Here is a 144,179-nt window from a genome sequence, read left to right on the forward strand (position 1 = left end):
AGTCCTGGAGGAAAGTGCAACACACTCTAAGATCATCCCTGATCTCCTGAGACAGGGGTATGTGACATTGAGGACAGGCGAAACCTGCAGTCGCTCTCTCTAACTTGCAGCAAAAGATTCTGTCCATCGGTATTACTCTGCAAGCGAAGTTGAACATGCCTAGCAGCGATTGCGGCTTCTTCAATCGAATCCTCAGTGATTCCATTGCCTCGTTAATCAGTGACAGTATCAGCGATCTTATTGGCCTGCAACCTACACAGGTCCAACTCAATTTCAATTTCGGTCCCCAAAGAAGATAACCGGGTCATGGGATCCTCCATCTTATCATAAACCCTTGGGACACCCATAGAGTACAAAAAAGGCTACCAGGGGAATAACACCTCTCCACAGGTTGTGGCCTGACCCGGGCCCATAACCAGGAAGTCGTCCAAATAGTGGGCAATCTCTTGGTGCCCAGTACCCGCGGTCACACACCAGTATAGGAAGGTACTAAAGCACTCAAAGAAGGAGCAAGAGACTACGCATCCCATGGAGGCATTTGTCCACATTGACCCCGTCTTCCATTTTAAATCCCATGAAGGGACAGGAGTTGAGGTGCAAGGGGAGCAGCGCGAATGCAGACTCAATATAAACCTTTGCCATTAGGGGCCCATTACCAAAACGACGCAGGTCTAGTGCAGCTTCGAAGGACTGATAGGCTACGCTGCAGTAACGCTCGGGGATAGCATCATTAACTGACACACCAAGTGGAAAGAATAAGTGCTGAATAAGGCAAAACTTTCCATGCGCCTTTTTAGGCATCATGCCTATCACCATGTCTTTTATCGGAGGGTCTGTGAAAGGGCCACACATACGGCCCAGGGCTATCTCCTTACTCACTTTTTCTGCTAAAATCTCGGGAAAAATGAAAGCTGAGTTTAAATTCTTAATCTGAGAGATCTCCACGAATCCCTCTATCAGGAAAAGGAACCCAGACATCTGAACCAAGAAACTCGGCATCCGCTCGCCGGGGATACCTGGCTAGCCAACGGGCCAGGCTAGATAAAATAGAGGGAGAGGGAGCCTTACATAGCGACAGTTGGTGTGGGGACATGATCCAGGAGCCACTCAGGATGCAGCCATATCCTGGACGGCACCGTCGGAAAAGCACCGCCGGAAGTGCTGTTAGTATCCCTCGGTCCGCCATGCGACTCACTGGTCTGGACACCCTGGCGCTGACTCTCCTAGTGTGGGAGAGAAGCTACCAGGGGGGTCAAGTGGGGGCATGGCAGCTTTCGCACCGGGTGGATGCGAGCAGGGTGGAGGCACTGCGCCGGGCAGGCTGAAAGGGGGAAGGGGGGAAGACATGCTGAACACAGGGGAGAGGGAGAGGGGAGAAACAGGGAAAAGGAGCAAGGGAGGGAAGACATAATGGGGAGGAAAAAGGAAAAAATGGGAACGGAGATAAACAGGAGTAAAATATAGAAATGAAAGAAGAATTAAGTATTGGAAAACTGAAAGAAGAAAAACAGTAAAAAGACAGTTCTAAAGCAGAAAGACAGAGCAGGCATATGGATACTTATCCAATGCTTGTCCTGGAGCCAAGAGAGCTATTCCAACTCCTCCCAGTTCTTTTAACTTATTCCTCTGTTTCTCCCCTTTGATACTATCCTTGGTTATCACCACACCTTCTTGTTATTGTTAACCCTCAGTAAACCACACCATTATGTACAAACCTCAGCTTTTATTTTTCCCTCGGGCCTAATTCATCCCTCAGTTCTATTGACATGTAATAACTTGATCATTGCTATGCTTATTTGCGTTCAGTCTTACTTGCACACACACAACATTTAAAGGAAAGTACATCCAAAGCAATAGCAGTTGGAAATCTAAGGAATTGCCTAACATAAGTTAGATAATTAGATAGGGAGGGGAGCTACAATAGGGGTTTAGTCCTTTTACATACTTGTCCATATATACTCTCTTAGCATTGGAGTAACTTAGTTTGTAAAAGAAGATATAACACCCAAAATAATTCTAGGGATTTGCAACAAGGGTCAACCACCACCTCTCACCCAATTTTGACCTTTGCTCTCTGTGACTCTTGGCAGGGCCGGATTTACCGCAAGGCAACTTAGGCACTGTCTAGGGCCTGGCAGCTCTCAGGGGGCCCACGGCAAAGCAGATGGGGGGGACACGAGAAAAAAAAATTGCGGCACCTCCCCCGACTTGCGGCACCCCACCACCCCCCGCGCACGCGACTTGTGTCCAGTCTCCTCTCTCCCTCCTCTGTGTGGCCTGCTCCGTGTCACATGGGACGTGCACCACATGACAGGTGCCATCCCATGTGTGAAGAGAAGGAAGACTGCACAGCTCGTGGATGGAGAAAGACAAGTTGTGGAGGGGTAGGGTAGTATATTAATATAATGTGTGTGTGTGTGTGTATGTGTATATTATGTGTGTGTGTAAGGGGCCACTGTGTGTATATTATGTATGTATATTATGTGTGTATTAGGGGCCACTGTGTATATATTATGTGTGTGTGTGTGTGTGTGTGAGGGGCCAGTGTGTGTATATTATGTGTGTGTGAGGGGCCAGTGTCTGTATATTATGTGTGTGTGAGGGGCCAGTGTGTGTATATTATGTGTGTGTGACGGTCCAGTGTGTGTAAATTATGTGTGTGTGTGACGGTCCAGTGTGTGTAAATTATGTGTGTGTGTGAGGGGCCAGTATGTGTATATTATGTGTGTGTGTGAGGGGTCAGTGTGTGTATATTATGTGTGTGTGTGTTTGTGTGAGGGGCCAGTGTGTGTATATTGTGTGTGTGTGTAAGGGGCAAGTGTGTGTATATTATGTGTGTGTGAGGGGCCAGTGTGTGTATATTATGTGTGTGTGAGGGGCCAGTGTGTGTATATTATGTGTGTGTGTGTGTGTGAGGGGCCAGTATGTGCATATTATGTGTGTCAGGGGCCAGTGTGTGTATATTATGTGTGTGTGTGTGTGTGTGTGTGTGTGTGTGAGGGGCCAGTGTGTGTATATTATGTGTGTGTGTGTGAGGGGCCAGTGTGTGTATATTATGTGTGTGTGAGGGGCCAGTGTGTGTATATTATGTGTATGTGTGTGAGGGGCCAGTGTGTGTATATTATGTGTGTGTGTGTGTGTGATGGGCCAGTGTGTGCATATTATGTGTGTGTAAGGGGCTAGTGTGTGTATATTATGTGTGTGCAAGGGGCCACTGTGTGTATATTATTTATGTATATTATGTGTGTGTGAGGAGCCAGTGTGTGTATATTATCTGTGTGTGTGAGGGGCCAGTGTATTTATATTATGTGTGTGTGAGGGGCTGTTTGTTGGAGGGAAATGGGTTTATTTTTTAAATGGTAACACTATTAATTTAATGTTTTGGTTGGAGGGAGGTCTACTTATAAAATGTGGGTGCTATATTGATTTAACACTGGGGCTGGTGGAGTTTTTTTTTTTCAAATAGAGCCTCCAACATTCCAGGATCCAGACAAGCAGCAACTGATCTAAAGACACAGCAGCCACAAGCGGTTAAAGTGACGAGAACAGGTAGGAGAGAGCAGCACAGTCTGCCAACTATCCTGAATCTGGTGGGATTTATACTATGAGGAGGTCTGACTTGTTTAAATGTTGCACTATGGGATTCATGCAGAAGACTGACATATTAACATGATTATTACATTCCAGCACTTTTTCATGTTTCTGTAGGTAGAGGGCTGCAGTCAGTAACTGTAGTGGCGGACGGTCTGTGACGTGGTGGTGATAGGAGACTGCTGTTTTTTCATTACTGGGCTTGCTAACTCTGAACTGTAGTTTCTTGACATGTTAATTATGATTACTACCTAAGTTTAGTTAAAGATAAAGTACAATTTGTGTGAATTGAAAGGTAAGCTGTGGTGGAAGTGGGGTGTATATGGTAGTATGCTATACCGCTACTTCTCATACTGCCTTCATTGTAAAATAATAAAATTCCATTCACTTGTTTGCAATCCCATTACCTTTTTTGTACCGCCACTTCTATCTTTACACTTCTACCACTGAGCTTAATATTCATCGTATGGAGTATATGATTAGTATAATTCAAAATTCTGCTAGATCCTTTGACAAAATATGGGGTCCATGGTCATTATTCTTTAACTGCTGGGACCACAGTGTGATGCACTGTAATGATAAAGGAGGGCACAGTGTGATGAGAGGGACAGTAATGAGGGGCCGCAGTGTGATGCAGTGTAATGATAAAGGAGGGCTCAGTGTGATGAGAGGGACCGTAATGAGGGGCCACATGGTGATGCAGTGTAATGATAAAGGAGGGCACAGTGTGATGAGAGGGACAGTAATGAGGGTCCGCAGTGTGATGCAGTGTAATGATAAAGGAGAGCACAGTGTGATAAGGGGGACAATAATGAGGGACCACATGGTGATGCAGGAGGAGCAGCGTGATGTGCGGCGGCACATAGCTTACCCTTCTACTTAATTATAGGAGTATATGCTACGCTAAAAAATATAGTGCTAAGGATTGTTTCACGGAGGGGGGGCCCAAACCAATATCTTGCCTAGGGCCCCATGAGGTCTAAATCCAGCTCTGACTCTTGGCCTCCTGGGACTCACAGGAGGCAGCACTCCTTCCAGGTTCATTAAACGCTTCTGGAATGACTGAGAGGACCTTTAGTGCTTCAGTTCTCTGTATTCTGGATCGGAGGGGCAGTAGCCTAATACTATTGGTTTCTTCATGAGTCACTGCAGTGGCCCCACTATATGGTTGGGCAAGTATTCACAGAGGGAAACGATTAAATCATATATATGAGCTGTCGTGCTCGGCTACAAACATAATAGAGTCCTACATTAGGTGGGTCTGTTAGGAGGGATATAGTCACACTAACTATATCAGTATTCTCTTGCAATTTTATTAATTTCTATTTTGTTTGCAAGACTACTAGCTATTATTTGCATACATTGATATTTTATTCACTTCTTATTTTTTACACCTACTTTTAATCTCTTCTAACCCCCCTCAAATATTTCCCTCAAATAAACCCTGTTCCCTGTCTAAACTATCTTGAAAACTGCTTCTATCTTCACACTCTCCCCTAGTTCTAAATTGAAAATCTCCATGATTCCAACTCTGCAGCCTGTATCTAAGTTCTCTAAAAACCCTCAGGTACTTATTAGCCTCCATAAGATCCTGGTATCTTTCAGGTATCGCATGTGGCACAGATTTTCAGAAAATAATTAACTGAAAGAGTTTTAGGACTTATCTCTAACTTTGTCACAATATGGACCATGTCTGATGGGCCCAACCCAACCATTACCATCAATCTATCAACCCCGTCCATAATATGCTGAACCCGAGCATCTAAAAACAACTATTGTTCTATATTTTAAGTCCTGGCAATTATCTGTTCCCCTATTAATTGAACCCCCTACAATTAGCATATGCCTGCCCTTCATTAAACTCATGTTATAATCTTTGCTGGAGCAGTAATTCCCCTGGTTGCTAGTGGAAGCACCAGCTGCAGCAATTAATCATATCAACAGAAATCCCTATATGAGCCAACTTGTCATATTTGTTGGGGGGTGTCAGATTAGGGTTAATCTACTTGATATTTTCCCTGAGACACTTTCTTGTAACTGTGACCCAGCTACCTACCTTGAGATCCTGCTCTCCCATGCTCTCCAATGAGCAGCAAAGTGTTCTCCAAGACATCAATGGACTTCAGTGTTGCAAGTTGCTCATTTACATCCAGAATATTGGGTCTCCAGTTGAGCAATTTGCTCACATCTTGCAGTGCAGTATTCACCACAGAATGTTTGATCTGGAAGTACATACATATTCTATGTTGTACCCCAGTGTCATTACCAATCATGGAACACATACTGACAACAATTTATTTACACTACTTACTCTAAAATGAAAGCACTGAATATTAATTAATTTGAACTAATTAATACAGAGTATAGTACCATAGAGCATTAATACAGGAGTGTCAAGTGACTGCAACTACAAAGCTATTTTTAAAAAGGTTTAAAACACGATAGTACAAGAGTACATAAAGGAATCACAACCTTTTACATAAACTTAGCACAATGCAAAAAAATAGTAAATATATACTTTCTTTCCCTACTTCCTTATACTTTTAAGACAATTACCAGGAAAATAAGTAGCTTTGTTCAGTTTAAAAAAAAACATCTCACTTGGTTTTGCACTCATGGTGTGATCCCAGAAGCATATTGAAGTAAAGATCTTTTAATATTGGCATTACACGAGGAAAAGAGGAAGAGGAACATTTTTTAAAATGTGCTTGTTTGTGATTCTGTTGAGATACTGCAACACACTCAGGGGTATATTTACTAAGTAGCTAAGTGGCAGTTTGACGTCATTTTTTAAAATGGCAATTTTTTAAAAGGCAAAGCCCATCAGATTTTGAATTTAATTTAATTGCCGTTCTAAGAAAATGACAGCTAACCACTGCTTACTATATATACCTCTCAAACTCACTGTTGCTTGAATGATTACACTGGAGGAACTGCAGAAGTTGCTGTTCCTCAATGTGTTACTCTGTGTTATAGCAATGTACTCTGTTATACAATGAATATTCTAGCATGTATGTATGCTGCGATAACTACACTGTTTAATACAAACGTTATTCCACAAGGAACTTCCCAGTCTGTGCCTATTGACTTATTGACTGAATAAAAGAAGCACGATCCACAACAGGTCATGGGCCCGTTATAAAGTTGCTGCAATGATCTATATGCGGTCGCTGAAAGCCGAAAATGGCAAGAAATTTTTACGAGCCACGAACAGAATTCCTGCACTGACCTCTCATTTTTTAAGACATATTGCACCACCAAGTTTATTGTGTGCAAAACATGTTACATGTTGAAATTCATCGAGTCATAATGCAGACACTCTGTTATCGGCAATGAAGAATCCTCAGGAGAGTCTTAGCGGGGTAAGTCATTTTGCTATGACATTCCTGAGTTTTTCCAACAGATTGACACTGCTATGTTTCTTTGTGAAACCAGTGATACAAAGAGTAGCTTGCCTGTGAATGAGCTGACATTGTGTGATAACACTACTATGCTGAAAGGAGGAGGATGAAGACATCTGTACTGCTGCTGCTGGCAATACACCTGCCCAGTGTGCTGTCACGGTTATATAGTCTTTTGTTTGACCAGTACTGCTTTCCAACATATCTATATTTAAGTGGACAGCCGGCACAAGGGCATTTTCTGGGAACTGAATAACTTTTCGTTTTACCTCCTGCTGAAGAACTGATTGGCTTAAACCTGATGCTTTGAGGGTGGAAATTAGACGCTCATCCAATGGTAACATAGCTTTCATGGCTTTAGTGATCCGCTGTGCAATAGAATGCTGACTGACATTCTTGGTTCCTCTTTCAAACGCTTGCTTCATATACAATTGTGTAAAGCTATGCTTACTCTTCTTGGTGACCTTCATCATCATCATCACCATTTATTTATATAGCGCCACGAATTCTGCAGCGCTGCACAGAGAACTCATTTGCACCAGTCCCTGCCCTATTGGAGCTTACAGTCTAAGTTCCCTAACATACACACACACAACCAGGCAGACAGAGAGAGAGAAAGAGAGACAAGGGTCAATTTATTAAGAGCCAATTAACCAACTAGTATGTTTTTGGAGTGTGGGAGGAAACCGGATCACTTGGAGGAAACCCACGCAAACACAGGGAGAACATGCAAACTCCACAAAGATAAGGCCATTATATATGTATCACCCACAGCAGCAGCAGTTGTAGCGTACAAGGATGTCTCTTGGGAATCATTGATTGCATTAGGGGAGTCAGTTGGAATTGGAAAATTGTATGCTGGACTACGTGCTAATAATGAGGAGGTGACGGTGAACATTACATTATTTCGGCTGCTAGCTGATGCTTGGTTGATTACTACTGTAGTCAAATTTCCACCTATTGAAAACTACCTGAATGAACTTTCTGCAAATGACGTAACAGGGACGAGGTGCCTAGATCATCAACGTCCCTACGTCTACTTATTGTGACATGACTAAGGCTATAGACACCTTGACAAATGTTGTTTGGTTTGGGATAAAAATATTTCCAAACTCGAGTGTCACGGGCACTAGGAGTTCTGCCCAGGATTCACCAGTTGATAATGCTTACCAGAGGGGCGGGGTTTACACAGCGGTCCTCTGGGCAGTAGGGTGAATAGTAGGAACATATATAACAGCAGATGGAGAGAGAATGCCAATGGAATAGATGAGAGTCAGTGATTTGCAGCTATACTGGTAGGAGAGTCAGCAACTTGCAGCTGTACTGGTAGGAGAGTAGAGTGGACGTGAACAGGTGAAGGAAGGTAACGGGAGAGTCAGTGGTCTGCGGATAGCAAGTTGTACCACTGCTGTGAAGGAAAGACTTGTTCAGGTGCAGGTAGGTAGCGGGAGAGTCAGTGGTCTGCGTATAGCAAGTTGTACCACTGCTGTGATGAGGTGAGGACTTGTCCAGGTGCGGATAAGTGGAGGAGTGATAAGAGTCTATAACTGTATAAATACAATTGGAGAGCAGAGGAGCTAGTCCCAAACAGATATGCAGCGTCACAGCTAATAGTCTATAGCGGGTATGTATACCGCTGCTGAGTAGAGAGGCTTGTCCAAACAGATATGCAGCGTAACGGCTAATAGTCAATAACAAGTATGCATACCGCTGCTGAGTAGAGAAGCTTGTCCAACGAGGATATGCAGGCACAGCAGGAGAGCTGAGAGACTGTAGCGGGTATGGGAACCGCAGGTGAGCAGAGCAGGTAATCCAGCAGACAGCTGAAGACACGAGCAGGACACAGGAGTCAGTAGCGGGTATGGGAATCGCCGATGAGCAGAGCAGGTAATCCAGCAGGAAACTGAAGATACGAGCAGGACACAGGAGACACCTTCAGAGACTCACAGGGAATGAGACTCAAGATCAGGCAATGATACAATGGCCACAGGTGCCTTAAATAGGGAGAGGTGATTGATCCACCAATTAGGTTAAAAGCAAGGTCATAAGAGTTCATGGATGCTGCGCATGCGCAGTCCATCAAGATGGCGGACGGCCGCGGCTCAGAACAGGCACCGGCAGGAAGGATAGAGAACCACGCACCAGCGCAGAGGCACTCACGGTCCGGTGAGTGACATCGAGGTCCTTTTTTGGTCTTATGCCCTGGAATGAAAACACACTTATCATGGACATGAGGTGGCACTACTGGTGGCTGCCTTGCTTCAAGACAATCGTCATCATCCTCCTCATTATCTTGTTCATGTACAACAAATTCATTTTCAGATCAACAATTATTCCCCTCATTTGCAAGTTCCAAAGTAGAATCTTCAGTTTCTATGTGTAAATCATCATCATTACTACTCATCCTCACAATTCCAAATGGTTAAGAAATTGGGGAAGAAGGATACTCTATAATTACAATGTCAGAATCTGAAATATCAGACTCACGCACTTATGGACACCATTAGACTCCTCAGGATACTGTGAGTGCCCAAGTTGTTCTACAGCCTCAGTGTTCTTTTTATGCACTGATGTGGCTATTTTGAAGGTGACAGACCTACACTCTGAGCGAGAAGGTGGTGCATGGGAAGTTAAGGAAGATGCATGACCGTGTTGGGCATTCTCTTTTGCAATGGGCATTTTAGTATATGTACCAGCAGTAGTAAGTCCCCTACTAGCAAAAAGTGGCATGGTCTGAGCCTTTTCTTGCCACTGCGGGTAGTGGGAAATCACCACATTGTCTTTTAATCCTTATCTCAAGAGCTGGTGTTTTCTTTGAGATTGACAAACAGTGTTTGGCTTTTGAGCACGTTTTCGTACACATTTTTCCCACATGACCTTTTTTACTAGCAGAGGTTGAAAAAGTACTACTACTGCCAATACTGGTACTGTACTGGGATGCTCCTGATCTGTAGACTGATCCATGGTTGACCAGAGTAGTAATGCTACTTGATGTTGGAGCTACTTGTAGGCGCCACCACAACAGGGTATGAGATATAACATAACATATATAAGGCAAACCTGCCTTTACAAGCCATCGCCGCTTTAAATTTTAGCTGCAAAGTCGCCGATCTCCCGCGATATGAAAAAAACGGACTTTGATACATTTACCCCCAGATGTCACTGATATACTGCCCCTCACAAAATTGCTTTCAGCTTGAAACACTTGAAATTTTAAAAGCAAGACATCTATTTGTGTTTATTGGGGTGTGCTGCTCACAGTCAAATAGCACCCTGTGTTTTCACCACTAAATAGTTCAGATGTCATACTATATATACTATAGCAACCAGTAGCCACTACTATTCACTCTCTGACACCCACTTGATCAGCACGTTCTAACAGTAAAATTACAGCTATAGCTATATGAATTGCCTCTTTCACCCTGTCCAACCCTCTGCGAGCAATTTTAGCACAGATCTGCAGCCACCCTCCTATCTACATGCTATCATTTCTAAACTGGCAGCTGAGAAGACGAAGGAGGGCCATATATAAAAGATATTGATCCAAAACTCACAAGATCTGACATTTTACCGGAAATGACGTTTGCTTTGTCTTCATATCTGAATTTGGCGCAAGAAATTGAGTCATGACTCGGTTCGACTTGCATCCCCAAACTTCGAAGCTGTTGGATTTCTCCGAATCGGAACCACTCATCTCTAATAAAGAGTATATTTGAACTGCCCCTACATCGGGCTCTCCTAGAGATGGGCACATATGTGCACCGAACATAGGTAGGAACAGACCCATGCAAAGAGTAATTACATCTATATATGTTGAGTCTAACACATCACACCAGAGCATCCAGCTCAAAAAAATTTAAATTTGGACTTGACACATGTCAGGCGTAGCAGTGTGTACAAGAAACCACTTTTAGTGCTACACTAAAGATCAATATGTCTTGTGAGGAAAATCACAAGAGTTATGTATCCTAAATGACACAGGTGAATTGTACACACCTATCATAACTGTTTATTGATATACCTTCACATCTGTTGTTTTCCCTTTTACAAAATAAAATGGGATATACCATCATAGACCATTACACTGTTCACCTTGATAACGATACCATTGTATTGATACGCATCGGTGGTGATTATTGACGGTCTTCAGCTGGAGCATCTCTCTCAGTTTTGTAACGCTTTGGATGTGTTTCCAACCCAGGTACAACATCTTCATATCCAGGAGTACTAAAAATTTACATGTGAATTCCTACCATCTGTCTAGTAGGAGTCCTTAAAGACTAGAGAGTTCAACCCTGATGTTATTTAAAATTTAAAATTTGTTACTAAAAATATTGATGTTTTGAACTTTACACACGGGAGATTCCCTCATGTCCCCTCCTTGCTGGGGATTATTATACGTGTTTGAGAACAAAGGCATTCTTTTAAACAACTTGAATATTGATTTGCTGAGTTTTCTCACTGTCCATGTGAGCGATAGATTAGCAGTCTGTTTATGATTTCCAATCAACAGTATTACACTATGTGTGTTTTTCTTTTTCTCTCTTTTTTGAGGTTAAAGTGACAGATTTGTGCACTTACCACTCTGTAAGTAATATTTTATATACAAGCCTCGTATTGCATTTTTTTTAACACTGTGGTGGATCACAGTTTGGTTTTGATTTATGTGGGTATATTGCACCCTTTGTGATACCAAATATTTATTCATTTCTTTTTCTTTTACTTTGATTTTTTGGAGAAAATTCTTCCTTCACATGTGCATCACATCAAAAAGGAAAGTAGGACAAGGACTTGATCATTATCAGAACTATTGGATATTGAGAGACTTCAGTTCATTTATTTTAAAAGGGCATGGTCATGTAACATAATTAGACTTTTAAAGGGCGGTTATTGTTAGGATACGTTTGGAAGGAGCTTTAGTGACCAAGATAGTTGAACTTTGTAATTGTCACAAACCTCTCTGCTCACACACCTGTGCTTCTGATTCTCTCTGTCTCTGTGTTAGATCAGCACTTCCTGGTTTGGGCGGTCACATGATTGTGGCTGGGAGGTGGCATATTCTGCAGTGTATATAAAGCTCACTCTCTCACTCTAACAGTGTCAGAGCAACTGGTTTCCATACCCAGTCTGACTCCCTGTTATGCTGTATTGCTGCTGTCCTTGGTTTGCCTTGTGAATCCTGTGAATCTTTCTTGGAAAGTGATTCTGCCTGTTAACCTCTCGTGTAATAGTCCTTGCTTGTTTTGACCTCTCTTCCTCGGATCCTGATTCTGTACTGCGCTACTGCTTATGTACCAGATTCCAGCCTGTTGTTAGACCTTCCTTCTGCATACTGAGTTTGTACCTCGCTACCGCCAGTGTACCAGACTTTAGCTAGCTGACCTGCTTTCGGATTATCATTTCTCTCCGGCGGTGTTACGCCTAGTGACTGTTCAGAGGGCTGCAACCTGCGTGTTCGTAGCCGCTAAAGTCCATCCTGCCTTACGGCGGTTCTTGGTGAAGACCAGGGAACCCATTAGACTATGCACCTCTGTTCGGCCAGTCCTAAACCAGGCTAACATGTGTGTCCATCTCCCCAGGGATCTCTGCGTTCAGACAACGAGACAATTATTACAGTTTGCACTGACCCCACCTCGATGGATCCTGCAGACAATCCCTCTCCCACCAGTGGATACAGTCCCACCTGTGTCTGCAGCCTCTCAATTACATATTCCTAACCCTCCTAAAGCTGACAGGGATCCCGAGTCCTGCAGAGGATTTCTTATTCAATGTGCCATACAATTTGAGCTCCTACCCGGGAACTTTCCCAGCAAATAGGCTAAGGTGGCCTATATTGTCTGTTGTCTGGCCAAGCCCTCGCATGGGCATCACCCCTTTGGGAGCGGAATGATCCTCTACTCTACAACCGTGCTAACTTTCTGACAGTTTTCAAGAGGATTTTTGATGAGCCCGGCAGAGTTGGTAATGCAGCAGCCTCGATTTTGCGTTTACACCAGAGTTCACACTTCATTGGTCAGTATTCCACTCAGTTTAGAACTTTGACTTCTGAACTGCATTGGAATGATGAGGCTTTGGTTGCGACATTCTGGCAAGGACTGTCCGACCGGATTAAAGATGGATTAGCCTCAAGGGAACTTCCCTCTTGTCTTGATGAAGTTATCTCTTTGTGTAACAAGGTTTACCTCCTTTTTTTTTTTTTTTTTTTATTGAAAGCCTGGGAACGTGCAATCAAAAACCCAAAGTGCCCAAAAAAGGTGTAAAACCATAAAAAAGTGCACAAGGGGTACGGTACTGGCCCCTTCTTTAAAAAGAAAGGGCCCTGGTCCCCGACCCCCGGAACCAAAAAGGTCCCTTAGGGGGCAAGGGTCTTCAGACCCCCTTCGCTGCGAGGCTAGGGGGGTCCCTTTAGCCCCTGGGATCCACCGAAGCTTCACCCAGGGCTTAACAACTAGTCCACCCCCTAAGGGGAGGACCAACGTGGGTGTTCAGGGAGGCCGGAGCCTAATGGCCACACAACCTCCCCTAGATCATCTTGGGGACAGGAGCCCAAAAGGGCCTACCCGTACCCAATAAAATCCAGAAACGTGAACACAAAAGAAAAAGTGACAAACGTGGAGAAAAATAAATAGTGCCGAGTGGATACGGCCCCAGCCCAATGGCTGGGCTTGGTATAAAAATTTTCTCGCCCAGCCATAAGGCCGGGGCAAAGAATAGAGCGAGTGCTTAAAAGAAAGTGGTCAAAAGTGCGTGGGTGCCAACATAATCACATTGTATCTATTTCAAGGTGCTACTGACCTGTGATTTTTTGGCACCCCTGGGGTCGCCACTCCCAGAGGCACATTTGTCCCAGGCTTTCAAAGCAGCAATCCCAGCCCCTGGCCAGAGGACCAAGTGCAGCTCTGCCACAACTGCACTTGATCTTAGCCAAAAGGCCGAGAAGCGATTAAGGTTTACAAGGTTTACCTCCGCTCTAAAGAACGAACACTTAAGAAGACTCAGCTTTGTCGGTACAACTTCCAGTCCCCCGACGCTCCGCTGGAGGAATCCATGCCATTTGGTTGGTTCTGTCTCTCTAGAAAGGAGAGAAAAGATTCAAGAATAAACTTTGTCTGTAATGCGATGACCCTGGTCACATTCTGGGTATCGGCCCTAAAAAGACTGGGAAATGACAAGGCTTAACTGGTTTAGGAGAGGTCATCTTAGGTTCTTAGTCCCTCTCCAGCATCTTCTTCTAGTGATACCTTTCGCTTCTCGGTTCTGCTCACTCATGGTCCCAAAACTATCACTCTTTTAGCATTCGTGGACTCGGGAGCAGCAGGTAATCTCATGTCAGATTTCACGGTTGCTTGTTTGGCCCTTCCCACTATACCACTGGAACAACCTCTCCACCACCACCTTGCCACTGATGGAAGTAGAATCTCAGGTGGTGTCATTCGGGTTAGTACACTTCCCTTAACTATGCAAATTGGATCCCTTCATAGGGAGGACATTTCCTTTCTTGTTATCTCCAGGGCCATCAACCCAGTGGTATTAGGGCTTCGATGGCTTCGCCTGCATTCTCCCGTATTAGATTGGCATGATGCTCAGATTATTTCCTGGGGTTCCTATTGCCTTTTTCATTGTATCCAGAAAGTGGTTCAGCCACTTCGTCTGTCTAAATCCAACCTTTCTACAGAATTATCTTTACCCCCCCCAGTATCAGCCTTGTTCCGATGTATTCTGTGAAAAATGGGCAACCTCTCTCCCTCCACACAGAGTCTGGGATTGCGGAATTGAACTCCTGATTGGTGAATCTCCTCCTCGGGGTTGAGTGTACCCGCTTTCCATCCCTGAGACCAACGCTATGGCAGAATATATTTGGCAAAATCTAGAATGTGGATTCATCTGAAGATCTTCCTCACTGGCTGGTGCCAGTTTCTTCTTTCTTAAACGGAAAGGGGGTTTCCTGCGCCGGTGCATTGACTACCAGGGCTAGAACGCTATTACAGTGAAGAAAAGATATCCACTTCATTTAATTACTGAACTGTTCGACCGGAACAAGGGTGCCACAATCTCTTCCAAATTTGACCTTCGGGGTGCGTTTAACCTCATCTGGATAAAGGAGGGGGACGAATGGAAAACGACCTTTAACACCAGAGACGGTCACTTTGAGTACCTAGTCATGCCATTTGGCTTACGTAACGCTCCTGCAGTATTCCAGAGTTTCATCAACTAAACTTTTTGAGACCTCCTTTATCAATATGTAGTGGTGTATTTGGATGACATCCTCATCTTTTTCAGAGATCTTCAATCTCATCGAAGACATGTAGTTGAAATTCTTACTCAACTCAGAACTAGCCACTTGTTCTGCAAACTTTTTTGAACAATTACCCTTCCTGGGTTACGTTATCTCTGTTACTGGACTCTGTATGGACCCCACCAAGCTAAAATCCATTACTGACTGGCCCCAATCTTTAGGTCTGAAGGCTACTCAGCGCTTTTTAAGTTTTAGGTTTTGTTTAGGTTATCGCCAGTTTATTAGGGGTTACTCCGATTTGGTTGCGCCCATCACCGCACATACTCGGAAAACATCTGATGCCAAAGCGTGGCCCAAGGAAGCCTTCAATTCCTTCAAGAAAGCCTTTTTACTCAGATCCTGTCTTGATGCAACCCAACTGCAAGCGTCCATTCTTTCTTGAAGTGGACGCTTCATCTTACGGGACTGGGGCTGTTCTCTCTGAGCGCGTTTCCTCTGGGAAACTTCACCCCTGTGGGTTTTTTCTCTCACAAGCTCCTACTGGCCGAGTGGAATTATGGCATATGGGCTAAGGAACTCCTAGTGATCAAATTGACTCTCTCTGAGTGGAGACATCTGCTAAAAGGTGCATGGGTGCGTGTGGCCGTGGTCGCCAGGGGATAGCTGTTACTAAGCGAGAAATTCCTCCCTATACCTCCAGCTCCAGGAAGAGGACTGTGCAAGAGAATGTGGATTTTTAAACTGCAAGAAGATACCATCTTAATATGATTGCACAATAGATAGGCTCCTTATGGAAACATTATCACACTAAAAAAAATTTCTAGCTGCAGTGGTGGTTTCCACATCTTGACCAGTAAGAATGCGGTTCACTGTGAAGAAGATGTCGTTGGTGATTGGCTTTGTTGTCTTGGTGGCATTAGCAGCGCACCTTGGCCAACAAAATGCTAGAATGTCAGCAAATTCTTGATGACGGTAATAGCAAGAAAAATCGGGGTGTCGAGTACAAGGTCAAACAAATTTTGGATTCTCGCATATCCAGAGGCACCTTGCAGTTTTTGATCGATTGGAAGGGCTATGTCCCAGAGGAATGCTCCTGGGTTAAAGCTACCAATATACATTGTCCTCGGCTACTTAAGACTTTCCACAAAAAGTTTTTTGACAAGCCTTTTAGGGTGTCTAGTGTCCACCCTTAAGGGAGGGGTACTGTTACATACCTCCCTGCCCACACACCTGTGCTTCTGATTCTCTCTTTCTCAGTGTTAGATCAGCACTTCATGGTTTAGGCGGTCACATTATTGTGGCTGAGAGGCGACATATTCTGCAGTGTATGTAAAGCTCACTCTCACACTCTAACAGTGTCAGAGCAACTGGTTATCATACCCAGACTGACTCCCTGTTATGCTGTATTGCTGCTGTTCTTGGTTTGCCTTGTGAATTGTTCTTGGAAAGTGCTTCTGTCTGTTAACCCCTCATGTACCAGTCCTTGCTTGTTTTGACACCTCTTCCTCGGATCTGTACTGTGCTACTGCCTTTGTACTAGATTCCAGCCTGTTGTTAGACCTTCCTTCTGCATACTGATTTTGTACCTCGCTACCGCCAGTGTACCAGTCCTCGGCTAGCTGACCTGCTTTCAGATAATCATTTCTCTCCGACGGTGTTACGGCTAATGAATGTTCAAGGGGCCGCGACCTGCGTGTTCCCAGCCCATAAAGTCCATCCTGCCTTACGGCGGTTCTTGTTGAAGATCGGGAAACCCGTTAGACTCCGCGCCTCTGTTCGCCCAGTACTAAACCAGGCTAACACGTGTATCTATCTCCCCAGGGTTCTCTGCGTTCCGATAACAAGACAATCGTTACAATAATATTTAATAGGCAAATGTCTAAGGTAATGTCAGTGTGGAACTCAAAAACATATAGCATAAGGCAACAATAGGCAGAAGTGCATACTCCAGGATCATGAGATCCGTGAATTAATTTGCGCAAGGCAAACAGGTAAGCCAGTGAATTGATGCCAAATTTCAACATGTGACGTAAGCAGTAAGTTTAATCAAAATCAGCTCAACTAGAACTCTGAAAGGTAGGCTATCATAGCTAAGTTGCAGTGCTAAAACCACTCATCACACATAGTAATGTAGGTTTCTGATATTAGTGGTGCAATGAGCACAGCAGTGGACTATTGAGCAGTGAAGGAAAGTTATATGGTCAGGTGACTCATCCTTCACCATCTTCTCGAATAGATGAGAGCATGTGTGGTACTAACCTGAAGAACTCTACAGCCCTGACTGCGCATTTAGTACAGTGTAGTACAATGTCGAAATTGACAGTATATTTATTCAATTTGTAAGTACACTAGCACTAATGCATCACTTTAAGGAAGTAGTTACAAATGTCTGCCCTCTTACCATAGTTGTATTGCAAGTGTATGTGGCTGTCACACTAAAAGAGCATTTTTGGGTCATAATCAATGAAAACTTTCTTATCTTCCTTCATGATCTGCATTCACAACATCTTTCTTTACTGTCTGTATCCATCCCATGTCTTTAATTACATCTCCATTTCTAGACACCTTTCCTGCAGATTTTCTTTTCTATCAATTTATTCTTTGCCTTTCTGGTGTCTGTCCCATTAGTTAACATACCACTAGAATGACATGTGGTGGAACTTAAAGAATAATTTTACATTAGAAATCCGTGTGTACATTTTTCTTGTTTGCTTGTCTTGTATTATTTAAATGTCCCTCAATGTATTTGCTGCCATTTAATTTGTATTATGTTTTTGTTTCCGTAGATCTTTTCTATAGTACAACATGGAAGACAAAAGCCCCAACACAACTTGCTTAATAGAAAGCAGTGTAGCAAATGCCATTTTGAGTACAATATATATTGTCATTTTTATTGGAGGAACAATTGGAACATTCATTACGATCTTCTTGATAATTGGTGTGAACAGACTATCTGTGACAACCACATCAGTGGTCAACCTGTTAGTGGCCCATGGATTATTTCTTATTACTGTGCCATTCCGTATTGAATATTATATCCAAAACAAATGGAAGTTTGGACTTCCCTTTTGCAGACTGGTTAGTGCCATGATACACATTCATATATACATTACTTTTATATTTTATGTAGTTATGCTGAGCATGAGATACATCAGTTTCTTTAAACAAATGGACAAAATTGAGTTCTATAGGACATTCCATTCTTTGGTGGCAAGTGGAGCTGTGTGGGCTTTAATATGCATTCTAATTCTACCCTTGGTGTTCACAAAATATGGTGCCACTGCAAGCATCAATGAAACACAGTGTTTTCAATTTCAAGATGAATTTCAGAATCAATCAGTGATGACAATGAACTACATCATCATTGCAGTCATGTTCACAGTGGTTTGTTTTCTTCTGGCTGTACAGATCTTTATCATTGCAAAAGTCATGAAAAAAGTTGGAAGACCCTTTTTTGCCCATCAGGAAACCTGGGTTCATCTCAAAAGTCTTTTTTTCATTCTGGTGATGGTAACCTGTTTCTTTCCTTTCCATATGTTCAAAATCTACTATATGAAACATACAAAGGAATGCTTTTATTACAACGAAATTTGCTTGAGCATAACTGCACTCAGTTGCTTAGATTTTTTATTGTTTGGACTTAAAACATATTACCAAAAAGTGACTTCAAACTTGTCTGTTTGAAAGTGTCTGTAAATAGGACCTGTCATCTAAACATATTTTTATTACATAATACCAACTCATAAGATTCACACCTTTCTCAGATCTATGGTGCCTGGAAACACTTGTATTAAGTGAAAAGCATCTTATTAGCTGACTTTTACCTTATCTGATTGGTCAATAATGGTTGAGCAGTGGCACCCATCCAATTACATGGCAATGTCATCCTTGACATATATCAATAAAAATTCTTCAAACACTGTGGCCTGAAGATTTCAGAATTACCATTCTTAGGGGAGGAGAGCTGTGAAAATATTAAGATTAGGAACAAGTTCCCCTTTAAAGAACTTTGTAAAATGGCCTGTATTGTATGTCTTTAATTTGTATTTTATGCTAAGAAAAGCATTGTATAAATTATAAACCCTGATTGTATGTCAAGTCTTGGCAGTAATACAATTGTATACATAGAAATTGTAGAATGTTGATAGTAGATAAAGCCTAGTTTGCCTATCTAGCCTACCCATTTAACTTATTAAGGGTTTAAGCTCAGAAGAAAACTGTGTATATACTGGGAGTGTAAAAATCCTTTACTGTTTTTTTCAGTTAAATCTGCAGGAAGTTTGTCTAAACTATTAAATATTTATTCAGTGAAATAATAATAATTGTTGACCATAATCGATAACCTCCAGTAAATAAATAGAGCCATTCAGGCCAGTTTTATAAAACTGTTTCCCAGGGCCGGTGCAAGGTTGCCCGGCACCCTAGGCAAAGCTTAAGCTTGCCGCCCCCCCCAACCCCCTCCCCGCCCAATAAAAAAAAATCTAATTTCCCAGCCACTAACACACTTAAAAATAATAACTCTTACCTCCTCTTGACTGGCTACAATGCAGTCCAGATGTCTGATGCAGCACTGATGACTGATGCAGAATGCTGTCCAGGCTTCACTGCTGCCCAGGAGCAAACACAGGATATCTAGAGGGGAGGCTCCAAATACTAGACTTCAGAACAAAACAAACGAAAGAAAAGAAAACATGACATCACTCACCTGTAACACACTGACATGTACCCCGCTGCCCACCAACTTCACTCACACATGCCCGTCTGCCCACTAGCTGTTCTCACATATGTCACCCCTTGCCCATCAGCTTGTGTCACATATGCCAGCCGCATAGGCGACACCAGCTTTACTCACATGCCCCCCTGCCCACTACTTGGCTCTCCTCTATTGCTGTCTATTAATGTATTCTGTAGATGATATATTAAATATACTAACACATGCAAATAAATAGAGAAAGGTAATCTAAATGACAGATAATCTAGACCGTTCTATTTTATTTGCATTTGTTAATGTATTCTGCAGATATAAAATTAATTATACTAATAGAGGGCAACACAGGAGAGCCAAATAGAGGGCAAATACTAAAACACATAAATGGTTCCTTAACTATCCTACAGTAGCCCCAGCAAGGTGAATTAAAGCTGTACTTCATTATGTATAGCTGCATTTTGTCACGGCACTATTTTAGTACAAAGACACCATAGTCTCTAACTTAAGGACATTTCTAAGTGTAATCCCCCGTTTCCCTATTTTCTCCAGCCTCCTCCTCCCCCCCAATTTTCTGTAGCATCCATTCTCCCCCCCTTTCTGTAGCCTCCATTTCCCCACCTTTGTATAGCCTCCATTCTCACCCCCTTGTATAGCCTCCATTCTCACCCCCTTTGTATAGCCTCCATTCTCCCTCCTTACTGTAGCTTCCATTCCCCCCTCTTTCTGTAGCCTCCATTCTCCCCCCTTTGTATAGCCTCCATTCTCCCCCCTTTGTATAGCCTCCATTCTCCCTCCTTACTGTAGCTTCCATTCCCCCTTCTTTCTGTAGCCTCCATTCTTCCCCTTTGTATAGCCTCCATTCTCCCCCCTTTGTATAGCCTCTATTCTCCCTCCTTACTGTAGCTTCCATTCCCCCCTCTTTCTGTAGCCTCCGCTCTCCCCCCTATGTATAGCATCCGTCCCCCGTCCCCTCCTGTTATCTGTAGCCTCCTCTTTCCTGTACTCATCTTAACTTCTTCATTTTCCTTCCTTTCTCTTCTTCCTCGCTTCTGTCTTCTTTCTCTGTCTCCTCTAGACTGGCAGCGTCGTGCGTCGTGATGTCACGACGCTGCCAGGCGCCGGGTAAATTTTAAAATGGGTGCTGCTACAGTGCAGCACCGCATTATAGCGAGTGGGTGAGCGAGTGAGCGGGCGGGCAAGCGAGCAGGGCGGGCGAGCGAGCGGGAGCATTTATTTATAAATTATTACTGGGTCCCCCGCTTCAGTGCCGCCCTCCAGAGCCCGGCGCCCTAGGCAACTGCCTAACGTTGCCTAATGGGAGCGCCGGGCCTGCTGTTTCCACTGTTTACTAATAAACTTCTGTTTATGAGTGGTTGTGATCTACAGTTAGATCACAGATTTTCTTATATACACAGTATGGAGGCCCCTAAAACAGTAATATCACAAAAGCTCACCTACAACCATCTGTCCAGGATACCATCATATATGAAAAATTGCTCCTGCTCTGATTTCCCTAATGCCCAGGGATTACACAACTGCTGTCATATTGCTTTCAACCTTATAAATATGTTAATATGTTACTATGCCACTACAGTTCAGTTATGTAGAGGTGGTGTTTACCCTGAAAAATATTTGCCAAGCTCAATTTACCATATATATATATATATATATATATATATATATATATATATATATATATATACACATACACATACACATACATACATCCAGAAGGACAAAAAGTGCCTCATAGTACTCTGCATATAGACCTTAGCTCTGTGTATTCAAACATATTGATGGGTTAAAGGAATGGAAAGGAAAAGGAAAAAACAATAGTGCAATATTGTTGTTCTAAAATCACCCGCGAACAAATCACACCTAAAAAGTGTCTTTATAGCAGAAAACTTTCTTTCACAGAAATATATCAATATAACCGTGAAGCTTCACCTCGGAAAACAGCTTCAAGGGAAAATAAGATCCAGCTGATCACTCCAGTGTTGTAACAAATCCCTCATGACACACAGAAAAATTGCCTATGTACTGGCAATCAAATAATCAAGTACATATCTCTCCTTTCTATAGATTTCTTTGAATCCAATTATTTCTGCTGTATTCCACGCCACTCAATATAAACCAAAAATAAATAATAACAACATAGTGTAGTACATTTTTAAATGTTTAGTAAACAAAGCAAAAGCAATAATGCACGTTTAAAAGCATATGAAAACAGGAACTTAGCTGAGGAAGCTCCTCTGAGGAAGTCTAAAACATTTAAGGGACGACATGCTTTGAGTTACAAACTCTGGTGCAGTACGTAAAAATCGAACAAACAATTTATTAAAACATAATTAAAATTCCAATGTCATTAAAATAGAGATCCCAGGTACTCCTATTAGACAAATGTAAACATCATAGCAGAACAAAGATCTTAATGGTCTGGACCAGCTGGATTAGATTACAGAGTCAGATGTTTGCAGTTATGAAGAAACCAGGCAGCAAATGTATCAAGCTGCGATTTTGAAAATCCTGCGATGTATTAACCTAAGTTTTGTTTTAAAATCGCCAGAGATGAGTTATTGTAAAAATCGTTGGTTTCAAACTCACAGCAAATCGCTGACCTGATTTTTCCCCATTCTAGCTATACAAATCTCCAAATGTATGAAGCTTCGATTTTGCAAACCCGACTGAGTTTCAAATAAAAATCGACAGATACAACACCCTGCTTTCTAGATCGAGATTAGCAAACACATCACTGTTACATTACCTGCCCATAGAGCCGCAGGTCCCGGCGGCTGTCAAAAGTTTAAAAATAGATGATTGTTTAAAAAAAATAAAAAATAAGTTGGGGTCCCCCGTCCAAACACTTTTAACCCTAGTGCTGGCAGCCTACTGCTGGTTGCGCGTAAATCATTTTCACGCAACCAGCACTAAGCAAATCAGCCGGGGTGGTTGGCACTATAGCAGGGGACACGCGGCATGGGTCTCCCTGCCATAATGACAAACCAACCCCAGGCTGTTCAGCGCTGGGCTGCAAAAAAAAACGTGCAGGCCCCTCCTCTAGGGACAACCAGCCCAGTGCTGAAAGCACTAGTGCTCTTCCTACACCCCTTGGCGGTGGGTGTAGGGTAATAACGGCAATAGATTGTAAAAAAAAACAATCAGAGGCCATTTTTGTTTGTGGAACTACAAGTCCCAGCCAGGCCTGGGCTACACTAAACAGTCTGGGCATGCTGGTGCTTGTAGAACTACAGGATGCAGCAAGGCATGAGTGTCAGGCCATGTTGGCACTTGTGATTCTCCAAACACCAGCATGCCCAGACTGTTTAGTGCAGCCCAGGCCTGGCTGGGACTTGTAGTTCCACAAACAAAAATGGCCTCTGATTGTTTTTTTTTTACAATCTATCGCCGTTATTACCCTACACCCACCGCCCAGGGATGTAGGAAGAGCTCTAGTGCACTCAGCACTGGGTTGGTTGTTCCTAGAAGGGGGACCCCAGACATTTTATTTTAGTAATATAATGTTAGTGAGCCTAAAATTGACAGAGTTTTGCATGTAAAACTTGCAACCAATCAGAAAGGAGTCTTGTCTTTCAAATTGCAATTTTCAGCTAAACACGGGGGAGTTTGCTAAATACGGGCGAGTTTCAAATTGCTGCAAATTGCGAGAGATGAACAGCGATTTTAAAGTTCAGACTAAATATTGGTACTTAATACATATATCAACTTCGGGATTCAAATCGCCGGTTATCTCCCGTGATTTGCGATCATATAAAATCGCAGCTTAATACATTTCCTCCCAGGAAACCTTTCAACTTGACACAGCTCCGCCTTGTTCGATTTTTACATACTGCACTAGATATTTTTTTCTCTTTGCTATTCCTCATATAAAAATGGCATTTATATGAGTGGAATATTGACTCTTCTGAAGAAGAAAACCTTTGGATATAACTTTTAAAGAAATCATTTAGTAGCCCATTATCAAGAATGATTTCTGTAAGTTCAATTCTTAAGGGGCCTGGATAACATCGGGAGATCCTATATTAATATGATGTTACCTGTAATTATATTCACACTGTGAGTGAATTCACAAAAGAGGGACTTCATCCTCTGAATACTTGTGACACATATGAACTTTTGATGAACACATATTACCTAGATTATTAATGCATAGTATTGACAATATTACAATATATGTTTGATTTTTTGTTTTTTTTGCTATATGAATGTTTATTCATTGGTGGATTCAATTATATATTGAGTGCACCTGAATATAAGTATCAATTTGATTATGTTGTAATCACTACAAATACAGCTCTCTCTTTAATTGCCCCTTTTTCATTTTTTGTGTATGAGAGATAAACAGCGCTAGGTAGTTCCTTATTATTTATTTAGTCTTAACATTACCAAGCAAAATGTGTCCACCATACTGACTTTTACTGCATGTATTACAAGTAAGTTTAAATGCTGAAACATAACCACTACAAAAGACATAACTAAAACCACAGCTGCCAACATTTCAAAAATATTTCCGTGTTTGTTATGCATATGACAGATGCCTTAAGAAAACTTAAAGTCACTAAACTCATTGTGCCTACACGCTCTTGTTTTTATTTGGTCACATCCAATATCTTTATAATTTACAGTATCTTTATGATTTACAGTATTTACCGTAGGGAGTGGATTAGCCAATATTTAAGAATATTTTTGTTATAAGGCACTCTAAACATTTGATAACGTTACCAAGCATAGTTGCAACTGTAATTGGCAAACATTTTAAGAAAAACATGTATTACTTTCTTTATCTTTTAAAACTAAACTTTTATTTTCCCAGTACACCCTTCCGTCTTCCCTACATTTATTCTTTGTTCTTTACATCTCTGTGAAAACACAGTGGAGGCAAAATGATCAAGCTTAATATCTTCTTTGCAGTGCACTTCAATTTGCAGAAGTGCACCTAGATTTCTGCCAAATCTCATGGGTTTGCAGAGAAAGCTGACAGTTTTTGCAGAGCGAGGATTTGGGGTGATGTAAGGGTGCTTAAATGGCTCACCCTGTATGTCCCCCCACTTTCACAAAAACCTTTATAGCTTACCAACTTAACTAAAATAAAAACACAGAGTCATGTATAAGGTTGGCAAAATGGAGGACAGAGTTTATTACTTTAAGTAACATTTTAAATAACATTTGGTGGCGGAGAAAGGGCACTGCGGGACAGCTACCAAGCTGATACAACCAAATAAAGTGGGAACTGGTGAAACCGCCGTACGTCAACTAACAGGGCAATTAAACGTGGGAACTGGCGAAATTGCCATACATCCACTAACAGGGGATCTCATCCCAAAACTGCCATGCGCTAAATTGGCATCAGAGTGACTGTACCCCCTCTAAAATCACAATGACCCCCCCCTCACCGAGCCGGACAAGGGACCCTCCTCACCAAAGGACCAAAAAATTACTGGTGTCTCTAAGGGTACAGTGACCTGCAGCCAAACAAACACTAGCGCTTAACTAATCAGCCACTGAATGCAGTCCCTTCCTACTGCGAAAATTGGTTAAAACATCAACAACTAACACCTTAAACTAGGAGTGGGTGGGCGGGATCTCGTGACGAAGAGTGAAGAAAACCAGGAAGTGCAGCCACCTATATGAAACCAGGACCCTCCCACAACATCTATCATTGGTCGGGCCAGACTGATGTTAACCCTTAAAGGTAAGTGTAAGTTCTGTTGCAAACACTGTCGCCCTTTAAGTGCGTTCGACTAAGGGGCCTCATTGTCATTCTAACAAAGTAGGAGCACCGATATGCCTTGCTTTGCAGGCAGGTACCTTTTGTGGAGCTAAATTATTAAAACTAGATAAAGGATTTGAAAGATCCCCATTTTCAGGGGTGTTTCTTAGTGGGGGAAGGGGCAAAGACATTTCCAGTCTGAGATTTATATGCAGAGGCATTGGTACAGGATAACAGAACTTATGCCTTAGCAAAGAGTCCATTTTTCACAACTGACATAGGAAATCCCTATTTACTTCAACTAAGTTAGCAAGCAGGCGTGGCATCTTCTGCTCCCATCAGTGCTGGGCTGTAACATTATAGTCATTATAGCCCACATTCCCAGCCTATCACTGACATAGAGGAGCAGCAATAGTCAGCCTCACAGATCAGAAGTTGCTGGCTGCTTCCATTCCATGTTGGCAGCTAGCACTCAGTGTAGGGGTGCCAGATAAAAGATCAAAAACACTCAGTTTCATTATGTCATTAATACAGTGTTTTATGCACCTCTAAAATCTTAGCACTCTAGGTTCACATCTATTTTCACCTGGTGGTAGTGCTGGCCTTAGATACAGATTGTATAGTGCATATACTTTTTGCAAGAGATTGAAATCTGTCTTCCCCTTTCATGGTTTATATAGTGTATATGCTGTCACCTTGTGGTTGTAAAGTTTATAGTATTTGTAAGTTTTATAGACTAGTTTCTCTTTCTGAGTGATCTTAAAAATGAGTGTCCCACCTTTTGTCCTAATGGTGTTGATCCCTCCTTTAAAACCCCTTTACTCCAGATCAAAGTGGGCTTCCACGATGGTGGACCCATTTTTCAGAGAAGGCAGCAGCTGATCTTAATGCTGCATCAACTTCAAATCTCTTGATGTACTTAAATTGAAGTTCCTACTCTGAAATTTAGAATTGTTTTGATGGAAGCACCCCATCATTGCAGTTGTGGGGGAATTATTTTTTAAAGCCTCTTATATGAAAGTTAAATTAACCTGGTAATTAGCTAAACTGGTTTCACATAATTTATGTACAACAGTATTATGATCAACAGTATTTATCAAAACTCATCAATTACCACAATGTATGCTGCTAATGTGTCCTGTGCCTCTTGTCCATAATTAACAAAAGAGCTTAGAAACGCCTATGAGGAGGATTTCACATTAGACTTAATCCTCTAAATAAAAATGGTAATTCACAATGAAAACACAGAAAACAACACATTGCAAAAACATTTAAGTACATTTGTAAGACAAATATAGCAGCTTTGTGGCTATTAGCAGATCAGGGAAGACCATAACCATATCTTTTTATGTTTAGTGTGACAAAAGGTGGGTATTGAGACTACAAATAAAAATACCTCCAACGTTTATGCAGAATAAAATTGGGACAAAATAAGCCCTTCACCAGCCATGCAACCAATTCCCACAAACCCCAACCAATCATATCCACTTTCTGACCAACCACACATATTTGGCTGAACAGCTGCTATACCAGCCAGGAAATCATATGTGTCCAGGCTAAACTAGAGGAAATAAAAACCAGTAGTCTCCAGTGACTGATAAAATCTCTCTCTCCTTGTGTGAGTCAAAGTGAAGCCAAGTTACTACAAGGTCATTGTGATTGATGATTAAGAGGGGAAGATCTAGTGCTCCCAGGACAGTCTGCAGTGGTGAGAAGTAAAACACCTGTTTATATCTTTTACTCACATATTTGCACTTCACCTCAGCTATGACCAGCCCCTATTCTGCATGGTATAGACAGATCAAAGAACAAGTAAGGACACTGTATAATGCACAATAGGCATCTTTACTCACAGCACTGTAACATACATATCTGTGTAAAGAGAGTGTAAGAGATCAACAATTTCTATCTTATTTTTCCCAGACTGCAAGGGCCCCAATGTGGACATTAAATCATACTTGCCTACATTGATAAGTATTCCTCCAGGAGAACAGGGGGAGGTGGGCATGTTGGGGGCGGGGCCCGATGGGTCACTTCATTTAGCCCCGCCCCATACCATCCATCACTGTTTCTGGCCAATTACAGCAGGGACGCGTGATTCACGTAGTAAGCCCCGCCCCCGCCACTTTACTATAGGTGGCAATTAGAAACCGGACTCGCTCTCTCGGGTTTGTGTGTAACATTGCAACAGGAGCTCTGACTAAATTCCTTGTGAGACACCTCATTACTGCCTAGGAAATACATTTCCAGCGAGCTACTGACAAACCAAGTTTAATTACTGTGGTTAGAGGTGTATATTTATTGTGCTGCCATATAGATAACTGTTTGCACTGTTTAGAGTTATTTCTATCTTTATATGTAAGCTAAACAAAGTGTTTTATTTTGAATCTATTCCGTATTGGTACTATATTGTAAAAGACATTGTTTAAATGTTAAATGTTTATGATTGCATATTAAGGCTGACCGAATTTTACTCTCCTGTTTACAGTTATGGACAGAGTTAATAAACCAGAAATGAGTCAGCCTCTAAACTTTGTGTAACATATATATTATAATCTCTATATGGGGGTAGACCCTTGCCTCTCTGCCATAGCCACGCTACACAAGGAACCATCTGACCTGTGCTATCCTGAAGACCTCATCTACATCGGGTACCACACAAAAAGAATATTGAAAATGCTTTACTTTTTTAATGGCCTGACTTATACTGATGGTTTTTTTTATGTATGTCAATTAATACTGTGCAGCATCATCTGACAAATCTTTAGGAACTTTGCCTTGTTTTCCGGACAATGCTTATTCATTTGCCGTTTGAAAAAAAATAAACTGACTCTTAGAAAATTTGCACGTTTTTAAACAGTTTGATTGACTGGCTGTTGCCACAGTTATTCGCTATAAACAGCATTATCAACTGCTTCATTTACAATAAAGTTTACCATGAATAAGAATTAAAAACTACAGACTACTATAATACAATACAAGCTCCTCAAACTATACTCAGCATTGACGAACAGGGGAGGGCTGGCAAATTTTGGGAAAGATCCGATTCAGCAGCCTGTTTTAAGGAAAAAAAAATATAGGTAGCCCAGTGATCCAGCCCAAGATAGTCCACTATGGGACTGGCACAGGGGCATATGACCTCCTTCACCCCAGCCCAGCCTGCCCCTGGTGATGAACAGTAAGATTGTTACCTTGGATCATGGTTAGAGTCAGAACAAAGAAACTAGACAGATGATTAATTTAAAATTTACATTTTCTAGTAGTAAAACTGAACCCTGTAAAAAGAAAACTTTTTTTTATTGTGGTTATTAGCGGTTTTGCTTCACCAAAACCTTGGACATGTCATTATGACACTTCCTGTAGGTTTGTAGAAATTCTGTGGCAACTTCAGAAATTTGTTTCCTAGAACAAGAGGAAGTAAGTCAACATAGATGGTACACATGTCTCAAGTTGCAATGTAGCAATGTGTATTTTATCATAGTAAAGTCCCAGACATACTGTAGACACTGCTACACAAATGATACACTGGAAATGCACTGAAGGTGGATAATATCTGGATTTATTTCAGTTTTGCTGTGTACTATAATCATGTATGTAAGATCTCTAGGGGTAAATGTATCAAGCTACATCGAATTTCTCGGGTGAGTTTAAAATTGCCAATTAATTAACCAGCTATTTGATGTAAAAATCGTCAAGAGATGTGTTTCCTTCAAAATCGCTACAAATTGCTGTCCCGATGTTTTTCCACTCTAGCTATACAAATCGCCGAATGTATGAAGCTGCGATTTTGCAAACTCACCCCGGTTTGAATTCAAAATCGCCAGATACAACACGCTGCTTTCTATAGGCGAGATTGGCAAACACATCACTGTTACACTGCAAGGCAATGTTAATATAACAGGAGGCACCATTTTTTTTGTTGTACAGGGGCAAAAATGATTATGAATTTTCTTACGGGGGGCAAATTATTTTAAGAATAAATAAATAAATTAGTGGCCTGAATGTAATTATAGGTTAAATGTTTATTTTATTACAGTGGTTTACTATTTCATTAGCAGTAGGACAATATTTATATTTTTATAATATGTCAACACTTAAAATTTCCTGATGGGGACACCATTAAAAGTACAATCTTATGGCACTACAAGTGTCAGCATACACATGAAAACCGTTTATCAAGCCCCAAACTGGCTTTACACAAATGTCCACTTGGAAAAGGGTTGACGATTATTATGAAGATCACTGGAAAAAATCTATTGTTAATAGCTGAATATTGCTAGTCTTAATTAAGGTAAATCTGTTTTTGAAATGTTGGTTTGAAATAGAGATGCTCATTGACCCCCGTGTTTTGGTTTTGTTTTTGGTTTTGGATCTGGATTACCGTCGTGATTTGGTTTTGTTTTTAGTTTTGGATCTGAATTACCGTCGTGTTTTGGTTTTGGTTTTGGTTTTGCAAAACCGCCATTGCATGTTTTGGTTTTGGTTTTGTTTAGTTTTGTTTTGCTATTTTGTTGGAAAATCAATGTCTTTGCGCATAAAATAACCAAATTGAGTGCTCCCCCTGTTTCTTGGATAAGTAATGTAATTGTAAAGCTAATAAATTAGCAAAAAAACAGTTTAATTCCTGGTAGGCCTTCATTAATTCTACACACAAACCAGATTGTCTTCCTCTCCATCTATGCATATTGGCAATGCAGCCATCGTCTTTGGATGTATATTACACCCTACACTTATAGTTAAATATGTAAAGATATGGACAAAGGCAGTTTGGTTTCTGTCCCTCTAGGCCCCCTCCACTTGTAGAAAGTACAAAAAAATTCAGCCGTTATAGACTGTACAATATTAATTGAAATGAACAAAGGCAGTTTGGTTTCTGTCTCCCTAGGCCCCCCTCCAGTTGTAGAAAATACAAAAAAATTCAGCCGTTATAGACTGTACAATATTAATTGAAATGGACAAAGGCAGTTTGGTTTCTGTCTCTTTGAGCCCCCCTCCACTTGTAGAAAATACAAAAAAATTCAGCCGTTATAGACTGTACAATATTAATTGAAATGGACAAAGGCAGTTTGGGGTCAGTCTGTGTATGATACCCTACCCATAATGAGAAATTGCCAAAACAGCAGCCTTTCAAGACGGTACGTGATATGGAAATGCCCCAAGTCCCTTTCCTCTTTGGGGGTAGATTGCACCCTAGACTTAAATAGAAAGTTTTAAAAATATGTTATCGTCATCATCTGGAGCTTCATCCTCACCCTCATCAGTGTGTACGTCATCATCACAGACTATCAATTCATCGCCGCTTGAATCCACCATTAGAGAACAGTCAGTGCTTGTATGTCTTTGATGGTGAAGGCCTTCCTCGTGGAAGATGTAGTTCATTTTTATAAACATCATTTTCTCCACATTTTTGGGAAGTAACCTTCTACGGTGATCACTGACTAAGTTCCCAGCTGTGCTGAACACTCGTTCAGAGTACACACTGGAGGGTGGGCAGCTTAGGTATTGCTAAGCAAATTTGTAAATAGGTTTCCAAATGGCCTGCTTTTCCTCCCAGTAAGGAAAGGGACTGTCTGACATTTCCATATCAATTACCTCTTGAAAATAATTCACCATCCTTTGCATGTTTATACTCGTATTGGATGAAGTTATGGGCAAGTGACACATTTTTTGGAAAAATCCTTCAAGCCAGCCCAGATGTTAAATTGTTCTGGTCTGCCCCCTGCGTCTTCCTGCTTCTTTTTGGGAAATTAAATTTTTTACGAGCAGCAGCAACTTGAGAAAGTGAAGGAGGAAACGTCGTCAAGCCGAGGCCCAGTTCAGCGGCCAACTTGCTGAGCAATAGCTCCTTGCAAAAGTTCACATCTCGTTCATTTTGAAGCAAAGACTCAATGTAGGTCTTAAACCTTGGATCAAGCACAGTGGCCAAAACGTACTGATCCGAGTTTAAGATCTTAATAACTCGAGGATCATTGTGAAGCGAATGAAGTACTTGATCGACAAGGCCAACATACTTTGCGGAATTGCTTGATTTCATCTCCTCCTTCAGTTTCTCAAGCTGCTTTTCCAATAGTCTAATTAAAGGAATGACTTGGCTCAAACTAGCAGAATCTGCACTCCCTTCACACGTCACAACTTCAAATGGTTTCAGCACCTTGCACAGGACTGAAAGGATTCCCCACTGTGCAAGAGTGAAATACATGCCCCCTCCTTTCCCAATGTCATGGCTTGTGCAATACGCTTGGATGGCTTTGCGCTGTTCCTCCATCCTCTGCAGCATGTACAGGGTGGAATTCCACCTAGTTACCACCTCCTGCTTAAGTTGGTGGCAGGGCAAGTTAAACTGCTCTTGGAGCTGCTGTAATCTCCTACATGCTGTGGCCGAATGCCTGAAATGGCCTGAAATCTTACGGGCCACCGAAAGCATCTCCTGCACCTCACGGTTATTTCGTAGGAAGCTCTGCACCATCAAGTTGATGGTGTGAGCAAAACAGGGAATGTGCTGGAAATCACACAGCTGTAATGTTCGCACTATATTGTTGGCATTATCAGAAATGACATATCCTGGGGAGAGTCCAAGTGGTATAAGCCATGTATCAATCACATCTCTTAATTTGCGTAACAAATTGTCAGCTGTATGCCTGTTAGTGAAGCCGGAGATACAAAGAGTGGCCTGCCTGTGACAAATGTTACGTAGTGTTGATGTACGCAAGTGTCTGCTGCCTCGAGAGTCATGCATGCTTCCTCTGAGGGGACTCAACATCACAGGCATCAGCCACCACTTGTTGTATGTCATGGTATGAACCATGACTATCCTCCTCCCGCTCTATAAAAATAAAAACAAAGCAGATGTTTAGGTTTAAATTCCAACAATTAATATTGTAATTAATGTCAATAGCGATGCATTCATGAAGATGATTCTGATATTAGTGAATGTAGCAACGAACATGCATTGGTATTCCAACCTAACATCTATGTAAAGTTAGTATATGATGTTTTGTAATTATGAAAGAGGCCTATTTATGTCTAGGGTTACATTTTAACAAAAGATTTACACATTTGACAATCAGTATTGATATTAGAGTCAGTATGATGTGCATATTGATAGAGGTGCCACATGTTCCTAAACACAACAGAATCATAACAGGCACAAACAGTATATAGTCAAAATGTACCTAGGGGAGATAACGCCCGAGTTAGGGGTGGGTCACTGCCGGTATCAATTCGGCTCACCCCAACGACAGACTCCTCAGAAATGGTCACGCTTGCTCACTCCTCTAGTGGCGTTAATAGCAGTTCCTGTGGTGGACCACCACCTGTTTTTTCAGCGGGGCTCCTTCCCTGACTTATTTTTTTATTTGAGCTTCTGTTTATAGTCATCCCAGCTGTACAAATGTGAAAAATATATTAGTTTGAAAATGCTTTAAAAAAAAAAAAAACATGGCACATAATAGTGTAAACACACTGCTAAATGTGTGTGCCTTGTCCTGGGTGGATAATTGTAAGAAAGTAACATGTAAATTTGTATGACTACACTTTGACACCACAATGGACATTTCCTAGGTACAAATCTGGCCTTAAAATACTAATGACTTACACTGAGAAAATATGTGTCAAGGTAACACTCGTCAGACATGTACTATGTTTACACTAAACAAAAAATAATTGATGGTTTGGAAAAGTCATTAATATTACTGTTTTATGTACTTTGGCATCCTCCGACACGGAGCAATGTCATTAACTTCTGCATTTATTTCCTCCCAGTGGTTCAATTTCTCAGAATTTGTCAGACGTCTTGTGCCTGAATAAAATTTATCAATAGTCAGATCAACTAAAATTTCTATTTCCCAAAAAGACTACTGCAAAGATACAAATACACCAACATTGCTTTATGTTTAACAAGTTATGTTCCTATTGCTAACCAACTATGTAATTTCCATTTAGACATATCAAATAGTACTCACTGTAAGAATGTTTTAGAAGTCACAAAGTCATATGTCATATAGTCCCTGCCACCAAACATTTGGAAAAGAGCAGGAATGAAAGAAGAGCACATGTGCCTTTAAATACAGATTTAATTGCGACTCCAGGTGTACATGTCTCATCCTAATTTCTAAGAACGTAGTACTCGTCTCATTGCTCCATCTACAACCCCCCCCCCCCCCCAGGATGGTTGAATGGCAGGCAGCCATTTTACACACAGGTGTAGAAAAGATTCTTGAGCGATGTGAGCTCGCCCACACGTGCTCTAAGAACCAATCAGACGAGATGAGATCCTGCACGTTTGCGAGGAAAGAGCGGAGGGTGCTGACCGAGGGCATGGATAGCATGCCCTCTAGTCGGTACATTTGAAATGAAATCAAAATGCGGGCGTACCAGAGGGTGCGCCGCTACATCTGGCGCTGGTTTAACTGCTGTTGTGCTGCTCCAGCGGAGCAGGAGTGATCTGCGGCACAATTGTTCGAAGTGCTAAGGCAGGAGATTATTAGCCTTGAGTTCTCTATTAATCGGATGAAATACTGTCATACAAACACTTGCTTTATTTTTACAAACACTTCCAAACTTTTACCAATACATGGCGTACCCAAACATATCAATCTGTCCACAGATTATAAAAGTAACTTCCCCTTCAAAGCAAAATGTTTTGGCCATGTGTCAAGTTAAATTGTTAAGGGCATGTTAAGAGATTGAAACTCATGACCCAAGTGCTGTGAGGCTGAAGTGCTAACCACTATGGCAACATGCTGATAATAAATTTGCTAACATATTTTAAGGTAACACTAGGCGGTGGGCAACGCACAAATTAGTGCCAACCCCATACCCAAATGTCTCCCCAATCTGTCATTAGTTATATTATATAAATATTGATCATGGAAAACAAAATATTAATTTAGTACTTATTTTGAAAATTAAAAGATTGAAAGATTAAAAGATCCAAGATTTGTTACATGCCATCTGAAAGTGGAGTGTGTCCCTAAATAGTAATTTTTTAAATTAAAGACACTCAATTATCTCTGTGGCTAAATGTATGTTTCTCAATGTCAGCTCACATTATTATATGGCTATATGTAGGTAACTGTAAAACAGGGAGAACATTTAAACAGAAACTAATTTGTCATACTTATTCCAACAGGCCGTCAGAGCTGTCTAAGACAAGAGGCCAGGGAGGAGGAGCAGGAGCTCGTCAGGGTTGAGGCGGAGGAGGTGGAGAAGCAGGAGGCGGCCATGGTAGAGGTGGAGGAGGCGGCGGGCGCGCCAGAGAGGGAGGAGGAGGCCCATGTTGCAGCTTTGGTGGAATGTAAGTTTGTTACAAAAACAATGAGATATATTCGTTGGTGTGGGTAGGCCCATTGTAGTAATCATAAAGCCCTGTTTTCCCACCTGTCATTTGGCCAATAGCTAGTTATCCATTCCACGGTTAACAACCATGATGGCCATAATAATAGCTTTTATTGAATCAAGTAAACCGTAGCCACCCATTTCCCGGCCACCCCACAAATGTGTGTGTGTGTGTGTATTAGGGATGAGCGCACTCGGATTTATGAAATCCGAGCCCACCCGAACGTTGCGGATCCGAGTCGGATCCGAGACAGATCCGGGTATTGGCGCCAAATTCAAATGTGAAACTGAGGCTCTGACTCATAATCCCGTTGTCGGATCTCGCGATACTCGGATCCTATAAATTCCCCGCTAGTCGCCGCCATCTTCACTCGGGCATTGATCAGGGTAGAGGGAGGGTGTGTTAGGTGGTCCTCTGTGCTGTTTAGTTCTGTGCTGTGCTGTGCTGTGCTGTGCTGTGCTGTGCTGTGTTCTGCAGTATCAGTCCAGTGGTGCTGTGTGCTGTGCTCTGTCCTTCTGAGGTCAGTGGTGCTGCTGGGTCCTGTGCTGTGTCCTGTTCAGTCCAGTGGTGCTGTGTCCTGTGCTCTGTGCTTCTAAGGGCATAGTTATTTCCCCAATATTCCCCTGTGTTTAAAAAAATAAAAAAAAGTTTTTTTAAAAAATACCAAAAACTACTTTAATTTTTTTTAATTACCACAAAATTTGCACAACCAATCCTGCAGTATAAGCCCATTGGTACTGCAATATTACCAAGTTCACACATTCAGCAGTAAAAGTCCAGTGGTACTGCAATATTACAAAGTTTACACATTCTGCAGTATCAGTCCAGTGGTGCTGTGTCCTGTGCTCTGTCCTGCTGAGTTCCGTAGTGCTGCTGGGTCCTGTGCCGTGTCCTGTTCAGTCCAGTGGTGCTGTGTCCTGTGCTCTGTGCTTCTAAGGGCATAGTTATTTCCCCATTATTCCCAAGTTTTTAAAAAATAAAAAAAAAATTAAAAAAAAATAAAAAATTAAAAAAAAAAAAAAATATATAATAATTATAACCAAATTTGCAAAACCAATCCAGCAGTATAAGTCCATTGGTACTGCAATATTACCAAGTTCACACATTCTGCAGTATCAGTCCAGTGGTGCTGTGTCCTGTGCTCTGTCCTGCTGAGTTCCGTAGTGCTGCTGGGTCCTGTGCCGTGTCCTGTTCAGTCCAGTGGTGCTGTGTCCTGTGCTCTGTGCTTCTAAGGGCATAGTTATTTCCCCACTATTCCCAAGTTTTTTAAAAATAAAAAAAAAGTAAAAAAAAATAAAAAATTAAAACAAAAATAAAAAATATAATAATTATAACCAAATTTGCAAAACCAATCCAGCAGTATAAGTCCATTGGTACTGCAATATTACCAAGTTCACACATTCTGCAGTATCTTGTGCTACATATAATGGAGACCAAAAATTTGGAGGATAAAGTAGGGAAAGATCAAGACCCACTTCCTCCTAATGCTGAAGCTGCTGCCACTAGTCATGACATAGACGATGAAATGCCATCAACGTCGTCTTCCAAGCCCGATGCCCAATCTCGTAGTACCGGGCATGTAAAATCCAAAAAGCCCAAGTTAAGAAAAAGTAGCAAAAAGAGAAACTTAAAATCATCTGAGGAGAAACGTAAAGTTGCCAATATGCCATTTACGACACGGAGTGGCAAGGAACGGCTTAGGCCCTGGCTCGTGTTCATGACTAGTGGTTCAGCTTCACCCACGGATCTTAGCCCTCCTCCTCCTCCCCCCCCCTACAAAAAATTGAAGAGAGTTATGCTGTCAGCAACAAAACAGCAAACAACTCTGCCTTCTAAAGAGAAATTATCACAAATCCACAAGGCGAGTCCAAGGATGTTGGTGGTTGTCAAGCCTGACCTTCCCATCACTGTACGGGAAGAGGTGGCTCGGGAGGAGGCTATTGATGATGTAGCTGGCGCTGTGGAGGAACTTGATGATGAGGATGGTGATGTGGTTATTGTAAATGAGGCACCAGGGGGGGAAACAGCTGATGTCCATGGGATGAAAAAGCCCATCGTCATGCCTGGTCAGAAGACCAAAAAATGCACCTCTTCGGTCTGGAGTTATTTTTATCCAAATCCAGACAACCAATGTATGGCCATATGTAGCTTATGTAAAGCTCAAATAAGCAGGGGTAAGGATCTTGCCCACCTAGGAACATCCTCCCTTATACGTCACCTGAATAACCTTCATAGTTCAGTGGTTAGTTCAGGAACTGGGGCTAGGACCCTCATCGGTACAGGGACACCTAAATCCCGTGGTCCAGTTGGATACACACCAGCAACACCCTCCTCGTCAACTTCCTCCACAATCTCCATCAGATTCAGTCCTGCAGCCCAAGTCAGCAGCCAGACTGAGTCCTCCTCAATACGGGATTCATCCGAGGAATCCTGCAGCGGTACGCCTACTACTGCCACTGCTGCTGTTGCTGCTATTAGTCGGTCATCTTCCCAGAGGGGAAGTCGTAAGACCGCTAAGTCTTTCACAAAACAATTGACCGTCCAACAGTCGTTTGCCATGACCACAAAATACGATAGTAGTCACCCTATTGCAAAGCGTATAACTGCGGCTGTAACTGCAATGTTGGTGTTAGACGTGCGCCCGGTGTCCGCCATCAGTGGAGTGGGATTTAGAGGGTTGATGGAGGTATTGTGTCCCCGGTACCAAATCCCGTCGAGATTCCACTTCACTAGGCAGGCGATACCAAAAATGTACAGAGAAGTACGATCAAGTGTCCTCAGTGCTCTTAAAAATGCGGTTGTACCCACTGTCCACTTAACCACGGACATGTGGACAAGTGGTTCTGGGCAAACGAAGGACTATATGACTGTGACAGCCCACTGGGTAGATGCATCCCCTTCCGCAGCAACAGCAACAGCTGCATCAGTAGCAGCATCTACAAAATGGCTGCTCATGCAAAGGCAGGCAACATTGTGTATTACAGGCTTTAATAAGAGGCACAACGCTGACAACATATTAGAGAAAATGAGGGAAATTATCTCCCAGTGGCTTACCCCACTTAGACTCTCATGGGGATTTGTGGTGTCAGACAATGCCAGTAACATTGTGCGGGCATTAAATATGGGCAATTTCCAGCACGTCCCATGTTTTGCCCACACCATTAATTTGGTGGTGCAGCATTACCTCAAGAGTGACAGGGGTGTGCAGGAGATGCTTGCGGTGGCGCGCAAAATTGCTGGACACTTTCGGCATTCAGCCAGTGCCTACCGCAGACTAGAGGCACATCAAAAAAGCATGAACCTGCCCTGCCATCACCTCAAACAAGAGGTTGTGACGCGCTGGAACTCCACCCTCTATATGCTGCAGAGGATGGAGGAGCAGCAAAAGGCCATTCAGGCCTACACAGCCACCTACGACATAGGCAAAGGTGTGGGGATGCGCCTCAGTCAAGCGCAGTGGAGACTGATTTCCGTGTTGTGCAAGGTTCTGCAGCCATTTGAACTTGCCACACGAGAAGTCAGTTCCGACACTGCCAGCTTGAGTCAGGTCATTCCCCTGATCAGGCTGTTGCAGAAGCAGCTGGAGAAAGTGAGGGAGGAGCTGGTAAGCCATTGCGATTACACCAAGCATGTAGCTCTTGTGGATGTAGCCCTTCGTACGCTTTGCCAGGATCCGAGGGTGGTCACTCTTTTAAAGTCAGAGGAATACATTCTGGCCACCGTGCTCGATCCTCGGTTTAAAGCGTATGTTGTGTCTCTGTTTCCGGCGGACACAAGTCTACAGCGGTGCAAAGACCTGCTGGTCAGGAGATTGTCCTCTGAAGAGGACCGTGACATGCCAACAGCTCCACCCTCATTTTCTTCCACATCTATGGCTGCGAGGAAAAAGCTCAGTTTTCCCAAAAGAGGCACTGGCGGGGATGCTGATAACATCTGGTCCGGACTGAAGGACCTGCCAACCATTGCAGACATGTCTACTCTCGCTGCATTGGATGCTGTCACAATAGAAAAAATTGTGGATGATTACTTTGCTGACACCATCCAAGTAGACATGTCAGACAGTCCATATTGTTACTGGCAGGAAAAAAAGGCAGTTTGGAAGCCCCTGTACAAACTGGCTCTATTTTACCTGAGTTGTCCCCCCTCCAGTGTGTACTCGGAAAGAGTTTTTAGTGCAGCGGGGAACCTGGTCAGTGAGCGGCGAAGGAGGTTGCTTCCTCACAACGTTGAAAAAATTATGTTTATAAAAATGAATAATCAATTCCTCAATGAAGTACAGCACTGCCCTCCAGATACTACAGAGGGACCTGTGGTTGTGGAGTCCAGCGGGGACGAATTGATAATGTGTGATGAGGAGGAAGTACACACTGTAGGGGGAGAGGAATCAGAGGTTGAGGATGAGGACGACATCTTGCCTCAGTAGAGCCTGTTTAGTCTGTACAGGGAGAGATGAATAGCTTTTTTGGTGTGGGGGCCCAAACAAACCAATCATTTCAGCCAAAGTTGTTTGGTAGGCCCTGTCGCTGAAATGATTGGTTTGTTAAAGTGTGCATGTCCTATTTAAACAACATAAGGGTGGGTGTGAGGGCCCAAGGACAATTCCATCTTGGACCTTTTTTTTTTGCATTATATGACCAATCAACAGTCGTTTGCCATGTTCAAAAAGTAAAACCAAATTTAAAAAAATACAAGAAATTAAACCAAAAGTAAAATGCCGTGTCATAATTTAAAACAAGAGGTATTGACGTGCTCTAAAACTACTGTATTGTTGTTTATATTTTATAAACACTACACTTGAAAGCTTGAGTCTTTCAATAAAAAAGTAACTGTCCATTGCACGAATATTTGCAACAGGGACAATTTTAGGGTTAAGAAAGTCAACTAATAACACTTCGACGCTGTCTGTCTTTATAAACACTACACTTGGAAGTTGGAGGAGGTATTGTGGCCCCGGCACCAAATTTACTACCGGGGCCACTCCACTGTGCAGTCCATATTTAGGTGTATCAGATATTAAACAACGGTGACAGTTGATGCCCAATTTTTTAATTATATTGTGGCCTCGGTACCAAATTGTGTACCGGGGCCACCACACTACGCAGTCCAGATACTTGTTTGGTGGAATTCAGACCAGTTGAGGGTTTTATTATTATATTGTGTGGACCACTCTATCTATACCACACTACAACTCTATACCACTCTATTTCATACTTTAATTCTATTTCATACTTTAATTCTATTTCATACTTTAATTCTATTTCATACTTTAATTCTATGACTAATTACCATAAAGAGGAACAAAATAAACCAATTTTACCAAAAGTATAATATGACTTAGACTTACAAACACTACACTTGAAAGATCGTGCCTTTAAATGAAAAAGTCAGTCTTCATTGCACGACTATGTGCAACAGGGACAGTTTTTTGGGTTTACAAAGTCAACGAATAACACTTCGACCCTGTCTGTCTTTAACATACTTGATGGGATCTCAATGACGAATTGTCTGTACCATGTTTGGAGGAGGTATTGTGGCCCCGGTACCAAATTGGGTACCGGGGCCACTCCACTATGCAGTCCAGATAAAGGTGTATCAGATATTAAACAACGTTGACTGTTGATGCCCAATTTTTTAATTATATTGTGGCCTCGGTACCAAATTGTGTACCGGGGCCACCACACTACGCAGTCCATACCCTTTTTTGGTGGAATTCTGACACGTGGAGGGTTTTTTAATTATATTGTGGCCTCGGTACCAAATTGTGTACCGGGGCCACCACACTACGCAGTCAAGATAGATAGATGCGTATCATAGATAAAGTTCATTCAGTGGTGTGGGGCAAATTGAAAAATATACTTGTGGTGACCCACTCCTCTACGCAGTCCAGGTACATTTATTGGTGCAAATCATAAAAGTTCAGGGTTTTTAATATATATTGTGGTGACCCACTCCTCTACGCAGTCCAGGTACATTTATTGGTGCGAATCATAAAAGTTCAGGGTTTTTAATATATCTTGTGGTGACCCACTCCTCTACGCAGTCCAGGTACATTTATTGGTGCGAATCATACAAGTTCAGGGTTTTTAATATATATTGTGGTGACCCACTCCTCTACGCAGTCCAGGTACATTTATTGGTGCGAATCATAAAAGTTCAGGGTTTTTAAGATATTGTGGTGACCCACTCCTCTACGCAGTCCAGGTACATTTATTGGTGCGAATCATAAAAGTTCAGGGTTTTTAATATATCTTGTGGTGACCCACTCCTCTACGCAGTCCAGGTACATTTATTGGTGCGAATCATAAAAGTTCAGGGTTTTTAATATATATTGTGGTGACCCACTCCTCTACGCAGTCCAGAAAGATACCTTGTTGCAACGTTTTGGACTAATAACTATATTGTGAGGTGTTCAGAATACACTGTAAATTAGTGGAAATGCTTGTTATTGAATGTTATTGAGGTTAATAATAGCCTAGGAGTGAAAATAAGCCCAAAAACTTGATTTTTAAACTTTTTATGTTTTTTTCCAAAAAAATCCGAATCCAAAACCTTAAATCCGAACCGAGACCTTTCGTCAAGTGTTTTGCGAGACAAATTCGAACCCCAAAAATAACGAAAATCCGGATCCAAAACACAAAACACGAGACCTCAAAAGTCGCCGGTGCACATCCCTAGTGTGTATATATGTATCTATATCTATACCTAATATTTATATATTTTTATATATATATATATATATATATATATATATATATATATATATATATAGCAAGAAGAAGTAGTAATATACTGGCTCCCCTTCATGATGTCATTCACCATGGCGACGGGATTAACGCTGTTCTTAATTGGGTAATGTAAGCCTATGTACAATGTATTTTGCAATGCCTTCTACATTGTACATAGGGGCATACTTACATTACACCATTAACAGCAGCGATAATCACGTCGACATGGTGAATGACGCCATGAAGAGGAGCCACCTTATTACTTGTTCGTGATTGGCTCAAGTCGCTTTAAACAGTAGTTGTCATCGGTGATCGTCGGTAAGGAGCCTTTCGGAATCATCATGTAGTGGTAAGTGTTTTCAGGGCATTCGGCATCAATAAGCTGTACCACACCCATATATATTAGAGATGCTCACTGACCCCTGAAGTGGTTTTGGTTTTGGTTTTGGATCTGGATTAGCTTCTTGTTTTGGTTTTGGCAAAACCACCCTTGTGTGTTTTTGGTTTTGTTTTGGTTTTGGATCTGTATTTTTTTAGAAAAAATCCTAAAATATGCTAAAATCACATAATTTTGCTCTTTTTTGATCCTACATTTTTATTAACCTCACTAACACTAATTTCAAGTCCTTTGCAGTCAATTTTGACCACCTCACAGGTCACATTATTATTTTTATACACTTTCGGACAAATACTGCAGCGACCTGACTGGATGCTAAGCGACAGAACAATGACTCAAACACACGGCAGTTCCTAGCACATCTAGGACACATTTGCACACAACAGTGACAGAAAAGGGTGCAAGACGGAATTGTCCTTGGTACCTCCCACCCACCCTTATGTTGGATCTTAAAAAGGATATGCACACTTTAACAAACCAAGCACTTCAGCCACAAAACTGCCACTCTTTGTGGCTCAAGTGCTTGGTCTGTTTGGGCCCCCACCAGGGCCTGATTAAGGGTTCCAGCCGCCCCAGGCTAACACATCTGTTGCCGCCCCCCCCCCCCCCCCCCCCGCGCGCGAGCGAGCGTCTACCGCCCCAACCCATGCATATATGTCTGTGTTTATACACAGTGTTCAAAGTGGAAACTTCGAACAGTTTTACAATCAAGGCAGTAGAAGTGGATGTATGGAATACCACAGCCTATCAGCCCACTTCACCACTGTGTGTGTGCGTGTACATACATGTGTGTGTGTGTGTTTTTATATATATATATGCAAAAAATTGTAAAATATTAATTAATACATAAAAACACACAGGCCCTGATTCATTGAGGAAAGGAAATCCCCAAAAAATTGTAACTTTGCATGTCAGCAAAACCATGTTGCATTGGAGGGGGATGTAAGTTAAACTGTGGGGACAGGTTTATAGTTAGGGTAGGGCATGTCCTAGATCAACTTTAAAGTGCTGTGTAAACATAAAGCTAACAAGTATCCGTGTGCTACATGAAAAAACAGCCAGTATTTAACTTATGTGCAAAATAATAAACTAATATGCATCCCTTGCATTGGAACATGGCTTTGCCCAGGAGAAAATGTACTCATTTTTTTTACTTACTTTCCTTAATGAATCTCTGCAAACACATTAAAATGTTATGACAGTAAAATTACACATTCAAAGATAGACAAATTGTGCCGTTCTCTCTTACCTGATCTTGCAGGGTAGACTACCTGATGTTCGCTCTTGCTTGTTCTTGAAGCGTTGTTGTCAGTTGTCTTCTGGAACCTTGGGGTCCTGTATTGAAAATGTGCAAAATTTTTTATTATAATGCAAAATGTTAACGAACCCTGAATGATTGAAACACAACACTCCATTAGGACAAAATAAAACTACCCCCTAGTACAGGCACATATAGGCAATAAAATATATGAAAATTATTTGCAGTCATATACTGATATCTACCAATCCCTGACAGTCAGCTAAATAATCCCCTTAGCCAATTAATAATTTTGATGTCCCCTGCAGCCTATCCCCCCCCACCCCTGAGTCATGATCCCCACCTCCTAGACAATTAATAATATTGTTGCCCCTGTAGTCTATTTTCCACCCCAACATGAGTTATGATCTCCCCCCCCCCATAGACATAAAATAATAATGATGCCCCCGCAACCTATTCCCCCTCCCTGAGTCATGATTCCCCCCCCACATAGACAGTAATAATGATGCCCTGCAGCCTGTCCCCCCTTCCTGAGTGATTAATCCCCCCCCCATGGACAATAATAACGATGCCCTGCAGCCTATTCCCCCTCCCTGAGTCATTAATCCCCCCCCCATGAACAATAATAATGATGCCTCTGCAGCCTGCTTTTGACTTTAACTTACCTTGAAGATTGCCGGACTGGTCCTCTTCTGTCCCGTGCGACGCTCCGATGCTCCTTCCTTCTAGCAGTGTGGGCGCGATTTGTCTGCTTAGTGTGATCACGTGAGATGTTAACATCTCACGTGATCACACTAATCAGCGCACCGCGGCCGCACTGACAGCTAAGCAGAAGCTGTCAGCTGCCGCCTGCTAACCTGCACAGAAGTGGACATACACAGAAGCGGACCCCATAAGGTAGGATTTTCAGTGGTTGGCTAATCAGGCCCTGGCCCCCACAAAACAAGGTAACAATTGCTATAAGCCACCTAAGGTAACAGTGGTGTTAATGAACTTTACTGTGGCAAGATGTTGTTGTCATCATCCTCAGCCTCATCCTCTCCCTCATCAGTGTGTACATCATTCTCACACATTATTAATTCATCACCGCTGTAATCCACTGTTACAGAAGTCTGAGTATTTTGATGTAGTTGGTGGGAAAGGCCTTCCTCGTAGAACTTGAAGTTCATTTTTATGAACATCATCCACATTTGGAGGAAGTAGCCACCTACGCCGATCGCTGACAAGTTTCCCGGCTGTGCTAAAAACTCTTTCCGAGTACACACTGGAGGGTGGACGGCTTATGCAGTGTAAAGCGAGTTTGTACATGGGTCTCCAAATTCCCTCTTTTTCCTCCCAGTATGTAAAGGGACTGTCTGATGTGTCTAATATGCTGACTGTTTTTTCATGTAGCACACAAATATCAACTTTAAATTTCAGTGTACAAATAAGCTATCAAGTATTTGTGTGTTACATGAAAAAACAGTCAGTATTTAACTTATGTGCAAAACAGAATGTTAATTTGCACCCCTTGCATTGTAACATGGTTTTGTCCAGGAGACTGAAATAAGAAAGTTTCTTAAGTTAAGATCCTTAATGAATCAGGCCCGAGTGGAGGAATAGCTTTTCTACTGAAATGGTGTCATAATGGAATTTGGTAACTGGGGCACAAGACCTCAAGTAACTGCCTAAAACCAGCTGCATTAATAGTGGACATTGGACGCAGATCTAATACGAGAATAGTCGCCATGGCTCGGTGCTCAGATCTGCTAAGTTCGGGTATATTTGGTTCTCAGAAAATCAAGCCTGAGCATCTCTAATTACTAGACCAGTCTGCACTATTCCACGACATGCAAAAACCCATTTAGGGGTATATGTTCTAAACTGCGGGTTTGAAAACGTTGCCTACCAATCAGATTCTAGTCAGCATTTATTTAGTACATTCTATAAAATGACAGCTAGAATCTGATTGGTTGCTATAGGCAACATCTTCACTTTTTCAAACCCACAGTTTAGTAAATATACCCCTTAGACTTTAAACTACCCCAATCACAGTAGTAGACTTGCTTAGAAAAAAGAAAACTCACATTTTTTTAAATAAAGAACATTTTTTTTTATGAAAAATCCCAAATTTAACAACAAACCAAGTTTTATAAATTCTAAATATTTTTCTTTATTATGTCCAGATATTTGGCAATTGGTCTATTCAATGTTATGTATTATTATGTCCGAGGTGACTATTTCCTCTGCACCTGAAAAAAGGGGAAAAAAAATTATGCAACTATTTTATGCAACTAGAGATGCTCAGGCTCGGTTCCCCGACAACCGAACACACCAGATCTTAGCAGATCCGGCTCGGTACATTCGTGCAACCTTGGAATTGAAAACAAGGCAAAACGTCATTGTTACGTCGTCGTATCTCGCAAGTTTTGAATTCTATAAATACCACCCTCCACAGCGATCCAGAGCCACCAAACAGCTCCTGGCACCATTCATGATGATAGCAGTCCATCTACGTCATCTGCTAAAGCCTATGTTAAAGTGCATTGCGTTTTTAGGTGAGGGAAACGAAAATGTAAAAGAACACCTTTTACCTTGGTCAAGAAAAACAGACCTGTAATCCAGGCAAAGTTATCTGCAGAAAAAAATAAAATTACCAACATGCCATTCTACACACGCAATGGCAAGAAAAGAATGATGCCTTCGCCTTTCTCTATGAGTGCTAGTTCTGCAACTGTCACTGAGGCATCTTTTTGTAAGGTCAGTCATGACCAAGCAAGACCTTGTCATTCAGACTCCAAAAGTGGTGTCCAAATACTTTTACATGTAAAAGCCGAATTGGAAGAAAACAGTAAGGCAATAGAGGAAAATGTATGTTCAGATTCAGAAATGACAGAAATCCCTGAGCAGTCTATCCACGAGTGCTATGTGTAATCTTGAGTCTTCTGATAGTATACCCATAAAGAGGGCCCCTTTCAGCATTTCTGCAGATGTATACATGAACAGCCCAAGTGTAGCCGGTGATACACAAACCGAGGATGCCACTTTGGAATTGCAACAGGATGAGGGGGATATTTGTGTAGCTGACGAGGGCGCTAATGAGGATGTTGATGAGGATGATGTTGTTTGTGTAAGTCCTGCACCAGTGGAAGCAGTTCCTGCACGTGATAAGGCCATTGTCATGCCTGGGCATAAGACCAAAAAATCCACCTCTTATGTGTGGAATTATTTTTACCCAAATCCTGACAACAGTTACCTAGCCATTTGTAGCGTTTGTAAAGCCACAGTCAGTAGAGGTAGGGACCTTAACCATCTAGGAACCTCATCCATGTTACTTCATTTGAAGCAAGTTCATGGCAAGCTGTTGGGAAAATCGAAAATTTCTGCTTAAAAAATAACAACAAGCAGTCCATCATCAGCTAGGTCCCTTCTCTCATCTAGATCCCGACAAAGGCAATCTACACCCACAACACTGTCCTCATCAATATTCTCTGTAGCGATCAGAGTTAGTCCTACAGTCCTACATCCAGTTTACTTCTCCACTATCCTGGATTCCTCATAAGAATTCTTGAGAGTTAGTCCCACTGCTGCTGCTGCAGCTGCTGCTGGGGGTGAATCTACATCCCAGAAGCAGACCAAGAAAAAGACTGCTAGTAGTTTACAACAATTGACTGCTACGCAATCATTTGCAAGAGGAAGCAAGTATGAAAGCTGTCACTCAGTCGCAAAGCGGATCACAGACGCCATGGCGACTATGTTAGCATTAGATCTGCGTACAATATCCACTATTATTGCAGCTGGTTTTAGACAGATACTTGAGGTCTTGTGTCCCCATTACCATATTCCATCATGACACCATTTTACTAGAAAAGCTATTCTTGACCTCTGCCAGAAGGTTCGTAAAATGTTATTATTGGGCTACTAAATGCCATTCTACCGACTGTACACTTAACCACCAATATGTGGACAAGTGGAACTGGGCAAGCAAACGATTATATGACAATGACAGCCCACTGGGTTGGTGATTCCCCTTCACCAGCAGGAGCTGCAGAAGCAGCATGTACCCAAGTATTTCACATTTGTCAGAGACAGGCTACTCTGTGTATCACCGGCTTCACTAAGAGTCATACAGCTGACGATCTATTACAAAAACTAAGGGATGTCATTGCAACATGGCTTATCCCGCTTGGACTCTCCTCAGGATATGTCATTTCTGATAACGTCACCAATATTGTGAGAGCATTACAGCTGGGTGAATTCCATCACATTCCCTTTTTGCTCACACAATAAACTTGGTGGTGCAGAGCTTATTGAAAAATGACAGGGTCGTGCAGGAGATGCTGTCTGTGGCCCGTAACATATCTGGACATTTCCAGCTTTCGGCAACAGCATGTAGGAGATTGCAGCAGCTGCAAGAGCAATCTAATTTGCCCTGCCACCAACTGAAACAAGAGGTGGTGCCAAGGTGGAATTTCACCCTGTATATGCTTCTGCGGAAAGAGGAACAGCGAAAAGCCATCCATGCTTACCCCACAAGCCCTGACATTGGGAAAGGAGGGGGGATGTATTTAAGTCAAGCGCAGTGGAGAATACTTTCTGTGTTGTGCAAGGTGTGGAAAACATTCAAAGCAGTCACCTGTGAAGTGAGTTCAGACACTGCTAGTTTGAGTCAAGTTATTCCCTTAATTAGACTTTTTAAAAAGCAGCTTAAGAAGATGAAACAAAGCAATTACATTAAGTATGTCGGACTTGTAGATCAAGTACTTTATTCGCTTCACTAGGGTCCAAGAGTTATCAAAATCTTGAAATCGGATCACTACATTTTGGTGACTGTGCTTGATCCTAGGTTTAAGAGTTATGTCTTCTGTTTTTTTCCAACTGACCCAGATTTGAAGAGATGCAATGAGCTTGTGGTAAGCAAGATGACAGCTCAAGTGTTACGTGATAGGATGTTGTCTCCTCCTTCAGTTTCTCACTTATCTACTGCTAGAAAAAAACTTAGCTTTCCCAAGAGACCCCGGGATGATGCAGATGACTCAGCACAACATTTTGACATCTGGTCTGGTCTAACAGAATTGATCTAAAAATGTGACACCTCTGCTGTATCTCCACCTGAATCTACTATCAAAATCCAAAGGATGGTGGAGAATTATTTTAATGTTACCTTAGAAATAGACACATCGACAGTTCCTTTACATACTGGGAGGAAAACAAGAGAATTTGGAGACCCATGTACCAACTTGCTTTGCACTGCCAAAGCTGGCCACCCTCCAGTGTGTACTCGGAAAGAGTTTTCAGCACAGCCAGGAACCTTGTGAACCTTGTGAAGGATGAATCTAGATAGCCCAAGTATTAATATAACATGAGCAAAACATTCTTAAGATGTAGATAATATGGATATGACTCCTGTTTAGATAATAAGGAATCCTACCAAAACCAATATCCTTTACCTGACCAGGCCAACAAGGGAGCAAGAACTACCAATACTCATTTACTCTCCATATGAAAACCAGGTAAACCAAATGCTTTGCATCTGGCTCAGTATTTGTGTGCAGAAAACAATGTAATTAATCCTAGAGTACCTATCGTCTTAGAAACAATTTTTAGCTATGTTCCACCACATGCCAATTATTTTTTTGTAATTCATTTCTGCTCGGCTTTTTTACCATGCCACTACACCCTGATTGTCAGTGGCTATTTGCATTTACTTTTGATGATCAATCAATGTCAGGTATTGAAGGAAGATTCAGGTGCAATAATATTAGATGTGTGAGTTTGCAAGAAAAATCAGAGACTGACAGTCCAGAGGCTTTTTTGAAGAAATGGCTAATCTTGTTGTATGGAAGGGAATTACTTGTGCACAGTTTGCGGTAGAGAGGGTGCAACACATTCCATGGCAAAATATTCCATCAGGAGCACCCCCTCGGCCCTTAAATGCAAAAGTTTTGCATTATAAAGATAGAGATGGATTCACCCTCCCTCCATCACACCTGTTTGCCTCATGCTTGTGACTTCTGAGTCCAATCGTTGTTAAGGATCTTTTCTGGGACTAGAGTTAGGTTCTTGATCCCTGAGTGTCATCTGTTGGGATTAGGTGGCATTGTTTGAGAACATGGCATGCTATAGTTGGCATGGGGTATACTGGGTGGGGGACTGGGTTGTTTGTGTACTACTTTGTACTTGAATCTCTGTTGTTGCATCTCTTACTGCAAGCAACTCTCCCTTGTATTAGAAAAAAGTCCAAAATGACATATATGTGCTTATAAGAGCTATAATAAACTTATCAACAAAAATTGTACTGGTGGTGTTTGTGAGGTTATGAAAAAATGTAGTGAACTTATGGTACTCTCACTAGATCCATCTGTTATTAGTATCAGAGATACAGTAAAATTATGGATACAAATGTAGGTAGATGAAGGGAGCAGCTTGGCTTTTGCAAAGTTGGTAATGGAATTGGGGCTAGCTGATTTGTGGCACCTGAAGCATCCTAATTCCATACAATTAATCTGCCTTTCAATCTTTCACCATGCATTTTCCGGAATACATTTGGCACTTATCTCTCAAATTGGTGCCTGCTTTAGAGGAAGTAGAATATATTGTTATGAAGGAAGGATTTACATCCGCACAAGGATCAGACCATCCTCACTATGTCTACATTTATTACTGATATATTGTATTTAACATGAAGGAGTGCTCGTACAACTTCTTATATAGTGTTTACAAAGAAAGGAAGAGAAATAGAGTTGAATATGAGAGCACTCCAGTCCATTCTTGCTATAATATCTTCCTTATAATTAACTTTTAGTTAAGTTTTAAAATTACACTTTTATTAATAATAACTCTAAAATTTGTTTGTTTTTTTACCTTATACCAGGTCCTAACAAGGCGAAGTTATTAAGATGAAGTCAAGCAGTGAAGTAAGGAAGAAAATGTGATAATAAAATTGGTTATAACTAGGGATGAGCGCACTCGGATTTATGAAATCCGAGCCCACCCGAACGTTGCGGATCCGAGTCGGATCCGAGACAGATCCGGGTATTGGCGCCAAATTCAAAAGTGAAACTGAGGCTCTGACTCATAATCCCGTTGTCGGATCTCGCGATACTCGGATCCTATAAATTCCCCGCTAGTCGCCGCCATCTTCACTCGGGCATTGATCAGGGTAGAGGGAGGGTGTGTTAGGTGGTCCTCTGTGCTGTTTAGTTCTGTGCTGTTTAGTTCTGTGCTGTTTAGTTCTGTGCTGTTTAGTTCTGTGCTGTTTAGTTCTGTGCTGTTTAGTTCTGTGCTGTTTAGTGCTGTGCTGTGCTGTGCTGTGCTGTGCTGTGCTGTGTTCTGCAGTATCAGTCCAGTGGTGCTGTGTGCTGTGCTCTGTCCTTCTGAGGTCAGTGGTGCTGCTGGGTCCTGTGCTGTGTCCTGTTCAGTCCAGTGGTGCTGTGTCCTGTGCTCTGTGCTTCTAAGGGCATAGTTATTTCCCCAATATTCCCCTGTGTTTAAAAAAATAAAAAAAAGTTTTTTTAAAAAATACTAAAAACTACTTTAATATTTTTTAATTACCACAAAATTTGCACAACCAATCCTGCAGTATAAGCCCATTGGTACTGCAATATTACCAAGTTCACACATTCAGCAGTAAAAGTCCAGTGGTACTGCAATATTACAAAGTTTACACATTCTGCAGTATCAGTCCAGTGGTGCTGTGTCCTGTGCTCTGTCCTGCTGAGTTCCGTAGTGCTGCTGGGTCCTGTGCCGTGTCCTGTTCAGTCCAGTGGTGCTGTGTTCTGTGCTCTGTGCTTCTAAGGGCATAGTTATTTCCCCATTATTCCCAAGTTTTTAAAAAATAAAAAAAAAGTAAAAAAAAATTAAAAAATTAAAAAAAAAATAAATATATAATAATTATAACCAAATTTGCAAAACCAATCCAGCAGTATAAGTCCATTGGTACTGCAATATTACCAAGTTCACACATTCTGCAGTATCAGTCCAGTGGTGCTGTGTCCTGTGCTCTGTCCTGCTGAGTTCCGTAGTGCTGCTGGGTCCTGTGCCGTGTCCTGTTCAGTCCAGTGGTGCTGTGTCCTGTGCTCTGTGCTTCTAAGGGCATAGTTATTTCCCCACTATTCCCAAGTTTTTTAAAAATAAAAAAAAAGTAAAAAAAAATAAAAAATTTAAAAAAAAAAAATATATAATAATTATAACCAAATTTGCAAAACCAATCCAGCAGTATAAGTCCATTGGTACTGCAATATTACCAAGTTCACACATTCTGCAGTATCTTGTGCTACATATAATGGAGACCAAAAATTTGGAGGATAAAGTAGGGAAAGATCAAGACCCACTTCCTCCTAATGCTGAAGCTGCTGCCACTAGTCATGACATAGACGATGAAATGCCATCAACGTCGTCTTCCAAGCCCGATGCCCAATCTCGTAGTACCGGGCATGTAAAATCCAAAAAGCCCAAGTTAAGAAAAAGTAGCAAAAAGAGAAACTTAAAATCATCTGAGGAGAAACGTAAAGTTGCCAATATGCCATTTACGACACGGAGTGGCAAGGAACGGCTTAGGCCCTGGCCCGTGTTCATGACTAGTGGTTCAGCTTCACCCACGGATCTTAGCCCTCCTCCTCCTCCCCCCCCCTACAAAAAATTGAAGAGAGTTATGCTGTCAGCAACAAAACAGCAAACAACTCTGCCTTCTAAAGAGAAATTATCACAAATCCCCAAGGCGAGTCCAAGGGTGTTGGTGGTTGTCAAGCCTGACCTTCCCATCACTGTACGGGAAGAGGTGGCTCGGGAGGAGGCTATTGATGATGTAGCTGGCGCTGTGGAGGAACTTGATGATGAGGATGGTGATGTGGTTATTGTAAATGAGGCACCAGGGGGGGAAACAGCTGATGTTCATGGGATGAAAAAGCCCATCGTCATGCCTGGTCAGAAGACCAAAAAATGCACCTCTTCGGTCTGGAGTTATTTTTATCCAAATCCAGACAACCAATGTATGGCAATATGTAGCTTATGTAAAGCTCAAATAAGCAGGGGTAAGGATCTTGCCCACCTAGGAACATCCTCCCTTATACGTCACTTGAATAACCTTCATAGTTCAGTGGTTAGTTCAGGAACTGGGGCTAGGACCCTCATCGGTACAGGGACACCTAAATCCCGTGGTCCAGTTGGATACACACCAGCAACACCCTCCTCATCAACTTCCTCCACAATCTCCATCAGATTCAGTCCTGCAGCCCAAGTCAGCAGCCAGACTGAGTCCTCCTCAATACGGGATTCATCCGAGGAATCCTGCAGCGGTACGCCTACTACTGCCACTGCTGCTGTTGCTGCTGTTAGTCGGTCATCTTCCCAGAGGGGAAGTCGTAAGACCGCTAAGTCTTTCACAAAACAATTGACCGTCCAACAGTCGTTTGCCATGACCACCAAATACGATAGTAGTCACCCTATTGCAAAGCGTATAACTGCGGCTGTAACTGCAATGTTGGTGTTAGACGTGCGCCCGGTGTCCGCCATCAGTGGAGTGGGATTTAGAGGGTTGATGGAGGTATTGTGTCCCCGGTACCAAATCCCCTCGAGATTCCACTTCACTAGGCAGGCGATACCAAAAATGTACAGAGAAGTACGATCAAGTGTCCTCAGTGCTCTTAAAAATGCGGTTGTACCCACTGTCCACTTAACCACGGACATGTGGACAAGTGGTTCTGGGCAAACGAAGGACTATATGACTGTGACAGCCCACTGGGTAGATGCATCCCCTTCCGCAGCAACAGCAACAGCTGCATCAGTAGCAGCATCTACAAAATGGCTGCTCATGCAAAGGCAGGCAACATTGTGCATTACAGGCTTTAATAAGAGGCACAACGCTGACAACATATTAGAGAAAATGAGGGAAATTATCTCCCAGTGGCTTACCCCACTTAGACTCTCATGGGGATTTGTGGTGTCAGACAATGCCAGTAACATTGTGCGGGCATTAAATATGGGCAATTTCCAGCACGTCCCATGTTTTGCCCACACCATTAATTTGGTGGTGCAGCATTACCTCAAGAGTGACAGGGGTGTGCAGGAGATGCTTGCGGTGGCCCGCAAAATTGCTGGACACTTTCGGCATTCAGCCAGTGCCTACCGCAGACTAGAGGCACATCAAAAAAGCTTGAACCTGCCCTGCCATCACCTCAAACAAGAGGTTGTGACGCGCTGGAACTCCACCCTCTATATGCTGCAGAGGATGGAGGAGCAGCAAAAGGCCATTCAGGCCTACACAGCCACCTACGACATAGGCAAAGGAGTGGGGATGCGCCTCAGTCAAGCGCAGTGGAGACTGATTTCCGTGTTGTGCAAGGTTCTGCAGCCATTTGAACTTGCCACACGAGAAGTCAGTTCCGACACTGCCAGCTTGAGTCAGGTCATTCCCCTGATCAGGCTGTTGCAGAAGCAGCTGGAGAAAGTGAGGGAGGAGCTGGTAAGCCATTGCGATTACACCAAGCATGTAGCTCTTGTGGATGTAGCCCTTCGTACGCTTTGCCAGGATCCGAGGGTGGTCACTCTTTTAAAGTCAGAGGAATACATTCTGGCCACCGTGCTCGATCCTCGGTTTAAAGCGTATGTTGTGTCTCTGTTTCCGGCGGACACAAGTCTACAGCGGTGCAAAGACCATATTGTTACTGGCAGGAAAAAAAGGCAGTTTGGAAGCCCCTGTACAAACTGGCTCTATTTTACCTGAGTTGTCCCCCCTCCAGTGTGTACTCGGAAAGAGTTTTTAGTGCAGCGGGGAACCTGGTCAGTGAGCGGCGAAGGAGGTTGCTTCCTCACAACGTTGAAAAAATGATGTTTATAAAAATGAATAATCAATTCCTCAATGAAGTACAGCACTGCCCTCCAGATACTACAGAGGGACCTGTGGTTGTGGAGTCCAGCGGGGACGAATTGATAATGTGTGATGAGGAGGAAGTACACACTGTAGGGGGAGAGGAATCAGAGGTTGAGGATGAGGACGACATCTTGCCTCAGTAGAGCCTGTTTAGTCTGTACAGGGAGAGATGAATAGCTTTTTTGGTGTGGGGGCCCAAACAAACCAATCATTTCAGCCAAAGTTGTTTGGTAGGCCCTGTCGCTGAAATGATTGGTTTGTTAAAGTGTGCATGTCCTATTTCAACAACATAAGGGTGGGTGTGAGGGCCCAAGGACAATTCCATCTTGGAACTTTTTTTTTTGCATTATATGACCAAGCAACAGTCGTTTGCCATGTTCAAAAAGTAAAACCAAATGTAAAAAAATTCAAGAAATTAAACCAAAAGTAAAATGCCGTGTCATAATTTAAAACAAGAGGTATTGACGTGCTCTAAAACTACTGTATTGTTGTTTATATTTTATAAACACTACACTTGAAAGCTTGAGTCTTTCAATAGAAAAGTAACTGTCCATTGCACGAATATTTGCAACAGGGACAATTTTAGGGTTAAGAAAGTCAACTAATAATAACACTTCGACGCTGTGTGTCTTTATAAACACTACACTTGGAAGTTGGAGGAGGTATTGTGGCCCCGGCACCAAATTTACTACCGGGGACACTCCACTGTGCAGTCCATATTTAGGTGTATCAGATATTAAACAACGGTGACAGTTGATGCCCAATTTTTTAATTATATTGTGGCCTCATTATGTAACCCCCTGTCACTGTGTGTAGTGTGGGGTGCAAAGGGTACACAGTGCACCTCCTTCTCAAGCCCTGGCTAGCTGATGGGCATGGGTGTAAATGATCAGGGGGTCCCTGCACATGCAGGTGTTTCTTTGTAGTTAGTGGGACACAGGTAATGTCACTTTGGTGCAGTGTAATAGAAGTCACAATAATTTGGGCGCCAGACCATCTCTATAACAAACTGAACTTTTATTTACACTCTTCCTCCAGCACGATAATCATAATGGTTGCAGAATATATACATCTCCTTACTCTCTCCAGCACAGTTATTAATGAGAAATACGAATATGGTTGCAAATATCTTATCACTCCTCCTGCACAGTTCTTAATGTTATCCAGATGTTAAATAACATAATTTACATGTCTCTTGCACTCCATACTCACTGCAGATCACCCTTTCTGCAGGGTCACATGCATGGATGCTAATAGGCAGGCAGCCTCTCCTCCATGCAGCTCTGACACACTCTGTGTACCTCTCAACTGCAGCTCATCCCTCCTCTGCGGGGATAATGTCTCCTGTGCTCTGACACGTCACTCTGTGTACTCTCAGCCTCAGGATCTGACACTACAACTACCATGCCTCTTGTAGCAGCCCTCACTCCAGGGCCTCTTCCATGTGCAGTGTCCCCCTCTCTCTTGGGTTCACTATAGTGGCATGGAGTTCTCCCCCTCATCCAGGGCACACATTCCTTGCCCTGGCTCAGTCACCACGCTCAGACTTCCAGGCAATGCTGGGGGAGCCTGGGAGCTTCCACCCCAGGTCCCCAGCTACAACTCTCCTCTCCTGTGTCTTCTCTCTCTTTCTGACACTTTAAAGATCGTGCCTTTAAATGAAAAAGTCAGTCTTCATTGCACGACTATGTGCAACAGGGACATTTTTTTGGGTTTACAAAGTCAAACAATAACACTTCGACCCTGTCTGTCTGGGGTCTCTCAATGACGAATTGTCTGTACCATGTTTGGAGGAGGTATTGTGGCCCCGGTATCAAATTGGGTACCGGGGCCACCCCACTATGCAGTCCAGATACTTGTTTGGTGGAATTCAGACACGTGGAGGGTTTTTTAATTATATTGTGGCCTCGGTACCAAATTGTGTACCGGGGCCACCCCACTACGCAGTCAAGATACTTGTTTGGTGGAATTCAGACCAGTTGAGGGTTTTATTATTATATTGTGTGGACCACTCTATCTATACCACACTACAACTCTATACCACTCTATTTCCTACTTTAATTCTATTTCATACTTTAATTCTATTTCCTACTTTACTTCTATTACTAATTAATTACCATAAAGAGGAACAAAATAAACCAATTTTACCAAAAGTATAATATGACTTAGACTTACAAACACTACACTTTAAAGATCGTGCCTTTAAATGAAAAAGTCAGTCTTCATTGCACGACTATGTGCAACAGGGACATTTTTTTGGGTTTACAAAGTCAAACAATAACACTTCGACCCTGTCTGTCTGGGGTCTCTCAATGACGAATTGTCTGTACCATGTTTGGAGGAGGTATTGTGGCCCCGGTATCAAATTGGGTACCGGGGCCACCCCACTATGCAGTCCAGATACTTGTTTGGTGGAATTCAGACACGTGGAGGGTTTTTTAATTATATTGTGGCCTCGGTACCAAATTGTGTACCGGGGCCACCACACTACGCAGTCAAGATAGATAGATGCGTATTGCGTATCATAGATAAAGTACATTCAGTGGTGTGGGGCAAATTGAAAAATATTCAAAATGCACTGACATTATCAAAAACAAGAGGTTGTCACACGCTAAAACTCCAACATGTATATGATGGAGAGGATGGAGGAGCAGCCGTATGTGTAGTGTAATGCAGATCTGTTGAAGGTTTTTTATATATTTTATTGTGGTGCCCAGTGCCCACTCCTCTACGCAGTCCAGGTACAATTATTGGTGCGAATCATAAAAGTTCAGGGTTTTTAAGATATTGTGGTGACCCACTCCTCTACGCAGTCCAGGTACAATTATTGGTGCGAATCATAAAAGTTCAGGGTTTTTAATATATTGTGGTGACCCACTCCTCTACGCAGTCCAGGTTCAATTATTGGTGCGAATCATAAAAGTTCAGGGTTTTTAATATATTGTGGTGACCCACTCCTCTACGCAGTCCAGGTCCAATTATTGGTGCGAATCATAAAAGTTAAGGGTTTTTAATATATTGTGGTGACCCACTCCTCTACGCAGTCCAGGTACAATTATTGGTGCGAATCATAAAAGTTCAGGGTTTTTAAGATATTGTGGTGACCCACTCCTCTACGCAGTCCAGGTACAATTATTGGTGCGATTCATAAAAGTTCAGGGTTTTTAATATATATTGTGGTGACCCACTCCTCTACGCAGTCCAGGTACAATTATTGGTGCGAATCATAAAAGTTCAGGGTTTTTAAGATATTGTGGTGACCCACTCCTCTACGCAGTCCAGGTCCAATTATTGGTGCGAATCATAAAAGTTCAGGGTTTTTAATATATTGTGGTGACCCACTCCTCTACGCAGTCCAGGTCCAATTATTGGTGCGAATCATAAAAGTTCAGGGTTTTTAATATATTGTGGTGACCCACTCCTCTACGCAGTCCAGGTACAATTATTGGTGCGAATCATAAAAGTTCAGGGTTTTTAATATATTGTGGTGACCCACTCCTCTACGCAGTCCAGGTACATTTATTGGTGCGATTCATAAAAGTTCAGGGTTTTTAATATATATTGTGGTGACCCACTCCTCTACGCAGTCCAGGTACAATTATTGGTGCGAATCATAAAAGTTCAGGGTTTTTAATATATTGTGGTGACCCACTCCTCTACGCAGTCCAGGTCCAATTATTGGTGCGAATCATAAAAGTTCAGGGTTTTTAATATATTGTGGTGACCCACTCCTCTACGCAGTCCAGGTACAATTATTGGTGCGAATCATAAAAGTTCAGGGTTTTTAAGATATTGTGGTGACCCACTCCTCTACGCAGTCCAGGTACAATTATTGGTGCGATTCATAAAAGTTCAGGGTTTTTAATATATATTGTGGTGACCCACTCCTCTACGCAGTCCAGGTACAATTATTGGTGCGAATCATAAAAGTTCAGGGTTTTTAAGATATTGTGGTGACCCACTCCTCTACGCAGTCCAGGTCCAATTATTGGTGCGAATCATAAAAGTTCAGGGTTTTTAATATATTGTGGTGACCCACTCCTCTACGCAGTCCAGGTACAATTATTGGTGCGAATCATAAAAGTTCAGGGTTTTTAATATATTGTGGTGACCCACTCCTCTACGCAGTCCAGGTACAATTATTGGTGCGAATCATAAAAGTTCAGGGTTTTTAATATATTGTGGTGACCCACTCCTCTACGCAGTCCAGGTCCAATTATTGGTGCGAATCATAAAAGTTCAGGGTTTTTAATATATTGTGGTGACCCACTCCTCTACGCAGTCCAGGTACATTTATTGGTGCGATTCATAAAAGTTCAGGGTTTTTAATATATATTGTGGTGACCCACTCCTCTACGCAGTCCAGGTACATTTATTGGTGCGATTCATAAAAGTTCAGGGTTTTTAATATATATTGTGGTGACCCACTCCTCTACGCAGTCCAGGTACATTTATTGGTGCGATTCATAAAAGTTCAGGGTTTTTAATATATATTGTGGTGACCCACTCCTCTACGCAGTCCAGGTACAATTATTGGTGCGAATCATAAAAGTTCAGGGTTTTTAAGATATTGTGGTGACCCACTCCTCTACGCAGTCCAGGTACAATTATTGGTGCGAATCATAAAAGTTCAGGGTTTTTAATATATTGTGGTGACCCACTCCTCTACGCAGTCCAGGTACAATTATTGGTGCGAATCATAAAAGTTCAGGGTTTTTAAGATATTGTGGTGACCCACTCCTCTACGCAGTCCAGAAAGATACCTTGTTGCAACGTTTTGGACTAATAACTATATTGTGAGGTGTTCAGAATACACTGTAAATTAGTGGAAATGCTTGTTATTGAATGTTATTGAGGTTAATAATAGCCTAGGAGTGAAAATAAGCCCAAAAACTTGATTTTTAAACTTTTTATGTTTTTTTCAAAAAAAATCCGAATCCAATACCTTAAATCCGAACCGAGACCTTTCGTCAAGTGTTTTGCGAGACAAATCCGAACCTCAAAAATAACGAAAATCCGGATCCAAAACACAAAACACGAGACCTCAAAAGTCGCCGGTGCACATCCCTAGTTATAACAGACCCTTCAGCTGTGCGGGCAATGAGATATTTATCAGTATCTCATCATCTCACGTTTTATATATATACCGTTGTATTACATTTAATAAAACCTTTTTATTTTGTATTAGTCGTCCTCATTTATTTTGTAGACCAGACTTCAAATTAGTGTTAGCTAGTGACCGTTCTTTGTATATTGGTTATAGATACAGATATGGTTGTGAACAATGTTATGTGGCTTAGTCTAAAGACAGATAAATGTATCACAGCTTGGTACCAGGGATTTTACTCCTTTATATTATGAGACATATGTTAGGGTGGGTGGCCTTAATAGTGTATTGTAGAGAAAAAACCTTAGTCCATTATATTCTTAATCCATTCTGGCTGACGCTATTGGGAGAAGGGTCAGAATTGGTCATCCAATGGGAAGGGGTTTGTGTCACAAATGTTCACACAGTGAAATATCTTGTCCTTTGGGATTAATTTTAAACATATCTCAGGGGTAATTTAATTAACAGAGTAACAGAGCTTATGCAGTTTTTTAAAAGACAAGAACATGATACGTTGTGCTCTGGAATTTGAATATATCCAATCCCACTCTGAATTGGTAAGAACCAGTGGGCTTGCATCTTAAAAATATGTGTAGATTATTTGTTAGATAAACATAATCTACTTTATACCAAACATGTCCAATGTGCACCGTGAGACAGAAATGTTAGTTTTCTAGCATGGTTTGCAAGAGCAGAAAGTGACTGTGTAGTTGTTCTGATGATTGTAAATGGTGCAGGAGAAAAGCATTTCCTAATGGCTGACATAGCTGTTGTCTTTAAATATAACCCATCTGGTTTGTTGGCATATCTGAATAGAATCTCCTCCACCAAACTCTTAAGGGACAGTAGGACATACTTGGAATCCACCATCACTTTGGAAGGGTTGGAAGAGGCAATAATATCCTTACCAACTGGTAAGGCCTAGGAGTAGATGGCCTCCTGTAAAAAATACATATAGCGGTTTATTTTCCTAAGTTGTTGGAGACCTCTAATGGTTTGTATGAGTCTGGAACATTACCCCAGTGTATGTCTGAAGCATTGATAGTAGTACTTCTGAAATCAGGAAAATAAACACAGTTTGGTGTGGACCCCTCATATATAAGATGGATTAGGCTCCTGTACTGTGGACTCATGGTAAGAGTGTGCAAAAATAGATATCCCCCTCCCTGAGTCACTTTTACAGAACAGGGGTTTCCTGAGTGGGCCAGGTGAAGATCTACACCCTGAAGAGATAACATGACATGGGTGGAGGCACTGTGTTTGAAGATTACCCCCCTTTCCCCACCTGGTGACTCTATATATATTAGAAATGCTCAGGCTCAGTTATCTGAAAGTCGAGCCCACCCGAAATTAGGGAATCAGAGTAAGCCTTCGAGCCAGCTCGTTACTTTTGCACATTTTCGGATCTGAATCAAGGCAAAACGTCAATGTTGCGTTTTCGGATCTTGCAGGTTTTGGATTCCATAAGGACCTCCCTCACCAGGAGATCCAGTGTCATTGCTCACACAGAAACAGGGACAGCAATGTTCTTGTCACTCTCCAGTCTCCAGTGCCATTGCTCAGTGCCATTGCTCATACAAAAACACGAGCCGTAGCAGTGTTCTTGATACTTGACAAAATTTACTAGAAATGATTGAAAATTAATGTTATTGGAGTTAATAATAATGTAGGGATAAAAAAAAGAACCAAATTATTTGATTTTAGAAAAAATAGGAATTTTAGAAAAAAGAAAACTGGATCCAAAACCAAAACCAAAATACGCAAGGGCGGTTAACCAGAATAGGGCAGACAGGGTTAATGATCCTGCTGTTACCTGGAGAAAGGAGTTCACACACAGGTGCATGACATGGGTGTGATTGCTGTGTGTGTGTGTAAACAGGATTGTGGGATTGTGGGATCTGGCTCGCCTTTGACCATCCCTCTGCATCTCCCACATGTGCTGCACTATCGTTTGGCAACACGGAACCAGTGCCTAGTTATGGTTTCCACAGGTAGGTGTAGCACACAGTTTTGCTAGGCAGAAGAACTTTGCCTTCTCTGTATTTTGCGGAGCCATAATGGACCACTTTACTTCCTTTCAGGTTGCAAAGAAGTGTGGAGGAAATCCTGGGACAGAGAGGAGGTTCAGGCTGTGGAGAAACACCTGATGAGGTTTACACAGACATGCCGGGTGCCCGGAAAGCGAGACTGTGTTGCGTGCCTCATGGCTGAACCATCCATACTCAAAGATCGGAACTAGTTGGAGGTGAAATTCTACAAAAAGAACTGTATAACAACTTTAAAGAGGGATCAAACTTGTTGAAATTATGCAAAGTGATTGAACAGGACTGTAGCCTCCATGGGTAAGTGCCGGTGTAATCGGGCATGCGGATGTCCTCAGACGGCCAGAATACACAAAACTTTCCTTACCATTGTTATTATTTATTCATTTATGTATGCGGGAATGTTGATGTCCTCAGACAGTCAAAATACATGACACTTTCCCCATCTTGAAGTCTGTGTCAGTACTTTATGCAAAGTCAGAGTGCAAATCTCATGTGGTAACTTTGGTGACAAACCGCTCCTACACATACCCCTATGATTGTTTTGTCGACAGGGCATCAGGAAATTGGTGTCCCTATACGCCATGTTCCAGACATGGGTCCTCACGATGCAATAAAAACAACTATGTGTGAGTGTGTGTTTGTGTAAAAAGGATTGTGCGATCTGGTGGGCAGGGCTTCCATGCAGACAAGCGACCAGACAATAGGCAGGGATTGTGGGCATAGTTAGCTTGTCAGGAAGCCGTTGAATCTTTACTGTTTATGTTATGCTGTTTATGCTGTTTTATGCCAAAATAAAACAGCTACTTCTTAAGAAGCCTGGACTGAGGAGTCTCTTATTTGGTGACTTCGATTATATATACACAGAAGATAGCCAAAACCATATTGAATAGGAGGAAACGGTTAAATAAGTGCACCCATAGGCTCTTCAGGAATGGTGAGGAGGAGGAGCATCAAAACAGATGTGGTTTTACACAACATTTCAGAACGTGTATCTGACTGATCTTCCTCTGACTTCACTCCACATCTGCCAGATTGCTCTGAAAATCTTTACACTAGCTCCCCATAATCCTCCAGAATATAAATCAAATTACTCAAGCTCACCTACAAAGCCCTCAACAACACCACCCCTTCATACATCTTAAACCTCCTTTCCAAAGACTCTGCCTCACACCCTCTTAAATTTGCCTGTCATCTGTGCCTCGTCTCCTCTCTAAAAACTACCGCTAAGCCTACAAGATTTGTCCCGCAGTGCTACGCACTTATGGGATTCCAATAACCACATCTAACTGCCAATTTATCAGCATATCTCCAGCTTTCAAATCTAAAATGATTACAAAAAAACTACCTGTTTACTAGAACCTACCTTACCCCCACATATATTACTACTACACTGGTACATCCTTGCTGGTGTCACAATCTCAACTCTAAGTTACACTCACACTTTCTCAACTCTACTCTTTTTCCACTAGATCATAAGCTCCCCTACGAGCAATGCCCTCCCTTACCCCTTGTTTTCACATTTATTCTATCTACCTTGTATGGCTATGTTTTCCTCACTGTCTGGTACTGTGGTGGATTGTGGCACCCTTCAAATAAATAATAATAATAATAATGATAATAATAATAACAATATGTACAGAATATGAAAGTAGAGCTAGATTATGTTTTTGTGGTTTGTCCATTTCCTCTTTAAAGTTGCTTTTGTACAGAAATATTTCACAGGTTTTTTTTTTTCATACTACATCCCCTTATATACTTGCATAAGAATCCTTGTGGCAATCAGAAGCCTTTGAGGAAGTTCCTAAACAGATTGCAGATTTGTCCTAGTCAGAAACCCGACGCTACCTTGAAAAGTGTGAGTGGCTTAAATTTGTGGAACAGTGCTCAAAAGAAGTAAGTGTGCATCCCTTGTCTGAATTTTGTATATTTAGCTTGTCATGTACTTTTATACATCTATTTACAGTGCATTAAGGAGAAGTCCAGTATTAGCCAGTTTATTACTGTCAGTAAATTTCAGGTGGATACGCAGGGCTAACAAAATGACACCTTTCTACAAAATAACATATCACACCAATGTGAGTGAAATTGTAATTATTAGTTGAGGCAAGACTTTTGTGCTAGAAATGAATGCATGCATACCACACTTAATTTAGTCGTTTTGAGAGCCTGGAGTGTAATGCTGATCATAACCAGTGCATGTATTATATAAAATTCATGTAAACTTATAGAAGCAAAAATTGTTTTGCAGTTTTATAATGAAAGAGAATGCATATCAGTGTAGCAAGTAAAGATACTCCATAGGGCATATATGATCCATAGGAACATAGGGACAAATATGGAAATAAGCAATCTTTGAGTTTAATCGTCTAGCTATGCCATATATATTTGCTTTATTGCATTTGTCACATTCTGAATAGCATAATAGGCTGTCTGTTGGTGTTTTCCTATTTAAAAACTTGTAAATACCTTTCTCTCTATACACTGTGAATAAAGCACTGAACCAAATGGTTTTCAAGTACATGGTAATACATAGAAATCGTTCCTTAATAAATGAAATAAATTATCTGCCTCTATTGGGGCCAATTCTACTAACTCCTGAATATTTGCATATGGCTCTCTATTTTATAGTTAATTATAGCTATGGATATGTCAATTTACTGCCTTCCAAAAGCGTCTGGTTTGCAATTTCACTTTAATTGTATGTACCAAGTGTATGTTTGTTACATTATGTACTATTCCCATCTTCCAAAAATGTACATGGATTTTTTTTAGTCTATAAAACTGAAGATATTACATTTATCAGGAGGTGATTTTTTTAGGCACACTAGTCTAATTACAATCAGCAAATAACAAAAACAGCTCTATCTACAATGCAATCCATCTTCATGTCCAATAAACACACAATAATTGTGTCCTACATACAAAAAACAGGTGTTTCCCCTGGTAGTGAGACACAAACAGCAAGCAGGCCCACCCTTTTATTTAGGCCTCATAGATGCAGCCTGCTAATCAGATGGGTTGGGAATGAAATGTCTACATTTATAATGTCATCATCAGAGCTACCAAGAGAAATTTCAGGCCCCAGAAAAACAACTTCTTGGGGCACCACCTCTGACGGTGGTGTGGCCAAAATAGGTTAGTAGCCCCCACATCAACACAGGCAGGCTAGGGCCAACAGTAAGACCAGGACCCCGATACTTTGTACCTGCTTGCCCCTCCTCTCAGTCGACGGGCAAAATTTCTACACCATAATGTCGACATACACTGTCTACACTGTTTTATTGTCAACCAACAAAATGTCTACATCTTCATAATGTCGACATGTAAAATGTGTACACGCTGTCATAATATCTAAAGGGCTGTAATGTTGACATGCAAATAAATGCTAACTGAACCGATATGCATTGTTTAAAAAATATTAGGCCATTTTTGGTCTGAAATGAAATGTCCCATGTCCCGCTCCCAATCTCTGGTGATTTTTAGCAGCGAGTCCAAAGTTTTCAATCAGAGTTTTAAATATAGATGAGAGAGTGTGTCTTGGGTTTTGTGTGCTCTTGCACAGGACCTCAAATTGGGTAAGTTCCCTTTCTGTCATCATCCGCATCTCTGGGTTATACAAGAAATGCAGGTATCTCCAAATCTCAGATTTGGGCAAATTCCATTTTGTTTGGATGTATACGCCTGACACTCCCACCAGCTGGCCAGCTTGAGAGATTCCTGTCGTGATCAATGGTGAAATTTCGTCACTGATATTCCTGAGAGAAAGGCCAGGGGAAAGTCACCAGACTGCCACAGGAGGCTAAATTTATCTGCCAAAGAACTTTTTGCAGTTGCCCATTGAGGGTGGACAAGGCACCCATGGAATGGGGAACTACAACTCTGCTACAATAGATGTGTGCACAGGAGTGGCCTAGTTTAATTGTTGCCTCATTTTATGCCACAAGGCAGCATAAATAACAATGTAACACAGTGCTCAAAACCTACATGACTGATAAATATCAGTGGTGAAAGCATCTAATGGTGGAATGACATGCCCACACTCATGGGACCCCGGTGGGAGATCAAGGAACTGTGTACTGCTGTCTACCCTACCACCAGACCCAGGTGAAACCACAACAGGCCAGAGACTTTGGACTTGGGGGAGAAAGGTTTGCTTGGGGTAACTGAGCCACTGGTGAACAAGGGCTACAAATGTGGGGGAAGTATGTCATTAAAACAAGTTCGATAACATCTTAACCAGCCTGTCCTTCATTTCTTACAAAAAGTGGATCATATCAACATGTACTTTTTATAGCCCTGTTTATGTTCACCATCTCACAAAGAGTACAAATGCAGTGTCTAATTACATGTGGATAAGGGGACACTGTAGCGCTATGATATCATCGGCTGCCCCCGGGGATCCTAATAGCGTCCCATTGCCGGGCAACGGGACGTGGGGCGGTTCTGCCGGAAGTATCGCATCTGGTTGCCCGGCAACCAGAAGCGACGGGAAAGTGACACGCGGCCGTCCCAAAGGAGAGGAGGGACCCCTCCTTTCTCTACAGGAAATCCTGAACAGGTGGAAGCCAGCTCTGGCTCAAAAAGCTTGTAAGAGGTTAATTTCAGGAGGTGCTGATTACTACCTTTGATCTGAGGTGGGGAAGACCAATTAGTATTCATTGTCTTCCATAGGACTAGCCTAGACATTTTGGCTTGGACACAGCAGGGGAGTGACTGTGGAAGGACAGCTCATCTCCACTCGCCCTCTAACCCCGTGGTTCAGGACTTATATTCAAGAAGGAGAGAGCCAGGAGTTTTCACAGGGAGGGGAAAACACTGTGGAAATTTGACTCTGGATATAAGGGTAACTCCAGGGGGGAAAGCGGGTTAATTCTGAGGATTGATTTCTGGAAGGTACACGGCTGACTGGTGTTGAGTTGATGTTCTCTACCAGCAGACCGGGGATCAATGCTGTTCTGTGTCTTGGAAAACTGCTACATCTGCAGCTCAGAGAAATCCGCAACTCAGGACAGCCAGATGACTGTAACACCGTAAGCTAGTGGGGTAAGGGACAGATTAATGTGATAAACTTGCCTGGCATTTATTTACTGTTTGTATATAATATTCTAGGAATTTTTTTTTATTACAGCAAATGTATTGTTGTACTTTCTAACTGGATTTACCTGAGTGACTATAGAATCCTAGAAGGTACTGGGTAGGCTTTCCTGGCATAGAAAGGTATCTCTGGGTAGCCAGCCAGCGTGTAGTTGTCAGGAGCCGCGGCGGCCTCGGGCACCGCCGCGACTCACTTCCTGTTCCTAGTGAACGTCCTGGCCATCTCCATGACGACCAGGGCGTCACTTCCGGTTCTCGGGCCCGACCATTGCCAAGGCAACGGCCGGACGCCGAGTGTAACAAGCGGTGCGCCCCGACAAGTGAGGCAGCCGGGCGCATGCGCTAAGATAGCCTGTGGGCTAATTATTGTCGGGGCATGGGCTGTGATGTGTTGCAGGGCTAAGCCCTGAAGTCTGTATATAAGGCAGGTAGGGCTTAGTCTCCCTGCCGGTTATAGCGTCCAGTCTGCCTGTCAGTTAACCTGCTCCTGCTCCTGTTAGCATTGGTGAAAACCTGTTTGGACTGATTACCTGTGTATGACCCCTTGCCTGGATTTGACCCTGCCTGTGTATCCTGTGACCCTGACCCTCTTGCCTGTATGTGGACCTTGCTACCGTGCTTGTGACCCTTGACCCTGGATCGTGTATTGGATTCCCTGTCTGCTGCGGGCCCTTGACCCTTGCCTGGACTTCACTCTGCTTACCTGGGTTCCCCCTAGTCGGTACACACTTCATGACCCTCTGCTAGTCTGCGGCCAATTCTGTCCCCACCATTAGGGGCTCCAGTGAACACCTGACTGGCAGAGCAGACTCCAGGTTGTGCTGTACCGGCTAGAGGGGTTCCTAACATTATAACCGGCCATACTTTTCGGAGACGAAGTTGGTATGGAAGAAAGCGGAACCAAATCGTCTCCTCTTCAAGCCCTGGCGGGTCATGTTGAGACCCTCTACCAGATGATCCGGGAATTGTCCCAGCGGTTGTCCTCCCCAGACGGGGTCCCCCGGACTACACTGCTCAGTTCTGGTTCAGTTGATGAACCCAAGTTAAATTTGCCGGACCGGTTCTCCGGAAATAGAGCTCTGTTCCGGAATTTTAAAGAAAGCTGCAAACTCTACCTTCGCTGAAGCCTCGGTCATCTGGTTCAGAACAGCAGAGAGTTGGAATTGTCATCTCCCTCCTGCAGGGTGACCCCCAGTCCTGGGCCTTCACCCTACCACAGTCGAGTCCTATCATGCAATCGTTGGAAGCTTTCTTTAATGCACTAGGCCTCCTTTACGATGATCCCGATCGAGTTGCCTCTGCGGAGGCTCATCTACGGGCCTTAAAGCAAGGCCTGCGCTCGGCAGAAGAATACTGCGCTAAAATCTGCAGATGGTCGCCTGACAGTGAGTGGAATGATCCAGCGTTACGCAGCCAGTTTCGCTTAGGACTGTCAGAGGAGATTAAGGATTCACTTGTGCAGTATCCTTCCCCCACCTCGTTGGAGAGCCTTATGCAACTCGCCATTAAAATTAACAGGAGGATCGAGGAGAGGAAGACAGAGAAAGAGGCGTCTTCTTGTTTGTCTGCAATTATTTCAGCCTCCACGGATGTTGAGAAGCCTACGCAGTCAGGGGCGTTTCACCTCCCTCCGGAGGAAAGAGACAAGAGACGGTCACAAGGCCTATGTCTTTATTGTGGCAATAAGGGCCACTTTTCCTGTTCTTGTCCATACAAACCTGAAAAGGGAGCATGTCTAGGAAAAGTCCATTTGGGGTTGCAAATCGTTTCCCAAAAGAATGCTGTCCTGATTCCTGCACAAATTACTTTCGGTGCCAGTTCCGTGGCCCTGTCTGCCTTCATTGATAGTGGAGCAGCCGGCAACTTCCTCGACATCGGGTTTGCCTATTCTGCTGGGATTCCTATGGTGAAGCTTCGTTCTGCAGTTACAGTTTGTGGTCTAGATGGGAGTCCATTGCCTGGAGGTAAAATTGTTTGCGAGACTCCATCACTACAACTGAACATAGGCGCTCTCCATTCCGAGGCCATAACCCTCCTCCTTATCGACTGTCCATCAGTCCCGCTGATCCTGGGCCATCCGTGGCTTTCCCGTCACAATCCTGTCGTGGATTGGGAAAAAGGTGAAATTGTCCAGTGGAGTTCGTATTGTACACAGTCCTGCTTGACTCTGCCTCTGCGTGTAATCCAGTCTATTCCGGAGCAACTTCCCGCACAATATCATGAGTACTGGGATGTGTTCTCCAAAAAGGCTGCTGACACCTTACCGCCTCATCGAGACTTCGACTGTGCTATTGAGCTGATTCCTGGTTCCAAGTTACCTAAGGAGCGCTTATATTCTCTCTGTGGTCCCGAGACCAAGTCCATGCAAGCTTATATTGAGGAGAATCATGAGAAGCGGTTCATCAGGCCATCTAAATCTCCTGTAGGTGCCGGATGCTTCTTTGTGTCAAAAAAAGATGGTGGACTGCGGCCCTGCATTGACTACCGGGGTCTCAATCAAATTACAGTCAAGAACACCTATCCGCTCCCTCTCATCTCGGTGTTATTCGATCAGTTAAGAGGTGCCACGGTCTTCACCAAAATCGATCTCAGTGGCGCATACAACGTCATTAGCATCAGAGAGGGAGATGAATGGAAGACGGCATTCAATACACACTCCGGCCACTACGAGTATCTGGTCATGCCGTTTGGCCTCAGTAATGCACCTGCTGTGTTTCAAGATCTGATTAACGAAGTGCTACGAGAGTTCCTTGATTGTTTCGTGGTCGTCTATTTAGACGACATTCTCATCTATTCCAAGTCATTAACTATACATCGGGGCCATGTCAAACAGGTCCTACAGAACACCACCTTTATGCGAAACTAGAAAAATGCGAGTTTGAGGTGCAGAAGGTATCCTTCCTAGGCTACGTAATTTCTTCAGAAGGGTTCTCCATGGATCCAACCAAGGTCCAACCTATCCTGGATTGGGTGCAACCAAATAATCTCAAAGCGGTGCAGAGGTTCCTGGGCTTCGCCAATTATTATAGAAGGTTCATTCATGGCTTTGGTGATATTGTGGCTCCTATTGTCACCCTGACTCGCAAAGGAATGGATTCCACTAAATGGTCGCCTCAAGCAATAGCTGCATTTGAAAGCCTGAAAAAAGCCTTTGTATCCGCTCAGGTCCTTAGACACCCAGATCCTAAAAAAACATTTGTTCTTGAGGTTGACGCCTCTGATGTCGGTTCTGGTGCTATATTGTCTCAGAAGGACTCTCATACTCACCGTCTGCACCCATGTGCTTACTTTTCTCGTAAATTCTCTTCGGCGGAAGCCAACTATGACGTGGGGAACCGAGAACTATTGGCAATTAAGTGGGCCTTTGAAGAGTGGCGTAATTGGCTGGAGGGTGCCACGCATCAGATTTCCGTGATTACGGATCATAAAAACCTACAATATATTCAGTCGGCCAAACATCTGAACCCCAGACAGGCCCGTTGGTCGCTATTTTTCACTCGATTCGATTTTGTAATCACCTACCGACCAGGTTCTAAGAATGTTCGAGCAGATGCTCTGTCTAGAAGGTTCCTGGCAAATTATGTTCCTATTATGAATCCGGAACCTATCATTCCCCCTTCCATAATCCACGCTGGGCTGACCCAAGACCTGAGCATTACACTCCAAAGGTTTCAAAGGATAGCCCCGGATAATACCCCGGACGGATGTTTATTTGTGCCTGTTCATTTAAGGAAGGCGGTTCTTGCAGAAGCTCACAATAGTAAGACTGCTGGACATCCCGGAATCCGGAAAACGTTGGAAATCTTATCCCGTACTGTATGGTGGCCATCGTTACCTACTGATGTCAGGAGTTATGTTCTCTCTTGCGAGGGTTGTGCCAGGAATAAAGTTCCCAGGAATTGTCCGGTAGGTCAATTGATTCCATTGCCCGTTCCTGCAAAACCTTGGACTCATTTGTCCATGGACTTTATCGTCGATCTGCCACTCTCTGCAGGACACAACACCATATGGGTTGTAGTAGATCGATTCAGCAAGATGTCTCACTTCATACCACTAGCCAGGCTCCCTAGTGCTCGAAATCTGGCTGTCCTGTTCATCCAGCACATATTCCGCCTCCATGGACTTCCTGTTGACATTGTTTCTGATCGTGGGTCACAATTTATAGCACAATTTTGGAAATCCTTTTGTACCCTGCTTGGAATCAAGATTAGCCTGTCGTCTGCATACCACCCTCAGTCTAATGGACAGACTGAAAGGGTTAATCAGTCCTTGGAGCAGTTCTTACGATGCTACACTTCCGAATTTCACGACAACTGGTCATCCTTATTGCCCTGGGCAGAATTCGCCTATAACAATTCATATCATTCATCTACGCAAATCTCGCCATTCTATTGCAACTTTGGTTTCCATCCCAGGTCCAATTCCTTGTATTCTCTCAGATCCGCTGGTATTCCGGAGATTCGTTCCACAGCTGCTGACCTCCAGGTCATTTGGAAAAAAGTGCAATTCGCTTTAAGACGGGCCTCATTTTCTGCGAAAAAAAATTCTGATCGCCACCGTACAACCTGCTCCCTTAAAGTGGGCCAGAAAGTGTGGCTTTCTACACAAAATATTAGGCTCAGACAGCCTTGCAGGAAATTGGGTCCTAAATTCATCGGTCCGTTTCTCATTATTAAGCAGATCAATGCCGTGGCATTCAGGTTGAAAATTCCTGGGTCATTAAGGATACCAAACACATTTCATTGCTCTTTGCTTAAGCCTGTACTATACCCAAGTCAATCCCAGCTTCCAAGTCCACATGTACAGAATCGGAATAAGCCTCAAAAATACATAATTCAGAAGATTCTCGATTCTAAGAACGTGCAGGGCCATGTACACTTCCTGGTACAGTGGAGGAATCGCGGCTTGGAGGAGCGGTCCTGGGTCCCGCGGAGAAAACTTAATGCTACAAAACTTTTAAGAGAATTTTTCAAAAAATTCCCTAAAAAAACCTGGGTGTCGGGGTTCCTTTACCCCTCCTCAAGGGGGGGGGTAATGTCAGGAGCCGCGGCGGTGAAAACCTGTTTGGACTGATTACCTGTGTATGACCCCTTGCCTGGATTTGACCCTGCCTGTGTATCCTGTGTATCCTGTGACCCTGACCCTCTTGCCTGTATCTGGACCTTGCTACCGTGCTTGTGACCCTTGACCCTGGATCATGTATTGGATTCCCTGTCTGCTGCCAGCCCTTGACCCTTGCCTGGACTTCACTCCGCTTACCTGGGTTCCCCCTAGTCGGTACACACTTCACGACCCTCTGCTAGTCTGCGGCCAAGTCTGTCCCCACCACTAAGGGCTCCAGTGAACACCTGACTGGCAGAGCAGACTCCGGGTTGTGCTGTACCGGCTAGAGGGGTTCCTAACAGTAGTGGGTAGATTTGGGCCAGATAAACCCGGTATCTCCACAGGGTCAACAAAATCTCCATTTATATTGATCTTGGCCATTGGGTTGGTATATAAGGCACAGGTCAGCCAAAGCCCCACAGGACCTATTCCCAAGTGACCCAGCATTCCCAGAATAAAGTCCCAGTCAACCCTTTCAAATGGCTTTTTTTGGTGTCTGTGAACAACAAGATCGAAAGAATATTTGAAGAGGAGGCATAATGAACAAAATGTTATATTTTGGTGGTGCTGTCCTGAGCCTCTCGACAGAGGACATAGCCCACATGATCAGGATGGATTAATTTAGGTAAGATAAGCTTCAATCTATTAGCTGAGTTTAGCTTATAATTTGATGTCCACATTGAGTAGGAATATGGGTTTATAGCTGGGACACTGAGATTGATCTGTAACAAATTTACCTATTCCATGCTCCAGCGCTGCTCTGTCCGTCCCGATCCCGGCACTTCCAGGTGGCGGGTCACATTATCCGCCTGTCGGGTGAGTATTTTGAAATGCCTAACACTATTTAGACACTGCACTGACACTCAGCCTGTGTCTGTGTGTCTGACTTCTGCATTGTCTGTGCTTTTGCCTTACTCCTTGTGAGTGTTTTTCTGCTTGGATCTCCTGTGTACCGTTCCTTGCCCGTCTGACCTTGAATTACTGGATTTTCTGTGTACCAAACTTGGCTTGTCTGACTACGCATTGCTGGATCACCTGTGTACCGAACTCGGCTCTTCTGATTACACATTACCTGACCACACAGTATTCTTTTTGCCGGACTCCCTGTGCTAGATCCTTGCTTGCCTGTTCATTCTGCAGTTCATGCAGTGTACCTGAGTCCAGTGCTATCATTACCTGTGCGCTAGTTTCTGGGTACGTCATCCACCCTTTAGCCTAGTGTTACCTCCTGAGACAGTCCAGGGGACCCTGACCTGCGAGTTCTCTGTAGCAAAATCCATCCCGTCTTGCAGCGGTTCTTGGTGAATACCGAGGAACTTGTTAGACTCTGCAAACCCTGGTCTGACAGTGCCAATTATGATTAGCACAGGTCCCTCTTCCTGCAGAGTATAACAGGATCCTTACCCTCCTTGGGTAAAACTGTGATATGTGCTGTCAGAGAATGTTTATAAGTGTGTTTGGTGTGAGATAGCATTAAAAGCCTGAAGCATTAGAGCGCCAAGCTTTTCTTTGACCATTTTGTAATAATAAATGTTGAGACTGTTTGGTCCAAGGCTTTTCCCAGATTTGGGTTGTTTTAATAGTTTCTTCTAGCTCCCCAGGTGAGAAAGGTCGATCCTGTAGTTAACTATTGTCGTCAGTAAGGGTGAGAAAAGTAATCTCTCTTAGGTAGGATGAGATATTTAATTTTCAAAGGGACTGGTCAGTAACTGAGGCATCTTTGGGTATATTGTAAAGTTTAAAGTAATACTTATGGAACGCCACCGCTATCTCAACTGATGAGTAACAGTACTTCCCTGTATAGTTTTTGATATGTTGGATATATATCTGGGCTCTTTGAGCTGCGAGTGCTCTGGTAAGAAGTTTTCCTGGTTTATTTCCTTAATGGTAGAACCAGTTTTGGCATTTATCAAGTTCAAGTTTCAATTCATCTGGTAATAACTTGCTTGTTTCAGCTAGTTCAGTGGAAGTTGGTACATCGAGGGAAGCTTTATGGCTAGTTTCTAGGGTCTTACTTTTTTAAGAAGTGCATCTTTTTGTTCTTCTTTTTGTTTTTCATAATTGTACCAATTTGTATGAGTTTCCTTCTAATGACACATTTGTGGGCTCCCCGAACAGAAGCTATGGAAATGGCAAGGGTGTCATTAAACAAGATATATTCATCCAGTGCTGCATCCAATTGAGATTTACAGTAGGTATCCCATGATTAATAGCTCATTAAGCCTCCAGGTAAATGATCTGGGACCCGACGGGGCTAATGAAAGGTGCATGTATACTGTGGCGTGATCAGACCATGTGACTGGGCCTATAGTGATGTCCTTGATCATGAGTAAGTGTCTGTAAGATTGGAAAAGGTAGTCAAGTCTGGAGTAAATTCCATGTCAGTGGGAGAAGAAGGTAAAGTCTCAGTCTATGGGGGGCTTGAGACGACCAGCTGGTGCTTGTGCAGGTTACATCTCACCTTGTGATGCACCTTGCCTTAATGCCTACCAGCACCTGAAGATGCATTGATGTCAGGATTGAGCGCCCAGTTGAAGTCGCCAGGATCCCTTCTCTTATGGAGTCCACTTGGTCTAAAAGATTGTCTAGAAAAATAGATTGAATAGATTGACCTTGATTAAGCATATATGATAACAAAAAATTGGAGAAAAAATTTATATTTTAGCAGTAATCCCCTACCTTCCAGGAGTCTATGTGTAACAACTTCTTGGATAGGCAAGTGTTTGGAGATGAACATGGCTACTCCCAATATTTTGCTGTCTTTATTGCAAATAAGTATGGGGGTAAGCACAACTATGTTAAATCGGTGCCACGCCTTGTTTGAAATGTGTTTCTAGTAAAAAAAAAATAGCACTTACCTGCTAGAAGATCTCTCAATAAACTTTTTTCAGGGATGTTTAGGCCCTTGGCATTTAGAGCAATCTTAAGTGTGTCCTTCATTTTGAAGTTACCAAGGATGGCAGCAGGAGCTTGCCCTATATCATGTCAACTTTAACAAACTGGCTTACGTTGGAGGCCCATGGTAGGGACTAGGGGTGACAGAGAAGAAAAGTTTGAGGGAATAAAAATACGCAAACAGTATCATAAATGGATACATATAACAAGAAAAAGTAAAAAGTAAACCTCTCCTATGAGTCATGGCAAGTCTTAGCTTGCCCATGATCCGGAGATAACCTGTGTGATTTGGGGGTCACTGGGGGTCTGTGACAGAAACAACCACAGTACAGAAGTTATTATGCATGACATAGCTTAAAATCTCAAAGGAATGAGAGTGTACTAAGAAACAACAAAAGAAACACAAACAAAGCGCTGAATTTTATATAAAGATTGTAGTGGCAACTGCCATCACTCTCCATGAGAACAGTAGGGATGCAAAAATATTAAATAAACCATGTTAGAAGAAACATAGGACTAACCTTACGAGATGTAGATCTAACACATCAGATATTTGCGTGAAGAGCACTCTTCTGCAGGACAAATATATCTTAAAAAAAAAAATGAAGAGGCAACAAACAATACAAAGAAAAAACCAACAGTTGAGCAACAAAGAAGAGAACAACAAGATATGATTGTAACACATACAAGTAATATGAAAGGTCTTCACAAGGTTTGTAGAGGCAAAAACAACTGTCCTGATTTCCCATGTGCCATCAGAGTTTGCAGTAGTTTGATGTCTCTTTGGGTCTCTTTTAGGCCTGCCACGTTGTTGAAATCTTTCTTCTCCAGGAAGAGCAGCTGACAGAAGGAAACATGAATGAGATTCCTGCCACTCTGGGAGCAAGATCGTTTGGATCTCTAAGGTGGAGCAAAAGGCCGAGTGGTCTGACAGCTCTCAGAGAACAGCAGATTTCCCGTTATGAGTTACTTGCAGTTGAAAGGGAAATCTCCATTTGTACTTAATATTGCTCTTATATAACTCATCCATGAGGTGCTTCAAGAATCTCCACAGTTGAAAAGTGTGCCACGAGAGGTTTTGAAAAACCTGGATCTCATGACCGTCAAATTCAAGGCCCTCAAGGAATCTCACTTTTTATAGGATCTCCTCTTTTTGCGAACAATAGTGCAGCCTGCAGAGCCCGCGGTGTCAAACGTGATCAGATTTTAAGGGTCTCACTCTAATATCTCATTGAAAAGCTTAGTGAGGACATCTATGAGGCCTTGGGTTGGAATGTCCTCAGCGATTCCTCTAACATGCAGGTTATTTCTGTGTGCTCTATTATCTAGATCATCTATTTTTGTTGTAGCTTCTTGGCCAGGTTCACAACTATAGTCTGTAAGTTAGTATGTCTTTCATCCACTGCTTCTTTGCTTTCCTATAAGGTTAATAGCCGTTGACCCAGTGTCAGGCGCAGTCTCCACACTACCTCTAGTACTGGAGACGGCCGCCCAACTCTCCCCGAACACTTCTTACTCCACGTATGGCCTCACGCTGCACGCGCATGCACAGTGAAGCCTCGCTTCCCGTTGCTAGGCATCGGGACGCGCCATCTGTTGGCAGTCAGCGTATCTGACCACCGACTTCCCGGGGGCCAATGGGGTTTGGTTGGGCTTTATGTATTGCTGCCTCTGGCACCACTAGGGTATTGGTTCCTACCAGCAGCATCTTATTGTCTCAGTGTCTTTTCCTGTTGTGACCCGGCTTTTCTCCTCTGACCTCCCTTTGGTTTTCGGTTTGTACCTCGCTACTTGTTCTGGTTCCTGACTCCTGGCTAGCCTTTGACCATTCTTCAGATCTTCCCTTGTACTTCGATGCTCGTTTGGTTCAGACCCGGCTTGATTGACTATGCTCTGTCCACTCCGTTACTACGCTGGTGGCTAACCTGGAGGACCACGACCTACGTACCCTCTTGCAGCGAAGTCCAAACTCCCTTGCGGGGGTCCCTAGTGAACACTGGGGTTGCGTTAGACTCCGTGCCTCCTTGCTCAGCAGCGCAGATACCAGCTAGTAGCTATCCCACAGCTTGTGACAGCATGACAGTATACACTGGTCAAGAAGATGAGTGGCCAGGAAGAACCCTCCGCTCGAGATCTTCTGCTCCACCTTGTTCAACCAGTGGACCAGCAAGAGTCAAATCAGGCCCAGCTACTACAGTGCCTCCAGGTAGTTGTATCTCACCTAGATACCCTTCAAGTTTCCTTGCCAGCAAGCCCAGCAGCTGTGGCGGTCACAGTCTCTACTTCGACCGCTGCTTCCACGGTCAATACTTCTGCTTCCAGGGGTCTGCGCATTCACTCACCTGAGAAATTCGACGGTACCCCAGGAGATGCCAAGGGTTTCTTAATCAATGAGCTATCCAATTCGCAATGGCTCCTGAGAATTTCGGTTCTGAATGTATTAAGGTGGCATACCTCATTTCCCTACTCACAGGCCAAGTTCTAGCCTGGACTTCTCCCTTCTGGGAAAGGAATGATTCTATGTTACAGAACATCTCCCTCTTATCGAGAATTTTCAGAAGGTTTTCGATGAGCTGGGCCGAGTCTCTTCTGCAACTTCTGGTTTACTAGCTCTTCAGGTCAATATGCGGTACAATTTCGGACCTTAGCCCCCTTGACTTACAATTTCAGACCTTAGCCTTTTGACATGGGCTTAATGAACACATCAAAGATGATCTGGCCAATCGTGACCTTCCAGATAATCTGAACGTGTATATACGTCACCGGGAACGCTCCCAGGAGAAGGAACATTACCCCTCTCCTAGTCTAGCTCTTCAGTTTCAGTCAACAGTGTTTTTGATTGAAAAAGTAACTTTATTTGTATAAATGTACAAAAAACACATGATACATTACATTCAAGTGTATGCAGTACACCGTGAAACATAATCATTCATACATTTTAGTACAATATAAGGCATAAAGTGACATCCTACACTATATATTGAGTACTGCACTAACCATGCAAACTTAAACAACATAACATATTCAAAAAGCAATGGATGTGAGGGGACGGTAGGTGAGAGGGGTAGGGTGGAGAAGTCACAAGCCCGAAGCTTTATTGAGGACAGACACAAAAATAGAGAAAGGTGCATAAATTAAGGCAAGATATTCAACAAAACTTTAAACAATGATGGGGAAATGGGTTGGAGGGGGTAAGGGGAAGAGACACAAGCCCAAACTTTTAATGAATGAACAGACACATAGGGGGAGAATGGGAACAGGGAAACTTGCGACAGTCCTGGATGGTCATCTATCTTCTCCCGCTTCAAAATGAGGCAAATCCTGGCAAGCCACATAGCATCCTTAAAACACTTCATGAGGAGCCAGGCCTTCTGGATTGCCCCAGGAAATAATCCATAAAATACCGAATGGCATGAAAGGCAAGTCCTGAGCACACAGTCCTTAAATTCATGTTCCAAGGCATCCAACAGTGTCTGTGCAGTGGGGCAGTTCCAAAAAAATATTTTGTGCTGTTTCCCTTCTGGTGATACAAAAGGGACAGTGAACATATCTGCACAGGTTCTGGGAGTGCTTGAATGTCTTGAGAGGCAGATCCCCCTGGATAGCCATCTATGCAATGTCTTTATGCCTACTAGTCAGCCTCTTAGAACCCACATTCTTCCACACATGTTTGGCTGCAGCAACAGGGAGCCCTGGAACAGACTCCATAATGTCTTTCACTCTAATGAGCTTGTGGACAGTTTTTGGCTTCCACAAGACTGGTTTAAATCCCTCCAGATGGTGCTCCCTCACAAATTGTCCAACATCCAGGTAAATCCAAGGTGTAGTCTGGTTGTAAGGGAAGGAGCTGTCCCACTTCTCCCAACCAAGGGTCCTCCAAAGAGGCAGGAGGAAAAAGCGAGACATGGACTTCCCAGCAGAGAAAATGTTCTTTTCAATAAGAGTTCTGCAGATGCAGTTACAAACGAAGAAGGCTCGCAGCATGGTGGAGATATCCGGGATCCCTTTCCCACCTTTGATGGGCTCCTTGTACTGAACCGACCACTTCCCTCTGTCCATTTTGGAGCCACAGATGAAGTGGAAGACTGTCCTCATGATGGTCTTGCAGACAGCAGCAAGAGGTGACCAAACTTGGGCCGTGTACTGCAGAACGGGGAAAATCTCGTTGCGTAGCACCAGTGCTTTACCTTCGATGGTAAGGTCTCTGAGGCTCCACAAGCCAATCTTTTGTCTGACTGTTGCCAGTCTCTCTTCCCAACACTTCAGGGCCGCCTCCTCTCCACCAAACCAAACTCCAAGAAGTTTGATGAAGTCCGACTTGATTGTGAAGGGGAATGCAGTGGGGGATGTCAGGTGCCACTGCCCGAAGAACATCGCCTCTGACTTCCCGCAGTTGACTTTTGTCCCTGAAACTCGGCCAAAGTTCTCACAGATCTGGGCGAGTTCTGTCACCGAACGCTGGTCAGCGCAGAAGACAGTGACTTTGTCCATGTAGAGCGAACACTTGGCCTCTAGACGGTCTGGACCCGGTGCAGTGATGCCTCTTATCTCTGGATTCCACCTGATTCACAAAAGCTCTATATAATAAACAAAAAGAAAGGTGAAAGAGGGCAGCCTTGTCTGATCCCAGACATAACTGAAAAGGGGTCAGTCTTCCAGCCGTTCACAAACACCAAGCTGTAAATGTCAAGGTACATCAGGTTAACATAAAAACAAAACATATAAACCAATCCAAATCTCCACAAAACCCTATGCATAAAATCATGAGAAACACGATCAAAGGCCTTCTACTGATCAAGACTGACCACGGCCATGTGTGCATAGGGATCTTTGATGTAATGGACAGTGTCCCTCAGCAGCGCAATGCTGTCTGCAATCCTGCGACCAGGAATACCACAAGTCTGATCCGGATGGCAATTTGCCCAATGTCAACCTTTAGCCTGTTGGCTAGTACCTTGGAGAGATTCTTGTAGTCCATGTTGAGGAGAGAGATGTGCCGCCAATTTTCAAGTTCACTTATATAGGATCGAAATCAGTCCCTCTCTCAGGGTAGGAGGCATTCTGCCCTCCACCTTCATTTCCTCATACAGCTCTAGCAGGTCCGTGCCAATGAGGTCCCACAGCGCTACATAGAGCTCCACTGGGAGACTGTCACTGCCCGGGGTTCTACCCAGCTTAAAGGATCTAGTGGCAGAGTGCAGCTCACCCAACATCAGAGGGGCATCCATGGCTTCTTTACCTGCAGGATCAATAATGTTAGTGATACCTGACAGGAACAATTCAGAAACATCAGTGTCGATGTTCTTAGGGAAGTAGAGGTTGCTGTATTAGTCTGTGACGACTCTCATGATGCCCTCTTTCCCCTTTATGGGAATGCCGGTCTCATCCCACAGTTCAGTCAGGGACATGTGGCCAGAGTGGAGTTTTCTGAAAAGAAAGAGTTACATTTCTCACCCTTTTCCAGGCTCTGCACCTTGAAATGGAAGACGATGCACATGAACTCCTCATTGAAGTGCCTTTCAGGCCTCCCATGGCCTCCGCCAGGTCATCCTTCACATCCCAGCCACAAAGCCAGAGATCCAGCAGGGACTGCAGCTGACGCTGCAGCCTCCTGAAGTTTCTCTCCATTTCACATGCATGTTGCCTTCCCTTAGCCTGAAAGAAACTGTGAATCTTGACCTAGACATATTACCACCAGTTAGACATGCAATCAAAGTACAAAATTTATCTTTTGTTCCACGTGATATAGGCTTCCCTCAGCTCCTCCAACACATCCTCTCTCTCCAGCAGAGCTCAATTCAATTTCCAGGCGTCTGGTCCGGGAGGAAAACCCCCTCGAAAAGAATGGTCCTGTGGTCCGAGAAGAAGCAGGGAACCATGACATGCCTGTTCTGCCTTACTGCTCTCGAGGTAAACCCAAAGTCAATCCAGGAATGCACTGAGCAATCGAGGCAGCTTAAAGTATAATTTACATAGCCAACCCCCATGGATCCCCCTGCATCCCGCAAGGTTGCTTCGGCTACCATCTTCTGCAGCAACCTAGAAGAAGCATCAAGTTTAGCAGTGCTGTTAGTACTACGTCCTTCCTACTCTATAGGACAGTTTAAATCCCCGACCAACACTACCGCCCTGGTGGTCGCGAGCTGGGCCCGCAGGGTCTGGAAAAGCTCCAAATGCTCATTCTTACCAGGGGATGCATACACACAAATTAGCCTGATAGACTCACCTGCCCAAGAGCCATCGACGATAAGCAATCTGCCGCAGACAAGCTCCTGAACGGAATTCAGGTTGAAAAGGCTTCCCCTGATAAGTATTGTGACCCCCGTAGAATAACAGTCACTCCTCCAGACCAATAGGAGGGCCCATGAGACCACTGCCTACCCAGATGTCTTTAAGAACTAGAGAAAGGCAAAGAACATTCCTGCAACATGTAAACATCACATTTCTGGCTGTCAAGGAAGATAAACACAGACTGACGTCTAATCTTATCCTTCACACTCCTCACATTAATGATAAAAACAGAAAAGTTAGCCTCCTCCTTAGTTTCAGTCACCAGTTACACTTCCTGTGGAACCCATGCAATTAGGTCGCTCTCATCTTTCTCAGGAGGAACGTGACAGATGTATTAGAAACCGGCTTTGTCTTTATTGTAGAGAATCTGGTCACATTTTGTCTTCATGATCTAAGAGCACGGGAAATGTCTCATCCTAAGCAATGATAGGATCCTGGTCCATTACCTCCTACTCCTCTAAAGACAACAAATTTCTTATGCCAGTAGTTCTTTTTTCTCCGAATGGCCCTCAGCTATTGCCAGCCTTCATGGATTCTGGATCCGCTGGAAACTTAATATCCACCGAGCTGGCTACCAAGCTCCATCTCTTCATCCAAACTTTGCAACAGCCTTTGGTCCCAACTGTGATTGATGGTAATCGTGTCGTCAACGGCTCCATCAGTCACATTACCAGTTCCTTGCGGCTGTCCGTAGGAGCTCTCCACTCTGAATGGTTTCCTATTTATTCCTCAGTCCATCAATCTGCTGATTTTTGGTCTACCTTGGGTTAGGGCACATTCTCTGCATTTTGATTGGCTCCGTGCTCAAGTCATCTCCTGTGAACCTACCTGCAAACATAAATGTCTATCCTCTGTACTTCCTGTTAAGGCCTCAGTTTCTTGCCTTGCTTCCACTCCTCAGCCTAGTCTTCCGGAGACCTATACTGAATTTCTGCACGTCTTTAGCAAAGCAGCCGCCAAGTACTTTCTGCCTCACCGATCCTGAGGTTGTCCCATCGATCTTAATCCTGGCAAGAGGATTTCTAGGGGCAGAGCATTTTCCCTTTCTTACCAGAGACTCAGGCTATGGCTGAATATATTTCTGAACACCTTGTATGCAGGTTTATCCATAAATTGAATTCCCCCGCTGAGGCTGGATTCTTTTTTGTCAAGAAGAAAGATGAATCTCTCAGGCCTGGTACTGATTACCGTAAATTGAATGCCATTACTGTTAAGAACCGCTATCCCCTTCCTCTTATAACGGGACTTTTTGATCGTATCTGTGGCGCCCAAATTTTTACTAAATTAGACCTCAGGGGAGCCTACAACTTCATTCTGATTTGCCAGGGCGACAAATAGAAGACTGCCTTCAATACCAGGGATGGGCACTACAAGTACCTTGTCATGCCCTTTGGACTCTGCAATGCCCTGGAGGTCTTCCAGGAATTTATTAATAAAATTATTCGCGACTTGTTATATTCATCAGTGGTGGTTTAACTTAATGACATCTTGATCTTTTCTCAAGATCTTCCCTCACGTAAGCATGTCTAGACAGTACTTTCCAATCTCCGAGAGAACCACTTGTATTGTAAGTTGAAAAATGTTTGTTTCCTCGGATACTTAATTTCTGGAGTGAAGTTGCTGTTGGATCCCAAGAAAATGAGGGCTATTCTTGCTTGGCCTCAACCCTTCGGCCTTAAAGCCACAAGTTTCATCGGTTTCTGCAATTATTACCGACAGAGAACTTTTCCTCCTTAATCGCACGGATTACTTCTCTCACCCGCAAGTGGGGACATGCTAAAGACTGGCCTTAAGACGCTATCGCCACCTTTATAACCTTGAAGTAAGCATTTTGAGATGCCCCTATTCTGAGACAACTGGATCAGCTTCAAACGTTTTTCTTGAAGTGGACGCTTCCTCTGTGGGGTGGGGGCCGTCCTTTCACAGAAGAATTCCACTGGAGCCTTCACTCCCTGTGGATTACTCTCCAAGAAATTCTCTCTTTACGAGGCTAACTATGGCATCGGAGATAAGGAACTTTTCGCTATCAAGGTAGCTTTGGAGTAGTGGCGGTATCTTCTAGAAGGAGCCCTTCAGTCTATTATGTTTTTTGTGGATCACAAGAATCTCACATCTTTACAGTCAGCGCAATGCCTGAATCCACGGCAGGCACGATGGTCACTTTTTTCTCGGGTTTCCAACTAATCTTGACCTATCATGTGGGTTCTAAGAATGCCAGGGCTGATGCCCTTTCTAGGTCCTTTGATCCGTCCGATTCCTGCCCTCCAGATCTTAAAACTATTATCAGCCCACTCAAGATTCTACCTTTGACCAAGTCCTCCCTGAAGACTCCTCCTTTTGGGCATTCATTTGTGGATGTTCACCTTCGCCCCAAACTTTTAGCTTGGGCCCATGACTCCAAATTTGCCAGTCACGCTGGCACCTGGAAAACTATTGCTCTTCTGTCCCGCAATTAGTATTGGCCTTCCTTAAGCTCTGATGTTCATAAGTTTGTAGCTGCTTGTGACGTTTGTGCACACCATAAGACCCCCAGGTGGTCCCCTGCCGGTTTTCTTCTATCCCTTCTGGTTCCAGAATCACCATGGACCAGTATCTCTATGGACTTTATTACGGACCTTATAGTCATGGTTTTAACGCTATTTGGGTTAGTGGACCGCTTTTCTAAATGGGCGCACTTCGTCCTTCTTCAGAAGTTACCTTATGCTTCGGAACTTGCTCTTCTTTCCATCAAGAATGTCTTCCATCTTCATGGTTGATCCTGAGAGATCATTTCTGATTGGGGTGTACAATTTATCTCCAAGTTTTTGAGATCTTTTTGTGGTCATCTTGGGTTAAAATTCTGGTCATCCAGTTAAAATTCTCTTCAGGATATCATCCACAGACCAATGGTCAAACCGAGCGGGTCAACCAGGATTTGGAGACCTTTCTTCGTTGTTATTGCTCCGACCACCAAGTCTCCTGGAGTGATCACCTTTCTTGGGAGGAATTTTCGCATAATAACCATCAGCACGAATCCACCATAGCATCTCCATTCTTTACCGTCTTTGGCAGACACCCTATTTTACCTACCCTCTCTGACGAATCCAGAATATTCATACCTGCAGTACAAGAAGTAATCCGTGACTTCTCCAAGATGTGGACCGAGGTACAGGCTAAATTACTATGAGCTTACTAAATTACTACAAGCTTCGAACCAGCACAAACACTTAGCAGATCGCCATTGCAGAATTCATCCGGTTTTACATGTAGGGGACAAGGTGTGGTTGTCCACCCGTAACTTCAAACTCAGGCTTCCATCTATGAAGTTTGCACCAGGCTACATTGGTCCCTTCAGTATCTCGCAGGTTATCAACCCAGTCACTTACAACCGTCGACTACCTTCCTCTTTTCGTATGCACAACTTGTATCATATCTCTTTATCTCAAACCTTTAGTTCCAACGAATTTTCCAAAGATCATCTTCTACCTCCCCCCATTAGGATGGTCCTGGGTGACGAGTATGATGTAGAACGTATCCTGAATTCTCGTTCAATTCGTGGCATAGAACAGTTCCTCATCCATTGGAAGGGTTACGGCCCAGAGGAAAGATCTTGGGTCAGCAAAAAGGACTTTCATTCACCTCATCTTCTTTTCAAGTTTCTCAAGGACCAGTCCACTCTTTGTTCTGCTCTGGAGAGGAGGGAGGGGGGTACTGTCAGGTGCCATCTCCGCACTGCTTCTAGTGCCAGTGATGGCCGCCCGACTCTCCCCAAACACTGTGTCCCGTTGCCTAGCAACGGGGGACTTCCAGCTCCTTGTATAGCCTCACTATGCACGCTCATGCGAAACAATGGGATGTATTGCCTAGCAACGCGTCCTAGTTGTCTTCTGTTCTTCTTGTCCAGGAGGACCCCCTTGTTGCTTGTAGTCTTCTGTTCTTATTGGCCAGGAGGGCCCCCTTGCTTCTTGCAGTATTCTGTTCTTCAGGCCAGGAAGGCCCCCATAATTGTAATCCAACCCGGAAAATGCTTAGTTAAAAAATAAAAAAATGACAGACGATGCAGGAACAGCTTGTACACTGTACAGGCTCCAATATGCAAGGATTATAACAGAGCCGCAAGCTATATTTATAGTCTAAGGGATTTTCCCATGCTGTCATGGAGAAATCCCTTAGACTATAAATAGACCTCGCGGCTGTGCTAAACTCATTGTGCATCAGAGCATGTACAGTGTACAAGATGTTCCTGCGTCGCTGAAATAATTGGACCTTGATTCATTTACCGCCTGGACTCTTGGTTCATTATATATGTGTCAGCATTGGAAACAAGCGGTCTCATGTCAATGTTGTCCTAATTGCTGCTCTACAAGCTTTCCCCTATGGGAAATGGTATCAAAATTTATCAGCTGCTTGCACTCCTATGGGTCCTGTAGATAGTGAGCAGCATTTGTCTGCTGAGAAGCAGGTGATGGTGTGTGCTGTGAAAAACTGCTGTGCACTTGTCAAGCTGCATACACCTCACGGCAAACAGAAAGCTCAGTGCTAGTATCTCACAAAAATGTTAACCAGTCCTTCACTTTGCTGTAAGAGGGAGTCTGAAATGGACAGACTGTGTATAAAATCTGTTGTTGACTTGAAATATTCGGCTTAATTGTGGGATCCCCCAAGCAAGGCCTGCTAGTATCTGTTCGAGCACTGAGAGTAGCCTAGATCCCTGCAACATTATGCTGGGTGGGATATACCCGCTTTCAAACAGTCTAGAAAGTCCACTAGTTGCACCGGCGCCCAGGGAAAGCCGCAGGGCATATTGTGCCCCCCAAAGTTAGACTCAGAGGGAACTCACGGCAGTCGATGCGATATTGTCGCATCCATTCAGCTCAGGTACTAGGCCACGTCCCCCGTCCATTTGTATTTCTACTTGTATAATGTTATAGCTTATGTGAATTATGTCTACACTGTTTGTATTATTGCTTTGTATGGCGCTGCAGAATTTTGTTGCACCACATAAATAACCTAAAATAATAATAATAATAATAATAATAATAATAATAATAATAATAATAATATTTAAAGAGTCAATCATTTCCTTTTGAAACGTTCATGTTTGAAAGTTAATATGAAGACCTCAAGTTATAGTAGAAAGATATCACAATGTGTAATGTTAATATGTAATAACATTTAACAGTAATTTAGTCTTTTAATAGAGGTGCTCAGGCTTGGCTTTCTGAAAACCGAACCCCTTGAACATCGCCAATCCGAGTACCGAACTTTCCAACTTTCTCTGATCTAAATTGAGGCAAAACGTCCATACGTACCTCCCTCTCCAGAAGATCCAGCACCACGCTCACACAGAAACAGGGGTAGTATTCTGACTCAATAACCAGGCTGAAAGTGTAAGGCTCCTGAGACAGTTCCTTTGTGTATGTCTGTATTGAACCAGTACTTACACCAAGAAATGTTGTCAGACCCAACTAAAGAGGCACATTTGAAGAATCCAGATAAAAGGTTTATTTCTAGCTGATATTCTTGTAATTATGCACAATTAGGAGGTGAAAACATGATAATTTGCCAGAACTCAACAGGAAACAACTGAAGACTAAAATGGCAGTTACACAATGAACTAAAGATAAAATGAAGGAAGGGCTAATAACATCACAACCTAGCTACAGGGAATCAAGAGGGACAAATTTAACAAGAAGCAAGGCTTTGCAATATTAACATGACAGTAACTTAACAGCATATGAAAGACATATATATTGTGGGACATGACAGGTAGAAGTGCTCTTGTCACTCTCCATTATCCAGTGACATAGCTCACACAGAAACAGGGGTAGCAGTGTTCTTGTCACTCTCCAGTCTCCAGTGACATTGCTCAGTGACATTGCTCATACAGAAACAGGAAGGGTAGCAGTGTTCTTGTCACTTACAAAAATTGACTGGAAATGACTGGAAAGTAATGTTATTGAGGTTAATAATAATGTATACACAAAAAATAAGCCAGATTATGTTATTTTAGCATTTTTAGCAATTTTTGTTAAAAATAAATAAATACAGATCCAAACCCAAAACCAAAACACGTGAGGGCGGTTTTGCCAAAACCAAAACCAAAGCACAAAGTTAATACAGATCCAAAACAAAATCAAAAACAAAACACGGGGGGTCAGTGAACATATCTAGCTTTTACCTTATATATATATATATATACATATATTATTTATATTAACATTCTGGGCTTACATTATTTTCGATTGGATGGGTAATGGTACTTATGTCATGATATGGTGCATGGGCAGTCCTGGGCAGTGTACCACTGCCAATAATAACTCCTCTTGGAATTTGGAACATTCGTGTTTTGTTTTTCTGTTTTTTTATTGTTGTTGTTAATAGTATATATGTAAGGAGAACCGTGAATTGGGAAGTGGTTGCATCAGCATTAATAATTCATACACTGAGGACTTCTATTGCCCTGGTCTGGCAGAGCATAGGTCCAAGCACTGTGGGGGAACAGTGTTACCCATAATAGACAATGATGCAAATAATAATAACAATTAAACATGCTATAATGCAACTTGAAGTTGTGGAGAATTTTTAGTCCCAACCCTTAGCATGTTACACTCAGAGATTACTACACTGTATAAATCGAAAAACTAACTGTACAACATTGTTAGGTAATATAATAATGAAGCTCTCTGGGCTCATTGAGTTCAAATTGTGAATGTCCTTCGGACATTTGTGAAGAGAAGAGGAAAATGAAAGAGCAGTTGGTAAAAGAAGGAACATGTGAAACAGACAATACGAGGGGGTACCCAAAATAAACCAGAATCAAGTTATAAAAAATAGTGTATTTATTTGTACATTTTAAAACTTCAGTCACCTGCAAAGTACTCTCCACTTGAATCAATGCATTTGTCCAAACGTTTTTTCCTTTGCTCAAAACATTTTTTAAACTCATTGTCGTTGATGCCTTCTAGTACTTTTGCCTTTTTTGTTTCACCACTTCAATATCAGCAAAACGTTTTCCTTTATGGTCATTTTTCATCCAAGAAATAAAAAAAAAGTCACAGGGGGCAAGATCGGATGAATACGGTGGGTGAGGCAAAGGTATCATGTTGATTTTGGCTGAAAATAGCTTAACACACATCGCTGTGTGGGCAGATGCGTTATCATGATGGACGAACAAGTCACCTGTTTGCCACAAATCAGGAAGTTTTTTTCCTCAAATCGTGACGCTACCTTTTCAAAACTTCCAAATACAAACTTTGGTTGACTGTTTGACCCTGGGGTTCATCAATGGTCCGACGGCGATCTTCCAGAATGGCTTGAGGAATTTTCATCACATTTTCCTCTGTTCAGGCGGTCCAATGACGTCTGGAACGAGCTTGTTTGACAATTGGCACTTCACCTCGTTTGAAACTGGAGAACCATTCGTAAACTTGTGTTTTACTCATGACAACTTCCTTGTATGCTGCTTGTAGCATAACAACCATTTCTGCTGCATTTATTCCCAAAAGAAAACAAAATTTCACAGCAGCACGTTGTTTCTGTGAATCAGCCATCACAAAAATAGGCGAAAGATTGAATAACTCATTGACAAAAAGATCACTGTAGTCAAACGCTACCTTCCTCCCGCAATGTCAGCAGGCATACTGGCTCAGAATGGCTCTGCAAACATTCAACCAGCGACGGAAGCCCATACTACAAGTTCCCCACCTTCTAGAACATGATTCTGGTTTCTTTTGGGTACCCCCTCGTATATTCATTTACTTTACTACACACATACAGTAAAATGATTCTGCAGATATATCTAAACAAATCATTGCATCACAAACATTATCAAAGTAGACATATTTTACAACAATATTAAAATACCAAAATATATAGATTTGTATTATAAAAAAAATTATATAGTAATGTCAAAGGAAACAAACCCCTTTAGATGCTGCTAATAAATTGAGACTTTAGGCTACACTGAAGCATGGTATTAAGTATGGGCGATAGACAACTCAAACCAATAATATAGTACAAAAAAAACAAATTGAAACAATATAAAAGATTTTCAACAGTAACTCCCTGGGTGCTTGAAACAGAGGGTACAATGTGTGATAGCAAAAACAGATTTATTAAGGGCAGTAAACGGGTAACAGCCCTACAGTGTATATTACACTGACAATGTAATATAAAATAAGATAAGATAAAATAAGCACATCAGCAATAAATATGCCAAAAACAGGCTAGCAATGTCCGTATTAATTCCAGATAAATCCACATGGACCATCAATAACACGGTTCTCTGGTAGGGCTAGCAACAGTCCACTTTAACGCCAAAGACACGAATGTAGCCAGTCCTGTGCCGAAAGACAAATCACAAATCTCCTTAGGTCTGTCAGCCGACAGTGAGTTCCAGTGGAGAAAGCTTGAAACGGACCTTGTAATAAAGGACTTACCCTTATTATTTTAGGCCAATGATATCCTCTCAGGTCCTTGCTTTGACGCCAGGAGAAGCTGATGCACAGAGTATTGCCGGTGCACTGGAGAGCGATGTGACACCCGGAAGTTGCTGACAGTCTCGTGGTCGCCAGAGTTGCACATGCGCATGCGTGACCGGATCCGTTCACTATCCACAACGGTGGTAAGAATCAGTTTGTGTTGCCCAGTTGTGGATAGCGAACAGATCCGGTCACGCATGCGCATGTCCGGTCACTGTTTTTTTTATCTTATCTTATTTTATATTACATTGTCAGTGTAATATACACTGTAGGGCTGTTACCCGTTTACTGCCCTTAATAAATCTGTTTTTGCTATCACACATTGTACCCTCTGTTTCAAGCGCCCAGGGAGTTACTGTTGAAAATCCATTGCTAACTTAGGGTTGAGCTATCCCTATTATCCCCCCACTCCCAGGTGGTTGCTCGTCCACTGATAAGTCACAATAGGGAGCGCTGAACACATATTTCTACTATTAATATAAAAGATTTGTTTATAAATTTCATAGTTTCACTTGTATCTGAGTGAAATAGCTACCACTTTTATGTCACGAGTATCTTGCAAGTGTTAGTATAACACATATCAGCCATTGGAATCTGGACAGTTGTGTATTTTGATGCCAAGATAAGTTCACAAACTCCCAATAATGAGGCTTCTGGAAAATTATGGAATTCTTCAAAAATTATAAAGTAGTAGTTTCCTATGAAAACAATCTGGATGTGTAAAATACAGCACTTTTGATAGTCTATTCATTCAGTGCTATACTCTATTTCCTGCTTAACTCTCGTTTACCAGTTATTTTGGGATTTACCGAGAAGCAATGAGGCATATTATTGCTTTTGGTAATTCACCCAACAAACTACTTACAATACATAACTTTTAGTAATCTGCTAATGGTTAGTTCTATTTATGATGTAAATTGATTAACCTGGCAATCAATTAATTAATTAATAAAAAATATATTACTTTTAAAATACTGATTGCTCCTGAATTACATGTTCCCTTGAGAAAACAATTTCCCATAAAATGCCTAATTTAACATGTAAGGAGTTATTTAGAAAATGTCCCATAAGTGACAGGTATTGTTTTCATTTAATTTTTGTTAAAGTTTTAACATTTTGGTGTACACAAAAGTAACATCAGCTATACTATATACATGCTTTATGCAAGTAAAATATAGAAGACATTTTCTGCATAGGCATGAATAATAACTTTTAAAATAAGATATCAAATAGCAGGGCAAATTGACTAGTTTCTGTCCCCCAACTTCGCTGCCTCGGTGTCATCCTCGACTCCTCTCTCTCCTTTGGCCCCCACATTCTCTCTCTTGCTCTCTCTCTTCCAGCTGCGTAACATCGCTCGCATCCGCGCTTCCTCTCCCAAGATGCCACCAAATGTCTTATTCACTCTCTGATCATCTCCCGCTTGGACTACTGTAACCTCCTCCTCACTGGCCTCCCCCAATCTCATCTCGCTTCCCTTCGTTCTGTACTCAATGCAGCCACTAGGCTCATCTTCCTTTCTCGCCGCTCCTCGTCTGTCTCCCCCTCTACCTATTCCTTCACTGGCTCCCCTTTCCCTACAGAATCCTCTTCAAGCTCCTCACTCTTACATACAAGCCAACTCCACTGCACCCTACATCTCCACCCTCCTCTCTATTCATGCTCCATCCCATCCCCTCCGATCTGCCAATAACTGTCGCCTCTCTTCCCCCCTTATCACCTCCTCCCATGCGCGTATCCAAGACTTTGCCCGCGCTGCCCCCCTCCACTGGAACAAGCTCCCCCCCTCCATCAGAACTTGCCCTAATCTGTCCAGTTTCAAACGGGCTTTAATAACCCACCTTTTTCTTAAAGCCTTCCAGTCTCCCACTTAACTTCCTACCTTTTCTTCTGCCTCTTCCCCTTCATTCCCCTGCCATCATAGTTATCCTCCGTTCCTCCTTCTCTCCCTCTCTCCCCGTGTCTCTCTGTCTGTCTACCCCACCCCTTAGATTGTACGCTCCTTTGAGTAGGGTCAACTCTCCTCCTGTCTTCACCACTTTACACTCTGCTCTCCAGCTACCAGCCCTCCTCCTCGAGGACCCTCTTCCCCCCGTCCCCTCTCGCTCCCTCATCTCCCTCTGGGAGTTTCCCTGTCGCCCGTGCCCTCCCTCCTGGGCTCCGTCGTATGCGGACTCTCCCCTCCCCCTACCCTAGCGTGGAGCTCATTGAGTTACTGTGCTTATTGTTTACTGTACTGTGCTGTCTCACCTCGTATTGTAATTTTGTTTGTCCCTGTACGGTGCCACGGACACCTAGTGGCGCCCTATAAATAAAAATTAATAATAATAATAGTTTTCTTTAAGAAAATGTTGTTGTCTTATTATGTTCAACAAAATAAACCACTTTAGCATACTGTTTTCATGAAACCCAGGAAATAATAATATGTAATTCAAAATTAAGAAGGAATATGAGTTTTTGCATATTAATAGGAAGTCATCTTTTTCACTACTATTGCATTTAATCAGACAATCGAGTTGGCATAGTTGCAGGCTATGTTATAATATATCAATTCTCAGTGACATCTAAATACATTTACAGAAATACCTTGCTTTTTAACAAAGTTTTTAACATAAATCAGTGTAGCAGGTTATAAGAAGAATATCAGTATTTACCTGTTCCCTTGTTTTCTTTCTTCAGACTGCTATTACTGATTTATGATGCTGGACTACCAAGGCAATCAAAGTCACATGGCACACGATGTAGTGTGCAAAGAGACTTTGGAATGCCCCACTGAGCTCAGTGTGCAATGTGATATTCTCCTTCTCCTGTGTAGCAAAGTGACTGTGACTGGCAGTCAACTAGAGAGCTTTTTAAATGGAGAGAATGATTTGTAGGATAGCTAAGATAAATGCTGCATTCTTAGAAGGTACTTAGCTTAGCTATTGAAAGGGAACAAATATTTCCCATTTGAGATTGCTGCTTTCAGATGTACATGGGTATTCCAGTACTTTACAAGTGACTTAGTTTGCATTGTATAATTTGTATTAATGTAACATATTCGTACTGATTTTATTCTGTTTCTGTTGCAGGTAACTTGAAACTAATTGCACAATATGGGGACCAGCAACCAGACAACATGTTTTATAGATGAAACTGTTGCAAATAACATCCTGATTACACTTTACATTGTTGTGTTTATTGGAGGAATAATTGGAAATATCATAATGGTCTTTCTGTTGTGTAAAACTAACACACGGTCCATGACCACCACTTCGATAATCAATCTATTAGTGGTCCATTGTGTCTTTCTTCTAACAGTTCCATTCCGCATTTACTACTACATCCAAAGACAATGGGATTTTTCATTTGGATTTTGCAGGCTGGTTAGCGCAATGATACACATCCACATGTATCTTTCCTTTATATTTTATGTAGCTTTGCTTAGCATTAAATGCATAAGCTACTTAAAACAAAGGGACAAAATTGAGTTTTACAGAACACTCCATTCTGTGGTGGCCAGTGCTGCAGTATGGATTATCATACTACTTGTTATGTTGCCCTTGTTTTTTTTCCAATATGGCACCTATGAACAAGACTACGACTCAAAGCAGTGTTTTAATTTCCACAAGGAATTCACTAAATCTTATGTGATCGCCTTGAACTATGTTGTAATTGTGGTAATGTTCACAATTGTATGTCTTCTTCTGGGTGTGCAGATGTTCATCATTATAAAGGTTGTGAAGAAACTAAAGAGATCAACTTTAGATCATCAAGAGTTTTGGGTTCAGCTTAAGAGTTTATTTTTTATTTTTGTCATGATCATTTGTTTTTTTCCTTATCTCATGTTCAGGATTTACTACATAAGACATACAGAAGACTGTTTATTTTTCAATGAGATCGTTCTAGGTATAACTGCTCTTAGTTGCTTGGATATTCTGGCATTTGCAATACAGACCTATTTTCAGAAAGTGTTAAAAAACAGAACTTGTTCATTAAAATGTCTATGGTGATCATGGTTATCAGTTAATATATGAATTGGTGGAGAAACAAAACAAAAAATTCTAAGGAACAAAATATTTTCTGAGATCTCTCTTTCTCCCTCTCTTTTGTCCTCTCTCTCTCTCTCTCTCTCTCTCTCTCTCTCTCTTTCATCTCAGGTGGTAAGAGCAGATCCTATTTGGAACTCCAGACAGTTCAGCCCAATTACTTTAAATAGGGAAATAAGTGCAGATGTTGCACATGGACGCGTTGCCCTGGTTCCATATTAACTACCTTGGTCTAGAACAGTCCACCATATATGTTGGCGTGAAGCTTAGCCTGTGCAGAATAGATATGGTTGCATAGCTCTGATCCATAGTTCTGGTAGCTAATATGGAACCAGCATTTTGGATGAGACCTTTATTATCTCTGCAAACTTCCATACTCAATTGGCGCTGCATAGAACATAGAACAAAAGAAGATAGAAGAAAATAAGGGGAAAGAAAATAAAATAATTTGCACCAGCTTTCAAGGAGGATCTTCAATTAAATTTTACTTTAGTGTCTGTATCTCTTCAATGTTGAGGAACTACAAGGCACTGCATGCCTTGCTAGAGAAAAATCCAGGACTGCTGTGCCATAATACTGAAGAGCCAAAGGTTTCACTGATAAACAACCAGCCACACAGTACTCTTAAAGCTGCACTCCCAGAAAGCTGTGACAGTTATTATTGTTCACCACTTAACAATAGCTGCGTGTTTTGTGATCATACTCCCCCTCCACAGCATCACACATCCCTGGTTTTCAGCCAAACCATGGAACCCTGAGAAAAATAGCTTCATAAGCGATTCTCTGTGGCTCCAGCGAGTAAACCTAGGATTGCAGATTTAAAGAAGTACTGTCACCAGGAGGTGGTATTGTTTTTTTAAAAAATTTTTTTATAACAACACTGTCTATTTATTAAAATGAAATATTCCTGTTCATCAAGGAGAAGAGTCTTTTACAGAGTGACTCATATTATAAACAGCAGCAGGGGCTCCCTCTCACTTTCTCCATCACCCCTTCTCTCCTGACCAGTAAAAATTGCTGTAAGGGCTGATGTACAGAAGCAAGTCTGGTGACAGGGAAGCTCCACTCTACCCATTCATCTTGTATGCTAAGAAGTTGTACAGGTTGAGCTGAGTCTCTCCAGTGTCAGTGTCCTTCTAGTACCCGTTATGTGTATTATTTCTGTTAACAATTAGGTAAGACTTGGAGTGATATTTATGTATATGTTATCTATGCACAAACAAATTAAACATTGTATTGGAGGCTATGGCCATTTATATATTATTTTTTTTTACACTGGGGCCCTCTACTGCCTTGGTCCAACACTGCTTCATTTCCATTTACATTGGAGAAGTGTTGAATATATTTGTATTCTGGGCAACGTATAATTTGCTTTATTTTTTTTGACTAATACTTGTTGCAAGTACAAACTAAACTAAAGTGATTTAACATATAATAAAATGCTGAAAGTTTATCTCGATAGATAATTATGAATACAAATGTATATAAGGTCAGACAGGAATTGTTCACACCTCAGTAATTGTAGTACTGGAACTAAACAGTATTTCAATTCAACATGCTGTAATACATAAACGTAAAATATAGTGAATAATATACAACACTTACAATATTTCCACAACATCCTATATATATGTATTGCAGATTATACATTATAAATATGTCTCAATTACATGTAGGTCATTAAAAAGTTTCTTTATTGGTCATTAACATTTTTCTGTATTGTATAGATATCACTAGAAAAGTCTCTGCATTGTATACTAGTCAGATAGGCTTGGGCTATTTTGATTACAGCTCTTTACAATACCACTTGTCATATATTTAATTAGCTATATAAACCACACCCACATTAGACAAAACATGTCCACAGGGTTTTGGCTGTGCCCATTTTCCAATTGTAGTCAACAGGAAGAAGAGCCTAGACTACTTGCTTCTCAGGCCAAAGTTGCCAGACCTCCCATGCTCTGAGAAAGAGATTTACTAAATTTTGGGGTAAATAAATGGTGTTGTACTAATTGTTTAAAAATGATCATGAATGTAACTGTTGACAAGTATATTTGAACCAGTTCTTCATGAATTTTGGGTCAAGACGTGTCTCAGGGATATTTAAGCTTCTTGTAAACTGATAGGCTGCACTTTAATACCTTCAGTACCTTTACTGTTTGCAAGGTAGAGCTCCTTGTTTAACCCTTTTTTAATTATTAAAGTAGTTTCGATAGTGTGGACATATTCCCCTGAATTGAGCTTCTCCATCCCACTTCTGGCAGTGTCCCCTATATTTCTGGAGCTTGCTGTAGGGAAATCATGTTCAGGATTCTAAAGTCACATTCTGTAGAAAGAAACACATTATTTACATCACTGTTTTACATGAAAATTTGGTAATTATTATGTAACTTTAATACATGACATACACATTTCAGACATGTATGAAACAAATTTACATTTACTACATTGTTTCGATGGGTTACTCACATGAATATTTAAAGCAAAATGTAAATGCATTTATTAAGGCTATGTTTATCATTATTACAATATTTTAATGTAATTTTTGTATTAAACACTACACAAGAATATAATTAAAAGTTGTTATGGTTTTTCCCTTTCTGTTTTACTGCTTTTTAGTATACATGCTTCCATTGTTAGACTGGTGCATAAAGGGCTCACCAGGGGAATGCACTTATAGGGGCACATAAAATACTGTGTTGGGGCGTGGGTGGCCACTACATGGGTGTTGTTCTTTTTAATTATATGGGCACCACTGTGTAAAAAGAAATCCCAAAAAAGTTCTTTCTTTCTTTTTTTCTTTCTTTCTTTCTTTCTTTCTTTCTTTCTTTCTTTCTTTCTTTCTTTCTTTCTCCAGCGTAGTGTCTGAAAGAGGAGATTGGTGGCAGGTGAGGTACAGCAGCAGGGATGTATGGCAGAAAGGAGGAGCAATGTATTGCTGGGGCCAGTGGCAGCATGGGGTGAAAGGTAACAGGATGGGGGGAGAGGACTTGTAGCACATGGGGTGACCAGCAGCAGGGAGGGGAGTGTGGCAGATTAGGTGTCTGTCAGCAGAAAGGGGGAGAACATATAAATACTGTATGCGGGGAAGCAACACAATGTACAGTCTGGGGGGGAGAACATATACAGATAAGGTTGAAGCACACCACAATGTACAGCAGCCCGGGTGGGAAAACATATAGATTTAAAGGGGAGCCAGTTAACTGTGTATTCCCCAAAAAGGAACTTACGGATAGTGGTGACCAAACTTCCACCTCTACTGCACCTATTATGCAACACTCAGTCTCTTATACACAATGAGTGACACTCTCCCTCTAATATACACATTTTTCATACACACAGACACCCGTTAATACATTTTACAAACACGCTAATACATTTCTCATGCGCACAGACACACAGTAATAAGTTTCTCACACAATAATACGCTAATACGTTTTATCATACATTCAGACAAACTAATACATTTCTCATACACACGATAATACATTTCTCACACACACAGACACACACTAATACATTTTATAAACACACGGACAAACGCTAATACATTTTTCATACACACAGACAAATTTTAATGCATTTCTCGTAAACATGGATACACACTTACACATTTCTCATACACACTGACACACAAATACACTGCATGTGTCATACACACAAGGGCACTTTTGTGACATTTTGAGAAGTGCATTGGGTTGTTTATTAAAATGTATTGTGGCAATTGGGACACTTTGCCACCATCTAATAGAGGAAAGAGTGCAGAGAGGGGTAAACACACACACACACACACACACACACACACACACACACACACACAGAGACCAGGTTGAGCACCTGGGGGTAAATGTATCAATCTGCGGGTTCTTCAACACCCGCATGTTCAGCCTCTTCCGCGATTAAATTTCAAGCGGCGCTGCATTGTAAAGGGTTAACTTCCCTTTACAATGCAGCGCCGCTTGAAATTTAATCGCGGAAGAGGCTGAACACGCGGGTGTTGAAGAACCCGCAGATTGATACATTTACCCCCTGGTCTAATCAATTAAGAAGTCAGCAATAGCAAGGCCTGACAGGAAGCATAAAAAGCTTGGTTTTTGACAGTCTTGGGTTTGACACTGCCAAGACTGTTTATCCATCCTGACAAGTAAAATAAAAGTGAAAGTCAAAGTGCTTCAGAAAAACGTGTGTGAGGAGCAATCTCTTTGCACGCTTTTCACAATATATTATATAATATATATGAAAACTTTTAAAAGGATAATACAAAAGACATTTCTCATACATTATGACACACAAACACACTCCATCCATCACACACATGTCGAATCTAAATCAGATTGTTCAACTGTGTCAGTTTATCAGTTATGAGCTCATCAGCTGGAGAGAATTAAATACACTGCATGGTTTGAGTGTACAAAAAACTCTGCTTTATTAGTTACAAGTCCCTATCTATATAGCAAGAATCACATATTACAGAAAACTACGCCCGAAAGGTCTTAACCACTCATGTTCCCTTCACACAGATGTTAATACAGTCTCTCATTATCAGACAGGAAAACTCCACAGGGGTAGGTTGCTTATCTCCTGCCTGGTATGTCTAAGGTTATAAGCATAGCCTTGCAAATAATGAATTACTCCTACAAAACAGGTGCATCTACTTGTCTTTAAGCTATAAGAACAAAATGGCTATAAGGCAACAAGATGGCGTCAGCTTAGTAAAATCACATTTCTCATTTCCCATCTTTTTATTCATTATTTGCCCTAACACTACCTATCAGAGATCACATTCTTGCTGTCGCTTTTAATGGGTACTTATATGCATACACCCTTCTAACAGAACATATGAATAGGAATGCCTAATTCTGGATACATAGAACAACCCATTCCCCATTAATAACAAGTCCATGATCCCTCTTCTAGCTGATAGATGGTCAATGAGTCGACAACCGTCTTGCACCCGCTACATGTCCTGATGTCAGATCTTCACATATATCAGTAAACATGAGAGGCTCTGGGACCTCTTGTGCTTCCTTTTTGTCTTTTAACTATGGATATTTTTTAGGGAAGGAAAAAAGGAAAGGGAGGGAGAAAATACACAGTGCGCTCGGCAAGTGCTATATGTCACTTATTTCACAATAAAAGGGATTGTCCATTGTGCTGTATATCTTCATAAGGATAAACTTCAGTAATGAGCATGTGGATTCCAAGGAAAAGGTTCTTGGTTTCTGCACTGATCACAACTGGCAGTAGTACTGAGAGTTCCACAAGGTTCACACTCATTAGATGGGGTGTACAGTACAGCGGTTAAGACACATGTGGTAACTTTAATTGTTCTGGAAGAAAAACACTTAGCTTTAAAATACTTGCTAATAATCCTCATCATCAGTTTTATTAGTATATATATTATAATAAGAATTAGTAACAGTCCTTGAAGTACAACATGTATAAAACCTGATAACCATCCTCCTATAACCTTGAACCAATCGGCCAGGTACAGCCATGAAAACTATCCTTCTAGATAAGCATCTCCAGTGTGCTCCTTTAAAAATGTATATTTCATGTCTTCATTTTTTTGTAAGTGTTCATCAAACATTTTCTCTGGATCATCTGCGTCACTAGTTAAAAAGGTGCAACCCTGGGCTTCAATTTACATATTTAGGGTCAGGCAGTACCCTCTAGACTAAGCTGTCAGGTAGTCCAATATTAACCTATTGTCTTGTGTAAATGTAATAATGTGTTGGGCCACAATACTCACAAATACATTTCTGTATTTGGTGTAAACCCCTACAGTCATGGGTTGCTTTTTTCTTATTTGGTTGGGTTAAACTTTCATATTAGAATTTTTCTCATTATGTATAATGATCTCTACATTACTATTGGCATTAAACTGGTTCTTCCAGACCCAGCTTTCCTTTCTAGACTAGTACACATCTACAGCCTACAGCAAAGGAACATAATGTGCAATCAATATTCCTCCTGCTAATATCAATGAACACCACTCTCTGGTCTCCCTTGGACCTTTAAAAACACTTGTAAAATACATTTGACTCAGACTCTCCTTGTCTGAAGATCTTGCAGTGGGATGCATGTATTCAGGTGTCATTTCTCTGTACTTTCACTACCATGGGAGTCGTCAATAAGGCCTGCAAAGGACTCTCTTATCTGGGTTCAAGACTCTTCCTGACGTGCTTTTTCACGACCACCCAGTCCCCTGGTTGCAGTTTATGGGTACCTGCATCCAGGCTCGGACTGGCCTGCAGGGCAGCAGGAAAATCCACCGGTAGGCCCCTCCACATTATAGCCACGCCCCCTCCATTGTTAGGGAGGAGCTAAGAAAACAGCTGACTCCCGACTTGCATACAATTCATCTTTTGGACATACGCGAGAACAGGAAGGGACAGATGCGTTCCACAGTGGAAAGCAGGCACCTTCCTCTCCAACAGTAACAAGCACGGACCACGAGAAACATCCTCTGATTTCGGCACACTGGATACCCGGCCACCATCTCTATATACATCGAAACTGCAAGTAAACAAAGTTAAATTTGAAAGCATCGCAGCAATAACCATGTGATATATGTGGACAGTGATCTGAATATTTATATTGCACTAGCAGAGACTTATAGAAATACAAATTCCCATCTACTGGACTTGTAAGCTATGAACATTATTTTATTGAGATATCAGTGACTGTGTTATATCTGGATCAATGTAGCATTTATACCCACTGCCATTTGCCTCCCAGTAGCTAGACTAGTCCAGGTCTATATACCTAGGTTTGTCTGAATTTTTATGTATGTTCAATTGATGCCATACCATATGTATGTATATAGAAATCAATGCCACATAATATAAATACTGTGGTTTAATTAGAGTATTTTATTTGTCTATATTAATGTATTTTTTTGTGTTTTAACCAGGATTCAATAAATTGTGATAAAACTAACATTAAATTTTATCCCACTAATTGAACTGAGCCTCTTGCTAACAGCCTAATACAAGATATAGAAAAATATGAATTGTATTCAAGATAAAAGAATACAAATTTTATTATTAGCATTGCACTTGGAATAATACATAAGTCAATGAGCGCTTAACTTTCAGTATATTATTAGTTCGTAGAGAGAGGGATAACCTGTGTTAATGCTGCTCTTGCAACAGTAGGGGTAGAGTGCAACTCCTCCCCCCCCTCCCCGTTTTTGACAAACACTCCCGTTAAACACACTACCACACAGGTGCAGAGAGTCGCGTCTGGGCTCTCTGAACCTGCGCGGTAGTGTGTTTTTCACTTTGAGCAGGGCAGATGAGAGTAGGAGTTCCGGATATCCAACCGCCCAGAGGAGCATGAGCAGGTTAGTAACTAAGTGCGCAGTCAGCCTGTCATTTTAAAAGAGAAGGATGAGCACACTACATTCTTTATATACTACACTATGGTGCTAGCATTCCTTCGCGGGTTGACCACTCTCCCTTTAGTGTCTGGTCTCGCCTCTATGATGGCTGGCCACACCCCCTCTGGTGGGCCCCTAGCGTTGCAGTCCCCCGGTGGGCCCTTCATGCCCCAGTCCGACACTGTCTGCATCAAAATTAGGGCCTGGAATGGAATGAAATCACTTGACCATATTTCAGTTAGTTGTTTCTATAATAAAGCAACATAGTTCAACAAATCACCATGTACATGCTGTAGTTGCTATGGAAAGAAACAGCTTGTTCTGTGTGTTGTGCCAAACAGTATCTGATTTGGTGCTAAACCTGTGTCTTTCCTAGGAGTGTTTCTTACTGAGATTCATGGCAGACCTGTTTCAGCCATTATATTCTGCATTTTCAATTGCAGAGTACCATTAAGGCACTCCATACATCCCGAACTTTGGGGTCTGTGAGGGGTGTGATGGGCAGATCTTATTCCCATGTCTTTTAACAGTTCCTTGAATCCTTGCCCCGTAAAGTGTATCCCTCTGTCACTTTCAATGACCTCTGGTACCCCCAGGGCTGCCAAGAAGAATTCAGGGCCCGGGTACAACAAATTCATGGGGCCCCCCTCATAGTGAAGTAAGCCCCAAAATTTTTTTGCGCCGCCTTACGGCGGCGCAAAAAAGATTGGCTATATGGTCATATATTCAGGGGCGTGGCTAGCCAAACGGCAGTGCAAAAATTTTGGGAGGGGCGGTCATGCATTTGGGGGCGTGGCAAACGTGCCATTGGGGCGTGGCTAACATAAAAACCACTAGGCTCTCAATTCGCCGGAGCGTCACATATGTTTAAGCACTCCTGACTTTCAGGACATCTACCACCACAGGGTAGTATACAAACAATGCAGTGTGTACACAAACAGTTCAGTCTTGGCCTACACCTTACATTGGACACAACATTCACCAAAAATTGGTATTGTCCCTACTAGAATCACAACATTTCACACACTGTGCTGCTCTCTCCTACCTGTTCTTCTCACTTTCTCCACCTGTGGCTGCTGCTTTCTTTAGTTGTGGCTTGTCCGGATCCAGAAATGTTGAAGGACCTATTTTGAAAAAAAAATGGCTACATTTAGAAAATTACAGCCAGCCCCAGCGTTAAATCAATAGCACCCACGATTAATAATTAGGCCTTCCTCCAGCTCCAATATTACAATAATGTGCCCCTTCATCATCGCCATGCCTTATGATCACACTGTGCCCTCCATGCTGTTTTTGCCCCCTTCATCTGGCTCCCCTTCATCAGACTATACTATGCTGCTCCCCCCCTTTTTCAATCCCACTGTGCCATGCCTCCCCCCCCCCTTTGTAACCCCACTGTGTCATGCTGCCCACCATTTTTTAACCCCACTGTGCCATGCTGACCCCTGTTTATTAACCCCACTGTGCCATACTGCCCCGTTTTTTAACCCATCTGTGCCCCTCTCATTTTTTCACCCCCTCTGTCATGCTGCTTTCCCATTTTTTAACCCCTCTGTGTTCCCCCCTCAATTTTTAACCCCTCTGACATGCTGCTTTCCCATTTTTTAACCCATCTGTGCCCCTCTCATTTTTTAACCCCTCTGACATGCTGCTTTCCCGTTTTTTAACCCCTCTGTGCTCCCCCCTCAATTTTTAACCCCTCTGACATGCTGCTTTCCCATTTTTTAACCCCTCTGTGCCCCCACTCATTTTTTAACCCCTCTGACATGCTGCTTTCCCATTTTTTAACCCCTCTGTGCTCCCCCTCATTTTTTAACCCCTCTGACATGCTGCTTCCCCGTTTTTAACCCCTTTGACATGCTGCTTTCCCGTTTTTTAACCCCTCTGTGCTCCCCCTAATTTTTTAACCCCTCTGACATGCTGCTTCCCCGTTTTTAACTCCTCTGACATGCTGCTTCCCCGTTTTTTAACCCCTCTGTGCCCTTCCTTATTTTTTAACCCCTCTGTCATGCTGCCCCCCCGTTTTTTAACCCCTTTGTGCCCCCTCATTTTTTAACCCCTCTGTCATGCTGCCCCCCCGTTTTTTAACCCCTTTGTGCTCCCCCTCATTTTTTAACCCCTCTGTCATGCTGCCCCCCCCCCCGTTTTTTAACCCCTCTGTGCCCCCCTCGTTTTCCTCCCTTCACTTACCTTTTCTCCTCTCTTGGTCTTCTCTGCTGCTCTGTGCTCCAGACTGACTGAATGCTGGGCATGACATGATGACATCACACCCAGCATTCAGACAGTCTGAATAGAGCACAGAGCAGCAGAGAGGAGGGATGCCGGCTCCGCGATCAGGTGAGTATGTTTTTTTTTTTTTTTTAAACTAGCCTGCTCCCCCCACCAACGACCGAGCCCCCCCCCCGCCAAAAAAAAAAAAAAAAAAGGAAAGGAAAAAAAACGTTTTCAAAAAAAAAATTAAAAAATTTAAAAAAATCAGCAGCGCAAGGGCCCGGGCCGGGCCCCCTGACATGCCGGGCCCGGGTAATTAGTACCCGCTCCCCCCCCCTCTCGGCGGCCCTGGGTACCCCATATCTGCAGATTACCTCACTTGTAAGTTTCATGGCTACTGCTTTAGCATTTGCTTTTCTATACAGCCATGTCTCCAGCCAGTGACTAAAGAAGTCGACACAGACTAGCACATTCTCAAAGCCCGAGCATTTGGGAAGTTGTATAAAGTCTATCTGTATCCTCTTATATGGATACTGTGTCTGGGGTGTGGTTTTCCATAGGACAGACTTACCCGGGTTATTCTATGCACAGATTAAGCATCCTGCTACTAACACCTGTGCTGCTTGGACAAACCCTGCTGCTACCCATAACCTGCTAGTGAGTACAACCATAGCATCTTTCCCCAGATGCACTTTCTCGTGTGCTATATTAGCCATAATCATGCGCTCTTAAAAACGCATAACTTGAATCAATGTAAATGTTTACTCTTTGTCCTTTTGCATATATGCATGCAAGTGTCAGGGCCTTTAATTCAGCTTCTTGTGCTGACATGTGACTTGGTATAGTCTGTTGAATCACTCTTTCTGAGTGTGTGGTTACAGCACACCCTGTATAAGAAACACCATCTATGTGGTAGCATAAGATGTCTGCATTTGGTAGTGGTGTATCTATGTCAGATAAAACCAAAGATCCTTGTCTCATTAGTTCTACACAATCATATTCAGAAAAATTTTGTGTTTGCATTTTTTTCTTTCTCTTCAAACTGGGATGGGATTCCCCCAAATCCCTAGGGGAACCCCAATATATACAGGTACTTCTCCCATCTTTTGAAACTTGCTGCAATAAGGCAGCAGGATTCAACATTGTGCACCACTTAAGTGTAACGTTACAGGGAGTTAGCAGTACTACTTAGTCTGGCTGCTGAGAAGTGTTTTGTTTGTGCTTGATTTCAAATTTCTGTTACTGCATGTGGCACCATTAGGGTTACTGGGTGCCCTAGCACAATATATGTACTTTTTCCAAACACCATGGCCGCTGCAGCCATTGCTCATATGACTGGGTCTAATTGTGCAGAGTAGTATGCAAGTGACCTTAGCTTGCGACCATGTATCTGTGTCAGTACTCCTTGTGCATGTGCACTTACTTTATAACAAAATAATGTGAAAGGCTTGTCATAATCTGGCAAAGTCAGTGCTGGCGTTGAAGTTACTTCAACTTAAAATTGGTTAAACATTTGGTTCTGCTCAGAGGAGAGTATAAATGGCTTGCTATCATCCAGCAGTGCTATTGCATGACCACAGATAATAGCTCTTAAAGTCTTAAGGCTTTTTCATTTATGTACAAACATTGAATTCCCATCAATGCATTACCATACCCATGATACAAAGAGGTATTTACAGTATATGATGATTATAGCACAGTAAATATGGGCAGTGAATGTCTTTACAACACTGATTAACTCAAAACTATTATGAGGATAAAAGAATAAAAACCTTTATCTACCATAATTTGACATTACATTGCATTACTTTCTTTCAAACCATCTGATATAAAATTTGGTTAAAAAAAAAACAAAAATAAACCTAAACACTATTTCATATTCAACTATGAAAGTTGAATATTAGTCAATTTCTCCTTTTCTCTTTAAAAACATCTTCTCACCTTCTACGACTTACAGAAAAACCACCTAGTTCATGCATTTGATATGCGAATAGCCCATAAACTCTAATATCTCTTTCCAAAACAAGATAATCATTACTCATCAGAGTAATGATGTTCTTTAAATCCTTCATTAGTTTATACTTATGTTTGTTGTGGCTGTAGACCAAAACATATTGCAAACTTCTATTCATTGGAAGTTGGATCAATGCAATCTGGATTGAAAGGGTGCTTTGTAGCTGGAGAGCTTCTGTGAAGAAAAAAAAACTTTTGCATAGAGATTAACATTTATTCACTAGGAATTACAGTAACTGTTATTAATTCACATTTTCCAATTAGTGTGTGTTATTGCATGTAATATGCTCGTACACCATTATCAGATAACCAGTAAACATTTTTGTGCAGTGAACAGCTGCTAATTCGACACTTGTTTAAAAGTTTCTCTTTGTAGCTTAACTGTGACACTATGCGTTCCATGCAATGATAAACTGATTTCCTCAAAGGGGCAGTCCCTAATCTCACAAACAGGGAATGTCAAAGTGAGGAGACCTGGGCGAGTGTTCAAAGTCACTCCTTTCTCATCATCTCTCCCGTGACCAAATATTCACACATATTTCCAGATTCTGTGATTTCCATGTTTAAAGTACAAACATATATTTACAATTCTCGCTCACAGACGACATTTTATCTCGTAACATTTCTTTATGGGCATAACAAACCCTCCTGATTTCTGAGAACATTTATCAGCGCCATTTTAACACAGATAAAAACAGCTTGTAATATATCTTCATGTAAAAGCTCACTCTCACAATTCATTAAAGAGAAAGCTATTTTTCTCAACTTCAGAAACAAAATTACTTTGTTCAAATACAGAAACGGCTTGTTGGACCCATGCCAGCTTTGTTCTGACACTAGTAATAATAGTGATAATGTACATTATTTTCAGTCTTGTGACGGACCAAAGATTTTAAAACTTCTTTTGCATCTCTTCAAAAGCATTACATTTTCAACCTTGAAACATGTCTATTGTAAAACGGTCAAGACAGACAAACACTGATCTCCCTCACACGCAGTAAGACGGAGATAAAACTCACATACAGAGAAAAGAAAAATTAACTGTTATATTCCAGCCTACTGCTGTGGAACTACAAGTCCCAGCATTAGACTAAATACAAATTGGCTTCAACATGTTACTATCAATCAGCACTCCGGACATTTTTCTCTTGAAATATTGAAGTATTCTTGAAGAACCTTTTTATCAATGTTAGATACATTGTCAGATAACAAAAAACAGTGTGCTTCTTATCTCAACACACTGAAATCTTTTACGCAGAATAAGGGCGGGGCACATCTCACTCTTCAGCTGCGCAGCATCAAACATACATTTTTAGTACACAACCTACTTGATTCATTATTTTAGTCATTATATCATTTAGCTTGTGATACATTTAGCCTATCTACATATTTTGCGACTTTCTAGATCTCTTAACTTTCCTTTGCCACCTCAAACTATCTCTTGGGGTTTGGGCTCAATACCCCTTTGTTCTTGTCACATTACCACTTGCAACACCCTTGTTTCTTCATTAACACATATCAATTCCTTCTTCGACTATCCCCGCTTTCTTGATAAATTACTTGCAGACCTTCTACTCCCCACACATCCTAGAAATCTGTGCATCATTTCTATGGGGGTGTTGCTGTCATCTATCTGCTTACTGTCTATATTCCCCTATGTTGACAGTACTTTTGAGTCCCGATAGAGACTCTGGTCTTAGTTTCTGTGGGTTGTCCCAATAGTGGACGTCCCGTTCTGTGGACTCCTATCAGTGAATGTCCGGGTCTGTGGGCTCCGTACTCTAGATACCCCTTTTGGGCTCCATACACTGGATGCCACTTTTGGACTCCTTATAATGGATGTCCGGTTCTGTGGGCTCTGTGCACTAGATGCCCCTTTTGGACTCCTTACACTGGATGTCCCCTTTGGACTCTTTACACTGGGTGTCTGTGCAGAATAGCCTGACAGTATTTGGGATGAAGGTCTGAAAACTCTTTCTAAACTTCTTGACAAAGTTCTGGGGATGGTGTTTCACACATGCACTCAAAATTCACTCATCTTTCAGAAATCTAATTACCAATACAATTACAATAAACAAATTGTTAGTAACTGTATAATTCTGAGACTTACAGATCTGTGTGCCTGATACCTTAGACGGACATGAGGTAGCTCTAAACAGAGGAGGCTGACGAGTAGAAAACTCTACTCATCCGGGTTATAGTCAGAGTCCTGTGTCCAGGGCGACCTCCAGTTCTGTCTGTCCTTGGCTCAGGGCAGCAGTCTCGGTGTGGCCCTCCAATGCTGTTGAATCTAAATCAGATTGTTCACCTGTAAGTGTCAGTTTATCAGTTATGAGCTCATCAGCCGGAGAGAATAAAATACACTGCATGGTTTGAGTGTACAATAAACTCTGCTTTATTAGTTACAAGTCCCTATCTATATAGCAAAAATCACATATTACAGAAAACTATGCCCCAAAAGGTTTTAACCACTCATGTTCCCTTCACACAGATGTTAATACAGTCTCTCATTATCAGACAGGAAAACTCCACAGGGGGGGTTGCTTATCTCCTGTCTGGTATGTCCAAGGTTATAAGCATAGCCTTGCAAATAATGAATTACTCCTACAAAACAGGTGCATCTACTTGTCTTTAAGCTATAACAGAACAAAATGGCTATAAGGCAACAAGATGGCGTCAGCTTAGCAAAATCACATTTCTCACACACAATACATTTTTCATTCATACTGACATATAAATGCCCAGGGCCTGATTAAGGGTTCCAGCCACCCTAGGCTAACACACCGATTGCCGCCCCCCCGCCACCTCCCCAACCAATATTTACGCACATATGTAATTGTGTGTCTAAATTTACTACAGACTGAAATAGATATATATATATTAGAGATGCTCAGGCTCGGTTCCTCGAGAACCGAACACACCCGAACTTAGGGGATCTGAGTACCAAGCCGAGTTGGCTCAGTACTTTCGCGCTTTTTCAGAATCGAAAACGAGGTAAAACGTCATCGCTACGGATCTCGGATCTCGTGGGTTTTGAAATCTATAAATACTGCCCTCCACAACGAGCGCCCTCCACAACAATCTAGCGCCATTTGAAAGAGAGACACAGATGGGGTAGTACACTCTGTAGAGCAGTTGGTCAGCTAAATGAATTGAAAGAGGAGGGGGTAGCAGTGTACAACAAAGTCTACAGTGACATTCAGGAGAGCTCCATTGCTAATTACCATTGCAGAAAAATACAAATACTAGTGCTGTCAGGGCTGGTGTAATTTTGCAGTCAAATTCTACTGTTTTATATAGGTAACACACAAAGAGAAGAGCTTCATTGCTCCATTGCTAATTCCCATTGCTGAAATGCAAATACTAGGCCTTGGGCTTGTCTTCTGAATTTGCAGTCAAATTGTACGGTGTTATATAGGTTACAAACAAAAAGGAGTGCTCCATTGCTAAGAGTCATTGCTGAAATACAAATACGAGGGCTAACAGGCTTGTCTTCTGAATTTGCAGTCAAATTGTACGGTGTTATATAGGTTACACACAAAGAGAAGAGCTCCATTGCTCCATTGCTAATTGTCATTGCTGAAATAGAAATTATAGAGCTGGCTGGCTTACTGTACCATAGCTCACTCAGAAACAGAAGAGGTGGCAGGGATCAGTGCTGAATCAGAAATTGTAATAATAGGGCTGTCAGTGTTCTTAAAATTTTCCAGTTACATTCTACTGTGCTATAGCACATACAGAAACAGGAGGGGTGACATTGTTGTTACTCTCCAGTCTCAGTCATGATGATACTAACCCCTCTACCTCATGTGCTAAAGCCTATGTTCAAGTGCATAGTGGTTTTAAGTTGGGGAAACAAAAATGTAAATAAAAAGCTTGTACCTTTTTTTTTTTTTGTAAATCTCTTTTTTATTGAAAGATTGAACAGCTTTTACAAACATATCTACTTTGCATAGAACAATGCATTAAGGATATTCAAAAATATTACATAAAGACACATATACATGAACACGATTCGACAGTAGTTCAGCATAAAAATAAAGTACCATTTAGTATTCAATAATACATCATGTAGGGATGGGGGAAAGACAAAGAGGGATAGAGAGAGGGAGAGAAAGGTAGAGCGGGAGGGGGGGGGGAGTAGGGGGGGTTCATTTATTCCACTGAGAATATAGTGGTGAATCCTTGAATTCGAGCCACTCAAACCATATGTAATGATATTCCCTGTATTTGTCCTTTGAGGAATAGAGTATGTCGTCCATTATTCTATAGGATTCTATTGGGGCAAACCACTCTCTAATGGTAGGGATATTCGGGGATCTCCAATGTACTGGAATCACGGCCTTTGCCGCGTTGCTAAGGTTTTTAATTGTTGATTTTTTGTATTTAGAGATTGTCATTTTATTATAATTCAATAACCAGTATTTGGGGCAATTAGGTGGCTCAACGCCCATTATTTCTTAAGTAATTAGAAGGACTGCATCCCAAAAAGTTCTAAGAGCTATGCACTCCCACCATATATGTAACGGAATGCCCGGCGCCGACATACATCGCCAGCACATGTTCGACATCCCAGGAACCATCCTAGCCAGTAGGCTAGGACATCTATACCATCTAGTCATCACCTTATACTGTGTTTCCACCACCCGTATACTGACCGAGCTCGACTGGGTGCGTAAGAAGATATCTTTCCAATCTTGTTCAGATATCGAGCAAGTCAGCTCCCTCTCCCAGTCTCGTATGAAGGTGGGTTGTTTATTAAAGGTGTATTCAATGAGATTACTATAAATGAGAGATAGAGTATGTCTAGGATATAGCGGAGAGGTACATAAAGATTCAAACTGTGTAAGTGGCCGCCCCACAGACTCCCGTACCTCCAAGGATCCGAGAAAATGGTGGAGCTGTATGTATCTCCAAATCTCGGCATTCGGAAGTTTCCATTTAGATTGGAGATCGGCGAAAGGTAAGACCCCAGACGCGTCCACCAGCTGGCCAACCCTGCGGAGCCCCGCCCCAATCCAATGTCTGAACGTCTGTCTAGCAAGTCCTGGGGTAAACCCCAGGTTGTCAAATTTCGGGGTCAAAGGCGAGTGTCGAGAGAAAATGTGGGGAACCAAGCGCAATCTGGCCCATCTAGCCAGAGTTGGTGTAACAGTCGGGTGAATGACTTTAGGGAGTGGGTGCAGCCATGTTGAAAATTGAAGTGCCTTGCCTGCAACGTAGCTCTCGATCCAGACCCACTGTTTGTCCAGTCTCTGTCTCGTCCAGTCCACCACCCTATTTAACATAGCCGCATCGTAATATAATGCAAAGTTGGGGAGTTGTAGTCCCCCAGCGTGCTTGCGCATATAAAGTGTATCATGTTTAAACCGGGGGCATCTACCCTTCCATACAAAATCCCTGACTGCTTTATGTAGCGTCTTAAACCAATAAGTGGGGAGGTTTATGGGGAGCGTTTGAAGCAAGTAGAGGATCCGTGGTAATACATTAATTTTAACCACATTGACTCTGCCTATCGGGGAAAAGCCTTTTGGGCACCAGTTTCTCAAGTCCCTACAAATTGAGCTGGTGATAGGAGTAAAATTGTCTTCAAAAATCTTTGTGTTGTCTTTGTTGATAAACACCCCCAAATATTTGAGTCGTGATGGATGCCATGTGAATGAGAATGCTGGCTTCAGGCCTTCAACTACTGCCTCGGGCGCAGAGATGTTGAGAGCTACCGATTTTGAGTAGTTAATTTTAAAGCCAGATAGCTTGCCATATTGCTGAAATTCTGATAGTAAATTAGGGATTGAAACCACAGGGTTAGTGAGGATTGCCAGGAGGTCATCCGCGAATAGGGCCGATTTAAAGCTTTTGTCCTCCATCTGTAGACCAGAGATATCAGGGTTTGCCCGGATAGAGCGGGCCAATGCTTCCATACACAAGATTAAAATCAGAGGAGACAAAGGGCATCCCTGTCTGGTACCGTTAGATATTATAATGGGTTCTGATAGTTCCCCATTTACTCTGACCCTTGCAGTTGGCTGCGTATACAAGGCGGCAATTCGAGCCATACTCCGAGGGCCTAAGCCCATGTGACTAAGGACCCCCTTCATAAATTCCCAATCTACTCTGTCAAATGCCTTTTCGGCATCTGTGGATAGTAAAACTGTTGGAATATTGGCAGTATGCGCATATTGTACTAAATTGATTATCTTAGTGGTATTGTCCCTCGCCTCCCTCCCTGGAACAAACCCCACCTGGTCAGAGTGAATGATTTGGGTCAAATATGGTTTTAATCTATTTGCTATCAGCTTAGCGTAAAGCTTAATGTCCCCATTAAGTAGAGAGATGGGCCTATAACTAGCACATGAAGCTGGATCTTTCCCTTCTTTTGGCAATACGGTAATCTGAGCAGCTAGCGTTTGAGGGGAAAAGTGTTTCTGGGCAGAAACAGAGTTAAAGGCCTGTAGCAAGAGAGGGGCTAGCTGTGCTTTGAAAGTTTTGAGGTAAAAAATGGTGAAACCATCCGGCCCCGGGCTTTTCCCTGATGGTGTCGTCTTGATCGCCTCTTCCAGTTCCTCGATCTTAAAGGGTTCTTCTAATAATTGTACGGCATCCTCATCTAATGTGGGAAAATCTATGCGCTTAAGGTATTCTGCTATGCGAGCCTGTTTGGTCGGGTGGTTAGCTGTGTTCAGCGTGTCAAACAAATTGTAAAGCTTAGTGTAATAGGTCTGGAACGCCCCAGCAATATCAGTAGTATGAACTAGTGTGGACCCTGCGTCTGTCTTAATCTGAGCAATATATAGTTGGGCTCTCTGCTTGCGCAGAGCACGAGCTAGAAGCTTCCCTGGTTTATCTCCCCACTGATAAAACTGGTTCTGACATCTACGTAGGTCATGTTTAATTTTATCTGACATTAATTGGTTCAGAGTCTTCCTAGTTTCTGTCAATTCTGTCATAACAGAGGGATCTAAGAAAGATTTGTGTCGCATTTCTAGTGTCTTGATTTTTTCTAGGAGTGAGTCCCTATATGCTATTCTTTCTCGCTTTCTGATCGCACCCATTTGGATAAGTTTACCTCGTATAATGCATTTATGAGCTTCCCATAAAGATATCTTTGAAATGTCAGGGGTGTCATTAGTCTGGACATAATCCGTAATGGCCTCTTCTATCACTGTCTTGTTATGCGCTTCCTGGATTAAGAGCTCGTTTAGCCTCCAGGTGAAAGGTCTACTACCTGTCCTGGAAATAGAGAGCGTCAGATACACCGGCGCATGGTCAGACCATGTAATCTGGCCTATAGCTACTTCTGATATCAGGGGCAAATGGTTGTGAGTGAGAAAGAAATAGTCCAGTCTCGAATATGTATTATGTGGGTGCGAGAAGAAAGTATAGTCGCGGTCTGTGGGGTGTTTGAGATGCCATGCGTCGACCAGCTGGTGTTCGTGCATAGTACGCCTCACCCTTCGATACAGCTGACCGGCCAATCTAGCAGATCCCGAAGATGAGTCCGTCGGGGGATGCAGAACCCAGTTGAAATCTCCGCCTGTTATGGTGATGCCCTTCTTCATCGATTCCACTTTATCCAGGAGCTTTTCTAGAAATACAGGTTGATTAGAGATCGGACCATAGATTTTAACAAACGTATACATTTGGGAGGAGATTGTACATGTCACTGCCAGACCTCTGCTTTCTTGTAATGTATGTGAGTCTATATTCTGAACGGGTAAACGACTAGACATGAGAATTGCCACTCCCAAGGACTTGTTTTCTGCATTATCACTTGTGAAGACAAACGGGAACTGGCGACTGTGCAACCTTGGAGCAAAACCTTGTTTGAAATGGGTTTCCTGTATGAAGGCTACGTCAATTTTTTTAGCTATGAGGTCGCGCAATAGACGGGACCGTTTTTCGGGGACATTCAAACCCTTAACATTAAGGGTAACACATTTGAGTCTACCCACCATTACCAAGCAGTTTTAAGTGATTACATGTGTACCACCACAAAGGGGAAAGAGGTATGAACCCGTAAGTAGATTGTAGTTGGGGAAAGTTAGAAAAAGTAGGGATAAGGGGGAAGGAAAGAGGGTCAGAAAGCCATAAATGCTTAAACTGAAGTATCAGTATCAACAGAGAACTAAGAATCTTTGGCAAGTTTATAAGACCGTTCCGGCAAACCATGTAGGACCGTGGTCCAGACATGACCCGGAATATAACACTAGGTCTTAGAGCCCTGAGGAGAACAGCAAACAGCAACAATCAAACAAACATAAATAAATGTTCCGCACCTCACCCCCAGCAGAGCCCTGGGTGATCTCGACCCAGGCCCTTACCCAGCAGAGAGGCACAGAACCTACACTACACATATGCACTAACAGATCCAATTTTGTGAAACATTAAGCATGAACACATAGCTTATCGAAAATACTTGAACAATATAACAGTAGAAAACTTTAGAGTACTTTAGAAAAATGATGATGGGCTAAACAGATCAATAATGGACACCAGCAGTTTAGAATAGCACATTAGGGATGAAGAAAATAAAATAGACAAAAATAAAATAAGGATATTAAGGATATTCTCGCCCAAGGAAAGCAATCTACAATAGAAGGCCATCAACAGGGTCTTAGGAGAGGTCTTCCTCCGAGGAGTGGGTATTCGCACTCAGTTGTGCATAATCAAGTGTTCCCTTGCGCCTGCTTATTCAAACGCTTTTGAGGTGACCATTTAGATCTACTTGGAAGTTGGAACCTATCGTCGTGTTGGGCCTCCATTACCGGATATAGACGTTGATGGGACTCCTGCCATTCAGCTAGAGCAATTAGTGGAATGCTCAAAGTGGAGCAGAAGTCCGGCGGAATCCTGAGGACTGCTGACTTTCCCTCATGTGTAACTTGCAGTTGGAGTGGAAAGCCCCATCTGTACTTAATTGATTTTTTCCGGAGCTCCTCCGTGAGGGGTTTAAGCTGCCTCCGAAATTGTAGAGTTTGCCAGGAGAGGTCTTGGAATATGTGGATTTCCTGACCGTTGAACTCCAATCCTTGGAGACCCCTTAGCTTGCGTACAATCTCATCCTTCTGCATGTAATAATGGAGTCGGCATAACATCTCTAGGCCTTTCCGTTGGGGCCCCCCTTGGGCGTAGTGCCCTATGCGCTCTGTCAAATACAATTGTATTGTCTGATGGTAATTCCAGAACCTCATTGAACACCTTCGTCAAAGCGTCTATCAGGCCCTGTGGGGGGACATCCTCCGGCAAACCCCGTATTCGTAAGTTGTTCCGACGACCCCGATTATCTAGATCGTCCATCTTTTGCTGGAATCCTTGCAAAGCCTTAGCTTGTTCCGCCACCGTCTTTTCTAGAGCTGTAACACGTTCATCTCCCTTTTCCTTGTGTTCTTCAAGGGCCACCAGGCGATGGCCAAGGTGGGCGATGTCTGCTTGCAGTGTGGCCACTTCTTGGTGGACAATCTCTTGCAATTTTGCTTCCAGCGCTTCAAAATCTTTTTTGGAGGGTAGCTCTTGCTTAGTCGGGAGAGACTTAAGCATTTGTAGGACCTGTGACAGATCCGGTTGTTCTGCTACCCCAGTCCCCTTCTGACGGTGTGTGTCATCCTGGCGTGTGTCAGGCGATGTTGAGCCAGAAGCAGCAGAAGGAGATGCCATCTCTGGTTCTTCCACGGCCACAGGAATTTGTAAATATGAGCAAAGATCGGAACGTTGAGGGGTCTCCTGGGGTTTTTTATGGTTTTTCTTGGCCGAGCTTTTTCAGTCTTTGCGAGATCCTAAGCGTGTTCAGCGACTTGTTCAAAGTATAATAATCATTGCAGGTAGTACATACTGTTGCGATAAGATTGCCGCTATCTGCGTCTCCTCATGATTGGTCTAGGCAGCCATCCCGCAGAACGCGGCCCGCAGTCTGTTTAAAGGAATATTACAGTGTGTCCAGTGCGCCCCTGTCTGGCCAGAGAGCTAACTTCCATAGAACAGACTTGAAGAATTTATGTACTTGTGGATTTTGGATGGGTAATGTAGTAACGAAAAACTGCCACCAGATGTCAGTGTTGCTACATCAGAGTAAATGTTTCCACTGAGAGAGGCCTGTTTGCAGGTGAATCTATTCTTTCTGTGGATCTGTATTTCAAAGCTGCTATCTGTGGAGGACTAACCTCCCTCAGCCAGACAATATAGATAGATAGTTAACTTGTACCTTGAGGCCAAAGTGACAGCATCTGGGATCTGATTCTGGTCTGTGTTGTGGCAGGTGCTGAGGCGCTAGCAGGCAGATGGCTTAGTTTGCCCCGCTGGATCAGAAGAGCCGACAGACCCTGGCACTCCCGGCGGCGCCACCGCGACCACCCACAGCCTCACCTCCGTGTTTCAGGGCAGCGCTGGAGGATCCCCTCCTTCCGCTTACAAATATCGGCAGCTGCGCTCCCAGGGCTGTTCCGCCGAGAAGGACTCCGCCTGGTCCCCCGACAAACCGGAGCTGCTGGACACCCGCCGGAGAGGTAAGCCTTGGCTAGATTTTGCTGGTGGTGATCAGTCTTGGGATAGGGATGGGCTGGTGGCTCTATGGAAGTCACGAGGAGGGTTAGGCCGCACTCCCGGATTTCAGATGTAGGACAGAGCCTCGGGTGTTTGAGGGCTCAGATTGTCGCTTGGATGCACCGTGGAACAATTCCGCCCACGTGTGAATTGTGAGCGCACCCCTGTATTGGATGTTGAGGGGTTTTATGTAGTTTGGAGCAGGAGCTCACTCCTAACGCGTCTGACTCGAATGGCCGCCAAGCCACGCCCCCCCAGCTTGTACCTTTTTAAAGAAAAAAAACCTCTCTAAAAAAGGTGAAAGTTTCCTGTAGGAAAACATAAAATTGCCATTCTACCCAAAATATTACCAAGCATACCAGCATCAGGTAGCTCCCTACTCTTACCTAGATTTCAGCACCTGCAATCTACACTGTCATCATATTCACCCTCATCATGTCAAAATGTTGTGCTGACTCATCTGCATCACCACTGGGTGTCTTGGGAAAGCTTAGTGTTTTCCTAAAAGCAGTTGCCAGAGAAACTGAAGGGGGAGACGTCATTACAAGATGTTGATAACTCTTGCATCCTGGCGAAGCAAATTAAGTACTTAATCTACAATTAAAATATAGTTAGTGGATTTGCTTTGGTTCATTTCCTCCTTCAATTTCTCTAGCTGCTTTTTAAAAAAGTCTAATTAGGGCAATCACTTGACTCAAGCTAACCATGTCTGCACTCTCTTCACAGGTGACTACTTCGCTGTACATTCCCCCTCAAATTCTATTCTTCTTGCAGCTGCTGCATTCTCCTACATGCTGTTGCACAATTCCCAAAATTATCCTAAATATTTCCGGACACAGACAGCATCTCCTGAATGTCATTGTCATTTTTTAAAAACTTCTGTAACACAAAGTTGATTGTGTGAGCAAAACAGGAAATGTGATGGAATTCCCCTCACTGTAATAATCTAACAATATTGGTGGCGTTATCAGAAATCACATATCCTCAGGAGAGTCCAAGCAGGATTAGCCATGTTGCAATGACATCCCTTATTTTGTGTATCAGATTGTTAGCTGTATGCCTCTTAGTGAAGCCGCTGATACACAGAGTAGCCTACTTCTGAAAAATGTGACATACTTGGGTACATGCTGCTGCTGTTCCTGCTGGTGAAGGCGAATCAACAATCCAGTGGGCTGTCACAGTCATATAATCTTTAGTTTGCCCAGTTCCGCTTGTCCACATATCTGTGGTTAAGTGTACAGTGGGTAGAATGGCATTTTTTAGCCCAATAATTACTTTTTTATGAACTTTCTGGTAGAGGTGAGGAATAGCTTTTCTAGTAAAATGGTGTTGTGATGGAATTTGGTAATAGGGACAGAAGACCTCAAGTAACTGTCTAAAACCAGCTGCATTAATAGTGGACATTGGACACAGATCTAATACTAGCATAGTCCCCATGGCATCTGTGATCCGCTTTGCGACTGGGTGATAGGTTTCTTACTTTCTTTCTCTAGCAAAGGATTGTTTAACAGTCAATTGTTGTAAACTACTAGTAGTAGTCTTCTGGGTTGAAGATCCACCACCAGCAGCAGCAGCGGGACTAAAGCTCAATATTTCTTGAGAGGAATCATGGTTAGTGGAGGAGTCATCTAGCCTTAGCAACTTGGATGCAGGACTAACTCCCATCACTTGTGAGGATATTGATAATGAAGGTGTTGGGGATGTAGATTGCAGGTGCTGGGATCTAAAAGAGAGAAGAGTGGTAGATGATGCTGGACTACTTGTTGTTATTTTTTTAGCATATGAACTCGCTTCAAATTTCGTAACATGGATGCGGATAATAGATGGCTTTAAAAATGCTACAATTGGCTAAACAACTGTTGTAAGGATTTGTGTAAAAATAATTCCACACATAAGAGGTGGATTTTTGGTCTCATGCCCAGGCATGACAATGGCCTTTTTCTTATCACTGACAAGAACTGCTGAAATCTTTGTTTGAAAGTGTATGAAAATAATATTGTGATCTGTAAGGTGGTCAAAATTGACTGCAAATGACTTGAAATTAGTGATAGTGAGGTTAATAATAATGTAGGATAAAATAAAAACCAAAATTATGTAAAATTAGCATATTTTATCAATATTTCTAAAAAAAATACATATCCTAAGCAAGGGCGGTTTTGGCAAAACCAAAACCAAACCCCGAAGGTAATCCAGATCCAAAACCAAAACCAAAACACGGGGGTCAGTGAGCATCTCTAATAAATAAATATATTGGATATTTGTCTGAGTTTGAAGTGTAATCCCTCATCCAGAAAGGCTCTTCACATGGGATTGGAGTCAAAAATTATCAAGGGCCTATTTTGAGAAGTGCTGTCTCAGTGGAGGTGTGGGCGGTGATGTGTGGGCATGGCCAACACCATTGACGGCACAGTTAGCTCCTTCCTCAAACCACCAAAAACTCCCTTCTATCTTTCCTTATATGAAGAGCGCAGCACTAACTGGTTCATAGAGCTTGTATGTAAAGTAAAGCGTGGAAATATGTCCCAGCTGTCCCTCATGTTTGTATAAGCTCCTGGAAGATCAGGATAGACTCCTAAAATCAGGATGATTCTTATGGAATTGAAATTAGGAGGTACAGGTATGCTATTTTATCCACCATTAAAGACAAAAATAAAAACAATGGTGGATTATAAAAATCACTTTAGTTTTATTTACAGTATAAAGTGCTTAAACAGAAAAATACAGGAAAAATGCTAGTTGTTATTCATCTTCTGGAAAACGGAGTAGTGAGTGAACAATCTCATCCTTCTTCCACCCAATCAGCCCCAGAATTTAATTTGTAGCATTTACATATAATAAATATGCTTATCCCCCTTCCATACAGCCCTGACATTAAATTATTTGCACCCATGTTCGATAATAGGCTTTCTTACCCCTAAACTGCCTGAAATTAAATTAATAGTGTTTACATTTAATAAATAAGTCTCTTTCCTCATAACCAGCTCCAACATTAAATTAATAACATTCCTATTTATTATGTAGATCTATTTCCCACCACCACCCTCAACATTAAATTAATAGAATTCACATTTAATAAAGCAAAATATTCCTTCTCCGCCAGCAGCCCCAACAGTAAAGTGATAATATTACCATTTAATAAAGAGAACTACTGTATTTCTCCCTTAAACGGCTCTAATTTTAAATTAATAGCATTGCATTTAAAAAAAACAACAGACTCCCCCCACCTTAAACAGTAAAATTAATAAAATTCCAATTTAATAAACAGACATATTTCCCCCTGCCAGCCCCGACATTAAATCAATAGTATTCTTATTTTTAAAAAAATGTATTTCCCTATGTGCCCCAAAATCAAATGAATAGCTTTCACATTTCCCTTATATTTAATAGAAACAATCATTGCTAATAGGAATATTACTGACTTTTGAATATATTACCAGTTTCATATTTTTATAGTTATATTTAATTACTGTATTGTATTAATTATTGTATTTTATAGCATTTATGTACCATATGTTTATATACCATAAAGAAAATTGCTCCTTCCCTCCAACCCCCAGCCCCCTGAATTCCCCCATTTTTTCCAGCCACCCCTCCCTTCCCCTCTCCCATTTTCACTAGCCACCTCTCCTCCATTATTTTCATCTCCTCCCGCTCTTCCCCTCCCCATTTTCTCTAGCCACCTCATTGCCCATTTTCTCTGAAGTAATATAATTACCTTTTGTTCTTGCTCACTTCTCTGCTTCTTCATCTGGTTTATTCTTGATTCTTTACATTCTTCCTGCCTTCCTGTCTCCTCTATACTAACAGTGTCATGATACCATGATGCTGCTGGGAGTTTGGCGTCCGGTCTTCTGTTTCCTGGCATGTTTATGACCCTGCTTGAAGTCAGCCAACCTGCAACTAGTGCATAAGTTATGAGTCACAATAATGACTCTATAACTTATAGAATATTTGCCTACTCTCCCGAAATGTCCGGCAGACTCCCAAATTTCTGTGAGTCCTCCCAGACTCCCAGGAGAGCAGGCAATTTCCATAGATCCTGCCCACTACATATAGTTAAATGGTGGGGGCAGGGCTTATAACGCAATTCTTTTGTCATCGTGGCCCCGTCCCCTGTTGTTATAGGTTGGAATTAATTATGTATGTTTATGGGGTGGGGCCAAATGACACGATTTGCCTCCCCCCATCCCCATAAGCCCACCTCCCCCCGAATGCCAACTTGCTAAAGTTGGCAAGTATGACTTATAGTGCCTGCAGGAGAATGACCATTCCCAGCCAATTGTGAAGCAGTTACACAGCAGGAAAAGAAATCATATTAACCACTGATCTTCATGGACTTTATATTGTGGGGAGGCATGGGGCTGCAGCCCGATCAGGTCTAATATTAATGTGGGCCTTGCTTTTGCCTAATTTTTGCTATGTGTAAACATACCCTAGGATCTGTGGTAATACTTCCAATGCAACAACATGATAGCAAACTCTTTTTTGTTTCTGTACTTTTTTTGTTGCTAAGTTGCTTATCTCGCTGCATTGTGTAAAGAAGACAATTTCCTTACAGTGCAGGGGCGCACGCACGGGGGGGTTTCTGGGTCTCCAGAAACCCCCCCCCCTTCGCTAAAGAAGTGCCCCTACATAGCGGCACTGTACTATATAGCAGCTGCGGCGCTGTCAAAGAAGCGTCCGCGGCGGTGCTGTATTGTATACAACACCACAACGGACGCTTCTTTGACAGCGCAGCGGCTGCTGTATAGTACAGTGCTGCCAAAACGGAGCTGGTGCGCATGCGCCCTGCGCAGCAGCTCTCTCGCTTTCTTTGGGGGGTGGGTGGGGGGAAACCCCCCTTAAAAATCCTGCATGCGCCGCTGCAGCGCTTCACAAACCACTGCTGCAGATATATTAACCAAGGACTAAACACCTAAGTCACAAGAAAACAAGAAAAATTGCAGGTAAGTAAATAATTCTGCTCTGTAGTCCCACTTTTAACAGATACAATATACTAGGCAAACAAATATAGGGACAACTACATCAAGTATAGTACATGTGTCACAGATAATACTTATATTCAAAGTTGTTGGTCCAAATAGATTCTTCTCTTTAGTCTCCAGAGAGTACCATAAAAGGAAAAAAAAAGATAATAGTGCAATCCTGTATAGTTAAACTGCTTGTTTATTCAGAAAAATTGGAAAATAGGTAAAACTATCCAGTAGAAGGGAAGAGCTTTATGTTCCAAATGAGACCTTCACCAACCAACTGTGCATCCAAATATGTATGAAATGTGTTTATTAGATCATCACTTCACCAAGTGAAACAATCGTCTCTCCACAGGATGAGAAACGCCCCCTAGGAGGTCCTACTTACAAACAACTTTCTTCAGTCTTCGCACATCAAAATAGACTTTGTTTCTCCTTAATGTCACAGCAAACAACCATATAACAAAAGATAGAGGAAAAGGGATTTAAGGTAGTAAATTTAAAATCCTTATTTGATAAAATACATTGCATAGGTACTCCTCCCAGAGTAAGGAAGATGATCAGCATAACAAATATACATTGTCATTTATATCCACGCCAAGAGCTAGCCAGGGCTGAGAAGGAGCTGCACTGCCTAAACTGTGCATTTCAATACTACACACAGTGCCAGGGGGTTACATATAGATCATAGAATATAATGTTCATAGAATATAGTTCACTAGCTGAAGTATCCAGCCTTGCCCGTGTTTAACTCTCCAAGTTATTAAATTATCAATGAGTTAGATGTAACTGTCAAACTTTTACAAATAATTAGCAGCTCAGCAGCTCTTGCAACACTCCCATGAGGTTGCTGCCCAGTGTCGTTTTTGTTTTTGTATCAAATGTCATCCAAATCCATCCAGTGGAAGGCCCTCTAAAACTATTACCGTTAATACGGTAATTACTCACTGAATTTCAGCTCTCAGCTCCCTGAGCTGCGAGCTGAAATTCAGCAAGTAAATTACCGTATGAACGGTATTTACGCGCAATATTACCGTATTAACGGTAATAGTTTTAGAGCGCGAGTTTTTCTGAGGTCCGGACGAAAAATTGAATACCCCCCGAAGAATCTTTAGAATGTAAGCACATGCACAAATGATGTGCATAAGGTGTAATCACAATTGTGGTTGAAGTACACAGCGAGTGATCACATATGGTGTGACAATTATAAAGTGAAATACTACACTAAATTATTTTATGTTTTATTTTCATATACACTACAGGAATCCACCGCACAAGCAAACAGTGGATATTCGCTTTAAGCATTTCACAAGGAAGTAAAACAAACGTGGGGGAAAAAAGCACCAACTAGTGGGATCTGTCAGTAGTTTATACTAAAACTCATTGAACTTTTAATGCTGGTTTCAAACTTTTAAATATGAGGTGTATATTTTAAGTTTGGTATCACTGAGTGGCAAAGTGGGAGTGCTTTTTAGTTTACTTTGTACTAAGGGATGAAGAGAATATTTACCACAGAGAGATATATTGCAGCTCGGCTGAAGAGAATATGTACCTTAAAGAAATATATTGCTAGCTGGGCAGAAGAGAATAATTGCCTCGGAGTGATATTGTAGCACCTGCATACCTACCTACTTTCAAATTCTCCGGGAGATCCCGGAGGAGAAGTCATATGACCACTTCATAGCTTCACCATTGCTCTGTCTCCTACTATGAAATGCTGAAATTCAAGGCATTGCATACCAGGGGGAGGGACTTAATGACATAAATAAGCCCGCCTTCTAAACAATCAATGAGAATGCCTACTCTTCTGGGAGTCCGGTAGGACTACCCGAAATTCAGGAGCCTCCTGGAAATTTTGTGAGAGTAGGCAAGTATGACTATCTGTATAAAACATCTCATTAAATTGTTGCCCTGTCATAATAGTAGTTCCCAATTACCATTATAGAGACTTTTACAACAGAACTAACTGTAATATTAGGAGAGGAAGTAAGCATCTCTCATATGCACTGTGAAAAAATCTCTTCTGAGAAACTGTGATATCCATACCTCACCAGGATCTGAAGTACGAAGAAAATAGAGGGTTAACATCTGTGTCTGAAGTTTCAGAGACTGAAGTAATATATCATTTTAATATCCCATCTACATTGCTATTAATGCTGAATTAAGGGACTTTGCCAGTGGGAAATATATTAACTCATGCACTCATCATCTCCCGCATCGACTATTGCAATTCCCTCCTTACTGGTCTTCCCAAAGTCAGACTTGAACCCCTACAATCTATTTTGCATGCAGCGGCTAGATTGATTTTCCTTATTAACTGTTTTTCCTCTGCTGAGCCACTCTGTCAGTCTCTACATTGGCTGCCTGTATTTCAACGAATCCAATATAAAATTCTTCTACTAACATACAAGGCCATCAACAAAATTTCACCGACATACATTTCCTCACTGGTCTCGAAATATCTTCCCACTCGACACCTCCGTTCTGCACAAGATCTACGTCTCTCCTCCACTCTCATCACATCCTCCCATTCTCGGTTACAGGATTTTTTCCGGGCTGCACCCACTTTGTGGAATTCCCTCCCTCGCACAGTAAGACTTTCCTCTAGTCTTCAAACCTTCAAGCGTTCATTGAAAACCCACCTCTTCAGACAAGGTTATGATATTCCTCAAACACCATCTTAATATCCCTAGATTACCTTATTACCATCCTCTACACAGCTAACCGAAGACAACAACCCTGTGACCAACACTGCAACACACACAGACCACTCAATTCTTTTACCTTTGCGTTCTAGCTGGTCCATTGTGCAAGATGATGTAGCACATGCCCATGTGTTTCTAACTCCCATTGTCCTATAGATTGTAAGCTTGCGAGCAGGGTTCTCTTACCTCTCTGTCTGTATGTATTACCCAGTATTGTTTTATCAATGTTTGTTCCCAATTGTAAAGCGTTACGGAATTTGCTGGTGCTATATAAACAAATGATGATGATGATGATGATGATGATAACTGAGTGAAATAGTACCATTCATGCTTACCTTTTACCGGATCTGTAGGACATATAATATTCATTACAACTGTCATTTGATGTTTTTGCAGAGACCTATTCATTCCCAGTAAATTGAATCTACAGTGAGAAGTAGCTACCATCTACAATATATGTGCACCAATGACAGTTTGGGTAGGTATTGTGTGGTAATGTCTGAGTCATTACCGGTGAAATCTTACTAGTTAAGAAGGTATATATCACGCATCTCATCATTTTAGTTACATTCTGATCCTTATATACATTTGTTTCGTTTGGTTACTGATATCTGCTGTACATCCTGGCATTCCTCTATCCCCAGACGCCATTTTGCCTAGTATTCTGCACATGCACAACCCCGGAAACCTTTAAAACCTGCATTGGATGATCACCAGCCAGTTCCCTTTATAAGGGTCCTCCTCCTTTCCATGAGTATCAGATCATCAGGTCGCTCTACCTGATTGGAAGCATTATCACTGACTTCTGTTCATGCTTATACTTACCTTTGTTCCTGTCTTTGTGGGTTAGACTGTTCATTCAACTGCTACAGCTTCACTCATCATCAGTCCTGTTCCAGAGTTATAACACCTGTGTGGATCTCAGTGCTTCTGCTCTCTGCAGTTCCTCGCTTCACAGCATTACCTGTTCAGCTTATTCCAAAGTCAAGACCTGTGGCCTCAATGCAGTGCATTGCTCATCATCGATCCTGTTCCAGAGTTATAACACCTGTGTGGATCTCAGCACTTCTGCTCTCTGCTGCTCACCACTTCAATGCTACACCTGTTCAGCATGTTCAGCCTAATCCACTGCTAAGACCTGTGACTATAGTAGTTCACTCAGCATCTGTCCTGTTCCTGAATTACTACACTAGTGTATACCACAGTCCTTGTGAGTCCTGCAGCTCATCGCACAGCCGTATCTAGGGCTGTGCAACAGGGGCGACCGCCCAGGGCGCTACGCTGAAGCGGGGCACAATTTAGGAATATTTTAGGATAAATAGTGAGATCAAAACAGCGCTTCGCTTTTAACAACTGCCCGCTGGAATTCAAAGGGAATATACACAAATTCCCAACAAATAACAAAACATATAAAATATTGTGAAAACCTACAGGCGCTTATAAATATTATCTATAAAGTTAGGTAGTATAGAATAGGGGAATACTTAAATTGTATGATGGTAATCCTCCAATTCTTACTTCTCACAGATTGTTCATGAGGTCATAGAACAAAGAGAAAAGAGCAACATAGTGTAATACAATAAAAAATGTACATAGAACAATTTTACTATGTTCTTATTGGTTGAAAAAGAAGATCTTCTTTTAAAAGTAGACATCCCTTTTGGTGGGGCACTCACAAGAGTTAGAAGAAATACAGGCCCATCAAATTGTGGTTCTCCTTTTCTTTTCATAGGATCTTTATCCGTGGGTCAATTCCATTAAAATACATCATGTATATTTCACCAGCAGAGAAAAAAATATATAAAAAAAAATATCTAGTGTGATATTGGTTTGATAAAATGTATTCGTATAATCACAAAGATATAAATATAAAATCAGACAATGATAAAAAAAAGTTTATCTACTCCTACCAGATAAACGGAGTATTCAGGCAGTTGGTATAATTTCCACAGGGCTTCCAAATTGGTCACAGTGTAGAACAGCCAGAAGTTAAACATCCATTAAATTGAGGAGATGTAGTAAAATCATCAGTTTACATGCTCCAACATGTTTCAACCTTAACTGGTCTTTCTCAAGATGCACATTACATTTTTTAGTACTATATATGATTTAGGCTATTTTGATTGTATATATGCTCTGCTTAGTTATCTCACAAGTCTTGTCAATTCCTTTAAATGTTACAGGTTACATTGAGTAATTATTAGAAAAATCACTAGAGGGCACTAAAGTTAATATTTAAGGTATATGCAAAATGCTTGTGATAAAGTAGCATGTAGATCACATTGTCTAAATTTAGTTCATGACATTTGACCTAAATAATAAATTCTGGAGATGCAGAACATATTTAAACCAAATTGCATACAAATAGTTAAGCCCTGAAATTGTAAATCGGTTTAACAAATAGAATCACTGTAAAGCACTGTGCTGATAAGCTACAAGACTGTATATTAGAGTAGAAGCATGTATGCGATATATTGCTTTATAAAGTAAAGTTTAAACTATAGAAATTAAACTATTCCATTTACCATGCTCTTATCAAAGGCAATTTACAGATTATATATATATATATATATATATATATATATATATATATATATGTATATATATATTTACTTATTTATCTATCTATCTATACAGTATATACACATATACTAATCAGCACAACATAAAAATCACTTCCATAATATTTTGTAGTTCCCCCTTGTGCTGCCAAAACAGCTCGGACTCATCGAGGAATAGACTCCACAAGACCTCTGAAGGTGTCCTGTGGTATCTGGCACCAAGACGTTAGCAGCAGATCCTTTCATTCCTGTAAGTTGCAAGGTGTGGTCTCCATGGCTCGGACTTGTTTTTTCAGTACATCCCACAGATGCTCTATCGAGTTAAGAACTTGGGAATTTGGAGGCCAAGGCAACACCTTCAACTCTTTGTCATGTTTCTCAAACCATTCCTGAACAAGTTTTGCAGTGTGGCAGGATCCATTTGCGGGGGACTTACTTGCGGGACGAGTTCCCTTGGGCTTCCGGAGTCCCAACAGCAACAACAGTCCTTTCCGTTTGGCCGGGGCGGGTTCCCCTCAGGTGATAGTCCTGAGGCAACAGTGGAGCAGAAGGCTCCTGTTACTGCTCCACATTACCAGCTGGTTAGAGAGTACAGGTAAGTGCTTCCCGTTGTCAGCCTTCCATATACAGTAGCAAAGTGTTATTGAACTTGTGTGGTAAAGTACAGCGTGTTTCCTTACTGTACTCTTGTGATTTTCTGTGTCTGTGGGAATAAGGGGTAGTTAGAGCATACACCCAGCTATGGTAGAACACACAGTAGTCTTCCTGTCCTGTAGGTCCCTGGGGTTACAAGGAATTCCTGAGGCAGTGATTGGGCATCTCACTGGCAGTGCAGCAGAGCCCTTTTGAGTTCCAGAGGTGTGTCCCGTGGTTCCAATTGGTGTCCCGGTCTGAGTTCCGTCAGGTTCCCTCACAGTTCTAGATTGGGGCGGTGTTCCACTAGGGAGAACGCAACCGTCTCAAGTTCCAGCAGTGGCCACTAACGTATCCAGGCGGGAGCCGCTACCCCGGTGGTGCACTGCTCTAGTGATGCCCGGTCGTACAGGTGGCAACTGGTCCTTGGGATTTTGTGAGTGACCCCATAGTGAGAAGATAGTCTTCTCAGTACGACCTGGGTGAACGACAGGGTCAGCCACGGAGTAGAAGGTGAACACCGGCTGGTGTTCTCCGCAGGTAGAGGGAGGAGATCTAAGAAGTGCACTATACCCCAGTACCTAGCAAAGTTGCGTTCCCGACCATTAGTTGTATATTTTAGGGTCAGGGCGCCTGTTGTTAGCTAGTGCCAGTTGTGTGGGTGGTACATTCTAGCCTCACTTGTAGAGTAGAGGGAGGTTGTGTTGTTTTCTGTCATTTGCAGGTGACGGAGAAGAGCAGGAGAGCAGGGACCGGAAGTTGGAGTGCCCCGGATGAGTATCGCTCTCAATTCCTACTTCTGGTTAGGACCTCACCGAGGGGTGAGTGGAGTGTTTGGGGCGGGATTGTTCCTGGTCCCAGATACTCGTAATCCCGTGCCCTTGGCAAGAGTAAAGCAAGGCAGCGGCATGCGGGGTTGAGTGAAGGTCTCTTCTCCTTGCCGTTGCCTCGGACAGTCCCATTCTGGTAGGCACGGTTCCTAACCTGTTTCTCCCTTAGCGGTAAATATTGTGATCGGGCAGAACTCTCACTGCTGGTCCACTGGGATAGGAAGCCGAGAAGTGTTCCATAGTCATTCCACTGCATTGGGTAAGTTCCTGTAGTTAGAAAGGGGCTTGTCATCTGTGTGGCACTTTCCCCAGGGGGCTCTTACACATTATTTGAGAGCGATCAGTAAAAAACGTTGCCATGAAGGGGTGTACTTGGTCTGCAACAATGTTTAGGTAAGTGGTATGTGTCAAAGTAACAGCCACATAAATGCCAGGACACAAAGTTTCCCAGCAAAACGTTGCCCAGAGCATAACACTGCCACCGCCACCTTGCCTTCTTCCCATAGTGCATCCTGGTGCCATCTCTTCCCAGGTAAACAACGCAAACGCACCTGACTGCCCACATGATATAAAAGAATTGATTGAAAAGAACATTATTCATCAGACCAGGCCACCTTCTTCAATTGCTTCACAGTCCTCCCTCCTTCTTTGGACTACTTTCAGCAGATTCTAACCACTGCATACTGGGAACACCCCACAAGACCTGCCATTTTGGAGATGCCCTGACTCAGTCATCACAATTTGTCAAAGTCGCTCAGATTCTTTCCTGGTTCCTAAACATTAACTTCAAGAACTGACTGATCCCTTGCTGCCTAACATATCCCACCCCTTGACAGGTGCCACTGTAAAGAGATAATCAATGTAATTCACTTCACTTGTTAGTGGTTTTATTGTTGTGGCTGATCGTTGTATATATGTATCATCATCATCATCACCATTTATTTATATAGCGCCAGTATTTCCGCAGTGCTGAATAAAGAACTCACTCACATCAGTCCCTGCCCCATTAGGGCTTAAATCTAAATTCCCTAACACGCACAGACAGACACACACAAAGACTAGGGTCAATTTGCTAGCAGCCAGTTAACCTACCAGTATGTTTTTGGATATGTGTGTGTGTGTGTGTGTGTGTGTGTGTGTGTGTATACACTATATGGACAAAAGTATTCGGATGCTTGACCATTGCACCAACAGGAACTGTAATGCCATTGTATTCAAATACATATACTTTAATATGGAGTTTGTCCCCCTCTTGCAGCGATAACAGGTTCCACTCTTCTTGGAAGGCTTTCCCCAAGATGTTGGAGTGTTTCTGTGGGAATTTGTGCCCATTCTGTAGAGCATTTATGAGGTCAGACACTGATGTTGGACGAGAAGGCTTGGCTCACAATCTCCATTCCAGTTCATCCCAAAGGTGTTCGATGGGATTGAGGTCAGAGCTCTGTGTGGGCCAGTCAAGTTCTTCCACACCAAACTCATCAAACCATGTCTTTGTAGTCCTTGCTTTGTGCACTGGGGCACAGTCATGTTGGAATAGAAAAGGGCATTCCCCAATCTGTTACCACAAAGTTGGAAGCATAGCACTGTCCAAAATGACATGGTATGCTGAAGCATTAAGTTTGCCCTTCACTGGCGATAAGGGGCCTAGGCCTAGCCCAAACTTCACAGTTGGCATAATGCAGTCAGGCAGGTAACAAAATACAGAAAATCTCAGGCGCTAAGAATCATGAGTTGATAGTGTATGGTGATGGACCGCAGCTCCCTTAAAACAGATATCTGAATCTGTCAATATATAGAAAAAACAAACAAAAAACAATAAAGGGGCGCTGTATCCACCAAGTTTAATAAAATTCAATTGAATATTAAAAATAACAATATACATACAATAAAAATAGTGTAGTATAAATACAATATTATAAACACCAATCGGTGTCTCATATAAATTGTTATAATATTCACAGTGCTATACTTGTGACTCCCGGGGACCAGAATCAGCTGGTAAACAAAAGACAACCGCTGTAGCAATTTGAGGTAGTTAGAATCCTTCAATGTAGAGGAAAACCAGTGATTTTGCAGATAAAGAGTGATGTGCTCTCATTATTTCCAACGATAATCACCTGCCAAACAGATTTAACTTAGCATGCAGCAGTAGTAATGTAGCATACAATAGTCCGTTATTTCTCCTGTTTAGGTAATTTTAATAATGCTCATAGCGTATAGATAGCAGCTAGAACCAATAAAAGCAATGAAGATCCTTTAATATGAATGATTAGCAAGCGGTTTATACATACGTGGGCTCTCCGGATTTGTATAGATATTCAGCGGCCGGGCGGGTTAGACTTTAGCATGCAGAGAAACTGCAGCAACAGAAATGACAGTCTCTAACATAGTAATCCAGCGCTTTAACGGCCAATGGTGAACACACGGAAGCAATATTAGAGATCCGCTTGTTCCACTTGCTTAGTATCCAATGAAGTACTAAGGGGCATAAAGATTGAATGTCCAAAAGTATTAAGCAAAGACAAAGAGTATCCTGACGCATTTCTCCATCTTAGTCACGGTTTCATCAGAGGTATAATGTCTTTAGGATATCCACACACTATTTAATGCCGGTTTGTAAATCACATGACCAAAACCAGCCAATAAAGACATGATTCCAATTGTTCCTTGTTTAAGACAGTGTACAGGGGAAACTTTGTAGATCTATTATGAGCAGACACCAAAGATATGTATTAACAGGAAACAAGTCTGCTTAGGGAAGCAAACACAGCAGAATAATTTGGCTTGGTTTCAGCAATGATCAGCACACCGTGCCAAGCTAGACACTCCCCTCTGACTGTCCTATAAATCACAGACACAGAAAATTTCCCTTTCTCTGCCAGTAGCCGGATTCAGGCAGGTAACATACTGCCGGCATCCGCCAAACCCAGACTCACCCATCTGACTACCAAACAGAGAAGCGTGATTCATCACTCCACAGAACACGTTTACACTGCTCCACAGTCCAGTGTCGGTGTGCCTTACACCTCTCCATCCGACGCTTGGCATTGGTCTTGGTGATGTGAGGCTTGCATGTAAATGCTTGGACTTGGAAACCCATTCCATTAAGCTCCAGCCGCACAGTTTTATGCTTACATAAATGCCAGTGAAAGTTTGAAACTCTTCAGATATGGAATCAGCAGAGCGTTTGCGACTTTTATGTACCATGCACCTTAGCAGTTGTTGACCCCGCTCTATGATTTTACGTGTCATCCACTTCGTGGGTGAGCTGCTGTTGTTCCTCAACGCTTCCACTTTATAATAATATCACTTACAGTTGACTGTGGAGTATCCATCAGGGGTGAAATTTCATGAACTGTCTTACTGCAAAGCTGGCATCCTATCATAGTATCTCGCTTGAAGTCACTGCGACCATTTTGTATCACAAATGTTTGCAAATGGAGACTGTATGGCTAGGTGCATAATTTCCCTTCTGGAATCAAAATTATGAATTAAGTCATTTGTGCCTACTCTCCTGGAATGTTTGGTAGACTCCCAATTTTCAGTATTTCCTGTGAGAACAGGTCACCCTCCCTCATCCTACCCACTTCACATGCATTATCATGGCACTGCCCCTTGTTGAAACAGCAGAACTGCACTGGGTAGGGCCATGATAATGCAATCCACATCACAAATCATAAAACCATGCCGCCAGCACTTGCCACTGGGACCTCCCCTTGTGACCAAGAGTACAGGGACCATTGCTTGTTGGTTAAAATGCAGAGACATATTTGTGACGGTCAAATAAAATAAAAAGTATTATACAGCAGCCCATGATGAGCCATTGTGAAATATAGTGTCCAGTCACTGGGGGGCCCAGTTTAAAATGTATTGTCCAGTCCCTGATGACCCAGTGTAAAATAGTAAAATATAGTGCCTAATCACCGGTGGCCAAATGTGAAATATAGAACAGAGTCTTTGGTAGACCGTAGTAAAATATATTATTATTATTAATTTTTATTAATAGGGCGCCACAAGGTATCCGTAGCGCCGTACAAATATAGTCTTGTTTCTGGTGGCCCAATGTAAAATACTTTGTCCAGAACCTGGTGACCCAATGTAAAATATATTTTCCAGTCCCTGGTAGCTCAGCATAAAACATATAGCCATGTCCCATGTGGTCTAGTGTAAAATATATTGCCTAGTCCTTGTTGGTTTAGTGTGTAGGAAAGAAAATAGAGTTATTATAAGAAAACATGCAGAGAGCAATATTGTGACCTAGTAAAAGCACTTTCTGAGCACTTGCACTAGGTCTTTAGAGGAAGCAGTGAGAGGTTTTGCAGGGCCTTGCAGAAGTGTGATGTACACTTATACATAGGGGAGGATCTTTGCCTGCATCAGCCCTGAATGCAATTAGCTTTGTATACATCACAGGTACATCTTATGGGTTTTCCTGTCAGTCACAGAATATGTGTAAAGTAACACTCACAGCAATATTATTTATTTGACTGTTTTTGGCTTTAATCCTCCCATTTGCATACCCGATCTACTATTAGGTGACTACTTGCTGCTCCACCCTCCTCTTTATTGCTCTCAGATGTTTCTGCTTATTAGGGTGTGTTTTTATGTCCCTGACTAACAGGTCATTCAATCCTGCTTTTACTGCTGACTTTTGAGCTGTTCTGAGTACCCCTTACGAACACTGCTTAGTTGTGTCAACCTGGGGGCCTCAACCTTCTTTTGTCCCATTGTGAAATCCATCACTTCTTTTCAGAGGTCCATAGCAAACACTAGACACTCATTAAATCCAGATGAGACAACTCTGTTAGTAGCAAATGTGGATCTATTACTATTGCTTGTGACAAGGTGTTACAAGTATTTTTTGGGTTGCAGTAGAGAGAGAGGCATGCTGCATTGAGAGAGGCATAGAGAGGGCGGTAATAACAGAAAAATAGAGAGGGCAACAATGAGAGAAACATGAAGAGGGTGGCAATGAGAGAGACATGGGGGTAAATTTATCAAGCCGAGGGCTTGAAAAAGTGGAGATGTTGCCAATTGCAACCAATCAGATTCTAGGGCCTGATTCATTAAGGATCTTTAATGAAGAGGTATCTTATTTCAGTCTCATGGACAAAACCATGTTACAATGCAAGGGGTGCAAACTAGTTTTCTGTTTTGCACATAAGTTAAATACTGACTGTTTTTTCATGTAGCACACAATTACTTGATAGCTTATTTGTACACTGAAATTTAAAGTTGATATTTGTGTGCTACATGAAAAAACAGTCAGTATTTAACTTATGTGCAAAACAGAAAACTAGTTTGCACCCCTTGCAATGTAAAATGGTTTTGTCCAGGAGACTGAAATAAGATACCTCTTCATTTAAGATCCTTAATGATCAGACCCCTAGTTATCCTTTTTTTTTTAGTACATTCTACAAAATGACAGCTAGAATCTGATTGGTTGCAACATCTCCACTTTTTCAAACCCGCATCTTGATAAATTTACTGCATGGAGAGTTGAGCAAAGAGAGAGACATGGAGGGTGGCAATGTGAGAGATATGCAGGAGCAATTTGAAAAATACAGAGGAGGCAATGAGAGATATACAAGTGGGACAGATACTCTTTATTTCCATCTTGTGGAACGTTCATTTTCCTTAGTCTATAGAATGTACAAATGACATAATACACTTTATGTTACAGAGACTTATCATGATTTCTCGAGGACTTTATATTTAGCTTTAGTATGTAGAGCTGGGCTAATATTCATGTGACTCTTTATGGGATTGTCTGTCTATCTTTATATACCTTCCATTATTAAATTAAGTATATTTATATTTATTTGTATAATCAATTTTAAATATATGCTATTCATATTGATTAAAGATTTGTTATATATTTGATCTGTTAAAGTGAGTTGCTTTTGTACAGCGATTTATCATTCACTAGATGTATGCTAGATTGTGTTTTCTAGATGTCACATTAGGATTGGTCTATATATACATCCAGAGAGAAATGTATATATGTATGTGTAAGCAATATATATCATCCCTCTTTACACTTTGAAGTATAACAATATTTAATGAGAGCTTTTTTGAAATGTAACTATCTTAGAGCTCTCCTCTACTTAGATAATGCTATTCAGTTTGACCGTAGTATCATGTGAGTATCATGTGAGCTTACTCTTGTTATGAACTCTGTTGAAACTTAATTTATCTAGTAGTACATAACCATGCTTGTGATTGGTTTAAAGTCCGTGTATTGGTAATGCATATGTGCTGAGTTATAACATGGAGAAATGTCGCAGAGAGTAAGCACATGCTACAGTTGTCCCACCCACATACTAAAGTGCACTAGGGGAGAGGGCATGACCAGCATATAGGGGCAAGCAGGGCCACGGTACAGGGGGCCCTCTATAGTTGACTAGCATGTAAACTTGTGTGCCACTGCTTAGCGGCAGTGCGCCATTGAAGGGGCTGTGGCCATACCATTGAGAGCATACCTAGCAGATGAAAAGTGTAAGGCAAGGAATAATTTAATATATCTTCATTAGAATTTACAGTATTTTGGTGCTACAGGGCTCCCATAGTCTAGGGAAAGAGCCCTGTAGCACTGTCATTACAGTAATGCCCAGCAGCTTTACTCACACATGTCCCCCTCTGCCCACATGCTTTATTCGCACATGTCCCACTCTGCACACATGCTTTATTCACACATGTCCCCCTCTGCCCACATGCTTTATTCACACATGTCCCCCTCTGCCCACATGCTTTATACACACATGTCCCCCTGTGCCCACATGCTTTACATACACATGTCCCCCTCTGTCTACATGCTTTGCAACCACATGCCTCTCTCTGGCCATATGCCAAGCAGTTTTACACACACTTGCCCCCTCCCCATCACATTACCCCTTTACCTTACCTTTTTCTCCACCAGTGACTTCTAGTTGCACCCCCCTGTACTGTGTACCATGTGAATTCTGCAGCCACAAGATATGTCTGAAGAGGGATCTAGCTACTACCTTACAGAGATGCGGTGCAGGCAGCCTATGCGGTATGTGCATTGGCTGTCACATCACATATCTCTGACTGCGGTCGCATAATCCATTCATAGAATATTATACTACAAGCTATAGTACAATATTCTGGAAGAATGATGCGGCCACATTTAGTAATATGTTATGCGGCAGCCTATTGTCACAAAACTTACCTGCTCCACAATCTTGTGCTGCTGATTTCCTCTGCCTCTGTGTAGAGATCAGCACTTACTGGTTTGGGCAGTTACATGATTGTGGCTGGGAGGTGGTGTATGCAAACCTGCAGAGTATCTAAAGTGCACTCTGACATTGCAGCTGTGCAGGGGCGGACCTAGACATTTGCCCTACCCGGGGCGATTTTAAGGGGGTGCGATTTAGGCCCCGCACCCTTTCTGTGTTCTAAGGCTGCCGGCGGCTGCACAGTATGTGCAGGTCCGTTCAGCAGTGACAGTGTGCTGTCCCGCTGCTCTAATTGTGTTTAAAACACAATCAGAGCAGCCGGGCAGCATACTGTCACTGCTGAACGGACCTGCACAGTGTGCAGCTGTCGGCAGCAAGCCCCTGGTAGGGGGGGGCGATCTTTGATGGCACTCATGTCTGATAGATGCCCTAGGCCAGTGATGTGCATTAGGTGGGCCTCCGAGCCTTCATCTGCAACCCCCATCTCTTTACCGCTTTATTGTCTGATTTTTTTGTTATAGCTTGTAATACATGCAGATAGGTTATTAAATATAGATGTCTCATTCTTTGATTAAATATATTGATTTAACTTGTTACTGAGATTAAGTGTAATGTGTGGCCCTTTTGAAGGTTAGAGAGCTGCACATGCATCCCATGTATCATGTCATGTTACCTATCAATGCCCTAGATTGATTAAAGTGAAATGGTTATCATGGTTTGCTGCAAAATTTAACTATAATTAAGTATCCACCATTTCTCATTACATCAGTCCTAAAAATCAAGGTATATTTATTTTGACAATACTTTGTTTCTAGTTTATGTTGTTTTATTTGTAATTACGAAACCATTAAACTAATTGCATGTGATTTTTTTTCTGTCCCAAAGGTTGCCTTACACATGCATACCAGAGTGTTTATACAGCACATCAATTCTATGTATTGTATTTTAAAGAATGTACTCATGCTAACCAGCAGAGTGCGTCAGAGGTCTTTGATTTCTATGGCAGTAGTTCTGTGTGTTTGGAGATGTAAGAACACAACACAAAATAAACAGTAAAAATAATAAGTTGATATTGAAGGTAGGAAATGTGTATAATTTCCTCTCTTAACTTGACTTGACAACCTTGGTGATAGATTCCTATTATTGTTATCTTTTACTTGACATCAGCATTGTAATCAGCATCTAGGCCTCTATATATTTTGGCCTCAGTATCTTGCAGACTTCTGCACCATAGTGAACCCCACTTTGCCTATTGTTCCCATATGTTCATTTTGTCTCTCATTATCACCTCCCTTTGAAAGTAAGCTCTCACAGGTAGGGTCATCTACCCTATGTCTCATTTCTATGCTCTGTGTCTCGTGTCTATCAACACTTTGTCCTCCTCTCTGTCACTGTTTTGTCTTATGTTGAATTGTTTTATACCATGTGATTTGTTCTGTTAATACCATCAATGCACATATTATTTTGCTCACCTATACCCATTGTTCTTAACTGTAGGTACTTCTGTAATTTTGTTGTATGTTCTAACCCCCTATGCACAGCGCTGCACTAGCTTTGTGGTACCTTATAAATAAAAGATAATAATAAGGCAGCATTGAAATTTAGCCATTCCTATGTTAAAAGTGTGTGCTATCCTTCTGGTTTTTCTCATTTAGTAGCAGTTGTTTAAATTAAAAACAAAAAAATCTTGAAAGGGTCTTGATATTAACACAGACCTGCAGAAACACACATATATGCCTGTTCAGAGGTGTATATTTTGCACCTGCTATATGGCAAGTGCAATTACATGCTTATGATCACTAGGTTGTAAACCAGGCACATTTACTGCTGATGTCGAGGCAGACAGATCTCAATATTTGTACAGTTCTGCATATGGGTGGAAATAAAGTGGGTGGTCCAGCCAGTCAAAGAGTCTTGGATGGAGGGTCATGAAACATACACCAGTCATTATAGAAATGAAAAGACAGTCAGCTGGTGATAACCATGAATACCTTTCACCAGTTATCTTTATCTGCTCCTATATTTTTACACTAAAAATACCCAGCTCCACCATCATTTGCACCCCTCAATTCCATGCTGCAGATGGAAGTATCAGACATTTGTTTAAAGGGACAATAATGGGATGGAGAGGTGAGGGGAATGAAACAGATGGGAACACCAAAAACCACTCATGTCTTTCTATTGTGTGGAAATAATTATACTGTATATTTCCTGTTCCAGCTATTTACTGTTAGCATAAATTAAGTCACTTTGTAGCTGTACATTAACAATTTGATCAAAAATGTTCACTAAAAATCTCCTTTACCCTCTCTTCCTCTATCCTGTGGTCTCTGGAATGCCAAGTCAGTTTGTAACAAATTAACCTCTACCCATGATCTCTTTATCTCTAGATCCTTCACCCTGATTGCCATCACTGAAACCTGGCTATCTCCTGAGGACACTACATCTTCTGCTGCTCTCTCTTTCGGGGGCTTGTCCTGCTCCCACACACATGCCTGGGGACCGGCAAGGTGGTGGCGTCGGCATACTTCTCTCCTCCTGCTGCTCTTTTCGGGTTCTTTCCTCTGAACCTTCCCTCTCTTTTTCCTCCTTTGAGGTTCACTCTATCCGCCTATTCTACCTTGCTGTTATCCACCATCCTCCCAGTCCTGTCTCCCAATTCCTTGATCACTTTGCCACCTGGCTCCGTCACTTTCTCTCCTCTGACCTTCCCTCCCTTATCTTGGGGGACTTTAATATAACTATAAACAATCCCTTGGACCCTTGTTTCTGTCCCTCAAGTCCGATGCCTTGGGGTCATCCTTGATTCTTCCCTCTCCTTCAAGCCTCACATTCTGTCCCTCTCAAAAGCCTTCTACTTCCACTTTCAGAATATATCTAAGATATATCCCTTTCTCACCACGGAAGCTACGAAAACCCTCGTTCACTCGTTTGTAATATTATAATTGACTACTATAACCTACTTCTCTGTGGTCTACCTGATTCTCACTTTGACCCTCTTAAGTCTATCCTTAATGCTGCTGCCCGCCTCATTTTTCCTCCAGCCGCTCTATCTCTGCTGTCTCCCTCCAACAGTCACTACATTGGCTCCCCATAGCTTATAGAATTAAATTTAAACTCCTCACCCTCTCCTTTAAAGCTCCTAATCAATCCTCCCCTCCCTACATCTCCAGCCTCATCTCTATCTACACTCCTAGCCGCCGCCTCCGCTCTGCCTGTGACCGCTGCCTCACTGCTTCACTGATCGACTCTTCTCACTCCTGTCTCCAGGACTTTGACCGGGCTGTGGAACAATCTTCCTCGTTCCATCAGAGTAGCATCTACTCTCAAAGGCTTCAATCGTGTCCTTAAGACTCATTTCTTTATGCAAGTCTATCACTCCTCCTCCTAACTCCCTTGTCCCGACTCTCTCCCCCCAGTTAGTACCACCCTATTTGTGTCTCCCCATTCCTTTAGGATGTAAGCTCTCAGGGGCAGGACCCTCTTCCCTTGTGTGCTCCTTCTACTATTCCATCACTCTCTGTACCTCTTGGCCTGCTTCCCTAGCCCTATTTTCTTAAGCTTTGGCGTACGTCTCGCTGATTTCTACCATCACTTTCACTCATTGTCCCAGTAATAATTTGACTGGCATTACCATGTTACCTGTGTCTGTCTTCATATTTTTGTTAATTTTTTGTTCTTTCTGTATCATGTTGTGTCATGGCTCACTGTTTTTTGTATGTCATGTACGGCGCTGCAGACCATTTGTGGCGCCTTATAAATTAAAGACAATAATAGTAATAATAATGTTTATTCCATGTTGCTTTACGTAGTAATGTTGCAGAGTTTATTTCATATCTCCTTTTGTGTTTGGTATGTACTTATTATGAGATTAAAGTGTATTTAGTATGCAGTGCTTTCCATAAATTTTATGAATTAGGGTTGCACAGAACTACCACACACACACACACACACACACACACACACACACACACACACACACACACTTCTGTTATTTCCACATTATACAGAATTTCAGACTTGTGAAGTGTTTATTTATAATGTCATTTTATCTGCCTTTGGTCAGTTAGATGAATCCAAACCGATATCTAGTATTTCAAATATTATAAATAATCCCTAGCAGGAAATCCTTTACTATGATTATAGACAATAATTTAGATCTGGGGTAGGTACACTAGCTGTTCAGCAAGAATTGTCTTAAAAAAATATTGCATTCATTTTAGGCTCTGGTTTCTGAACCAAGTGTCATCTTTCCATACTGAGTATATCCAATTCAGCATCCAGTTCAGAAATGGAGCTTGTTTGCAATGATCGGTAAAAATGTTTGAGCTAATATTTTATTAAGGCTCAAGTGCCTTCATTACTAATTGCACTTTTTAATTTTGGGCCATCTGAGACAGTGTCAACAAGTACACTGATATCCAGTTATGTATTTTTGGCATCACTGAAAGCTTACAAATAGAACATACAAGAGAAAAATTAGAAAACTGATTTTGTGGTTTTTATCTACTCCAGTAATCTTGGACCAATCTGTGAAATCAGAGAGATGCTATATGTTCTTGGGGGAACTTTTAAAGGGAAATCCAGCAAGAACCCCACCTCAGTGATTTAAGTTGTCATCACCTCTGACTGTAAAACTCATCTGCTATGAACAGTGAACAGAATCTATGTAAATGTTTGCACAGAACAAGAAATAAACTGAAATACAGCACACAAAATAAAATTACCATTAATCCACCTTCTTATTCAATATTTTACCTCTGATATATTTTTCTAAATAGGGTGTCATCACATAATTAGACTCAGATGACTAGCCACAGCACTATCTAGCCTCTTCTTATTGTCTAATTGTGTATTTATAATTTAACAGTTATTTATACAACACCAACATTACACATCTAATTGTACTTAAATCATTAGCCACACTGCTATATTATATCAAGCTGCATTCCTTAATTGACATTTCCATTTGGTCTACTGCAGTGTTTAAAATTCCCAATTGATTTTCCAGGGGAAAACAATAGATGTAGAGGTGTTTGGGGAATCTTTTAGGTAAAATTTTACATGCACCAATATTGTGTTTGAGTAGTGTGCTGGCCATATATTGTATGGGAGTTATACCTGGGAGAGTCTATTAACTTAAAATTTACGTTTGTTTTAGCCACTTGACCTATTTCAAATATTGAGGGCATTTCTGTTTGAATCCACCATCCTGAAAACATTGGCATAGTGTGATTTTTGCAGAAGCCGTTCCAAAAGCAGAATGTGGGTGTGGGTCTATGTAGGTATTATGCGAACATGTGCTGTGAGGCAACATTTGTTTGCATTCATTACCCCCAATGGAAATATTAACAGTACATTTTTTCCACATTTGCTCCATTTGTGGCCTATTGAGGATAGTGACAATACATTACTCAAAGATCTCTATTATTGACAATCTAGTCCCCACCATTCCTATTTTATTGTGTGTGGATTACTAGTTAAATGTTAGGAATTTTTTGGCTTATTTATTGCTCCCAAGGCTTTACTGCTTTCACTGTAGGAGTATTATATACTATTATATGTTATCGTACTGTAGATCTTAAACAGACATGATGTAATTTTAGTTTCAAAGTAATCATTTATATAACCTTGATGTTTTAAAGGCCATTACATCACCTCCAGGCTATAATTTAGATGTTTCCTGTCTCAATTATATCAGTCAGTGTCTTTATCTGTTTTAAATGTAAATGTTTTCACATAAAATGTATATTTTGATTTTAATCCACTTTAATATTGTGCCTCATGTTAGTCATTGCCTATTAAACTTCTGTAAGCTAGTTGGTTGAACATACATTTTTTTAGATCACACTCCCAATAATGACAGTTAGGACAAGATGTGTGAAAAGACCACATAAGCTTGGGGTGCGAGTTTATAGGATCAGCACTCTCTTCAGTTTGCGCATCTCAGTTTTTATTTTGTATATCAATAGATCATTTTAATGCCATAATTATTTGTATTTAAGTGTGGTCTCAATAAATGCTGGATTCTTTACATTTTTCAATTTAATATAGGGAATAAGTGGGAATAAGAACTAAGGGGTGAATTAAGCACAAGAGGAATAAAAAGCCAAGGCTGTGTTCATTACCTAAAGTTCAGCTCTCTATTGGTTAAAAAAGTTAGCAGGGGATGAGATATGTCGATCTGATGTCACTAGGGCAGGGTTAAGGAGCAGTTAATAAAAGTGAAAGGCGGAGTAAAAATCAGTCTCTAGGATCCAGGATGTTGGGATAAGTACTCTGAGCCTCCTCCTGCCTGTCCCTAGTGTATTGTTCACTGCATTTTGCTTGTGTTTTCTCTTTTTCATTTCTATCTCCTTGTTAATATTTTCTCTTTGGCTAGTTTTCCTCCCTGTTTTTTCACCTTTTAATTTTTGAGCCATGTTATGTTTCTGCGATTTTCACTTGGGTAATTCAGCCCCCCTCCCTAGTTCATCCACTGCCGCTTCCCCTACCGTTTTGGCCCAGGCATGAGCGCACCCAACCCCCCCCCAGCCCATCACTCTTCACTTTTCAACCACCCCCATGTTTAGTTGTCATTCCCTATCACCCCCTAGTTCTTCAAGGATTGAGAACCCTAGTGGCATCTACACCGCGTCTGGTAATGGGTCTGACACCCACCGCCTCTCCTGGTCACTCTGTGGATCTGTATAGATGCGGTGAGGGTGCTGCAATCCCTCCAGGAGGGTGAGCTGGCAGACTCCCAGACACCTGCCGAGACCCACAATGGAAGGATACCCTTCTGTCCAGGACTCACTCCTCGCAACCAGATGTGATGGCCACAATCCTGGCTCAATAGGCCATGCAGGCTGGGCCACAATCAGGGCGGCCAGCAGGGTGGAGGGAGTGGCCACATGAGAGCTGGGGGAGTAGCAATGCCCACCAGCAATGCCATGAGAGGGAGTTGCTCACCCAGCTGCATCCTGGAGCACTAAGCCCTGCGCACATATGGATTATGGGGGGAGTAGTGTGGCCCCTAAGTACTTTGTAGGTTGGAATAGCATTGGCGGACAGCCAGCTGCGCAAGTACTGTGGTCTACAGAGGGGTTTGGATTTCTGTGTGCAATAAGATCTACAAGGTCTGGTATGTGGACATATTTGCCATTACTGAATGTGTGAAGAAAGTCGTGGACAGGCCCTTCACCAGATGGGGGGTGGAGAATTTAGTTACAAAACCTACCATAACTGGCTAAGTGACACATACCTTTCTGCGACTTGCTACCTCAAAATCCGGCCCCAGGAGTTGATGAACATGCTCAAGTACATGCACATGGTGCATGACATGTACATATCTTCCAGGCCCGGCACGTGGCTTGCCTATGACAAGCAGCTAAAGGTTAAATATGATGGTCACCTGAGCCTTATACTTGGATTCAAGGATATTGAGATCTGGCTGAAAGCATCTTGGGAGAGCCCATGGCCACTGCTGGGTGCAGGCCTCAGTGGAGAGGAAGGTCTGGCAATTAATTTCCTAAAGTAAGCCAGTGCTACTCCTTCAATAATCCCCGATGCTTGTGAGGGGCGGCATTTAAGTTCACACTTGTGCTTGAGCTATGGAAGCAGACACGTAGTCAAGTCCTGTGACAGGGCTGCTAGAGGTAGTGGAAATGGAAACCAGCACACCCTCGTTGCTTTGGAAGGCCGAGTCCCCGGTTAATGTGGTCAGCTTGTGTCGCTGGGTTGTTTGCTACCTGTGCAAGTCGAAGGCAGAGTTTTTGCGGGAGGGGTTTCTGCCTGGGTTCCAGTTGCTCATTATGGGGTTTATATGGACCTTGGCTGTTAGGGATTAGAGATCTGCAGTTATGTTCCCCGGGGTTCTGGCAGCCAAGGTGTACATGGAGATTGTGTTGGGTCATATGAGTGGTCCTTTTTGGGTGCCACCTTACCAGAACTTTATGGTTTCCCCGGTGGGCAGGATGTTTTGATTGATTCAGCACAAGTCATTCCCATCGGGCGTGTCTGTAATTGATGCTCTACCTGAACACATTGCAGCATGTCCTATCAGTCATTTGCAGCCACACTGGATATGGTATGGGGTTTTGGGGACGGGACTTTGTTGATAAAGGTTGATATTGAGTTGACTTTCTACCTCCTTCCCCTCAATCCTGATTCATCCCATTCATGGGATTTAGGTTAGTCTATGGGTTTTATGTTGACATGTGTCTCCCAATGGGTGCACAGTTTCCTGCACATTTTTTTGAATGTTTTAGTTCCTTCCTACATTGAGAATCCAGGTGTAGCCGGAAACTTCAGTGCTGTCAGCGGACAATGATTGGTGGGCACACATTAATGTGGTGGGCATTCTTCCTTTTTCCCTTTGAAAAGTTGGCTATAGTTTTGGTACAAGTACCACCCTTGTGGGTCGGCTTGTGGTTGCGCTCCTTTTAGCCCAGAGGGCTTGTGTATTGCCCAGGATAATTGATCCCCGGTGAAGGTTGAAATATGCACCCGGGAGAAGTTTTTACCGACGTTGTTGATATCCAGAGGGGATGTTGACTCGCGTTGGGAGATCCATTTTTAGGCCTTGCTTAACTGCATGCTGTTTTCTCCTCCACCATACAGTTTTTTGCCAAAATAAACTCCTTTTTTTGTCACAATTCAAGTTTGGTGTCAATTATTTTAGGCATATATTAAGAGGTTAAAGAGAGTTTTTTTTAAGTTAAAGAATATCAACCGTTAAGCATTTAAAGGGTATAGTATGGAACTGAAAAGTGGACTGAGGGGAAAAAAACCTGTAATCCTGACCTGCTCACAATACTGACTTCAAACTAACTTCAAACACTAAGTGGACCAAAGGTCTTTAAATATTTCAAGTCAGTACTATGAGCACTACAGAAACACGGAACATGTCATAAATCAAGAAGGTAATCATTTATATACAATAAACAATAAATAATATTGTCTCACTGCATTGCATAAAAAAAATATTCTTTTATTTTTTGATACAGTAAAATGTTCATTAAAATAAGTGGAAGAATCTAGTCTCTCTGAGTATTTGCATTTATTAACATATTTAGGGCCCATGTTTAGTATTAGTCACAAACTGTAGAACAGTATGTAGGCTAAATGATTATAGAAAATGGTAGAAATTCAACAATAGCTTTACATAATTTATTTATTACAAGTTATTTCCAAAGCCCCATATTACATAGCCTTGTACATTCACAACAGTATAAAAATTATATACAGCGATGAGACCAGAAAACACTGTCATTCCTAATTACATGACTGGTAAGAATATTAAAAGCCTGTATTTTATTAATACAACCATGTAAAATATATATTTTGAAAAATTGCTGTTTGGTACACCAAATATGAGGATGTAAATCTGATTACAAACCAAAGGCCCCAACCAACAGGTATAGTGTTAAAAACCGGTTATATATTGTAGTAACACTGCAACAGTTAAATACCTCATCTGCTAATACTTGCACCAACGGCCAAGGGTGTGAAAAGTTATCAAATAGCTACCATTTTTATGGCACGAGAATCTTATACCTGTAAGATACTCATGACATAAAAGTGGTAGCTATTTCACTCAGTCAAGTCAAAATATAAAATGTGAATTTTATAAACAGGTCTTTTATATTCAGGTAAATATTGTGGTGACTAGCAGCGCACAATAAATCTGCAGCCAATACCTAAATCATTAAGGGTTCCGCCCAAATACCCTTCATAAGAACATGCAATACATAAAAAGATATATATGAAGTATACCGACATTCAGATATAATTGAGAAGAGGAACTTAAGGACGGTAATGAGAAGATCTTGGTACTGGAACAGCCTTGATATCTATTTCATTTGCATTTGTGTCATCTGGTTGACTGTAACATGTTATGTT

At 42.2% G+C, this 144,179-nt stretch overlaps 2 protein-coding genes and 1 long non-coding RNA gene across 3 annotated transcripts; all 3 read left to right on the plus strand.

Annotated features, from left to right (window-relative positions):
* Window positions 1–18,033: 18,033 nt before the first annotated feature.
* LOC142157706 (putative G-protein coupled receptor 141) lies at window positions 18,034–19,571 on the plus strand. The gene has a single exon (XM_075211284.1). The coding sequence runs from the start codon at window positions 18,034–18,036 to the stop codon at window positions 18,910–18,912; it is 879 nt and encodes a 292-aa protein (XP_075067385.1). The 3' UTR covers window positions 18,913–19,571.
* Window positions 19,572–34,825: 15,254 nt separating this feature from the next.
* Window positions 34,826–61,566, plus strand: LOC142157707 (uncharacterized). Its single transcript, XR_012692579.1, has 3 exons — window positions 34,826–34,959; window positions 50,235–50,277; window positions 61,419–61,566. It is a non-coding gene; the product is annotated as an uncharacterized LOC142157707 (long non-coding RNA).
* A 1,609-nt stretch (window positions 61,567–63,175) lies between these two features.
* LOC142157708 (putative G-protein coupled receptor 141) lies at window positions 63,176–95,758 on the plus strand. The gene is made up of 2 exons (XM_075211285.1): window positions 63,176–63,275; window positions 92,299–95,758. Exon 2 carries the CDS (start codon window positions 92,323–92,325, stop codon window positions 93,217–93,219), a length of 897 nt encoding a protein of 298 aa, XP_075067386.1. The 5' UTR covers window positions 63,176–63,275; window positions 92,299–92,322; the 3' UTR covers window positions 93,220–95,758.
* Window positions 95,759–144,179: the final 48,421 nt, after the last annotated feature.

The sequence above is a fragment of the Mixophyes fleayi genome, chromosome 5, assembly GCF_038048845.1.
Source record: "Mixophyes fleayi isolate aMixFle1 chromosome 5, aMixFle1.hap1, whole genome shotgun sequence".
Taxonomy (NCBI): domain Eukaryota; kingdom Metazoa; phylum Chordata; class Amphibia; order Anura; family Limnodynastidae; genus Mixophyes; species Mixophyes fleayi.

Coding starts and splice junctions, on each gene's coding strand:
- LOC142157706 (XM_075211284.1), top strand. CDS start 18,034: ATGGAAGACAAAAGCCCCAACACAACTTGCTTAATAGAAAGCAGTGTA.
- LOC142157708 (XM_075211285.1), top strand. CDS start 92,323: ATGGGGACCAGCAACCAGACAACATGTTTTATAGATGAAACTGTTGCA.